General features: G+C 49.0%; 3 protein-coding genes and 3 pseudogenes across 3 annotated transcripts in view; 4 read left to right on the forward strand and 2 right to left on the reverse strand.

Moving 5' to 3' along the window:
* The first annotated feature begins 4,707 nt into the window (after window positions 1-4,707).
* LOC144165703 (putative ATP-dependent RNA helicase DDX56 pseudogene) lies at window positions 4,708-6,517 on the forward strand (annotated as a pseudogene).
* A 156-nt stretch (window positions 6,518-6,673) lies between these two features.
* LOC144165688 (speract receptor-like) lies at window positions 6,674-117,485 on the reverse strand. The gene is given in 38 exon segments (XM_077695496.1): window positions 6,674-9,227; window positions 10,111-10,202; window positions 13,400-13,498; window positions 16,268-16,511; window positions 21,347-21,470; window positions 25,479-25,619; window positions 27,731-27,929; window positions 29,252-29,401; window positions 30,270-30,453; window positions 31,308-31,484; window positions 32,416-32,664; window positions 36,756-36,870; window positions 39,804-39,814; window positions 40,439-40,911; window positions 49,812-49,902; window positions 51,195-51,349; window positions 55,649-55,784; window positions 59,467-59,642; window positions 60,235-60,411; window positions 62,620-62,917; window positions 64,894-65,091; window positions 72,333-72,451; window positions 75,776-75,906; window positions 77,501-77,641; window positions 80,797-80,995; window positions 82,324-82,473; window positions 83,339-83,522; window positions 84,378-84,421; window positions 84,424-84,553; window positions 85,485-85,733; window positions 89,230-89,344; window positions 91,744-91,754; window positions 92,371-92,855; window positions 97,255-97,345; window positions 98,881-99,035; window positions 107,871-108,006; window positions 112,980-113,155; window positions 117,470-117,485. Coding segments are annotated over 38 exon segments (6,198 nt in total). The 3' UTR covers window positions 6,674-9,050.
* On the forward strand, window positions 43,609-44,515 carry LOC144165704 (baculoviral IAP repeat-containing protein 5 pseudogene; annotated as a pseudogene).
* Window positions 117,486-119,975: 2,490 nt separating the features above from the next.
* LOC144165689 (uncharacterized) lies at window positions 119,976-121,216 on the forward strand. The gene is made up of 2 exons (XM_077695497.1): window positions 119,976-120,002; window positions 120,906-121,216. The coding sequence occupies exons 1-2, from the start codon at window positions 119,976-119,978 to the stop codon at window positions 121,182-121,184; spliced, it is 306 nt and encodes a 101-aa protein (XP_077551623.1). The 3' UTR covers window positions 121,185-121,216.
* Window positions 121,217-129,544: 8,328 nt separating this feature from the next.
* On the forward strand, window positions 129,545-132,342 carry LOC144165705 (putative ATP-dependent RNA helicase DDX56 pseudogene; annotated as a pseudogene).
* A 476-nt stretch (window positions 132,343-132,818) lies between these two features.
* LOC144165690 (guanylate cyclase 32E-like) overlaps window positions 132,819-144,179 on the reverse strand; it is a gene marked incomplete at its 5' end in the record, with an annotated part of 54,410 nt that continues 43,049 nt past the window's right edge. Inside the window, 4 exons of the mRNA XM_077695498.1 lie at window positions 132,819-134,013; window positions 134,855-134,946; window positions 138,550-138,648; window positions 139,826-140,069. Coding sequence (XP_077551624.1) covers window positions 133,837-134,013; window positions 134,855-134,946; window positions 138,550-138,648; window positions 139,826-140,069 — 612 coding nt within the window. The remainder of the gene's footprint in view (window positions 134,014-134,854; window positions 134,947-138,549; window positions 138,649-139,825; window positions 140,070-144,179) is intronic.

Raw genomic sequence — 144,179 nt, forward strand, 5'->3', positions numbered from 1 at the left:
TACATCAAAAGTGTGTCAAAACTTTCGCTAAACATGCGTCCAGCCTTTGCCTAAAGGGCGTCCAATCGATCATCAAACCTCCTAAGACCCAAATGGCAAACAAAGAACAAACTTGGGTGAAGATTTTTTTGTGCACTAAGTAAACGCATCTACGGACGATCTAAATGTATACGGATACGTGGTTTGAGATAAGGGTATACTATAACTCCTTCCTTCATGTTCAATGCGTGCATTGTCATATCTAGAACTGTTCCCTTTTTCGCGATTTTCAAGTAACTGTTTGACACAATGGAAGCCCAGTTTCGCGCACGCTCCCTGTGTCCAGACGTCTTATCAGTTTTTCGGTTGACCAACCAGTTGATGGGGAAATGCATCAGTTTTTTGACGGAATGCTATCTGCCCTTTCACTACGAAGGCTTTTTTTGCTTAAAAAAAACGCATTTGAGTCTGAATGGGAATCTAACTTTGGTCTCCGTAGTAGGGGCCGACTTTGTTGCCACCATGCTTCCTCAGCACTTTGTGAGCGGTACAAAGAGTATTGCCTAGTTCGTGCAGTGTGACGGGAAAGTGACTGCACGCGAGTAAAATAGGTGCATGTCTGCCAAGGACAACTCTTTACCAGGGAAAGCCATGGCGCGGTCGCAAGTCTGCTTGTCAAAGTAATTTGCGCCAAAAGATGAAATGAAAGCGAAGGAAGAGACACTAACGCGATGTATCAGTAAAGGAGTCTGATAAGCATTGTCTGGGGAAGCCATATTGCTTTCACCTTCAAAATGTGTGAGCAGACTTGAGTGCCCTCAAAAATATTTTTTCTTTCGTGGTTAAAGTATGTGAACGCAAGTGTCGAGGGACAAAATTTGCCCTTACCATCGCGTATGTATTTTGGTTAACCGTGTGCCCGCAAGACATTTGAACTGTCTATTGGCTGCCTTGTCTGCTGGGAAGCTAAATTGTTTGGCTGAGTGGTACATTTCAGCAGAGGGCCGCAAATGAGCCATCTTATTCTATTGCCACATAGGGTTGATTGTTTGATTGATTGTAGGGTTTAATGCGCTGACGCAACGCAGGCAATGAGGCGCACTGTAATGGAGGGCTCCGGATTTATTTTGCCCACCTGGGGATCTTTAATGCGCGCCAAAATCTTGTACACAGGCGTTTTTGCTTTCCCCCTCCTTCAGAAAAGCGGCCGCCGTGACCGGTAATCGAACCCGCATCCTCGTGCTCAGCAGCACAACGCCTTAGCCACAAAGCCACCGCGGTGGGTACATAGGGTAGGTATCTGAGTATGCAGATTATCCATATGTGTTGAACCCACTAAGCCACTGGGGCTGCCGGTACAGGGGTTAGATGTGCAAGTGAACCTGGTGACACTCTGGTGGCCTAGACTGAATGAAACCACGAGCTTGCATTATATCCAAGCACAGGCAGTGAAGGAAAATCAAGTCGCGTGTGTCCAGGTTACAGAGGTGGTTGCAGCCAGTGAGCAAAACTTGTCTTGCAACTCGTCTTGCAGTAGGCATGTCAACAGTGAGGGCTCTTGGAATTGTGATGCGACTGGCGGCAAGCTGTTAGCAAGGTGAAAAAGACGTTTTTTTGCTTCAATGCTTCCAGAACTACTGGTAACTCGACGCTGTCGCAGCATTTTTGTTGTGTCTACCGTTGAATCATCAAACGATGTTTCCTTAGCAGCTCTTTGGTAATCTCGCGAAAGTGTCTGCAGAAGTGAAAATTTCTTTCAGTGGTTGTGTTATGTGTGATGCATTGCATTCGTAGCAGACATTCCCACCCCAGTAGCCTTTCTGAAGTAGCAGTTTTAATGCTCTAATGCCTGCCAAGCTGTCGTGCTGACTGTGTCCAAAGGTATCCACACCCTCGTTTCCTAAGGGTCATTCAACCCACCCATTGTTTTTAGTCTGCATTGGCATCCCATATCAGTGCTGGTTGTGCGGTGCAAGTTCGTGCCCACTACTTGGACTTGGTCTTGCATTTTGAACAGTACTTTTAGGTCATTTTTTTGGTGGACCATGCATGTCTGTGTACCTGCGTGTCTAAGAAACTTGGCCCTACACTACCACACACTGCTGTCATTTTTATTATTTCGCCCTTGCAAACTTTTTGTGTGTGTGGAATGCAGGACACTTACAAGCTTGGGAAGCATCAGCGAAGCATTTCAATGCAAGTTCTATGAATATTTCAGTGATGTGGCACAGGGACATCGCTGCAGTAACGCCAACCCTCAAACTTGCTTAACACGCTAGAGAAACAAACTAAACTACGCCCGCAAGAACAACTTGAAGCCATGTAAAACACTTGAAAAACAAGTGCTGGTCAACCCTGAAACGGGCATGCACGTACATTCCGACGCCTCACTCTGGGAGTAATGGCTGCATATTACTGACTATGACTCAGTTCGCCAGCTGTAAGTGCCTCTAAAGTGTAGAACACAGAATGGCTTCAGAAAGCGAGCTTCAGACAACAAAAAAACTTTTTAAGCCTTGCTTTCAGACATACTACTACTATCTGAAAGCTGTGGTGTATCGCGGGTAGTGCGAGTGCCATTGCAGAGATTGAACGAGTCGCAGTGGCTTTGGGACTGCCGCTTTCCGTGGACATGCAGCTAAAAGACGTTTTAGGACCATGGACTTGTCCCAAACGTGCTTTACGGGCTACCAAAGCTCTGACCAGTCGCTGTGAATAACTCGCCGTCTCTGGGCGCATCAAGTTCTTGAACATCATCGCCATCGTCTTCATCACGTGATCAACTGGCGTAGCAAGTTAGGCATTTTAGGCCAGCTAACATCGCCAGACTTCATTAAAGATCTCTCTCTCTCTCTCTCTCTCTCTCTCTCCAGAACACCTGTAGATTGCTCAAAACATCTGCATCAGCAGTACACCCACCACATCACAGCCAAATGGTTCCTGGGCCGTGCAGCAGTCCTGGGGAAGAGTTGTAGCCTCAATTACGAACCATCAATTCTTTGTTAGTGCACAAGGCGATTGCCCATTGTGCGACAAAGAAATCCGAGTGCCACTCCAGCAGCGAGAATGCTAGTCCAGTAGACACAACCTAGGCCTGGGCAAGCTGAAACACTCGTAGAGAGCTGCCGAGGCAATGGATTTTCCGGCATCCTTATTTGCATTCATGCCTGTGTCGATATTGAATGGCCCTCTGGTCAACAGGCGCAGTAAGAGTTATGTGTTTGTTTCTACTTGACCGCTTGTATTTACTTGACTGCATGTATGAATGATGTCCCTGGCCATTAATGGACAGCGGTGTGGCGATTATAACAATGGGAATTAAATTTATGCGGTCGGTGTGTGTCGGCAGTGTTCGAGGACTGTGAGGCTGTAAGCATGAGAACTCCTGTCTAAGTCTTTGTTGCACCTCTTTTTTTCTTTAGCCTATGCCCATCATGTGGTCAGTAGTATATGGTCATAGATTAAGCAGTTTTAAGTTAGCTTATGGCTGCTTGCCACCCAATCGCCCAATCGAAGCCAACGTGCTCTACATGCCACCAACCATGGAACCTGTGAATGTGTAACATTTCCTGTGTACAAGCAAGGCATTTCGACCATCAGGGCCAAGAGGTGTTGGCAGATGGCACGAGCTAGACTCAGATGTAACACCCTGACAACCTTCATGACTGGATCTACAGTAGACACTACAAATTTCTTCTCTTCTACATTCTGGACTCCACTCTGGACAAGTGGAAATACTTATAACAGCGAGAAGGAGAGAGAGTAGTAGTTTTAGAGAGAAAAAAGAAGGGGAGGAGCGCATGTTTTGGAGCAAAGATTTGGAGCAACCCATATTTTCTTGCTATCGATACTGTTCTGCTGTTTTTATGAGTACGGGGTAAAGCCTTGTGGCTGTTCTCAGCATCACACGCAGGTTGGTGGGAATATGCGACATCCAAAAATTGGGCCCATCTCCCCGCGAGGGGGACTCGAGTAAATGCGTCGCATAGGGGGTGGGTGTATTGCGTTAACGTTTAGTGTTTGGGGGGTTGGTGCTATCACGTGTACACCACGCAGCTATCACGCCGCTGAGTCGCCAACGCACGCCGCTGACGACGTAGTTTGAATGAGTCAAGGATATAATGCGCGTTCGTAGCCTTTGATTCTGTGTCGGTTTTGTGGCGCAGTGGGAAGAGCACCATGTACCTCGCGTTCCGCCCACAGGGAGTGAATGCGTTGTATCAGCAGCTTCTTGACGTAGTTTGAATGAGTCAAGGATATAAGGCGCGTTCGTAGCCTTTCATTCTGTGTCGGTTTTGTGGCGCAGTGGGTAGAGCACCATGTACCTTGCGCTCCGCCTGCAGGGTCGTGGGATCGAAACCAGCGCCGGTAACTGCTATTTCTTTTTATAGTGTAGGGGGAGGCTGGCTGCTGCGGACGCCGACGCACGGGTTACATCGTGAGTTATACAAATGCTCTGCATTTAAAACATCCGTCGTTTGGGTCTCGGAACTTTCAGAACTGGGTCTCACACAAGCGCGCGCAGTGCTCATTGTCAAAACTGTCAATTTTTGTTGCACTGAAACGTCAGCTATAAAAAATTTGCCGTACTATATTTTAAGCGTAAAGTTTCACATAACTTTGCGGTATAAAAACACTTTTATAACTACAAAAAAATTGTACACATACTAGCGCCACCACAAAAAACGTGGGTGATGGTAAACGAGGCCAAGGCTATGTATTCAATATGGCGGCGCCCAGTGCGCATTTGTGAGGTCTGCTGCGTTGACAACGCGTGTTTCTCCTTCCAAGTGCTAGGGCGAAAAGAAGAGCCATGTCGGAAGAAACACTCGAATTCCACGAGATGGGCCTCGACGACCGTCTGCTAAAGGCGATCGCCAAGCTCGGCTGGGGAAAGCCCACCCCGATCCAAGAAAAGGCCGTCCCGCTCATCCTCGAGGGTAAGGACGTCTTAGCTCGTGCACGCACGGGCAGCGGCAAGACGGGCGGCTTCTGCCTGCCGCTGGTGCATCGTTTAATGCAGCACCGAAGCGACCAGGAACAAGCCACACGCGGCATCATTCTCGCGCCAACCAAGGAACTCTGCGGCCAGATTGCCCGGTGCGTCGTCCAGCTGTGTGGTTCGTGGTTGCGTTGCGTCGACGTCTCAGGTACCGCCGACCTCGCCATTCAGCGACCGCTGCTTGCCGAGCGGCCGGCGATCATCGTCGGAACGCCGTCTCGCGTGCTGGCTCACCTGAAGGCGGGAAATTTGACCCTAAAGCTCGAGCTGCTCGTCATCGACGAGGCCGACCTCGTTCTCTCCTTCGGACACGCGCATGACCTCAACGAGCTGCTGACGCGACTTCCCAACAAATGTCAAACCGTGTTAACCTCGGCGACGCTAAGTCCCGAAGTCCTCGACCTCAAGCGCCTGGCCCTGCGCAACCCCGTGACACTGAAGCTACGCGAGGGTGAGGACGAACAGCAACGGCTCGCCCAGTACGTCATCCGCTGCGAGGAAGACGACAAGTTCGCCCTACTCTGCGCGCTCTTTAAACTGCGACTCATCGTTGGAAAGACCTTAATATTCGTCACCACCGTCGACCGCTGCTTCATGGTCAAGCTTTTCCTCGAACAGTTCGGTGTCCGCTGCTGCGTCCTGAACTCGGAACTCCCCTTCTCCTCCCGCGCCTACATCCTGAACCAGTTCAACGAGGGCCGCTACGAGATCATGGTCGCCTTCGACGAGAAAGGCGTCGAGGCGCAGGAAAAGGGCCCCAAGAAGAAGCGGAACCAGGACCCCGAGTACGGCGTATGCCGCGGCCTGGACTTCCAGAACGTCGCCAACGTCATCAACCTCGACTTCCCCGCCACTGTCCAGGCCTACCAGCATCGTGTCGGGCGCACGGCTCGCGGAGACCGCAAGGGTACGGCCTTGTCGTTGGTCAAAGATAAGGAAGCTCATCTTTTAGACGCTGTCCAGAAGACCCTTCCGGAAGGTACGTTGAAGCCATATCTCTTCCGCATGGAGGAGATAGAGCCGTTTAGGTACAGAAGCAAAGACGCCCTCCGGGCTGTGACACGAATCGCAGTGCGCGAGGCACGTTTGAAGGAGATCAAGACGGAGATGCTTTCGTCGGAGAAGTTGCAGTCCTTCTTCGAGGAGAACCCGAGGGAGCGACAGTTGATGAGGCACGACAAGGCGTTGCACATTATCAAGCACCAGCCTCACCTGAAACATCTTCCAGACTACATCATCCCGCCTACTCTTCAGCGGAGCCTCCAGAAAGAGGGTGGATCGAAGGCACCAGCGCCGCAACTCTCCAAGCGACCCAAGTCTCGACAGGAACGGGACAAGAAGTACGGAAAGCGTCCAAAGCGTAACGACCCGCTACAAACTTTCAGTTGTGATTGAGGTCTTAGTTTGTGGCTGTTCTTCAGGTTGTCTCGTTCTACCTGCCTACATCCAGCTTCCAGCCGAGAAAGAGGCAGAAGGTGAAAGTACTGCACCTCGGTCGTTGTTGACAACACCTGTGCATCCATCAGCAAAATAGGTTCAAGTCATTGCAACGGTGAACCTACAGTTCCAATTCGTTTCCATTCAACTTGTTTCAATATGTTGAGCGCTTGCTAAGTGCTTGATTGTCAAATCTGGTTGGCGAGCCAAGTCTTGAATGGTTTGTAACAAACTTTGATGTAATAAACTTCGTTAACAAGTATAAACTACGATCTACCAAAAAAAGTCTGTTGTGGTAACTTGCTTTTATGCTAGGCACCTTAGGCACCACTGCAGCTGTTTATTGGGCAGTTGAAGAAAGCACTGTTTCTGGGTCGTTTTCAGTGCTCCATTATTTGAGGGCAAGAAGATCGCAGGCGAGGCAAAAAGAAACAACCGGAATGCTGCATTGACATGTTTGAAAATACTGCTGAGATGCTTTCAACATCTGTGTTCAGCCAGTAAGTAGTGCAGGGTAATGCAAACGATAGACAGCCTAGATGACGAAGGAAATAGAGATACCATATTTTCGTGCGTATGTCCCGCCTCTGCACATAACCTGCACCCCCACTTTCAGCCCGCCAGAAAAGAAAAAAAATCCTCGCGTATTGCCCGCACATTTGATACAGGAAAGGCTGCACCAAAGCTGCTGCTCAAGCAACACATCACATACTATGTAGATAGAAAAAGCGTACATTTAGCACCTAGAATACACTGACTGCAAGGCGAAAGTCACAAAATTCAGTTCTTAGAGTGCGCTCGTCCTTGTTTATTTCTTCCTTGTCCTTGTATGTTTTGCGCAATCGCTGCCATGGAAGGCTTAGTCAGTGTTACTGCGTAGGAGCTTCACGGCACAACGCGCATTGCCGTGAAGCTGCAATAAAGGAAATACCCTGCGTGTTATCCGCACCCCTACTTTTCCACTGAAATTTTCGCAGTTTTGGTGCGGGTTATACGCGCAAAAATACGGCAGGATCTTAAGAATTGCATTGGCCAAAAAATTTTTTTTGTTGTTTTTTGGAATTTATTTCATGCAGCAACTACATTCATTTCTTTGAGATGACAATGTTGGGCAGTTACTGAACATTGACATTTTCAATGAATGAAGAACCAGTCGCCAAATTATCCACTTTCAAAGTACATGGTGCTGTTTAACTTATAACCTACGACTTAACTGGAAAGCTTTGATAGTTGGTCACATTGTTACTACAACCAGGGCCCTTCAATTGAAGGACTCTGCTAGAACATTTGCCACGTACGAGTTATTCGAAGCAACACCATTACCACACCATTTTTGTCATACAGGTTATCTAAAGAATGCATCAACCCTATTATGACAGTCAGTTCTTGTGCCTCTAGTTCAAATACACCGCAATATCTATTGTGTTGCAGCAAAGTTGTTTGCATGCTTTGTAGCTGCATCAGTAACAGTGCCATTGTGGCTAAGCCACTTAGCCGCATTATGTGATATAACTTGTTCGAAACCCAGAACACAGTCATTGTTTGTGATAAAAAGCCCATGTACTTTACACTAAGGGAAGATTACGTAGCCCCAAGGAGTCTAACCTGTGTCATATGTGCCTCAAAGCTTGTGTAGCATATCATAGCATTCACAAACTAGAACTGGGAGTGTTGTAGCTACATTGATGCAGTTAGCTTCAACACAAGCAGTAGAAACAGATGCACGGTGCCACACGTTTTGCTAATGCATAGGAAAGTTTAGCATTTTGTTTTATCTCGGCTTCATGGTACCGTAAAGACACGTTTTCCAAAGCATTCTGTTGTTGATGTTGCAACTATGCTTCATGACCTGCCATTGCAGCGAAACTAACAAAATGGGCAAGGGCAGAAACCTATTTGCAACAGTGTTTTCTGTGGCTTTGATGGATATGCCAGGATCATTCTAAAGTTGCATCCAATTCTGCATCTACATAGCTGGAAAGCCCAAGCTCTGCTTTAGGTCACGAGACATTATGATCAGTAGCATCTGCAAATGTGCCAAAGCCTTCGAGATTTTTTCCGCGGTCCAGTTTCAAGATTTTATAATTGTGAGCTCTTAATATTCCCGAAATACATTCCCAAACTTTGATCAGCATTAGTTCTGGTCCAATTTTTGTTTTGTTTCTTTAGGATGCTTACTTTTTCAACTTTGCCACTCCCTTGAGATGGCACTTATGAGATGCCACTCCCTTGAGATGGCACATATGAGATTGTTTATATGCAAAATTACTCTAGTTTCAATGCACTGAAATAGTGATCACTGTTGACCCCTCCCCCACCTCCATGCAAATTGCTATTAGCCAACTTCTGATGCTAGGTTTAAACCTGGGTCTTATAAAAAATTTGACACAAACTTTTCTCTAATCTCTTTTTGTCTGTGCTAGCTGCCGCAGCGTCAACATGGCTGTGGGTTGGCAGGAGAGAGGTTGCAACTCGATGCACTTTTTTGCGTCGCTTCTGGTGTCGGACATAAAGATCCGACACCAAGCCAAAGGTCCGGCCAATCACATTTCATCGAGAATGGCTGTTCCTTCCAGCGTTTCTTCATAAATAGATCTTGGAACGTTAGTTTCTGCTGCATCAGAGATCGTCCTCAGCTGATGCCCTGCCACGGTGGGGCACCCAGGTCGGGGCACGAATGGCGCCCTTCTGTGCACTGGATGTCGTGAGTGGGTGCACTGGTGTCGCACTGCTGGAATCCGTTGCTTGACCGGCAGCGAACACCTGGTGCCCGGCCCTCGAGCCAGTAGGTCCGCATATCCCCCTTGCCCTATCAGAGCACGCAACAGGAAGAAAGATGGAAAACAGTGAACTCGGAGAAGGTGGCATTCCCTTTCAATGACTGAACGATTTCAGCTGATGTAATGGACCTTCGCTTCATACTGATATGCACATTCACTACTCTTATACCCACGCATTGATGCTCCTGATTCGTGGCTCTATGTGGACAATGTAAACAAAAGCGGACCTTCTCAGCTTGCTACTTGATTGTATGCGATTGCAAGTGAGACCTTATCGAAATTGAATCACTTCACGGGAGTGGTTACTATAGTTGCTACATAAAAAAAATTAAAGCCGTTCCACTACACGTGAAAGCTGTCGGAAGTGCAGAGCAGTGATTCGCCATAATGGGCTGTAGCGCCGTTATCTGTTCACTGCTACCACCCAATGCAATTCAAATTTCCCGCCTTCACAGTGCTCGTGCACCCCCTGCCTGAAACTGCGACGGCAGGAGTTCTGTTCTTTCTGTGCTTGCTTTTCCTCCCGCACAGGCCGGCGTTGCACTGCCACTTTTTTTCGCTTACGATCGTAAAAACCAACCCAACGAGCATTCCTAACTAAATGAATGCCGGCGCTCCGGGTTAATCACGTATATTTTGCCTCAAATGTACCTGCAGTTTTCTTTGCGCTATACAAGGGGGAGATGTATGACAAGCACCAGCGGCTCACAAGTTTCGAACGCTTATGACTATATAAACTGCTTGGCTTTCGAAGCCTCCGTAGGACCAATCCTCCCTGTTCTGTGGTAGGACGCTGCGACAACAGAACGCTGTGCGGCTCTACTTGGGTCTAGCGAGCGAGCTACGACGACAAGGCGAGCCCCTTGAGTGCTCTGCACTTTAAGGAAATGTGCGTGCGGGACAAAAATTGACCTTGATGTAGACTAGCCCCCTCTCCTCCAGGATGTAGCCTCCTGCTTTCTCCAGTAGCATTTTGCAGCTCTCGCTGCAGTGGATCTTCAGTGCTGAAATGACAAGTGGTTTGCTCAATTTCAGAGCACGCCAAATTTACACAGTGTACAGTTACATCAAGTGATGCCTACAGTCGCATCAAGTGAGTGATATTGCTGAAGCTATTCCTCATTAATTAGTGTGAAGTGAAATTCACCTCAACATGCCACATTCTCTATTGCATCACGAGTTCATGAAGCTGTCGCACAAAAAATGAAGGAAGCTCACTCTAGCACGCAAGAGTTGAAGGTTCTTTGTTGAATAAACTTCAGTTGTTAGTAGCGCCTCACTCGTTCTGTCTGGTTTTCTTTCACTCTACGAATTTGTCCCTTGTGTTACAAAAAAAGCGCTTTTCCAACCGTGTACAACTAGCGAAGCTGCATGCAACCTTCACGACCATCATGAAGGTTTAAGTCCATGATTGCAGCCGATTTGCTTCTTCTTCGCTGCCCCAACGACCTTTACTCCACCATTGTTGCTATACGTGCGAGCTTCATTTTTTGGGGAGCGTACACGCGTACACGTCATAGCGTACACGCATCACCTTGGATGCGTGTACGCTATGACATGTCTTTCTCGTTCCGAGCAAGTGTTGCCACGATTACGGCCAACGATGGAGTCTTTTTTGGCCAATCCTCCTAGGTGGGTATGCCTGGCTTGACAGGCGCGCGCAGGGGACGCTGGGCGGTCGTCGCGAGGCACGCACACACGAGCGCTAGGCATTTTCTTGGTTTTGTTGACTGCCGGTAGGTCGCCGCGATGCCCGCGCTCGCGTGCGCGCACTCGGCAATTTCTTGGTATTTTTAAATGCGAACGCTAAAAATTACGATTTGCTAAACAGCTTCGCTGTTAAAGTTTAAGGGAGAACAAAGACGAATTTTGCCATCTGCAGTGCATGCAGAACATTTTGCTGCACCTAGGCTGTAGTAAAGTTTTTTGTGGATTTTGTGGGTGTCCTTTTTATTATGTGATGCCAGCGCGTGATGTGAGAGCACTGCAGAAAAAAATGTACGGAATGTAGGGAACTCTCTGCAGGTCATGTATTTGATACCCCTGCTATGAGCAACTGATTAATCACTATTGTGTTACACCGTTGGAACCCGAGTCATCGTAACTGGCCTTCAAGGTGTTGAAAAATGTCAGCAAATGTAGCACCCAAGCAACCACCGGACGTCCGTCGGCCGGCCACCGTACGTCCATTCCGGCTCTAGCGGACGCCAGTTTTAGTGCGGATGGACGTACCATGTACGTCCGACATCGGATGCATTTTGGATGTTCAGTAAAAATTTCCGGAATCGCATAACGAGAAGTTCCTAAAATGAATACTGCAGTGCACGAGGCCAACACACTACCGGGCAGACAGGCAGACAGGTGAACACGGTGAACTTGCTTCACATGATTCGTTAGCGGTTCTCCATTCTTATATATCAAGCTTCTCCAAACAGATAACCGTTGGAGACGGTGAGCTGCTTCAAAAAAAGTAAAAAAAAAGACTTAATTTTAGAAATATGCAGATGAAACTTGCAATATCCAAGTCAGGGTGTTGACGTACAAAATGTTTTAAATTGAAAAGCAAAGCAGCTGTTTCGTTTTTGCTTTTATATTCAATTTAAGCCGGCATTTGATGCTTCGTAGTAACTTTGTACGTCCATTGGGGGATGTCATTCGGACTTGTACATCCGTGTCTGGATGTCCGCTGTACGTCCGAGACTGTACATCCAAACATGGACGTACAGTGGCCGTCCAAGCTGGGCATTGGATGTTCGGCACTCAGTGTAAATTGGATGGTAGAATGGTGCCTTACACGCTTATTTTTACAGCGCAGCTGTTGGCAGCTGTTAACCCTGATTGCGATGGTGTGATAGAGAATTTGCATTGCCGAATCCCGCAGCTGCACCTCATCTGAAATAGAGTGCGAGAGTGTGCCCTTTCCCGTCTTCTCGATAGGGCGCACCCTAACGTAGCTTGCGTGCTACCGCAGCAAAAGTTACTCCTCCACACTCCTCGCGGGAGGAGTGCGCGCGCCGTAGCGGTGGCAGGTGTTCGGTCACATGAGCTTTCATTTGAATTGTGGCGTGCATCTCTTGAACTTACAAATCAGGCGAGCGAAAAGGGTGTCCGACCGTAAAAAAGAAAAAAAATGGCGCAGCTTCCACTAGTGGTACAAAACTGGAGAAACAGCTAGCAGAGCAGGCGGCCCATCTCCCCTCAAAGTTCTCCACAACTGGCAAGCCCGAACTGTTTTGCCCGCAGCCTTTTACATCTCCCACAGTGAACCGCGTTAGCACGCGCTAGAACCGGCGGCAACCGGCTGCGCGAACTCGGCGTCTGTGCTCCCCACTTCAGGCGCGAACGCACGTGAACTGGCGAGGAGAACAGCACACGAGAGGTCACGCCACGAACGCTGGGCAGAGGGTTCTCGAAGGTCGAGCTGGCTGACACCGGGCGCTACTCCCAAGGCGCACGTTCACGTGCACTCGGTATTTTTCTTGCTAGTTTTTTTCTGGTAACGCTCGACGGCGGCGCTAAAGCTTAAACAGCTATGCTGTTAAAAGAGTACTGGGGGCGCTGAAGTGTTCGCAGTTTTGAAAAAAAAAATATTGACAAATGTGCAAGAACAAATTGATGGTGTGTACACCACGCAGAAACTGCATTACCCTGCAGCCCCGGCCCAATGGTTTATCCAGAATTTCGATTTTGGGCAGTGTCGAATTCCTTCTGGGGGGTGTGTTGGGGGCGGGGCTGTGTGTGTGTGGGGGGGGGGAGCGTATAAATTCCTGGGCAGGGTGCTCGTGGTTGTGAAATCTTTATTTTTTTATTGGGAGGGGGTGTGTTGGGGGGGGGGTGCACAGATCCCTGCCCCGGACAGCGGTGTGTGAAGTTTTGCTATGCTCATTCTCAAACCAGTGGTGGCGCACGGGTACGCAATTCAATGTCAGATGCAAAATACATAGCAGGGCCGCATAGCAGCAGCTTATTGTCAGCCGCAAAATCGCAGTTAGATGTCATTCGTAGCATCTCACGTCCAACATAGCTGCGCTGCCATTTCCGTGGCGTGGTATCCAAACTTCGTTTTATCTAGAATGCTTTTTGCATATAGTGTATTTACTTTCTAAAGGGCTACGGCCCACACCATTCTCTACGTGGTACCCTTCCAGTGAGCATGTCAGTGATTACATCTCTTGTGTCATGACATTCTGCTGCTTCTTACGTGTTCCTGTTGACTCCATCCGAGACGCCGTGTTGACGGTGTCGCCAAAGAGGCAGTAGCGAGGCATCTTGCTTCCGACGACGCCGGCGCAGACAGGACCTGCGTTGAAACAGTGGATCTAAGTGCTGCCACTTGCTTTCAGGTTTAATGTTTCTAGTTCAACTCTGTTCTATTCTTATCCTCGCCGCTCGCAGTCCTAAACTATATCTACAACAGTAGCTTGTCTGCCCATAATCTTCTCAAACAAAGATCCTTCTAACCTGAACGCAAGCATGTAAATTGAATTTTTAACATTTGACAACACAGAAATCCTATACCCTGTTCCCCTAATTAGAGTGCATGGAGGATTTCTCGAAGTTGGCACTAGAGATGCCGGTGAAAAATAGGCAGTACGGATAGTATGCACTTCAATGTCGCTTCTAATTGTATCAAGGGGAACAGCCACGTGCCCAGACACACAGCCAGGGAGACTTCAGTTAATAGACAAGCTCAGCAGTTCACGAACTTCTCAAGAATTCACGCCATTGAAATAATTCGTTGGTGACGGTTCTGTTGTATGACCATTTTCAATAATGTCATATTTTGGGTAAGTTATTGACAGATTGCCCTAGCAAAAATTTCAATAGGAATTTGAATTGTTCTAATAGAAATAATGTATTGGTTCTATAGGTCAGGCTATCGGTTCTATTTAAGTATTATAGGGTCAATACAAAATATATTGCCTGATAGAGCCACATGTATTGGTGCAATAGACCAATTGCATGGAGGAAAAAAAAGCTTAGGAGAGGCCCCCAGCTATCCCCGCGCATTGGCAAAAGTGTGGAGGAAGTCACGTGTTTTCGGCGGCCATTGGAAGTTGCGTTAGCAACGGCGTCCTAGCAACAGCCCGCCCGCCGTTCGCCAGTCATGGAGGAAAGACAGCGCCTGCCTTGTCGTCCGATTGCGAAGATTGCTGCTTCGCTTTGCTGCGCTGTGGTCTTGCGGAACTCGAAAAGGATGCTGCGAGTTGCGACAGCTGCGCCGATGTGAATATGTCATTTAATTTCTACTTGCAAGTGTACCTTGTACCGCGTCAAGCTTTTGCTCCGGTCGCGATCACGACGCGCCTATTGAAGTGCAGATATCGTGAACGCGCCGTCCCGTCGTACGCGCGGACACCCGTCAGGTAGATTTTCGGGAAGTGATACACGGTGTGCAGTACGTAGGCGACTTGCAACCGAACGATTCGCAACTCAATTTTTTGGTTATCGCCGCTGCAATATATAGTTTGCTAGGCCGGCAATGCGCGGCAGCGCCTTTGCAACTGTTACAAGGTAGATTCCCAGTTGATATAATTTTAGGTGGTTGGTTCGAATGCAACCGTATGCGCCGTTTTACATTCTAGGTCTCTGCATGTTGACTGGAAGAGTGCTGGATCTGGAATCTGGATCTTTTTGTGGTCTCGCTCTGGATTTCGCTTTTCAACTATTATTTTCATACTGCGAGGTCAGGGTATGAACGTTTTAAACTGATATCACCTTGAATTTATTGACACTGAGACAAGTTGAAACTTGGCGAAAAAAAGTTTATTGACGCCACCCACCCTCTCATTTTTTTACTCAATAAAACGTTTTGCCTCCTCCTCCTCCTCCTCCTTCGCAAAAAATTCATCGAAGGCACGCGAACAACGGTAAAAACATTCCACAATTTTTTAGCGTGAAATCTGCATGAAGTACTGCTTACCTATATATATAGAACGGCCGTTTAATTGACTAGTCATCTCTGGGATTGCCAGTGAAACTGCAACGCAAACTTGGGCACTTTCCAGTCCGGTAGCCGCACGGCGTTCGCCCACTGTTTGCGGCGTTCTCCATCGCTTGGGAACCTATAAACGGCGGCGATTGCAAACAAAGGATGAATGCACACCAATGTACAGCAATACTTGTCAGCGGAATGATGCACTAACCGGTGGAAAGTGACGCCCAATTCCTTGGGTACCGATCGCGACTTGCAGCCTGGCACCGAGCATTGCGGCATTGTTAGAGCGAGCCGCTTCGCAAACCTGCTGCGGCCACACTGAAGACGTGTAACAGTGTAACCGCGCGTTTAGGTTCACGGTCACGCGCTGCAAAAGGGCCTTCTACCTGCCTATCAGCTGATTTCCGCCGGCTCGGCGCTGGCAGATGCAGACGACAAGAGAGGCGATACAGGACGGAGGAGGCGGAGAAGGTGCACCGAGAGAGAAGGCAAAAAGAGTCCGCCAATGGCATGGAGGGCCAATGGTCCGCCATTCGACTTACAGAAATGGCGTTTCCGGCTGCGCTGGGTGTGACGTCAGGGCCTCTCCTAAGCTTTTCTTTCCTCCATGACCAATTGGTATTAGTTACAGTAGTCTAATAGTCCAACAGCTATTGGTTGTATCAGCCTAATAGACGAATACAGATATCTATTGGTCAAATACATTTTCCACTGCTACTGGGTTACAGGCACTGACAAAAAATTGAGTTAGCTTTTTGAGCACAACTGAAGGTTCTGTCGTCATTTGGAGCTTCAATTAGAAGCTTCATTTCCACTTGTAGGTCCAATATGTGCGTATTTCTAAGGCTTATTTAAAACTCAATCTCACCTCAAAAGAAGAATCTGTCCCCTCCCTACCCAGACAACACAAACACATCCTCAGAATGTTTTAAGCACGCCCTACCGAGGACATTATGACATCCTGAGGACGTCAATTTAAAGTCCTGGAGAGATACCCAAGTGATCTTATTACTCGTCCTCAGGATGTCCTCAGAGCATCTTAAAGTGGGCACCCGAGGATTGCCTCCGCGCATTTTAATTATGTCGCTGTCAAACAGGAAGGGAATTAATGCCGCCAAAGAATAGCCCTACCCGAGTGCAGGCCCACGCGGAGCATGAGCCTCTCCTGCGGCCTGTGCCGGATCCGGAAGTGACGCACGCGGCGCAGCAGGTGCAGCGCCATGGAGGCCACCTGGGAGGCGTGCGCCACTCGCGGGTGCCGTGCCAGGCCCCCGACCACCATGTAGGCGTCCCCGATGGTCTCCACCTTGTACACGGCGTAGTGGTCGATCACCGCGTCGAAGCACGTGTACAGCTCGTTCAGAAGCTCCACCACCTGCAGGGGGCGCATACAGTGATGACGTCACAACCATTAGCGGAAACTGGGCACGCGGTAATCAACAGCGCGACTAAAAGAGGGACGAGGGCAAGCGTGAGGCAAGACAGGGGGGGAACAGATGGCCAATCATCGGCACTGGGAATGCGGAAACATGCGCCACAGTGCAAGAAACAATACAAGTTTGGTTTATTAAAAAAACTGGTTTGTCCCGATAACAGTACTACAGTGGAAACTCCACAGCTACTTTCGGCGATTTCTCTGACGTCACAGAATCTTGATTGTACGATTGCTGGCCGCTGGCCCAAGACACCACCAAAACACGACTGGGAAATTGCCGTGAGGTCCGTAGTTCCATTTTATCATATTGCTTGAAGGGTGGCATGCTGTCAATCACACATTGATGAGCATGACAGGTCACCCATAACAGGTCACCCATAACAGGGTCACTCCTGCCCGTGTACCACGTCACGATGGCTCGGAATTTGAAAGTTGTTCGCTATTCTCTGCATTTCTTTTCGGTCAAAATAACACCTTTCACGGCTGGAATGGAGCTGAATGAGCTACCAGAGTGTAGTTCTTTCAAATTCAACAATGTTGTATTTTGTTTAACGGCCCCCTTTTAAAGAACGACGTTCACACATGAAGGGAGTTGCAACACTAGCTGCTACCACTTGCCACACGTATGAAAAACTTATGGTGCGAGTGCTTGTACTGCCTGCTAAGTCGCGCCGTCAGTCATTTAGGGAAGAAAGCCACCGTCCGAGGTGTACATCACAAAACGTTGTGATTGGCTACCAGGAGTCGAAAGAGAACAGGCTCTTTAGCAACCTTAGCTCAAGAGTTTTTAAAAACCATTGACCTAATGATACGCCAACTATCTCGATGTGGTTTGCTGCACATTTTTGCCCCTTCAGGCCGAAAGTGCATTTGGAAATCAAATGCAGCAGAAAACGTGTCTTAGAAGGACGACAAACTTAGCAAGTTGGTATCGGTTCGTGGCGAAAAACTGCGCGAAAGCGTACGCACTTCACAAAAAGGAAACGGACAACACGGGCACAGGTTTAAACTACTTTTTAATGAAATTAACAAGCTATTGAGAGAGTCGGAGACTCGCGAAGGAGAACGGTTTACACCGAGAGCCGAGGATCCAAAAAAGAATTCATCAGGAAGCGGTGATGATGATTCGGGAAGCCGAAAAGATGAAGATGAGGTGACGATGATAGCCCGTCCTACAGAGCATGGCGATGGTTTTCAGGATATGTAGATTATTCTGGCGCTCACATCATAGGCAGCGTGGTAAAAAAACACAGATAAACCAGTAAACCAAAAGCGAAAAGCAAGCGTGAACATTCCTCACTCTCTCTCCCGATCATCGTTGTGACATGCCCAACCATGAAGCAGCAAAATATCGCTTTTCACTCTCTGTGGGAGCCACTGAAGGCTGTCTCACGCAGCAATAAAACATGTTTTGTCGCTAATTACACATTTACGGTCATTTTGAAATTATTTACACTGGTGACGCAACACCTCACTTTGTGCCGGCTGGGAGCAGCAAGCGATGCTAGAAGTGTTACGCCGGTTTATGACGTGAACTGCGCACTTTGGCGCACCGAAATTGCACTTGTGGAAGCCACAAGTGCTATTTCTGTCTTAAGGAGGCGGTGTGGGCAGACGTTTCTGAATCATCTGCATCTGAGGACATTGCTGCAGCTTTGTCTTAAAGTTGGCTTTGTCGCGAAGCATTTTTACGCGGAACGACACGCCCAGGCATAGCGCACGCGCTATATGCGGCAAAATGCAGAAGTGGCTGCGAAACATTTTGCATGGAGAGGCCATGAAGAAAAAATGTAAGCTCAGTCCATTAAGACATGGCTCTTAATTAGAACAATTTCTTTTAATTTTTACGTAAACTCTGTAGAAATTCCCAGTCTTGGTGTTTTTTTCCCGTTGATTACAAATATTCCATTTTTTTAGTCAGTCAATTAGTTGCCAAGATAACAAGCGATAATTAGTCTTTTTTGCACAAAAAATAGACAAAACAGTGTTGGAAATAAAACTGTAATCTTTATATTTTCCAATACTATGAACCCTGGTTAGTGCAATGAGAGAATCGGTTGTTTGATGCACCGCTTGTACCTAAATTTACAACCCATTAAATTTTGGTGTTTGAAATGGGCTATCAAAATGGTTCCTTGCAATTGGTGCAACCGAAGTTTACTGAGCTGTAAAATTAGGTCCAAGCGGTGCATCAAACAACCGATTCTCTTATTGCACTAACCAGGGTTCGTAGTATTGGAAAATATAAAGACTACAATTTTATTACCAAGACTGTTTTGTCTAGTGTTCCTCCAAAAAAGGCTAATTATCTATTGTCTCGGGAACTAATTGACTGATTCAAAAAATAACGCCACATATGAAATCAGGGGGAAAAATCAGCAAAACTGGCAAGTTTCAAAGAGTTTACTTCACAATTGAAAGGAGCTGTTGAGCAATGCATCCTCTCTTAAAATGTATGTTTTGTCCCTGCAATACCAATTTTTTTCGCGAACTTCGAAGAAATAATCGAGGTAGTAGAGGAAAGACATCAAGCAGTAACGACTTCCCACCCACTTTCCGCCGGTTTCTCTGTGACGTCACAGAACCTTGTTTGTGCGATTGGCGGGCACCGACCTAAACCACCGCCAAGAAACAGGACTGGGCGAGTGTAGCGGGGCCTCTAATTTCGTTTGATCGGATCACTTGAATGCTGACGTGCAGTTACTGATAAAGAATTTTAGTGCCGGCTCATAACACGTCACTCCTGCTCACATTACGTCACTATGGCGCGAAATTTGTAAGTTTTTAAACACTACTTGCGTTTTTTTGGTTAAAAACTCCCACCTCCCCTCACGGGAACCCCTGTGTAGATGCGACATATAGGCGGAGCGCCGAAGGGACCGCGTTTTATAGCGCGCATAACGTTAAGGGGACTGCGTAAGCCGGTCTCAGTCGATGACGACGTTGGTGTACTTGTAAAGCGGCGTGGACTCTAGGTGTTTGAGCCAAGCGTAGATGTTGCTTCGCCGGAGAACGGCACACCGGTTATATGCGCAGCGCGTCCGAAGGAGAGGAAACCGCGGAAGAGAGAGTACTGCACATGCGCCGGCCCCAGCGCGTCTGCCACGGCTATGACGCAACGTGCCGCGGCTATGACGCAACACAATCCAACACAATCCACTTTAATCCAATCCAATCCAAATCCAAATCCAATCCAAGCCAAGCCAATCCAATCCAATCCAATCCAATCGAATCAAATCCAATGCCCCTCGCGAGAGAGTGTTCGCTATCGGAGAGGAGAGGGGGTGAGTGGCGGAGAGCGCAGCTGGCGCGGCGGGGAGAATGGGGGAGGGGTGGACAACGCCGACGACAACGACGACGACGACGCCGGAGGGACAAGGCGAGTGAATCAGATGCTCTGCATCTAAAAATGTCTTTTGAGGCTGTAATAAAGTTGAAGCTGCGGAAGTCCAGTTCTTTCAAACTGAACAACGCTGTATTTTGTCTTCGTGGTCCCTTTAAAAGCCTTCTGGTGTCATTCGGCGCCAACACGGAAAGTTATCAGGGGAAGACTGGTGTCCAGAAAATTGTGGCCGGTTAGCTTGCGCTGTGCCTGCAAATCTTTTCCCCGGGGGTCATTCGGACACATCAAAATCGTTGAGCCCGTTTCCTAGGCTTCCCATAGAGATGCTAAACCACGACGTGCAGCCGCCAGCCACAACCGTAAAGTTAATAAGCGTTTCCGCGTGGGCTCAACGAGGAAATACGTCTGTCTGTCTGTCTGTAACGCTTTGTATGTCACACTCTCGCCGCTTAAGAAAGTGCTATCAATAAAACCACATTTGGATTTTACGCTTAGATATCAGACTGTTTATATTGCGCTAAAATACGTCTTTCCAGCGATGCCTGTGCGTAGAGCAGTGAAGACGACTATAAAGGAGATAGGGGTACAGCGCTAATTAAGAAACATGGGGTGTTATAAATGTACTTATTAAACACCCTAGGGCCGTTATACACTCGTGTACGAGTTCTCGTACTCACCATAAGGATGAACTGCCAGCAATGCACTGGAGTGTATTAGTGAAGACGACTTTGAAGGCGCTCGGTGTGTACAGCGGAGCTGCATGCTTACAAATTCATCTGACAATTGCCTCACGGACGTCTCTGGAATATATTCCCGCGGGCCTCCTCAATCAAACCTGTCAGCGTTAAAACGTGACTATACTCGGGAACAAGTTATGAACGGCAATAGCACTAGTACGGCATCACTCCGCCTAAGCGATGGACCCGGATGTCAACGGGCGCGCGCGTTTTGAAAGGGCACTGCCATGAATGCGTGATATCGTCTGCCCTTCCTCGCGTAGTTTATCGTTGCTGCAGTAGTTTGTAAGCGTATTAAGCCCAGAAAAATCACGGAAACGGCTCGTGCCATGTTCAAAACACTCCCAATAACGCACTACTTGCACCGCGCGGAGTAACATCCGGCTGCGCTGATGAGGCATAGCGGCAACTTCAGAAGATTAGGATGCTGGTGGACGAAAAGCAGAGAGGGGAATATTGCCTAGGACAGTAGCAGGGAAAAAAAAGTATTTCGGGCCTAATAAGCTTTAGTGCCTGCCCTAAGCAGCGCTAGTATTAAACCAAGAGTGTAAAATATAGTTATATTTGTCCTTTTTGGTAAGATGACATGTCATCTCCCCGCTTCAAAGGGGAAACCAATAGGAATCGTCATCATCATCAACGTTGCCGTTTTTAAGTTGTACCCTAGTATAGCACTGACAACGCAAACCACTAACCTCCATGGCAGTGCTCTGAGCCGACAGGCGGGTGAAGCCCACGATGTCGCTGAAGTAGATGGTGACGGAGTCGAAGCTCTCCGCCTCGACCCTCTTTCCACGCTTCAGCTGGTCCGCCACGGTCCTGCCATGGCGTCCGATCAGTCGTGCAGGAGAAATCAAAGCCCCTTTCTCAGGAGAAACATGATTAAAACGCGAAACTTCCTCCCACGCAACCAGAGTCAAAGTCCAAAATCCACTCTCCCAAAGCCGAAAATCCACAATCCAAATCCAAAACCCAAAAAGCCAACGTCAAACCCTACACCTCCGAAGTCCAAAACCAAAGTCCAACCATGTTTAGAGAATGAAGTGCATCATCATCATCATCACTTTCCTGTAGTGTGGTTAAAGATAGCTTTCCTGCAGTGTGTTCCATCGCCATCATCACTTTCTTGCAGCGTCCTTAAAGGAGCCATGAAGACAAAATACAAGTTGGGTTTATTAAAAAGACGGCTTAGTCCCGATAACAATGATACCAATATCATCGCAATCTTCGAACAAATAACGGAGATATTGAAGAAAACATGTGAAGCAGTCGCGACCCCCTAGCCAATATCCCGCAACTTTTCTATGACGTCACGGAACCTTGTTTGTGCAATTGGCGGCCGCCTAACTGACCTGTCGCGACGACACATGACTGGATGTCTCTAATGGGGCCTCTAGTTCCATTTGACCGCATGACTTGAATGCTAACGTGCAGTTAACGCGCTGAAAATTACGTTTTATTGTTTGCCCGTATGACGTCATTCTTGCTCATACACGTCACTGTGGCGCCAAATTTGAAAGTTTTTAAATACTTCTTGCTTTTTTTTCGTTAAAAAAACATCTTTTGTGGCTGTAATGGAGCTGAGTGAGATACTGAATCCTAGTTCTTTCAAATTAAACGAAGTTGTATTTTCTCTTCATGGCTCCTTTAAAGGTGGCTTTCGGCAGTGTATATCGTGATCATAACCGCTTTCCCGCAGTGCGTTTAAAGTTGGCTTTACTGCATTGCCTTTTACTCGGACGAACGACGCTATCAGTGGCGCATAGAAAGTTTCGCTTAAAAAATTGAAAGTTTTTTCGTTGTTTGAGAGTCATCACGTCGACAAAGCGAGGGACATTTTTAAACCTTGGAAATCATGTTTCAAACCGAGAATTCGTTCTTTTCGTTTGGAAATTTTGTTAACGAAACGAGAGCGTCGGCAGTCCAACTGCACTTAGGGCACTTTTAAAGCGAAGCTCCCTACGCCTCAATGATGGCGATGTAGTTGCGTCAGAACGCACTGCAGAAAAGCCAACTTTACAGAGTACGTTTCCACCAAGGAGGCTAAAAAATTGCAATTTTTTTTAACCTCCTTGGTTTCCACGAAGGGTACATGACGATGATTATGATGATTGAAACGAGAAGCTTTCTCCGGTACAAACGCAAAGTGTACAATCTAATCAGCCAAAGTCCAGATCAATAGCAACGCTAGCGTAACCAAATAAGCACGCTCAGAAGACCCAGCCACGAACTGATAGATACAAAATCGTAACATCACATACGGTTAGCTCAGCGTTGTCGTAGATTTGGACTCTGGCTGATTGGATTGTGGACTTTTCGTTTGCGCGGGAGAAAGATTCGCGTTTAAACCATCTTCAAGAAAGGGGCGTTAGACTTTTTTTTCACCGACTATACAGCTTCTGCAAGTTCGTTTCTCTTTACGTTACTCCTCGCCCGTCCTTACGCACCCCTTTCCGCATTCGATCTTAATTACTATTCTTAGCTTTGTTTTATTAATAACTATTATTATTAATATTATTACTGTTGTTTTATCTCATCCTTTTATCTATCACAGAAGTCGTTTTTTTCTTCCTGATTTGTGACGCACGTGCTTTCGCAGCCATTCAGAATTTAGGCAGCGTTTTGTTGGTGCAGACGACGGCTACGCCGGATTTTTGTCTGAATTGCCATATAATGATTTTGCATTAGCGAAAACGTAAAGAAAAAGTTGTTTTCTTTCGAAAGTGAACTCTAGAACAGCTTCACAACGGCTCACATAGGCGACTTCGTGGGTGTATACGATGCAAGAAAATAACGTACTTGAATTCTTGCCGAGTGTAACGGCAAGACATAACACACAACAGAGGCGAGGCTGCTTAAAACATGTAACAGATGCTTCGTATAACGTATAACAGAAGCTGCACAGGAAAAAGAGAAGGCTGCTATGATTTGTGTCTCCATTTTATTTGCTACATTTATTTCCTCCGGCGGGTGTATGGCAACAAACGGAGGGGATTGAGCAGCTGCTCCTTTCCAAACAGCCCGTCCCTGTCACAGCTACCTCAGTTTGCCGTGAATGCTGTTATACCAGCGTATGTCACCGTTAACTTGCGGTTATAAAGTCGTAGTCCACCACTGTATCCTTGTTACGGCTGTGTAAAGCCGAGAGGGAAGCAGAAACCCGTAAACCCTACAAGAAAAGAAAAAAAAGGAATGTAGGAAGCTCACACTTACTCAAAATTTTAAGGTCACGAAGCTGTACGCAACCTTCCCGGGCTTCACAACGGTCAAAGTCCACGACTGCAGCCGATTTGTTTCTTCTGCGCTGCCGCAATGACATTTACTCCACTATTGTTGCTATAAGAGTGAGCTTCCTTCATTTTTTTGGAAGTGATATTCATTGGACATCACCCTGGAGGGGCGTACGTACTCTATGACGTGTACAAGTCTTCCTCGTTCCGAGCAAAAGTTCCCCCGGTTACGGCGAGCGCTGCAGTCTTTCTCGTTCTGAGCAAGTGTTCCCATGATTACGGCGAGCGGTGGAGTTTTTTTCTGGCCAATCTTGTCCAGTCTCCCTAAGTGGGTATGCTTGGCTTGACAAAAGTGCGCCGGGGACGCTGGGTGGCCGCCGCGAGGCACGCACACGTGAGCGGTAGACTTTTCTTAGTTGTGTTAACTGCCGAGCTGTCGCCGCGCGGCCCGTGCTCACGTGCGCGCTCTTGGCAATTTCTTGGTACTTTTAACTGCGGACACGAAAAATTACAATTTGCTAAACAGCGTCGCTGTTAAAAAACGCGGGATTTTAGAATTTATGCAGATGCTTTGGTGAATCATAGCTACGATGTTTCCGCCTTTCTTTTCTGTCGTGTTCGAGCAGTTTTTGCGGTGCCCCGATCCTCGTGAGTCACTGTCAACGTTCGGCTTCTTCGAGCACATGCGTGCCATGCAGTGAAGCGTGATGTGCAGCCGTGCACAATTAGGCTCGCTTTATTTGAAGCGAGGGCAATGCGCACGTTGATTATACCTCCGGAAAGTCGCCACTGTCCCTAATACTTCGACAACTACCGCTGAAGAAACCACCATTGCGATCGCCGTCACCACAACCACAGACATTACGGTTGTAACATCGTAACCATCGAGCTGAGGTTGCATGTCTTCCCCAGCCATAAAAAAATTCAAGCCCTGCATTAAATTTAATCCAGAACCACTGAATAAGCTACGCTTTACTTAAGCTAGCTTTTAATAAGTTAGCGTTTACTTAGTGACACTAATTTAAATTGTAGGGACTCCGGTACACGCCTCCCTCCCAGGGAATCAGGTGCCTCACGCCGCTGCCCTTGACACTGCCATCGAGGGTAAACTAGTCCGGGCACTGCCGTCGAGGGTGGATTATTTGGCCTGAGATACGTTATAAAACTTAGCGTTTTTAACAGGGCGAAGAATAGGAGAGAAAACACGGTACGCTGCGCACGCAACGTGCGCAGCACTATTGCCTATACTCGGTGACAACTTAAGAACGGCACCGGTAGCTGCCGCTGTGCCTTATCACCGTAGCCGGATGTTTCTCCGCGCGGCGCAAGTAGGGCGTTACTGGGAGTATTTTGAACATGTCGTGAGCCGTTCCCGTGATTTTCTGGACTTAATATGCTTATAAACGACTCCAGTGACGACAAACAAACTGCGTGAGACAAGGCAGACGATATCACGCATTCATAGCAAACCCCTTTCAAAACGCGCGCGCACTGACGTCACGGGTCCGGCGCTTTGGCGGAGTGATACACTACATGAGGTGGTGCCGTTCTTGAGTTGTAACCGAGTATAGTGGCCTTTCTTTCACCCTTGTTCTACCTGGGCAGCATCTCGTAGAGCAGGGCGTCGGCTCGGCGCTTCTCCTGCGCCAGTTGGTCGGTGCGCTGGTCGACCAGCGCCTCCAGGTTGGTGGCGTACGTCTCCATCATGGCCAGCATGTTGTCCACGATGCTCGGCTTGCTGCGTCCACCATAGAGAGAAGAGGTGGCTTCTGAAGTGCGTGCGTGATAACAGCAACTCCGTAGGCTTGAAAACTGCTATACGTTGTTACGTCATTTTTACGGCGCAAATGCTTTTTGCGTAAGATACATTCCAATTTTCGTACTATGTGCTCTTTCCTTCGCGATATACCTAATTGAGGAGGGCGTGAGAGCGGATGGGGAGGTACTGATGAGGAATTTCTTTGGCCATGTCGCTCATTGTTACAGACGGTTATCACTTTAAAATCTCCTTGTTTGCGGGACTGAAATGTACAGCAAGCAGTTTGAATTTTCCGGGGCGTTCAGGGGTGCTTACTACAACCACATCATTCTCTTTATCTGCAAACAAAAATTTGTTTAGCTACGAGTGTGACATTTTACACGCGTCACCTTCAGGCATGGTCCCGTTGGAGAAAAATGGCCGGTGACGAAGCAAAGAAAACTGCACGGAGTGAAGGGTGATGGTACAGTTTATTAAACAATGATAAAGTGATAGTTTACACCGATGTGATATGATTAGTGCGCGAAGTTTGAGGGCCGTGACGGTGGCCGGTATGACGTGAATAATCCGAAAAGATGAAACGAACAGAAAGATTTCGAATGTGTTCAATTTGGTCAACTAGATGGGAATGGTCATTCCAAAATAGACCTCGTCAACTGTATATTCGCATTCACTGATAACAAATTGAGAAGTGCTATAGTCTAGAGCACTCTAACCCGGTGTACGGTTTCCCGCTTCTCTTAATCCGTATTTTGAGCGCAGCAGCTGCGATAATTTCATTTTGGTATACAATGTTGTAAATAATTTATAAAAGACATACGTATGTACGCAACCATCGGCGGCGCGCACCACTGGGCCCTGGCTTCGGCTAACCTCAGCCTCAGCGCGTTTAGTAGCAGCGGTGGACGAGACACCCGTTCTGGCTGCATCACTATAAAGAATTGCGCAGGGTAAGAGGTTTATATAATGTTTATATATAAGGCTTACATAAGGTTTACATCTCGGTTTTCTCTTCTGATAGAGAGACTTCTCTATGACTGCAACGCAACAAGGAGATCTCAGGACACAGCTGTTCGCGCCGCCGCCGCCGCTAAGCCTCGTCTAGGGCGGCGCGCTTCACAGCAGCCGCCACGAACAGTGCCACGCCCGCCGCTCTCCTGCTCACTTTCCCGCCATTTTTAAAGACGATAGTCTTTCTTGGGCTACTTAAACCCACAAATTTTGGTCTGTCTGTATGTCTGTCTGTCTGTAACTCGATTCAGCCACCCGGCCAAATTAAAATTGGTATTGCGCAATAGTCTTATATACTCATAGCCAAATGCAAGCGTCTAAGCCCGGTTTATATGTTCATACTTGTCAACTTTGTTGAACAAGAACAAGACATTACGCAAATATTAGACAGGAAATTAGTACACAAGGGATATTTACAGTGTTCCTTTATTAAAAAAATTCATGGATGCTTGGTTTTTCGATAGCAAATGATATTTTATATCTACTGCAGAAAACCGCCGCCTCCTGGCGGCATATAAAAAATCACGCAGCAACAGCAACGAAGTTCCACTAGCTAGGTTCCACGTTCTGCTTGCAACGCACGTGGAGCACAGCCACGCGGTTCTATAAACCTTCAAGTCGGCCGCCTCCATTCACGCGCGTCTCCGCCGTACTGCAGCGCTGGCATCGAGGAACCCGGCCTGTAGCAGTGGAACGCGGTAAATTCAAATCGCCTTGCGCAAAACCTTTGGTGTGTTTACCTTGGGATGAGCGCGACGGTACAGGAACAGCATGAGAGGTGAGCGGGAAAGCAGAAGGGGGCATTTCCTCGGCAAATGTCAACAAAGACTATCGTCTTTTGACGACATTTGCACATTTGCAACGAAAAGAGCAAATACGCGGCCAATTTTTTTCCTCCCCTTTTCTCCTCATGCCACAACTCTTTCCTTAGCTTGCCTCGTCGAAACGTCTCCGCTATGACCACTTTGTCTCCCCATCCGCTCTGGGCTCATTGTTCGCTCGTCCTATAGTGTCAAGGTTAGGCACTGCATCGCGTAATCTAAGGGTTGCGCAAAAAAAAACGAGCTTCGCAAGCTTACAGGCCCCGACGCATGGGTCTGAGCCGTGCGCGAACAGCCTTGAAATCGGGCCGCTGTTCGGGCGCCTCGGCCCAGCAGTCGCTGAGCAGCGCTCGCACGTAGTCTGCGTCCCACGGTTCGGGAAGCTGCGACAGCGGGGGCCGGAACGGACACTTGCGGCTCTCTACCGGCGGAGGATGGCGCACACGTTCCACAATCTCTGCAAGAACCATCTCTGCATTAATCAGCCTGCAAGAATCGGTCCGTTCCACAAACTCGGCAAGAATTAGTCTGGATCAGCATGCTGGTATTTTGGATGTAAACATAGTGCATTATGAGATATCCTTTGGCCTCCCACGTAATCGTTCAGCCCATATATGTTATCAAAGGTTGGTCGTATACTCGGCAACTTCGAAGTGGTTCAGTGGATGCAATAACAATAGAGAGTTTTAGCTAACCGTTTTCGGCGGTCCGCTCCGGTATCGGCGGCCCGCTTAGCGCAACCGGAGCCAATGACGTTCGCGGCTTTGCGCGCCGCGCATGCGCAATGGCGCTCCCGCTTGCTATCGGCGCGGAGCGTGAAAAACGGTCAGCTAAAACTCCCTAATTAAGGAACAAGGACTACATGAGCATAGCTCGTCCTCAACTTCGCCACACCCCCTCCCGCTTCCTTAATTTTACAGCGAAGCTGTTTAGCAAATCGTAATTTTTCGTGTCCGCAGTTAAAAATACCAAGAAATTGCCGAGCGCGCGCACGTGAGCACGTGTACGTGAACGCGGGCCTCGCAGCATCCGCCCGGCAGTTAACAAAACCAGGAAAATGCCCACCGCTCGTGCGTGCGTGCCTCGCGACAACCGCCCAGCGTCCCCTGCGCACGTTCGTCAAGCCAGGCATACCCACTTATGTAGATTGGCCAAGACTGCGGCGACCACCCGGCAGTTAAAAAAGATCAAGAAAATGCCAATGCTCGTATGTGCGTGCGTGGCGGCAACCGCCCAGCGTCCCCGGCGCACGTTTGTCAAGCCAAGCATAGCCACTTAGGGAGATTGGCCAAGATTAGCCCCCCACCCCCGAAAAAAAACTACAGCGTTTGCCGTAATCGCCGCAACACTTGCTCGGAATGAGAACGACTCCAGCGTTTGTCGTAACCGTGGCGAGACTTGCTTGGAACGAGAAAAACACTTCATAGCGTACGCCCTTCCAACGTGGTGCCCAATGATTATCACTTCCCCCCCGAAAAATGAAAGATCAGTCTTTTAGCAACAATGATGGAGTGAAGGTCGTTGCGGCAGCGAAGAAGCAAATCGGCTGCAATCGCGGACTCAAACCTTCTTGATGGTCGTGAAGGTTGCACACAGCTTCGCTATCTCCGAGTCTTGCGCGTTAGTGTGAGCTTCCTTAATTTTTTTTTTGGTACAAAGCGGCACCAAGGGAGCAGGACTGGGCTAGTGCATGCTGTTTCAGCTGTCAGACTTCGCCTGGAACTGGAACTTGGCACTTGTTCAAAGATGTCATCCGAGTCAGCAGGAAATACATATTACCGGTTGGGTTGAGATTGGTCTTTCCGAAGGGTCCCGCCCTGGCCAGAGTCTCGAAGAGCACTATTGCGAAGGAGTAGACGTCGCCACAGGGCGTGCCTTCCGGCGGGCCGTCCGGATCCCGCAGGAGCTCAGGAGCGCGCCACAAGAGTCCTGCGCGTGGACGTTTTGGAACGACCAGCTTGTTCCAAAGCCTGTTTTCTTATCGCTCTCTTCTGCAAAAAACGGACCCACACGGAAAGTGTTCCGTTCTTCCTAAAACCGGCTATGCGGAAAAGAGAGACCAGCCGGACCATGTCGGGCTCAGTCGGACTAAGAAGAAACCACCCTTTAAGGACGCGTTTTGCAGAGAGGGACAGCGCGGATATGGGAAGAAAGGAGGCCTTACACAGATGAACCCTTTCCTGCTTCTATTGTTTACTTGAAATGAATTCATGCTTTTTATACTGTATAGTCCCTTATATTTTTTAAAGAGCTTGCTGTGCTGTTATTTATTGCTGCCTAAGTTTTAGGGCCGAAGCCCCTTAGGTGCTGGGGCTGTTGGCGTCGCCTGTCGTCGCCGTAGTCTCATGCAGTCACGGTGCTCAAACACCGGGGCACTCGTTAACGCCTCGCGCTAGAGAGCGTCGTGCTTCAAATACAAGATACTTTTGTTGCAAAGCTGTAGACCTCTACCTCCCAACGGTTTCATCTCCGTTGGCAAAAACGCCAAGGCGCCAAGAATACACTTATACACTGCATTCGCCCCTCCCAGGGTTTCACGTTAGCGGAGATGGCCCGGGATTTTTTGCAGTTATTACCACTGTTGTTAACTTACCGAGGGTCCCGGTACAGTCATCGACTTTGAGACCCTTGCCTATTATTGTTTCTACTTTTGTGTTATTTGTATAATGCACTTCAGTAAACTTCTTTGACTCTTTGAACGTATTTGCTTTTTCTTTTTCTTGCGCCAAGAGGTGCAGCCCTAAAGAATCCATTCGCGTTTCAACGCGCCCGATTTGAACCCGAAAAGACACTCAGCTGTGGTCCCTGCAGGGTTTCGGGCGGTCTCCCTGCCGGTGCAGCGTTTCGTCGTCCGCATTGTGCTTCAGCTGCGCCAGTCCGAAGTCGGCCACCTTGAGGACCCAGCGGCTGTCGACGAGGCAGTTGGCCGACCGCAGGTCGCCGTGGGAGCGAAGGGGGCTCTCGTGCAGGTACACCATACCCTGAGGCGTGCCGAGGAAAACCGTTGCTTGTGTTGCACGAGAGCTTAAAATCGGAAGTGCGTATGAAGTATATTTATTCATGGACCCTAAAAAACCTTAACATGCCTGAAGAAAAGAAACTCTCTCCTTTTCGATATGTGCGGTGGCAAACAGACGTTCTTTCGAGGGTTCAACATACCGTGTCCGAGGTCGTTGCTGAAGCCCCCGGAACCGTAAAGTTCATCAACTCACCCACGTGAGAAAATACGGTGCCCCACTAAATGCCCTCCTGGCAGTGAATACGCTTGTTTGGAACACGCAGTGGAACGCTTGCCTGGCATCTCCGCGTTGAAAAAACTGGTTCTGACGGAACGGGTTCCGTAAAAGGTCGCCCCTGGAGAGAATTTGGCAGGAACCGGTTTTTGGGAGGACGGAGCCCCAGTCGCTGCTGGAGCGAGTTCGAGGGAAACCGGTTAAACCCAATGGTTCCGTTTTACCAAAAACCGGTTCCCTCCGTATTCATCCTAAGGAGGGGATTTCTTACGGAACCCCTTTCGTTAGAGTCCGTTTTCGCAGCACGGAGAGACAAAAAGCTGGTTTACGACAAACACCCGGATCCGGTCGGGAGGGGTGGCTGAAACTACGACGAGACGTCGCCCACATGAAATGAAAATGCACACGTAACGGGTTGGCGCTGGAGAAAGTCGTATTAGGTGCCGAAACTTCAAGTTATAGTTTTTGTAGTGTCCGGCACACACGTTGTTTCGATTGTTATAACGCTCCCGCGACATCACACCCCATCCCGAGTATACGCGCACCTCGCTTCGCAGACTCGGTGTACGATTTAAACAACGACGTTACGTCCTCCTGCTCACCCGCACGAGGTCGGCGACAAGCGAAGCGACGAACATGGCGTCCAGCTTGATGTGCTCGTTCTCGAGCAGGTCGCGCAGGCTGCCTCGGCTGCAGTACTCGCTGACCACGCACACATTGGGCTGCTCCACGCACACGCCCACGAAAGAGCACAGGTTGTCGTGCCGCAGTTCCCGGAGCTGCTGGAGGAACCGAGAGCACCGAGTGGGGTAAAGTTGTACTAAGAGGCAATGCTAGGCAAGCTTCCTCGACGGAATGTAAGCGAGCAATGATTGAAACCAACCGACAATGCTATAGGCGATACTAAACAAATTGTATAACTCCAAGTAATACTACGTGTCAGTGCGGTTGGGATGTTCGACGATCCGGTTTTTGCTGTTGTAGCGTATTGTGTTATCGAGATCGTAACGACTTCCTTACACGCGTCCCTACATTAATGACGAAATGAAACGATGTCTGCTGAACAGGTTCGGTGTTCACCGAGTTACGTTCATTGGTAAATTGCACGACTAAGCGGTTTCACGTATTATTAAGTTAATAGTGGAACGTATGCCCCAATTAGCGAACGATCACGAATACAACGCCCAGTGACCCAATATCTGAGCTACACGCAAAAGAGGTTAATCCTCACCGAGCAGACAGCGAGCACCGCATATTGGTTATTTTAAGAGACATTGGCTGGTCAATCATTACATGGACCAACTGATCAGATGCAGCGATTGATTGACTCAACATGCCAACGGGTCTTGATCTGCAGTCATGCCGATGAAGAGAAAAGAAGCCCGGAGATTCTTTCAACGGAGTCATTCACTTGCCCCAGAATTTACCCCTATTGACTCTTGCGGAGAGAGTCAGGGTGCTCTTTTTAGAGACTCCCGGGATGCCATCACACCAAGAGTCAAGAGAGAGTATCCAAGGACTATGTAGGACGTTGTCGCTACGTCTCCAAATCTGTGAACAGGGTACAGTTGAATACTCTGTGACACCAGCAAGCAGATTCCCCCGACTCTTTTTAACAGTCCCGGGAGGACTATTAGACCAAAAGTCGAGTGGGAGTATGCGTGAGTCTAGGGCGAGCAGCCCGCATGACCCGCCACCGACACTACGCACCATGTTCAGGTGCATCTTGATGCCGCGCGTGATAACCAGGGGCGAGCTCCGACGGATCCTCTTGACGGCGCACAGGCGACCCCGGTAGACGCCGACGGGAGCGTACAGCTGATGCGAGTAGCGGAATTCGGGCTGCAATGACAGGGACAGCTGGGATGACGCCGTCGGCACCGGCGCCAGACCACCGGTCTGCGAGCTGCCATCGCCGTTGCTGCTCTCTGCCTGTCCACCACTTCCAGCACCATAGCTCTGGAGAGAAACGGGTAGACATAGGACATGATATTCTACTGCCGCAATCATTAAATAACGCCTAAAAGCCATACGCCTAACCGGTTTTGTGCGATTGGGTACATATTTCACAGGGAGAACAGAATGTGTAGGCCCAAAGGACCAAGCGGGTTACTTTTTTAAGGGGCGAAGCTCCTTAGGGGCTCGGACAATCTGCGTTTCCTGACGGCATCTTATGTCTTCAAGGTAAATGAAGCTGTCAAACGATAGTCAAAAACAAGTGTATAATGGATAAAACAGGTTCAAAATGAACTAACATGATTTAAACTAATTTGAAATACAGGAGTAATCAGCATTTAATAACCGAAAATTCCTAAATTCCGTCTCAAAATTGGTTTCAAACGCCAGGTTTTCTCCTGTAAAGCGTATTTCTTAGCATGCTGCGGCGTGTGACACGAAAACAACTTACGGCTAGTTCTTTATGCAATTGCTTAAATCCCGTTAAACGCAAGAGAGGGCGCCACCGCCTCAGCAAGCGCGCGATTGCTCCTCCCACCGGCACTTTTTCGGCGCCCAATCAGCGCACGCCGTGTGGCAAGAGAGGGACTTACAATCTTTGAATACATCCGCCCCTCGCCAGATTTTACGTTAGTGGAGACGGCCCAGAATTTTTAGCCGTAGAATGCCTTTGAAATTTTATGTTAGCATTACATTTCTGTAAGCATTACATCTGTTGCAGGTACCAAACCCATCTTCGATTTTGTTCTGCATGCCCGCTGTATAAATCGAGCAGATATCTTTACGGTTTGTTAAAAGGTCCAAGACACACGGAAGACAAATTCATCTTGGTTTGTTCTTTTCGGCGTCACTGGAAAAAATTCAGTTGCGAGGGATTGGCCAAAATAACAAGACCAGTCACTTGCTAGGTAGAATTGGGTGGCCATATGTCCCGGGCCCGTACCCACGTTTTGCACGCGTTTTCACGCGTGGATCATGTCCATGCTGGCGGGTGAAGGGGGGAGATGGACCATACGTAGACTGTATGTGTAACGTGCCACGAACGCCGGCTCGTTTGCCTCCTATCCAACTTCCTTGCTTGCTATCTCGGAATATTCGAAATCGCACTTCACGTGCTTGACTACTTTCTCAAAGGGATGCGCGTCTACTAAATTTTTTTACAGCGTAGCTGTTCGTATTTTTTAAATGCAGAGCATTTCAGTAACTCACGATGTCACCTGCGTTGACGTCCGTAGTCGTAGTCCGCACCCCTCCCCCTACACTATATAAAAAAAAATACCATCCGGCGCCTGGTTTCGATCCCTCGACCCTGCGGGCGGAACGCAATGTACATGGTGCTCTGCCCACTGCGCCACAAAGCCGACACAGAATGGGAGGCTACGAACGCGCCTTATATCCTTGACTCATTCAAACTACGTCAAGAAGCTGCTGATACAACGCATTCACTACCACCAACTCCACAAACACTAAACGTTAACGCAATACACCCACCCCCCTATGCGACGCATTTACTCGAGTCCCCCTCGCGGGGAGATGGGACCGCCAAAAACAACGCGTTGTGGACTGCGCAGTAAGGTGCCGGCACGTGCGAGAACCGCTCGCGCTGTTCGTTCCAGGCAGGGGGCGCGCGAGCACTGCGAAGGCGGGAAATTTGAACTGCTTTGGACAAACCTCCGTTCAAGTCATCAAGAGAGAAGTGAGACAGGGAGGCGAAGAGCGTGATGGGTAGTAGCAGTAAGCGGATAACGATGCCACAGGCCGTTATGGCGAATCACTGCTCTGCATTTACGACAGCTTTCACGTTGAGTGGAACGGCTTTAATTTTTTACGGTGTCTGTGCGCAGGAAGGGAGCAAGCCGAAAGCTGCAGGAAGGAAACCAACCAGCCAACAATAAAATGAACGCTACACAGTCGCTAACGTTTCAGTCAACATCAGAGGGTACGTCACCCTATCGACTTTTATGCAGATGACCACGTGAACATATGAAAAACGAAAGCTCGAAGGCCCGCCACGAACACGTGCACAGCCAACCGGCGACCACGTGGACATCGCCGGCCAACAAGGCGCCGTAGGTTTAGCACGAAGACAGAACGAGAGACGGAGGGTGTAGAACGAGTAGCTCGGCACCTCACATCTTCGCTGGCTATCCGCACCTATAGGACAGGATGGCTCCTCGATATGCTAACCGAGGCGTATATGGCCAGGGTCCCGTGTATTTTTTGTCTGCCAACAAAACACTCTCAAGCTAAACGTATATTTGAAGTGTGACGTGTCCTATAGCGCGATGCGTTGACAAGAAATCGTCCCGGGGTGTGTTATATCAGTGCGCCGTCACCACCAAAGTCACACGCCCTTCAAAACGTTAGTTTGCACCCCATGCTTATATACATCTCATCACTTGGATGCGCATCTTGAACAGGTTAGCTTGTAAAATCATGCACTAATCCGTCTAACGACGACGACGGTTGAACACGAAGCTTTCTCGTGCGGGATTATTTGGTTGTCATCTGGGTTTGGAATTTGACTCGCAGTTATAAGTTGGACTTTGACTTGTTGAACTTTGGCTTTGACTCGCACTCAGTTTGGACTTTTGATTGAAGCGGCTTTTGCTTTGACCTTTCACCATTTGATTTCGCACGAAGAAAGATTCGCGTTCAACAACCATCGCTGTTAGACGCAGGGGTGCTAGGTTTTTAGATGCGACGCTGAGAGGAGCATCTCTTGCCGGCGGCCCTGTCCCGCGTGCGTCCGTTATCCGCGTCCGCACAGCTGCGTCTCTCCTCCGCTCGCCTCATCTCCTCTCTTCGATAGCGAACACTCTCTCCCAACATCTGCGGTCGCACTGCGCGCGGCTGCGCATGTGCAGTACTCTCTCTCTCCGCGGTCTCCTCTCCTTCGGGCGCGCTGCGCATAGAAGCGGAGTGCCGTGCTCCGGCCGGTCTCTCAGTCGACGGTCGTCCGCGCTTGCTCTCTTGTCATACCCGACGATTGCTTGATGCGACGCCAATGGAACCCCCTTCAGCGTCGCATCACACCAGGGTTCCCGTGAGGGGAGGTGGGCGCAATTTTCTGTCTAATTTTGCAAGTCCATGCCTCCTCTCTAAATCCGAACTGCGTCGATCGGTTGTGTCGGGATGTCGCGATCGGAGAGACGTCGGCTTCATAACGCGAGGGACCCGGGTTCGATTCCCACCACGGGAAGTGCTTTTTTTCACTTCACTTCACCCACGATCATGATAATTTTCAGAGGTAGTTGGCTTTCCTGCAGCGTATTTTGACGCGACATACGCCGTCAGTGAGACATAGACAGCTTCGCTTTAGATAGGTACCATTAGCAATATCCAAGCATAATTTAGACCTGAAGCTTATACGCATATGCGTTTTGAGTGGATTCTAGTTATGAATGGGCGCCATTTTCGAGATCAGCGGAGTCAAAAAAAAAAAAATGGCAGCATCTCCACTCCGTGGATGATGGCGAGGGTGCGGAGTACGGGGACCCGAAATGATATGCAAGTTGCGCCCCGAGTGACATCCGATTTGCGCCCCGACTGTCATTCGATTTGAGCCGTGAGTTGTACCTAAATTATTCCCTAAATGAAACTGCAACTCACGGCTCAAGTCGAATTACGCTTGATTTTCGCTTGATGGTGGTGTGCGCATGGACGCGGACGGACATTGGGAGGTCCTAAGGTACCCCGCACCGTTACAGGCGAGGGAGTCAGCCATTTGACTCTCGGGTACTAACTAACGGTCGTAGCCCAATGGGTGTCTGGTCTAACAGACACAGGCTCGAATCCTGCCGGTGCGTGTGTGATTTTTTGCGATTGTAAAATGCTATGAGCACGGGCGCGGACGGACATTGTGCAGTCCTAAGATATACTCCGCACCTAATAAATGTCTTTCATTCGGATAACAGCTGCCAACGCCTTAAAGAAACAAAATCACCTTGTACCTTTGCACCTAACTTCTGCCTCACCCCTATGTCGTTAAGGGGGGTCATGGAATGGTTTGATTCTACTGTACACATAGTTTACGGACGTTTTCTTCTAGCTTTTTGGTGTCAAGATCGCCGAGCTATAAGGAACGCACGTACGGCAGAGCTGGGCACCTTGCCGGCGACCGCGTGCGTGCCTCCTCCGCCCATCTGTATCTCGTGGAAATCGACCTTCCAGAGAAGCCTGTCCAGCGCCTGCTCGTGGGACCAGTACCTGAAAAGGAAGGCACCAAACGTGCGCGCATGCGCTACATCACATGTACTGCATGGATTCGTTTCATTGCCACGAGAGTAAATTACGTTGAAGAGCTTTACACTAAATGGATTTACGTTACACGTTGTCTTCTCTTCTCTGTTCAATTCAACCAGACACATCAAACCGTACTACCCCGTTACCCGCCGCATTCCACGAAGCGTACTCCACGCTATCAGTTACATTACATGGTTGATGTGAATCTCGTTATATTTCTTCGATTAAACGGGTCACACTGCATTATTCGTAATTTTTTTTCCGTATACACAGCGCCTTTCACGCAGCGTTCGCAAACTCATACTTACGTCGAATAGACTTCAAGCCTATATTGCCACAGTTGTTGCTCGGAAACCTTTGAACCTATATTACTAGAGTGATCCGCTTTTACCAGACCAAAGCGCTGTTTTCAGCAGAAGGCTAAAGGTCTCCACTGTGGATCATTCACACTAAGCCTAATGGATCCCGACACTCGCCCTCCTCTAAGCGCGCACCTCGAGGACATTGCCATAGCTACAACAATGCAGCCGTTCACCAGTAACCTTCAGTAATCGTTTTTCTCGATGCCCTAAAACGGGATACTATATCTAAATACTTGTTTTTTTCCCCACTACTGTTTTTAACGCTATACATACCGTGTTTGCACGATTCTGACGCGCCCCCGATTTTAACGCGGAGGTAAATTTACTTGGGAAAATTCCCCCAAAAATTGTACGATGATATACAGGGTGTCCCAGCTATCATGCACCAAGATTTAAAAAAAGAGTAAAGGCGTAACTCGAAGAAAACCTAGTGCATAATGTTTGCAGTACTGTGAAGAAGCGGAGAGTAATTTTTTCGTTAATGAGACTTAATTAACTAATTGTAATTAATTATCTAACTCGAGAAATACTGTCCTAATCACTAAAGTGTCAATGAGGCACTTGTAGGTAACCACGAGGGGCATCTAACTGCGCTATTTTCAGCGACGAACTAATTGCGTACACATTTATTCTGACTGATAAAGGAAACCCGCGAAATATGAAAAATACCACGTGACGGCGCCTCCGCGCGCACAGTAAAACAACGCCCTCAAACAGGCTGCCTCTGACTTAGCCAGAATGAAATAGACAAAAGAAAGAAAGAAGAAATCACGACCGAGTTTATTTCTTATCTGCACACGCGTCCCGCGAATCTTGCTGCTGCTGCTCCTTCCATGCATGCTATTATCAAGGTGATGCGCTGTCTCTTCGGGCGGGTAACACGCGAAGCAGTTGCTTTCAATCAGCTTTGTTTGGGGACGCTGCTTTACAATGCGCGCGTAAGCGTCGTCACGTGGTATTTTTCATTTTTCGCGGGTTTCCTTTATCAGTCAGAATAAATGAGTACGCAATTAGTTCGTCGCTGAAAATAGCGCAGTTAGATGCCCCTCGTGGTTACCTACAAGTGCCTCATTGACACTTTAGTGATTAGGAGTGTATTTCTCGAGTTAGATAATTAATTACAATTAGTTAATTAAGTCTCATTAACGAAAAAATTACTCTCCGCTTCTTCACAGTACTGCAAACATTATGCACTAGGTTTTCTTCGAGTTACGCGATTTCTCTTTTTTTAAATCTTGGTGCATGATAGCTGGGGCACCCTGTATATGAACTACGACGGGAAGTCCCACCGGAAATCGCGCGATGATGATGCTTAGCGGGTTCCCCTTTGTAACGGGGTGGCGTTGCACAGCGACCTTAGTCTCAACGACACTGTACAGGTGCCGTCAGAAGTAACTGGAGCACGGGAGCTGTGGCCGAACTGCATAGGAGCGCCGTGCAGCTGCACAGGCGGTAAACTACAGGAGCAGAACACGCATGCGTGCCTACCGACGTCGATAGCCACTCTTTCTTAACCCACTTCTTTTAACGCGGTTTCGAGCGCTGTTCGCAGGATATTGGTCTCGGCGATGGCGCTGATAGCAGACGTACCTCAAAATATTAGAAAAGAAAAATCATCACTTCAGGTCCCTGCGATTGCGGCGCCTCTCCAGCAGCTCTTCTGCGATGAAAGTGTGAGCGACGCTTCTAGATACCGCCTCTGCTATCAGCGCCATCGCTGAGACCAGTATGGCGCGAATAACGCTCGAAGCAGCTTTAAAATAAGTGGGTTGAGAAGTATAGATGGGCAACGCCGTCGGCAGGCGCGCATGCGTGTTCTGCTCCTGTTGTTTATAGCCGGTGCAGCTACACGGCGCTCCTATGCGGCTCGGTCACAGCTCCCGTGCTTCAATTACTTTTGACGGCACCTGTACAAGCACCTCGCAAAAGAAGGAAAAAGAAATCAGTTTTAACTAAGGAGGAGAAAATTCACGTCCATTCATAAGGCTGAGGCAAAGATTATTAAAGTCACCACATGTGCTGTGGCTCCTGTGCGGCTTCAAGCGATTTGCAAGAAAATTGGACAACACTTCAGATGGTGTGGTCGTGCGAAGTTATGCACCAGCGGCATCTGGCCCCATTGCTTCTGACTGGCAATGAAAACAGCCGGCTTCAGAGTAGTGAATAACTTTGTTAGCCACATTTATATTCACGCAAAAAAAAGTATTGTGCAGCCATTTCGTGTAATAATGCCTGGTATAGAAAATTGTGCTCAATAAGTTTTTCAGGAAAGTTGATTACGAGAATTGAAATGTGCCATAGGACAAAAAAAATTGACACAAAATGAAAATAAACAGAAGAAAAGTACCGAGCTTTGCCCTGTATATTTTTTGTGCTGTGGTTTTCCAGGTAACCCAGAAAGGACAACACCAACTAAAGCTGAGGACGTGGTGTAATAAAAACTCACTTTATATTGTAAAACAATACCATTGTTGATGTCTTCTTGCAAGTGTTAGAAACAACAGCCTGTCTTCGACCTTTTGCATGCAGACTTACTTTTGAATAACCTGCAAACCATGTAAAATAGTTACCAGTTTCATCTTGTCTTTTTATTTTACGGTGGGGGGGGGGGCACTTTTTTCTTTCAGCTTGTTTTAAGTTAACGGTTTGATTATTTATTTAGGCATTCACGAGTAGACATATTCTAAGTCCAACTGAGTAGCCATGTTCCGATTTTTATTATGCTAAGCATCACACTCTGCAAGCTCATCACGAGCACGGACGAGTTGCATGAGTGAATGAAGATAACACGGAACTATATTATCAGCATGTGACCGCCTAAGAGGCCACATACTTGAGCACAATAACGGGCATCTTATGTGGCATGGTAATAGCTGTTGCCCAGAAGGTGGGCAACATACCACAATTCAAACTGAATAGACAGTTCGAGTTTGTCCAACTTTTTATTGTAAACACGCGCAATTTCGGCAGAAACAAGAGATTAATTATAAAGTAGCCAGTGACATGAAAGCGGCGAAGTTCCAACGGTAGGCCACGAAAAGCACGCAACACTGAAATGTCATTGGTCCGTTAGCGTCACTAGATAAAACTGAATAAAAGACCCTAGAGCCACTGAACAAGCGTAGCTTAGGGTTCGTTGTGCGCGGCCATCAGAGCACGTTCCCCCGCACCTCGTCCATTTCGTGCCTCACCTCACGCAGCTGTCTCTTGATTTCAGCTTCACACACTTCGTACAGCTTGCGTGTTCTGTTCATGGCGCGCTCGAACTGCAGCGTCATGTGATCGAGGCGCGTCATGTCGCGCTCCTTCTTGCCCAGTTGAACGAAGGCGCAGCGTTGAATGAGGGCAGAGCCGGTGGAACGCGAGTGCTGCTCGAGAGGGTCGTCGTCGGGCTCCCAGCGGACCATTTCCTTGAAGCACACGTAGCAGCGTGCGAGGTCCGGCTCGTTCTCGGTCGGGCAGTGGTAGAAGCCTGCCTCCGCCATCTTTTCCGGCGTGCACTTGATGTTGCCCGTCAATGGCCACTGCGCAAAAGACGCCAGTCGGTTTTCCTGCAGGTCCATGGCGAGGTCGGTTCGATGCAGCAGGACGGTGTTGAGGGTCAGGTCGACGGCCATGGCGCAGGATGCGCAGGGTAGATGGACTGGTTGATGTGCAGGGTAGAGGAAACGCCGCCGGCACTACCACGAAACTTAAACGTACCCAAGACGACTGCACGCAACGACCACGGAGCAAGAACATATATAGGCGCGGAAACGCCCCCAATTCGGCAAGCGCGGACGAGCGATCAGATAATGTCACACTGATAACCAAGGCCGACTGCAAACCTTCGCAGCTGTGACGGCGAAGGAGAGGGCAGAGGCACCTGACGGACGAAATGACAGCGGCGAGAAATTCATTCCGTGGCTGCGCAGTGAAATGCCTATCGCGGCGGCGGCTGCGCGGGTTTCGCTAGGAACAAAAGAGTCGAGAACGGGTCCAGTTGGAAGAGATTCATTGCGGTGAAACAGCGCGCAAAACCGGGACACAACAAAAGAAGACGACACGAGCCGTTGATAGCCAGTTGATAGTCAGCGCTCGGGTTGTTGTCTTCTCTGGTGTCCCGGTTTTGCGCGCTGTTTCACCGCAATGATCGCTGGGAAGTATTGTTCCCTCCCCTGCCTTGTTCTTGATCCGTGGCAACCACGGAAGCGCCACGTGGCTTCGGCGGCGAACAAAACACGAAATTTACTTGAATATGGAGAAATTAACCACTGCATGCTCTTCGGGTACTGTTGGGTACAGACGGAAAAAGGCGCACGTGCGCCTTTATCTCATACGTGTTTGTTCCTCCTCAACTCGAGCTGTTCGATTAAGTTGGCTTTTCCGCATGGCGTTTGAGCTGTGCAAAAAAGCCACACAGGGTTAAACTTGTAAGAAACATCTCTGATGTAAAACACCTCATCCATGTTTTAATTATTGCTTAAGGCACTATAATTAACGCTTAAGGCACATTTGTCCGCAACGCGATCTTTAACCGTTTTACACCCCTCCTCCAACCCTGCTTTTCTTTATAGCTTTCCTCCTGCTCAGAGACGGCCTTTTCACTGTATTTTCTAGTTTATAAATGTAACATAGAATGCGCGGCTGCAGCAGCTCGGATAAACTAGATTATGACAAGAATGAGAAGATGGGCGTCGCTTCCACAGATCATTATTTTATCATTCGTGACGTGGAATTGCCAAGGTGAGCCTCTGGAGCTTGGTGAGAAACTGCTTCAATGCACAAAACAAACCGTTATAAACCAAAAGCATTGCATCAGCAGCATAGCCTGTGACATTATGCAGCTGAAAGAATGCCATATAAAAGATATGAATGAATGAAAAAAAGGAAAGGAAGGTCCACCGGCAGGCGTAATCTGTCATACCTGCTTAATTCCCATGTCTACATATTGAAATCGCCTTTCCTGCCAAAAAAGCAGGGCAGGAGGAGGAGTGTAAAACGCTTAAAGGTCGCATCGCGAAAGAAAGTGCCATAAGTTCTTAAGCGTTACTTGAACACCATGGGTGAGGTGCTTTACATCAAAAGTGTTTCGTACAAGCATAGGCGGAGAGTTTTCATTTTCCCTGGGGGCGGGGGCTCGGCCCCCCCACTTGCAGCCCGTAATGATGATGATGAAATGTACCCATAATTATCATGTACACATACATACATACATACCTACATACACACACACACATACATACATACATACATACATACACACATACATGCATACATACATACATACATACATGCATACATACATACATACATTCATACATACATACATACATACATACATACATACATACATACATACATACATACATACATACATACATACATACATACATACATACATACTTTTAGTGCCCTTCTAGTGCGCTGCGCTTGTCCTTCGAATGAAGAAACGTATTCGAAGGAAGCAACGTAAAGTATCAAAGTAAGCCGTCCACGTCTGTACCAATTCAATGGTGCAGTAAGCCTTTAGCCCCAATAAAATGTTAAGTGAAAACGTAGAGGCAACTCTAAAGAAATGTTAACTGGTATTATGGCCCTTGTATGGCACTTGGTGGAGGAGGGGGGGAAACACTGGAGGGGGCTCGGGCCCCCGAGCCCCCCCCCGTAGTCTGCGCCTGTGCTTACACGTTTAACCCTGTGTGGCTTTTTTGCACAGCTCAAACGCCATGCGGAAAAGCCAACTTAATCGAACAGCTCGAGTTGAGGAGGAACAAACACGTACGAGATAAAGGCGCACGTGCGCCTTTTTCCGTCTGTACCCAACAGTACCCGAAGAGCATGCAGTGGTTAATTTCTCCATATTCAAGTAAATTTCGTGTTTTGTTCGCCGCCGAAGCCACGTGGCGCTTCCGTGGTTGCCACGGATCAAGAACAAGGCAGGGGAGGGAACAATACTTCCCAGCGATCATTGCGGTGAAACAGCGCGCAAAACCGGGACACCAGAGAAGACAACAACCCGAGCGCTGACTATCAACTGGCTATCAACGGCTCGTGTCGTCTTCTTTTGTTGTGTCCCGGTTTTGCGCGCTGTTTCACCGCAATGAATCTCTTCCAACTGGACCCGTTCTCGACTCTTTTGTTCCTAGCGAAACCCGCGCAGCCGCCGCCGCGATAGGCATTTCACTGCGCAGCCACGGAATGAATTTCTCGCCGCTGTCATTTCGTCCGTCAGGTGCCTCTGCCCTCTCCTTCGCCGTCACAGCTGCGAAGGTTTGCAGTCGGCCTTGGTTATCAGTGTGACATTATCTGATCGCTCGTCCGCGCTTGCCGAATTGGGGGCGTTTCCCCGCCTATATATGTTCTTGCTCCGTGGTCGTTGCGTGCAGTCGTCTTGGGTACGTTTAAGTTTCGTGGTAGTGCCGGCGGCGTTTCCTCTACCCTGCACATCAACCAGTCCATCTACCCTGCGCATCCTGCGCCATGGCCGTCGACCTGACCCTCAACACCGTCCTGCTGCATCGAACCGACCTCGCCATGGACCTGCAGGAAAACCGACTGGCGTCTTTTGCGCAGTGGCCATTGACGGGCAACATCAAGTGCACGCCGGAAAAGATGGCGGAGGCAGGCTTCTACCACTGCCCGAGCGAGAACGAGCCGGACCTCGCCCGCTGCTACGTGTGCTTCAAGGAAATGGACGGCTGGGCGCCCGACGACGACCCGGTCGAGGAGCACTCGCGTTCCACCGGCTGCGCCTTCGTTCAACTGGGCAAGAAGGAGTGCGACATGACGCGCCTCGATTACATGAAGCTGGAGCGCGAGCGCGCCAAGAACAGAGCACGCAAGCTGTACGAAGTGTGTGAGACTCAAATGCAGAGATCGCTGCGTGAGGTGAGGCACGAACTGGACGAGGTGCGGAGGAGCGTGCGCTGATGGCCACGCACAACGAACCCTAAGCTACGCTTGTTCAGTGGCTCTAGGGTCTTTTATTCAGTTTTTATTTAGTGACGCTAGCGGACGCCGTCTAAAGATCGACCTTTTTGTCTTGCGTGCTTTTCGTGACCTACCGTTGGAACTTCGCCGCTTTCATGTCGCTGCCACTTTTTAATTACTCTCTTGCTTCTGCAGAAATCGGAGGTCAGGTGGTCAAAATTAATCCGGAGCCCTCCCCTCCGGCGCGCCTCATTGTTTGCGTCGCGTCGGCGCGTCAAACCCTACAATCAATCAGAAATCGCAGGTGTTTACAATAAAAAGTTTGAAAAACTCAAGCTGTGTCGAACCGTTCTTTTTTTTTAATTTCTTTAACGGGTTACACAATAGCTCAAGACACAGGTCAACAACTGATATCTTGAAATTCGATACACGCTTATACTGAACAGACCAGACAGTATATCTCAAGGCCTGTAAACATTAGAAACTTTGAATACTTCGCAAATCGTTGTTGGTATTCGATTTGCAGTTATATTTTTAACCCGGACCATTGCGTACACAAAGTAGTTTTTTCGCCTCAAGCATAATGTAAACGCAACCTCGGCTTCCGGGAATCGAACCCGAAACATGAGAGCCCATGCGGGCTCTGAGTAATCTGGCGCCTGAGAAATTTTATTAAGGCGGATAAAGCCACCGTGGAGTATTATTTACGTAGAGTTACTTTTTCTGACTCTAGTTGAGAAGCTGGCCGGCCAGCCCGCGTATTTAACCGTGCTAAACCCATATTATTTAGAGCGTGGGGGCTCTAACTTTATACTTGCTTGCAGAAAAGTCGAGAGTAAAAAAAAAAACACGCGGTTGGATTTCTGCCTCGATTGGAAGCTCAAAGGCGTCGTAAACGGTCACGTGGACAGCCATACTGCATTTCACGCCCAAGTCTACAGCGAAAACATTGTCCTGACGGAAACTAAGTACGGTGCAGTGCGTACGGAGGGCCCCGTCAGCCCGCCACCAAGCTCGTGGCAAAGGACAACTATACTCGGTTACAACTCAAGAACGGCACCACCTCATGTAGTGTATCACTCCGCCAAAGCGCCGGACCCGTGACGTCAGTGCGCGCGCGTTTTCAAAGGGGTTTGCTATGAATGCGTGATATCGTCTGCCTTGTACCACGCAGTTTGTTTGTCGTCACTGGAGTCGTTTATAAGCATATTAAGTCGTTTATAAGCATATTAAGTCCAAAAAATCACAGGAACAGCTCACGCCGTGTTCAAAATATTCCCAGTAACGCCCTACTTGCGCCGCGCGGAGAAACATCCGGCTACGGTGATAAGGCACAGCGGCCACTTCTGGTTAGGGGTCCGACGAGTTAGTACAGTTCCTTATAGCAATCTATAAAGACAATAGAGTGCACCTTACTTGGGAAGGACAGAAATGCGCCCAGCAGGTCAACATCCATCGGGGACTGAAGCAGGGATGCCCTTTGAGCCCAATACTGTTCATGCTTTACATGGCAGGGTTAGAAAAGAAACTGGAAGAAAGTCGAGTAGGGTTTAGCCTAACCCATATGCTGCAAGGCGAAGTGGTACAACAGCATATTCCGGGAATGTTATACGCAGACGACATTGTTCTTTTAGCTGATAACCAAACTGATATGCAGCGGCTAATAAATATTTGCGGCCAGGAAGCCACTGTCCTCGGGTTAAATTTCAGTGCAGAAAAATCAGGAATAATGGTTTTCAATGACGCTACCACCGACGTAGTGTCTATCCAGCAAGGCGAATTACCTAGAGTGAAGGAATATAAATATTTGGGAGTGTGGATAAACGAAGGGAATAACTACTTAAGTACTCACGAGGAGCAACTTAAGGTTAAGGGAAAGCGAAACGCAGCTATAATGAAGCATAGAGCTCTGTGGGGGTATAACAAATATGAAGTAGTAAGAGGAATGTGGAAAGGAGTAATGGTTCCGGGTCTCACGTTTGCGAATGCTGTACTCTGCTTAAAATCAGACGTTCTATCAGGCCTTGAAGTAAACCAGAGAACGGTAGGACGTTTGGCCTTAGGCGCGCATGGAAAAACAACTAACGAAGCAGTTCAGGGAGATATGGGCTGGGCGTCGTTTGAAGTTAGAGAAGCTCAGAGTAAAATATGCTTTGAGATGAGGTTGAGGGCAATGAATCAACGAAGGTGGGCAGCTAAGGTTTTTAGGTACCTATACTTGAAAAGCGTGGACACGCAGTGGTTAAGAAAGACTAGAAGGCTAACGATGATATACGGAAAGAACAGTGGGGAATCCAAAACAGCCAAGGTAACCAAAAAAGAGGCACGGCAGATTGAAACGAATAAATGGAGGGAAAAAATGGAAGCTTAAACGTCGTTAGAGATGTACAGGGCTGAGAAGATGAACATCAGAAAGGAAACTTTCTACGATAATTCCCAGGGCAGTGCTTTGCTTTTTGAGGCTAGAGCAGGTTGCCTGCGAACTAAGAGTTTTGTGAGGAAGTATTCACAAAATGATGGGGTATGTGTGGTCTGCGGAAAAGAAACAGAAACTATGCGCACATAGTGTTAGAATGTGAGGGTATCCATCTAAATCTACATGAAGGGAATATTGGGCTTTCAGAAGCCCTAGGATTTAAGGGTATCAGAGAGGAAGTCAACGTCAAGGCTGTCGAGGGGACGAAAAGAAGATTAGAATGCTGGTGGACGAAAAGCAGAGAGGGGAATATTGCCTAGGACAGTTACCACCTGTAACAGGGAAAAGAAAGTATTTCGGGCCTAATAAGCTTTAGTGCCTGCCCTAAGCAGCGCTAGTATTAAACCAAGAGTGTAAAACATGGTTATATTAGTCCTTTTTGGTAAGATGACATGTCATCACCCCGCTTCAAAGGGGAAACCAATAGGAATCATCATCATCATCATCATCATGGTGCCGTTCTTAAGCCGTCACCGAGTATAGTGTCACTATATAAGGTATCAGAGTATCGCCACTGAGGCACGCAAGCCAGCAACGGCGGCCATTTTGGTGTTTATCACTGTTGCAAGATTGCCGTTCCTATACGGCCTCGCCGCTAACTTCAACCGGGTGGTTTGTTAACAACACTGCCAAAGATGCAGCGAAACGGCATCTTCGTACGCACTTCTGCCACCGAAATGCCGTTACAGGCGTTATCTTTGATTCGCGTTCGGAACGATGTCAGTCGCGCGCAGCCGCAGAGCAGGGAGCAGAAGGTAAGGCTTCCAGAGTTGACAGACTAAAACGCATAAACATCAAAACGGCATTATCTCTATGCCATGAACCGTCGCGGTGTAAACAAATGTCCCGTGATGCGAACTGACAAATGATCATGGCGGCGGCACGGAACAATAGGAGAAAAGAGTGCCGATACTCTGTAACTTTATCCAGCGACACTAGTGACAACATAAAAAGAAACTGTTTCTGACAGCGCCTCATAGATAGCGCTATATCGGTAGTGCATATAGCAATTTCCGGTGGGACTTCGTTAAGTAGTACGTATAGTACCCTCCAAAATAATCTGACGCCGATTGTACCCCTCAGATGTACAAGTCATAAAACCAGGCAGAAGGCACTTGACGCATGCAACTGTGGCAGCAAAAATCTCTCGTGCAATAAACTTGTTTATCCAGATTTTTCCGACATTGAATGTGTAGCCGGGACTCATTGAAAGCGTTTGCTATTCTAAGCGCCTTCACCTTCGTAATCCAGACTTTTCCGACATTAAATGTGTAGCCGGGACTCATTGAAAGCGTTTGCTATTCTAAGCGCCTTCACCTTCGTAGTCGCCATTGGAGAATGGGCAGGATTGGTACGCAAAAATTTACGCTTGTGATGCTGACGGATTGCTTATGCTGGGTTGATTTGGATTTCGGGATGCTGCCGCCAGCCGCTTTTGAAGCCGATTTTGGTTTTGAGCCCAATCACAACGCGAAAACAGATTTGAAGGCTATTTCTAGCGAAAAAAGGTGCTCGTTAGAATCGTGCAAATACGTCACACTTCATTTCCCTTCTCCGCAGCGTAGCATGACGGCGAACTTCTGTTGGCGTCCTCTTTGTGTTTTCCTCTCTAACAAAGAGCTCTCATCTGTCTATCTTGTTTTGTTAAACATACTTTTATACGACAGCAGCAGTGCACTACGATACTGGCTCGTCACTGCCATCCGTTTAGCGCCAAAAAATACTGCGCCCGTATTATTGCATAGGTTGCGGGTTATTTCGCGGGAAATCCAGCAGCCCCATGTTCGACAGAGTTTTCAAATTTTCAAACACCGTTGTTGTTGTTGGTGTTGGTGGTGGTGGTGATCATGATGATGATGATGACGGGCTGTACGAGCGCGACTCACCGGTACGCCGCAAATCCACAGATCGACAGGAGCACGAGGACACCGCAGGACACGCCTCCAAGTATCTTCCGAACTTCACAGCGAGCGTGCGTTGGGGAAAAAAAAAAAAGTTGGGGAAAACCAGCTATGCATAAGCGGCGGGGTTGTGTGACGGCAGGGTTGGTGTAGGGAAACATTATTAACAGTGGAGCTGTTGTAGCTGGCCGTAATGTGTGGGGCATAACGCGTAAGGCTATGTTGAGACTACTGACTACTGAATACCACAGACTACTACAGTAGACTACAGACTACTGACGCGAAAGCATATCGTGATCTATGTACTTAAAGAAACGGCATATCACGCAGTTCGGTTGGCTGAGAGGTGGAATGACGTCATTCTTTAAAGTTATTACGGCAGTTGCGGCAACGGTCTGAGCCAGGCCTATAATTCGTTAAAAATACTAACAAAATACCGTGCGCACGTGACTTATAGCGACTGCCCAGCGTCCACGGCACGCGCAGTGGTTTTAGCAAAAACAAACAAACAAACAAACAAAAAACTGGCGAAAACCCAGAGGAGCGCTTCGCGTGGCCTAGCAACCAACAATGCCGCAGCTGGCGCAACAACTGCTCCACGGAACCTCGACGCAAACACAGCGCATGCGTCGTGCACGTGCGCGCTGCCGCCGCGCCCCAGCTGTCGTAAAGCCCTGCCGCACCTGTAATGCTTGGCCTGAAAAACACGACGATATATAGATGCATATGACGATGACTGCTACTAGCACAGAGCAAAGTGACGATGGAACGTGGAAATAAACAATTCAAAACTTGTACAAATGCGTAATGATGTGTCCTTCAGTTCTCACGTAGAAATAAATCCCGCAGCTTCACCATGGTTCAAGCCCTGAGCGACTTAGTGTAAGCTTCGCCCGTTTTGTACGTCCCATTTCTGTAAAAGCGCAAATGGTTAAAAATATATCTATATGAAAATGAGATAACGCCACAGAATTGCATTGTAATAAACTTCCGAGCCTTACGCGCAGCCTAGCAGCTATAAAGAGCTGTATAACGACGTTCGCAGTTATGCCGAGCAGGACTGGAATGTGGAATAGGGTGTTCCATTGAGAAAAATGTGCACGCATGCGACGAAGCACCCGCTTTGCCCTGTGAGGGTTTTCTGTGCGTTAAGCCTATTTGCGCCACACGTTCATCTTTTAACCCAGAAAGCTTTTTGTTGGAGTGTCGCGAACTTCGGTCGCGACATGCGAGCAATATTTGATTACAGCTCACGTATGCACTTCTCCCCGCTGAAGCCGCACGGCGGTTCGTCTTTTGGCGGCATCCCGTTGATCCAGTCGATGGTGTCGAACAGGTTCAGAATCTAAAAGGTAAAGAAGGAAAAAACGCGGGAAAATTAAAAAGCGGAGTTATGACCTCGCAAAAATCAGCTTCAGTGCTTAATTTCGCTGGCTTCTTCGTCTGGTTGGTTTTAAACGTAGAGCATTTCAGTAACTCACGATGTCACCCGCGTTGACGTCCGTAGTCCGCACCGCACCCCTCCCTACTATATATATAAAAAAAAAACTATCCGGCGCCCGGTCTCACTCCCTCGACCCTGCGGGCGGAACGCAACGTTCATGGTGCTCTACCCACTGCGCCACAAAGCCGACACAGAATGGGACGCTACGAACGCGCCTTATATCGTTGACTCATTCAAATTACTGCTGACGAGCGCTCTCTCGTCAGCAGTTACCACAAGTGCAACAACATTAACGTAACGCAAACTACTTAACGTCGTGCGCCCCCGGAAATGCTCTGCATTTGATCGTGCCCCTCGCGAGGGGGATGTTTAACTGCGTCTTCTCTCGGTCGCGGGACCCGTGGCGCCATCTGGCGGAGGCGCCGCACAACTCGTAGCACTTTCTTTGAAAAAGCGCCTCGAAAGCGCGGCAAATATGAAATAGGGATGACGCGCTTTCGAGGCAATCCGCCGACGCGGCTGCTTTGTGTACAGACTCGGCGGCGAGCGTCCCGGGATTCTGGTGCCGACCGAACTATTTGACGCGTACCGCTGCTTTCCTTATCATTTATGATTGCAGCATTACAAACGACGCCTGATTTACGTACTTACCGATTGGTGGACTGGTCTAGTGTGAATAGATAACGGCACAGAGTATCGGCACTCTTCTCTCCTATTGTTCCGTGCCGCCGCCTTGATCATTGGTCAGTTCGCATCACGTGACATTTGTTTACGCTGCGACGCTTAATGGGCACCGCCATTTTGTTGATTATGCATTTTCTGTCGGTCACCTGTTGTAGTCTCAGTTTGGCATCCCTGCTCTGCGGGTACGCGCGACTGGCGTCGTTCCGAACGCGAATCAAAGATAACGCACTTCGCAGCACTTCAGCTGCAGAAGTGTCTCCTGTTGCTGCGTCTTCGGCAGTGTTGTTTGCAAATGAGCTCGTCAAAGCTAGCGGTGAGGCCCCAGAAGCGGCAATCCGGCAACACTGATAAACACCAAAATGGCCGCTGTTGCTCAATTGCGTGCTTCATTGACGGCACTATATATCTTATGTAGTGACCCTAGACTGGTCGATACATTAACTAATCATTCGACTGACCGACCGATTCACCAATAGATCGATCGAAGCGATGCGGCCCATGTTGCTCACCGGCAGCTCAGAGCCGTTGCCGGACAGCTCGAACACCCCGACCGGGAACAGGCCAAAAGCTCCATCCTTCTGCCCATTCCCCTTCCGAGCAATGAGGGTGTAATTGCCTTCAGCGTCGCCGTTGTCGTCCATGCGAACCATGTATCCCATGGCACCTGCGCTGGTAAGAGTAGGGTCAACCAGAAGGCAGGCCCCTAAGCGGGTGTATATAGGAACTTATATACACGCTCTTTGCACACTATTGACCCAGAATTAAAGTCGAGACTCCCGAGACAGCTTACTCGTAACCTGGAAACGTTACACCATCGTCTACGGCTGAACTCAGCCTACATAAATAGTTACCTATTTTGTCTTGGAGCGACGCCAAATCCGCACTGTTATGATTGTGTTTTGTGTCGAAACAGTTGAACACATTTTATTAGAATTTGCCGCCTACATGGAACCGCGATCACACTTCCTTGAAAACATTGAATGTCTAGAACGGGGACCAATAACTCTCAGGATTATTTTAGGACCATGGGTTTGTCCCTCGAAGCAGCGCCAAGCTCTGCGGAGTTTCTTCTCTTATTTGGATGACATCGGCCTAATTTCAGAATTGTAAATAATGTGAACCAAGCTCAGACCAAAAACCAAATGCGCGCAAGTCCGCGCAAAAAACAAATGCGCGCAACAGTTTTTTTTTCTTTTTCTTCCCTGCCCAGCTCTATCTTGGGCCTTTTCTTCCCCCATCCTCAACCCACAGCAGGGAAGCGTGTAGGCGACTGTAAATGCCGGCAAACCTCTCTCCTTTTTCGATACAAAAGCCTTCTCCCCCTCCCTCCCTCCCTCCCTCCCTCCCTCCCTCCCTCCCTCCCTCCCTCTCTCTCTCTCTCTCTATCTCTATCTCTCTCTCTGCTGCGCGGACGCTCTGCCCGTCACAACCGGCGGCAGTTTTGTTGGGAGAGATGGTAACATTGCAAGCCAGAAACAAAATGGCCCCCACATGCTTCCGGGTGCACGAAGTGGCGGTACTCTTAAGCGTAGCTCATCTAGTGACGCTAGGTGTGCCTTTGTGGAAACCCACCACCATCATGTGGCCTCCCACTGCGTAAAGTTGTCTTTTGTGCAACGCGTTTTGGTTACGGGGCAAGTCGCCATCAGTGAAGGATAGGAAGCTTCGCTTTAAAAACTGGATGTGTGTTCCCGAGGAGGTGGGCATCCGCATTCACGTCTCATGTTCGCATGTTTACGTCGACTTTAAGCTAAGCTGGAGGCTGTTCAGCAAATGAAGTGGTTCTCGGCAGAGAGTATACAAGTGGAGTAGCTGGGATAGACTGGTTTGAAGAGCAGGCTTGCAGCTCTAGACTGCTGCTTCAAGACCACCATTCATCGAGAATTGTGTAAAGGCGTAAAGTTGTGAAGAAAGCGCAGAGCAGAAAGGACTCAGGTCCTCATATTAGGGGCTGGGGCTATTGGCGTCTCTTGTCGTCGTAGTCGTAATCGTCGTTCGTCTCATGTAGTCACGGTACTAAACACCGGGAAACTCGTTTACGCCTCGCGCAAGAACGTAAGGCGCAATAAAAGAACACCGGGACACTCGTTTATGCCTCGCGCTAAACAGCTTCGTGCTTCAAAGACACGATACTTTTACAGCAAACCTGTATACCTCTACCCCCCAATGGTTTAATCTCCGTTGGCAAAAACGCCGGGGCGCCAAAAATACACTCATGCACAGCATGCTTCACCTTTCACCAGGCTTCACGTTATTGATGATGGCCCGGGAGTTTTTTTTTTTTTGTGGGCGAGAGCGAGCGCTGTTCTTTGGACATGATCGAAATAATGTATCTAGTTATCGAACCTAAATTTATAAAAAAAAAGGCTCCGGCTTTTTTTTTTGTGCACAAATTTTTATTTTTTAGTCCAACGCCTGTTATCTATATGTCATTCCTGCACCGACTGCAGCAAATCAAAGAGGACGCAAACAGGGAAATGCAGGCTCAGACTTGCATTTAATGCGCGTGAACCGTTTTCACAAATGCACCAAAAGAACACAAGTTATTTGTAATAAAGTGTGGTCGCCGCGCATAGTCAATATACTCAGTTCCACCATTGCATTTCGTATATGCTCAGAGCATTGGAAGTCGTGAATCCCGGCTCAGATTGCTCCGTTCGTGTACCATTGGATCGCTCGTATAGCCCTTTTCTGACCACGTTTCTAGAGGAATTGTTCTACAAAACTAGCTGGTTTTGCCGTTGGTCCTGTTTTCGCGCGTTGAAATTAAAAGGCCATAAAAAAAATACAACTTTATTTAACGTTCAAATTTCGCGCTACGGTGACGGAATATGGGCAGGAGTGGCAACAATATTCAGGGAAGCTTGCACTCCTTGAATAGAGAAGCTGTTGTAGGTGAGCATTGCCATTCACATAGTTAAGTTTTAGTATCATCGCTTATTTGCCTATACTCGGTTACAACTCAAGAACGGCACCACCTCATGTAGTGTATCACTGCGCCAAAGCGCCGGACCCGTGACATCAGTGCGCGCGCGTTTTGAAAGGGGTTTGCTATGAATGCGTGATATCGTCCGCCTTGTCTCACGCAGTTTGTTTGTCATCACTGGAGTCGTTTATAAGCATATTAAGTCCAAAAAATCACAGGAACGGCTCACGCCATGTTCAAAATATTCCCAGTAACGCCCTACTTGCGCCGCGCGGAGAAACATCCGGCTACGGCGATAAGGCACAGCGGCAACTTCTGGTGCCGTTCTTAAAAGTTGTCACCGAGTATAGTTGCGGTGCCAGTAATCGTCGTCACATATGCATCGAAGAAGTCGCCGTCTTCTTCGCGGCGAGTGGTGGATGCAAAGTCATCCTCAGCATTGCATAGACTTCTACCAGCTCTTTGTCATCGACTCGAGGCAGCGGGTGGCGAGGTCTGCAAGTCGTCTAGGGATAGACTGGCACACTCGTAGCCATGTCTCCACATATCCATAATGGCGTCTAGAGAATGCGAATGCGGGGGCCACGGTGACCTCTGCCAAGCAAAGTGTCTTTTCATCGTTAGCCCTATTTTCATCTTTAGCATTAGCGCTGTTTTTTTTGTTTTTTTTTTTACATGAGCAGTAGCGCTTGACGACAGCGCTGAAGTTTTTAGGGGCGAAGCTCCTAAAGCCATGGGTATGTCCATCCATTGTGTCTCGTGGTACGTGACCACCGCATGCTTTCGGAGATGTCGCAAAGTGGGCCGCGTTGCACGCGCAAGAACCGGCTGCAACCGGAAGCGCAAACTCGGCACCGGGAGCGCGAGCTTGTCTGTGTTCGCCAACGGAGGCGCGAGCGCACGTGCACTGCGAGGGGAAGATCACGCAAGAGATCACGCCACGAACGCATGCAGTCGTTCTCGGAGATCGAACGAGACGCAAGGACCTTTGCTCGTTTCCTCTCGTCTTGTTCGGGCACAAGTTCGCCCTAAATAAAAGTTCTTTCTTTACCGTTGTGTCCCATCCTACGTGACAAATTGTGGTGGAGGTGCGGGGTAGTCCTCGATGGCGCGGGGTCTTTCACCAGGTCTGGGCCTGGGAGCATTGACCCCGAAAATAAAAGTTGATTTGTACAATGTACGCACACAGTCTTACGTCTTTCTTAATGATGTAATGGGCGAACTTTCACGGGAGAGTTACGGTTACCGATGATCTCCCCCTCTCGAGCTTCACCCCACTTATCATCATTCATTCCGTGGATATGGCGTGATTTTTTTTCTCCTGCTTTTTTTTTTTTGTTGTTGTTGCTACAGCCGCTGCGCTGGCTGCGGGGGCGCTTGGCGGTCGCCGCGAGGCATGCGCTCACGAGCGCTCGCCATTTTCTTAGTATTTTTTTCCTGAAACGGCGAACTTACGGCGAGTAACAACAGCTCCGCCGTTAAAATAGAGGCCAGGGGCGGTATTCTCGAAAGCGTCCCTTTTGAAAACGTCCCTTTTGAGTCCCTTTCATCGTGACGTACTTCCGGCTAAGCAGTGGGCGTTGGCAGTAGGTTTGTTGCGCTGCATTACGCCACTTCCTGTTGTTTGATTTTAGCCAATCAGGGCTCGCCAAAAGGGACACTTTTGAAAGGGACACAAAAGGGACAAATCTCGAGAATACCGCCCCAGCAGTAAAAACGAAGTGTTGTGTCAGCACTCAAGCTATACGACCAAACGGAACTAGAGGTTCGTCGCACAGTCCTAGTGGCCTATAGGTCGGCGGCCGCCGATTGCGCCAACAATATTCTATGACGTCACAGAGTAGTCACCGGAAAGTGGCTCGGAAGTTGCCACTGCCGCATCTGCTTTCGTTAATATATCCATATTTGTCTGACGTTTGCGATAAAACTGGTACTGTTATTCTCGGGAAAATATAGTTGTCTTTTTAACGAACCAAACCTGTATTTTGTCATCACGGCCCCTTTGAGCCTATTTTTGCGATGTCACCGTATACGCACTTTGGTAGGATCGTCCCCGCATGTGCTCGAAGAGGTGTTTTCCGTTGCGCAAGTCACCGCCGTGCGCTAGGCACGCGTTGAGGGCCCTCGCGTACACCATCACGGCGTCGTACAGGTAGGCCCCTTCCGACGGGATCTGCATTGTAGTGGCGCGCGTTTTAGATGCACCCGGAGGGGAAAAGAAAGAAGCTGAGGCAAAACAAAAACAATGCGCCATAGTTAGTGTCACTTGGGCGCAGAAGTAACAACAGGGTTATTGTGTTCACTGAAAATTTCGTGAAAATGCTATACGTCGTGGCTATAAGGCACGACTGGAAATATAAAAAAAGGGCCCATCTCCCCGCGAGGGGGACTCGAGTAAATGCGTCGCATAGGGGGTGGGTGTATTGCGTTAACGTTTAGTGTTTGGGGAGTTGGTGGTAGTGAATGCGTTGTATCAGCAGCTTGTTGACGTAGTTTGAATGAGTCAAGGATATAAGGCGCGTTCGATCGTAGCCTTTCATTCTGTGTCGGTTTTGTGGCGCAGTGGTAAGAGCACCATGTACCTCGCGTTCCGCCCACAGGTAGTGAATGCGTTATATCAGCAGCTTCTTGACGTAGTTTGAATGAGTCAAGGATATAAGGCGCGTCCGTAGCCTTGCATTCTGTGTCGGCTTTGTGGCGCAGTGGGTAGAGCACCACGTACCTTGCGTTCCGCCCGCAGGGTCGTGGGATCGAAACCAGGCGCCGGTAAGTATTATTTTTTTTATAGTGTAGGGGGAGGGGTGCGGACCTGTTGTTGAGAGCAAGGAGGGTAGCGTGATGCGGGAGAGGAGGAGTGGGGGAGAGGGCGCACCTGGAACGGCTGTTGCAGACGCCAAGGCACGCCAACGCCGGGTGACATCGTGAGTTAAAGAAATGCTCTGCATTTAAAAATGTGGTTGATGTTTCTTTCATAAGATGTGGTAAAACCCGAAAGTGAAATGTCCCTTCACAGGAGCATTTATTGCGCATCCATACAAACTTCCACATTGCTATTCATATTACGTCGGTATGGCACTGTTAGACGCATCAACTTTAGGTACTGGATTCACGCGCCGGAACATTGCATTAACCAGATTGAAACCACAGCCCCTTGAAAACCGTGCGAATGAAACAGAATTGAAACCGAAAGCAGTAGGTGGCGGAGGGTGTCTCAATTCACCAGCGTCCCGCGTACACGAAGACGCTGGCATCGATGCGCCAACTGTCGGCGCTCATTAGTGTCATGATGATCTACTTCGCTTTACTTCTCCTAGACGGCATCATTTCCAAGACGGCATCTGAATGAAGAAAGTGGTGCGAAAGATATTAGGCGCGTTCGTAGACTTATTTGCGCTTGAATTCGTAGCGCAGTGGGCAGAGCTCTGTGTACCTCCTGTTGCGGCGAGAGAGTTCGTGGCTCGAATCCACGCGCAGCCGCGTCAATGGAACCTCTTCTGGCGACGTCGTTTCCGTGACGGATATGACGCCGGTCAGGTCTTGGTGCACCCGGTCATTAAACACGTTCGTGTTAAAAATTTTGATTTCCCTCTAGAGCATGTACTGCCGCATAAAGGCGGATGCTGTGGGAAAGCCCAGAAATAGCGGTTGTGAACGAGCTCACTTCGTCGTGTTGTCGGCTCGTCCGGCTGACCAGGCGTGACGTAATTGCCTGCTCATGTGACGTCATCTGCTCCCTGCATTTTGGAGCCAATTAGTAGTTCGCTTAATTGCACGGTCACATAACACCGGATTTCCCCAGAGTGGTATTCCGTTCCGTGATGCGTACAAGCCCCGCACCTCCGGTGCGATGCAGAACGTTAATTAAACATTGATATGCCGCACCCCACCTCTAAACCTACTTATAATGTACCAAACCACCCTTGCTTACGAAAGTAATGCACAATAAGTAATAATAAAAAAAATCCCCCTTGCAAACCTTTTAGCCCTGATGGGGCTCGAACTCAGGACGTCCACGTCAGAGCCCTTGTTTCTACCCAGTCGGATACTGAGACAAATAATCTAAACTTCTCTAACGTTTCTCAAAACAATATAAGCAGTGTTGGAAGCGAACCACTAGACGGCGCGGGGTGCGTGCAGGAAGTGCCGGGCTTGTACCTACGAGGGAACGAAACCTCGCTTCCCGGGACTATCACCATCGCCTTCAACTTCGTTTTCACTGGAGCATCATTACTTCAGAGATCAGCACGCGCTTTTCCAGTCACAAATTGTTTTCCGAAAGAAATAGTCATCACAGCCCCTTCCTTAACCGAAAAGATGGTTAAAACACGAAGCTTTCTACAACGCAATCCGAGTCAAAGTCAAAGTTTAAAATCCGAACTGCTCCGACCATGTCCGAATAGCACGACGGGATAGACGTCGGCGTCATAACGCGAGGTATCCAGGTTCGATTGCGACCACGAGAAGCGTTGTTTTTTCTTTCGAGGTGCTCGACGTGCCTTTGTAGACACCCGTGGTGTAAGTTGGCTTTCCTACAGAGCGTTTTGGACGTAATGATTTTGATCTTGTACTTTGACTTTGGACTTTGAAGTCATTGGCTTTCGACCAGAGGAAGCTTCGCCTTTCAACCATCTTTCCCTTCACCCACGATCATCATCATCGTCGAAAGTTGGCTTTCGTGCATTGCGTTTTAGGGCAACGTCGCCATCACAATCAGGGAGGCATAGAAGGCTTCGCTTTAAAACGATCTTTTTTTCAGTTGTGTCCAGCAGCTGATTTAAATATATATATATATATATATATATTGTAACGAAGAGTATGAGCGGACGCCTCAGAGCAAGTAGAACTAACGCAGCGCTATCCGCCTATGGGGGTATGCGGTGCATCGGTGTAAGAAGACGAAGAAGCAGAAGAACGCTCGGCGCCAGGTCTCGCGGAACCCTGCTTTCGGCTCTTGCGTGTGCACGCCTCGAGCGTGAATAAAACCCTCTCTAAGCGACTACCCAGGCGTCGGCTATCTCCTTTACAAGATATATATATATATATATATATATATATATATATATATATATATATATATATATATATATATAAGATAAACGGTTAGGCTAGTGAAGGTTAAATAGTAAAAAGGGGCAAGGGGCGCAATAAAAAACATAACAAGTTTACTTCGAAAACATAACTTTACATCGACGTTTCGGACGGGGACCGTCCTTTATCAAGAGTAATATTTTACAGAATGGAAGAAGCGGTTTATACACAGTTCAAGCACTTGGGGTTCCGGGGCGGTGACATACGTTTAAGATTGGAAGCGAGGAGGAAGAGAGAAAAGCGCATTGAAACATGAGAGAAAAAGCTGGCTTTTTCTTAAGCTGGCTTTTTCCAATCTTAAACGTATGTCACCGCCCCGGAACCTCAAGTGCTTGAACTGTATATAAACCGCTTCTTCCATTCTGTAAAATATTAATCTTGATAAAGGACGGTCCCCGTCCGAAACGTCGATGTAAAGTTATGTTTTCGAAGTCAACTTGTTATGTTTTTTATTGCGCCCCTTTTTAATATATATATGTATATATATATATATATATATATATATATATATATATATATATATATATATATATATATATATATATATATATATATATATATATATATATATATATGTATATATATATATATATATATATATATATATATATATATATATATATGCGCGATCAACATTCAAACATAGTTTGGCCCGAACACGTAGTTATCTCGGTTTGTTGGTCGTTTCAGACGGGGTACATTGTGCAAAAACTTCCAGCTGCACACTCAAACAAAAGCGAAAGCAACTTGGTCGAGGGGGGTCGCACCTTCTTCCGGCCCCCGATGGTGTCGGCAGCGTTGACGATGTTGAAGGGCGGCCTCTGCATGTATTCGTTCACGGCCACGGCGAACTCCTCGAATCCCGAGGCCGGCGAGCCCACGATGCCCAGGTACGACCGGAAGGCGCGCACCACGGCGGGGTCCGCTTCCTCCCGGAACAGGCCTTCGGGAAGGCGAAAACGGAAGTGTGGTTCGCGAGCTGCTTCATTTGCCGGCAAACTGAACCCAAACAGCTCCGAGTCAAGGAGTGAACGAAGACGGAAACTCTTTCGGTTCGGGTTCATTCTCAGCTACTTTGAACGCACCTTAAATTAGAACGGTCGCGCTCGGAGTTCTAAATGTGGTTTCGAATTTCCCGCCAGGCACTCAGTCTATCGGGGCCAAAAAAAAAATGTGACCTCCTGTTTCAGAGGAATTGGTAAGAACGTTATGCGTGATGAGAGTGATTAGTGTAGCCGTACACGAGGAGGTTTTCACGAATTGACCCTCCAACAATCAAGTTGTTGAGGTTCGAATTGCGCGCCGTTTTTTGAGAAGATGGGATCATGACTCCAACGTCTAGCCAACATTTTTTTTATAACAAATCTTATTTGTCTACACATATTGCCTCCACGAGTGGCAAGTGTCTTTGTTATGGTGGAGATATGAAAGTCCCTAAACCCTGAAAAAAAAAAGAAGAAACAGTACACACTTGTTGCAAACAAGCATAGACGGATGAAGGCCGCACGCAAATGCCTCATGCCGAGCACACGTACCGGTGAGGTAGCGAGCGGGCTCCTCGAGGTCGTACTGCTGCACGTCGACGCCGACGACGAAGTACTCTCCGCCCTGCAGGAGGCCGCGGGCCTCCAGACTCGCCATCAGGCCGATGTGCTCGAAGTACTGGCCCAGCACGACGAGCACTGCGACGCCGCCGCCGGTTAGTTTGGCCGCTTGGTGTGCGTGTGTGACCTCCGAGTTTAAAGGGGCCATTGAAACATAACATAACATAACATAACACAACACAACATAACATAGATTTATTTTCGAAATTGAGGGAAGTAGAGAGAGGGGGTTTGAAGGTTAAGAGGTTGCGTTCGGCGGTCGACGCCTGAGGAGCGCGCGAACTCCCCCAAAGAAAGCAGCGTTTGCCGTGAATTGGAAGGTTGCAGTGGCGTTGTCCAGTCCCGAATTCGGTGGAGTCCGACGTCATAACTTTGTTAAGTTTGAAAGAACTAGCCTTTGGTAACTCCCCCAGCTTCACTTCAGCCACGAAAGACGCTTTTTTTTTAACCGAAGGAACAGTAGAGACTGTTGAAAAACTCAAATTTCGCGCTACAGTGGCGTGTTATGGGAAGGAGTGACGTAATATCGCCCAGCGTTAAAAACATAGTTAGCAGCGTATTAACAGCACGTTAGCATTGAAGGGATACGATGAAACGAAACCACAGGACCCACTGCAATCGCTTAGTCATGTTTCTTGAAAATGGCTTTGGTCAGCGGCAGCCACGCATGCGCAGACAGGATTCTGTGACGTCATGCAGAAATTGTCGGAAATCGGCTGTGAACTCGCCACTGCCTCATATCTTTTCCTTATTATCTAGCTTAGTTGTTAAATGTTCACGCTGAAGTTCGTCATCACGGTTGGGCCAATGCAGTCTTTTGATTGAGCCAAACTTATACCCAGCTTTTTCGCTCAAAATTCCGACCTCTCAGGAACCTAGCGAAACTACTTCTGGAAAGTGATATTCTGCATAAAGCAAGAAGTCAACGTGAAGATGAAAACACTAAAAGTACTTTCCCGGAGTCTGAATATTTTGTGTGCAATTCGCTGTCATATCTTACTCCCCATGCATTTCTATGGGATACTTTCCATGGCTCAGGAACCTAGTCGTGCAACGTGCGACACTTGAAACTGTGCACAAAGCAAGTTTTCACCCCCAATATTAGCTGCGCGAAATAATTTTACAGTTCGCTAAATAGCTACGGAGTAATCACTGTTGAAAGGACTGCCATGAGCGGGAAAGCTGCACATGCTTCGTGTCTTTATGCCCACTTTAGTCCCTTCAAGGAAACACTGAAGTATGGGCAAGAAATTGCTGATCCGGATTGACGTTGTTGTAACCTAGTTTTCAAGAATTTAAATCTCGGTGGTGTGCTGTAAGCTCTTGAAAAACGGCAGCGGACCTTTCACACGGGAAATCGGCAGTGCACACGCAATGACAACACGAACCTTCAAACTGAGTACGTCTGCACGAAAGAACGTGAGCCAGTGAGCGAGCAAAGGAGCCTGAACTCCTAACGTTGTGCGCGTAGTCATTGTCCATTGGCAGCCAACTTAAGCCAAAGTAAGAAATTGTACTGAAATCGGATAGAATAATTTGCACACGAAGGAGGGGGATGAGGAGTAAAGCTTAGGGACAGGAGGCGAGCGTCACGGAATCGTCTAGAATATCGCGGCTTGAAATAAAACAAAAGAAATGCAGTTGGTGTATGTTGCAAAATTGGAAGAACCGACATACGGCTCACCCGAGTTAAAAAAAAAATTCCCGCGCCTTCCCGCGAGGGAAACACGAGTAAATGCAGAGCATTCAGTACTGATTGAAGGCAGTGTTGCTTCCATCGCTTCTTCCGTGATGCTAGAGTAGCAGACACGAGTAAACGTGGGCACGAGCGTCAACCAAGGAAGGAAGGAGCAACGCAGTGACTGAAACACGAGCGACCGCTAGCCGCTATATTTGCAGCGCGCGCAGTAGAGGGAGAGCAGTACGGGGGGGAGAGCGCGCATGCGCAAGCAGCGCGCGCCCTTCCACGCCCCACCGCGCTGCTATCACGCACCTGTTACGCCGAGACCGCGACGGAGCGAATGGGCTGACTACGACGCATGCGCGCGCCAGCTGCTGTTGAGAGAGAGGAGGGAAGGAGAGGCGCACCTGCTGCGGACGCGAAACTGTTGACACCGTCCGACGCAGGAACAGGCGAGGCTAAGAAATGCTCTGCATTTAAAAATGGCTGCCGAAGAAGGGGATCAGAAATTGTTGTTTGTGGGAGAGGTCTTTGTGCTGCGTAGGACACGAACGGGATGATGATGCTACTGCTGCTGATGATGAATCGCTGTCGATAGTCAGTGGCTCATTTCGCCGCTAGTTGGATACACGTACCCCTCGCCCTCGACGCGACCTCTCCCAGCATCGCCTCGAACGGGCTCGGTCCGTAGCCGTAGTGGAAGGTCTCGTTCCAGGAGCTCACGTATCGCAGACGGACCCCGTGCGACTTCAGCGTTGACGTCACGCTGGCGGCTACGTGTCTTAGCCGCGCGGCGTAAAACAGCGCCACCTGCCTCCACCCGAAAGAGGAGAGGAGAGCCGCAACCGACTTCGCGATGTGCGTTTCAGGTGGACGTGTTCGCGCGAACGTGGGGAAGCGCTGCTTGTCCGACGTCTCCCGGTCCAGGCAGAACTGCGGAAAGGCGACAAATCGTGCCAGGGTCATCTGGGGGACGTTGGTAACCAATCAACCAATCAATCATCAAATTCATAAAAACTCGCGGCACTGTAATCTTCGGAGTATACTTTAACCTGGAGGAGAGCAAGAAGTACAGGTGCCGTCAGAAGTCATTCGAACACGGGAGCTGTGCCGAACCGCATACGAGTGCCGTGTAGCTGCACCATCGGAAAACGAAAAGGCTAGAACACGCATGCGCGCATGTCGGGGGCGATAGCCCATTCATATCTCTTAAAACACTTCTTTTGACGTGGCTTCCGGCATTGTTCATAGCATAATGGTCTCGGCTATGACGCTAAAAGCTGACAGCGTCTTTGGCACACCTCTAGTGCGCGCGAGCTGCCGAAGAAGCCGCGCCCTGTCAACGAATCTACAGTGGCTGTTTTTCTTTCAAATATTTTGGGGTATGTATGCTATCAGCGCCATCGTTGAGATCAGTATGTTGTGAACAATGCTCGAAGCCAGGTTAAAAGAAGTATTTTAAAGTATGCGGATGGGCTATCGCCCTGGGCAGGCGGCATGCGTGTTCTCGTCCTTTAATTTTCCGCCGGTGCAGCTACACGGCGCCCATATGTACTTCGGATATAGCTCCCGTGTTCCAATTGCTTCTTATGGCACCTGCACTTTTTGCACTTCTCGTCCCCATAAATAATTGGTCATGGATCCGTTGGAGTTAAAGGAGCCATGAAGAGAAAATACAACTTCGTTTAATTTGAAAGAACTGGGATTCAGTATCTCACTCAGCTCCATTACAGCCACAAAAGATGTTTTTTAACGAAAAAAAAAACAAGAAGTATTTAAGAACAGTCAAATTTTGCGCCACAGTGACGTGTTATGAGCAGAAATGACGTCATACGGGCCAACAATAAAACATAATTTTCAGTGCGTTATCTGCACGTTAGCACTCAAGTGATGCGGTCAAATGGAACTAGAGGCCCCATTACAGACGTCCAGTCATGTGTCGTCGCGGCAGGTCAGTTAGGCGGCCGCCAATCGCACAAACAAGGTTCCGTGACGTCATAGAAAAGTTGCGGGAAATTGGCTAGGGGGTCGCGACTGCTTCACATGTTTTCTTTAATATCTCTGTTATTTGTTCGAAGATTGCGATGATATTGGTATCATTGTTATCGGGACTAAGCCGTCTTTCTAATAAACCCAACTTGTATTTTGTCTTCATGGCTCCTTTAAGGGGAAGATGTGAGCCGTCGCAAAAAAAAAAAAACAGGAGGGGGGAAGGGGTAAACAGAAGAAAGGCCCTCCCCCACCCCTCCTCCCGGTCTAAAAGCTAAATCTCCGCCCCTCCTATCAAACTGGGCTAGCTGATTCTAGAACGATGTTATAGGAAAAGCCATTATCCCAAAATACATTATTTTAACACGAAAGTGCTTTATTCCGGGATCCACGAAGATTTCACTGGCGTCATACCCGTCACGAAAGTAACGCCAGTACAACGAAGCAAGCGGCCTGTAAAGGGTACACCCCTGCATACAGGGTCTTCTTGCGGGAAAGCAACCTTTAGTATAGTACCAAAGAATGCGTTATACTTAGGGTTGTTCGTTTTCGGGTTTTATATTTTAACACGAAAGTGTTTTACGCCGGGATACACCAAGATGACTCCAGTACGCATTTGCCGAAGCGACCCGCCTGCAGTACGTCGCTCGCCAAGCACACCCACAAGACAGCCACCGACCCGCAAATCATGCTCAGCTGCAGAGTTCGCTGCACATTTCACTTTCGTCTTTTACCTATTCATATGACACAGGAGTCATTCACAGTTTTTTTAAAGAAGCTCTAGCTGTCTCAGTGATTTGCAGAACACTTGGGATCTTCGGTTACCTCTTCTTTCTACCAGTTCCTCCCGTCCTTGCGGCAACATTGCTTCAACAAACCGGCATGGGCCTGACCCGGTGAACCGCGCACGTAGCACTCACGTAGGACACCATGGGCAGGTTGACGGCCGCCGCCAGGAACGCTTCGTGGATGCACGTCTCCTGCGGCCCGATGAAGGCCGACACGTTGTCGCGCCACAGGCGCGCCGTCTGCAGCACGCTGTGGCGCTCGCGTCCGTACGTCTCGGCCACGCTCACGTTCAGCCGAATGCCGCCGATCAGGGGGGCCCTCAGGTTCACCTGCGCCCGTCGCCCGCCCTTCTTCGATTCATCCTAAGCTCCTGTTATGCCAGAACAATTTCTCGGGGCACTTCAGTCTGCCTACACGCTCTGAAGGCGAAAGCTTGCATAGTCCAGGTGTCGCTGCGGTGCGCTAAACTGCTATGCGGCTACGCGAAACTATGCGAAACTAAGCGGCACAGATATTGTTAGAATGCGAGTGTATCCATTTAAATCTACATAAGGCGAATATTCGACTTCCAGAAGCCCTAGGATTTAAGGGTAGCACAGAGGAAGTTAATTTCAAGGCTGTCGAGGCGACGAAAAGATGATTAGAATGCTGGTGGACGAAAAGCAGAGAGGGGAATGTTGCCTAGGACAGTTATACCACCTGTAACAGAAAAAAAAAACAGCATTTTGTGCCTAATAAGTTTTTTGGCCCTGCCCTAAACAGAGCTGGTATTAAAGAAAGAGTATAAAACATAGGTATATTAGTCCTTTTCGATAAGATGACACGTCCTCACCCCGCTACAAAAAGGAAACCAATAGCAATAATCATCATCATCATCAGCCGAAAATTTATATTTGAAGACGCAAACTCAGTAAAAACCACGCAGTGCCTAGGTATAATTTCCGTTTCCGGACTGTGTTCGTCTAAATCAAATTACTGACGCTTTCTTTTACTTCTCAATTGTAAGTGTAGAGGCGCGTACGCAGGAGCGCACAATAATACAAGTGTGGATTCTGGTTAAGGACGCGGGCTCGATTCCCGGCCGCGGCGGCCGCTTTTCTGGTGAGGTGAAAAGCAAAAACGCCCGCCGTATTTACGAGATTTCGGCACACGCTAAAGATCCCCACGTGGTCAAAATTAATCCTGAGCCCTCCACTACGGCGCACCTAATCGCCTGCGTTGCGTCGGAGCGTTAAACCATTCAATCAATCAATCAATCAATCAATCAATCAATCAATCAATCAATCAATCAATCAATCAATCAATCAATCAATCGATCGATCAGTTAAGTGCCTGTGTATCAAAGCCGGAACGGCTGTAGCAGGCTGAGGCTGATGGGGATTATTACGTCAAGTGAACAAGCAGTCAAGCGAGACGCTGCACCGCGGAAAGAGCGGACGCTAAGGACGACGTCGACCCGTTTCACTTCAGCAGGGAATTTGGTGTTCTCAGAAAACGCAGCACATTTTTAGATGCAACGCATCTCTTTGCAACGCATCTTTGCAAGGATCTTTGCAACGCATCGTTGCAAAGATGCAACGCATCTTTGACTCGCCTTGTCCCTCCGGCGTCTTCCGGCGTCCGTAGTCCGCATCCCTCCCCCATTCTCCTCGCCGCGCCAGCTGCTCGCTAACGCCGCTCTCACCGCAGCGCCATCTGCATGTTAGCGCTCGCTCCCGTCGCCGTGCCAGCTGTGCGTCAGCGCGCGTTAGCGCTCGGTTAAACATCCAACACATGCGCATGCGCTGCTCTCTCTCATTCCCCTCACCGTTAACGCGCGGTACATATAAACGCGGTAACTGCGCCGCTCCGCTCCGTCGTTCCGCCGCTCCGATGTCATCCGATGACCACCGATGATTTGAATGGAGACTAACAGGCCTGCTATCGCGATGGTCGGCGCAGCCGTACGTAATATAATGAAAACAACAACAAATTGACACGCTAAATGGAAACAACATAACGGAAACGCAACGGAAACCCCACGATGCGTCGCATCTACACATGGTTCCCCTCGCGGGAAGATGGTGTAAATTTTTTGTCTGTTGGTAAGTTTCCCCGCATTATTGGTCTCCATGCGGCGGTGCACCCTTTACAGGGGCATGCGAGATTCTACTGGAACAGAGCTTTTGTGCAGAAGCGTACCATAACTTACGTATTCCCATCCCTAACTTTCCATATTATACTAATATAATTACGATGGAGAAGCTTTTAAAAGGTAGTCAAACACGTTTACAGCTCGAAGGACAAGGCTAGTGCATGTAAGGACGAATGACGGAAGGAAAGGCAGAGTACATCTGTCAGGACGAGTACATCTGGGTGTTCCCTCTCTACCCCAGAACCCTTCTGTCTGAATGAATGAATGAATGAATGAATGAATGAATGAATGAATGAATGAATGAAAGGAACACCTCTGGCGCCGCGCACGTGCACTTGTTCCCCCGTGTGCTGTCAGCCTTCCCACCCTTCCGAGAAGGTTACGCTGCGGGTGATTTGCGTAGGGGGGCCGCACCTTCTGCCGTTGACCTGTCAGTGGCTTCTATTTCGAGGAACAATCCTGGTTTCCCTATTTGACATCACAACGATGCCTGAGCCGACCTTCACCATTCACTTTGGCGATGTCCCGCTTTGCGTCCGCCGAACAATAAATTCAGGATTAATTCCTCTCTCGGTGCAATCGGTGACAGAATGCGACAAGACATGATAACCGCGCAAAATCTGTTTCTCACGTACATATAGGAAGAGGCGTCATTGTCTCTCTCTCTTTGGTGGGAGAGGGATTCTAATATTAATCCTGCTGGATGACACGCAGGGGCAACGCTGAGGGATAGGAAAAGCTTGACTGAAAAAACATAGGATTACGGATAAACGGGGAATACTTGATACATTTGAGATTTGCAGATGACACAGTCCTGATAAGTGGGTCTACGGAACACCTACAATAAATACTTCAAGAACTACAATCAGAGAACAGAGCCGTGGGACTAAAGATTAATATGAATAAATCTAAAGTCATGATAAATAAACATGCCAAAAGCGCCCTCTTCAGTCTGCGTAACGAAACGCTAGAACAAGTAGAAGAGTATATCTATCTCGGCCAAGTTATCACAGCTTACCCCAACCACGAGAGGGAAATTCGGCGCAGATTAGGCACGGACTGGGACGCTTGCGGCAAACACTCCCGCATCGCCCAGAAGGAGAATATAGGTGGTATTTGTTGAAAAGTTTAGCTGTCAATTTCTTCGCTTGGCAACACTGGAAACGGCCCCAGACATGGCCGATGCGCCACGGACATGGCGCGGCTTTGGCCACTGCGCCCGCACGCCGAAGAAAAAAAGCACCGGCGTGCGTCGTCTGCTCCGTTTCAACCCGATTCTCAGCGGTGGCGTCAAAAGAGATGTTATTAATCGCACTCACATTGGACTCGAGGCAACACTTCGCGTTCGGCGAGGTAAAGTGCAACACAGTCATGTGCTTAGCACGGACAAGTACCGCCATCCCGCGGAGCCCGACGTAACGAGTGACGGCGCACTCACACGGTTGCCTGCATGCGCGCCTGACCAGTGAATACGAGCAATACAACCAATGCATCCTGCCGGTTATGACATACAGAGCTGAAACTTGGCGCCTTACTAAACAACTAGAAAGCAAACTTATGTCGGCTCAACGGGCCACGGAACGAATGATGATCGGAGTAACACTTAGAGACAGAAAAAGAGTTTCCTGGATCAGGGACCAAACTCGAGTAGGAGGTACCATAGTTCAAATGAAGAAAAGGGCCCATCTCCCCGCGAGGGGGACTCGAGTAAATGCGTCGCATAGGGGGTGGGTGTATTGCGTTAACGTTTAGTGCTTGGGGAGTTGGTGGTAGTGAATGCGTTGTATCAGTAGCTTCTTGACGTAGTTTGAATGAGTCAAGGATATAAGGCGCGTTCGTAGCCTTTCATTCTGTGTCGGTTTTGTGGCGCAGTGGGAAGAGCACCATGTACCTCGCGTTCCGCCCACAGGTAGTGAATGCGTTGTATCAGCAGCTTCTTGACGTAGTTTGAATGAGTCAAGGATATAAGGCGCGTTCGTAGCCTTTCATTCTGTGTCGGTTTTGTGGCGCAGTGGGTAGAGCACCATGTACCTTGCGTTCCGCCCGCAGGGTCGTGGGATCGAAACCAGGCGCCGGTAAGTATTATTTTTTTATATAGTGTAGGGGGAGGGGTGCGGACCTGTTGTTGAGAGCGAGGAGGGTAGCATGATGCGGGAGAGGAGTGGGGGAGAGGGCGCACCTGGAACGGCTGTTGCGGACGCCGAGGCACGCCGACAACGCCGGGTGACATCGTGAGTTAAAGAAATGCTCTGCATTTAAAAAATAAATGGTCGTGGGCTAGCCGTGTAGTGAGACGAAATGACAATCGGTGTACGTACCACCGGGGTAACAAAGTGGCAACCGAGAGATGGGTGTAGTGGAAGGGGAAGAACATTAATTTTAATTTCGGTGCGCTATGGAGGGACGAGACAAGAAAATTCGGAGGCAAGGAATGTACTCGGGCAAAGCAGGACAGGAGCGGGCGGAGGTCAGTGGGAGATGCCTTTGTCCTGCAGTGGTCCTAAGTAGGCTCTAGTTGCTGATGATGATGAATATTACAGGCATTCTTGTCTTCTAGGGGGACGATTATCGCTGTTCCCAAGAGGCGTCAAGTGGTTCCACACTGCTGTCCGTTTTAACTTCTCATGAGGATTGGATTGGATTAGATTTGCAGCTATACAGTAAAGCCCGCTTATATTGAACACGGATATATCGAATAATTGCCTATATAGAACCCTTGTATAATTCTGGTAAAAATTACATGCATTGAAAACTTTTTATATAGAACGCGATTTTGCTCACAGTGGATATATCGAACTCTCCAGCGCGGAATTTTTCGCTCTCCTTAGGCATGCGGCAGGCCATCCCGCAATATATCGGCGCGCAGCGGCGGCGCAGGTGTCGCTTGCGACTCCCACGCGAGCTCGGGCGCGTCCACTTCAGTTCAGTAAAACTTTATTGAGGTAGGAGAAGGGATTAAAGAGAGAAACTTGGGTGGAGTCCTCTTTCCAGGGCCCCAGAAGCTTGTGCCCCGGCCCAGGCCCTGTCGATCAGCTGGCGCTGGTCTTCCAAGGCCTCGCTGGCCAGAGTCGCCTGCCACGTTTCTAGCGAATGAGGTGTATTGTTCTCTGTTTGCCATATAACTGGGCAATTCCATATGGTGTGGAAAAGGGTGACTTCTGTATTGATAACAGTCCTCACTAAATCTGTCTGGGAACGTAAGCGCCATCCTTGATTTGTGTGGGAATGTGTTTGTATTCTTCTCAGTGTTTGTGCATCGTGGGCGTTTAGTGCCATATGAGTAGCGGGTAGCGTTCTCCTTTCAAGTCTTTTTCTTTTAAGACGTTCTCCGTAGGATTCTTATGGTGGAAGGGCGTAGGAGTGGTCCTCGTCGCTGCGGTTCGTAAGACTTCTCGCAAGCGAGTCAGCGCTCTCGTTTCCTTCCAAGCCTTCGTGCGCAGGGCACCATGTAATGTTGTGTACACGGTTCAGCTTCCTTGGGATGATATGTCTTGAGCCAATGGGTATTACTCCGGCAGTGATGTTTTTGATGGCTCTTGTCGAATCCGTGATGATGTTTAAGCTCCTGTCATTTGCTTCTCCCCATCTGATAGCCATCAGAACAGCACTGGTTTCGGCTTCATCAGTGTCCCGTTTTCTAAGGGTGGCGTAGTCTATGGGGGAGCCTTTGAAGTCGACAACTGCTGCAATGGAAGAGCCGTGTGGCCCCTTACTTGCGTCAGTGTAGACAGTGTTTACATGATTTCCGAACTTTCTTCTTAGAAAATTAGTTCTTGCTATTCTTTCCTTGTTGAAGGTTTAGTCCGTGTGTTTGGGTATAGGTAGGGTTTTTATTCCCTTCCTTTGGTCTGGTGATAGTTCTATCGTTCTATTCAAGAATTCTTTTCCTGCCGGAGAGCCAATTTCGGATAGGATTGCTCGGCCTGTGCGAGTTTTGAGTAGTCGTTCTTATTGGTTAGCGAGCACTGCATCCCTTATTTCTTCGAATGTGTTGCACACTCCGAGATCGTACAGCTTTTGATTAGCTGTGTAGATGGGGAGGCCGAGTGCTGTTTTATAGGCTGTTCTAATTGTCGCATTGATCTTATTTTTACCGGGCGCGTCCAAGCCAACACCCTCTCTAAAATTGAGAGGGTGTTGGTCCAAACCGACCGTGGGACAGTGGACCAGCTCCACGCATGCATGCCGTTGGAGCCGAAAGCGCCACGTCGGGCGCTGCGGGCTGCGGTGTCACCGAACTTCAAGTCCGCGCCACTCACTGCGCCCACTTGCTCGGTTCACTGGATTCGCCGTTATTCGCTTGTATCCATGCTTGTCTTCGCTCTGTCGAAGACGCCGACGACCCCGCACCGCTTCTGAGCACGAGCGAAGCCGTCGCTGCCGTGGCCCTGCTACGGCGATACTGCAGTGCCATTGAGGGAAGCGGTCTTGTTCTTGTCGGCTGTTTAGATACCGTGCAGCAAACAGTCCCCAGAAACGCGTTGCGCTCCAAGAAGCAGGCTACATTCACGCGGTGCTTCCACCCAATGAATTATTGTTTTCTTTCCGAGAAAATGTCGTATCAATAGTGAACTGCAGGGTGCTAAGAGCTTAGAGTTAGCTCGTGACTCGGTCGGCAAGGTTGCTTTCATATAAGTTTTTTTTTTGCTTCACTTTCTATATCGAATTTTTGCTATATCGAACTATTTAACAATCCTCGCGCTGTTCGATATAAGCGGGCTTTACTGTGCATATTCGTAGCGGGCTGGCTATACTCCTGGAAAACCCGTGAGTGCCACAGTTGGATAATTACAGTTCAGCACCTACCCACACCCCTACAGCATTTCCCACATAAGCTATGGTCCGCTTTTTCCACACCCCCGGCCTACGCTTAGTCCAGTCAATGATGGCCGCCCGCACAGCCGATCATGAGGATGATGATGATGGGCCGTGACGCACGATGACGATGATAGGTACAGTGGTGACAATGGGCAAGCAAGGATACAAGGACAAATGTTTGCTTGGATGCAGATGTAGATCATCTTCTATGATAAAAGAAAATCTAAATTCCGAAAGAAGGTCCAGTTCACTATTCTCACGCTTAAACCTAGATTCTTGAAAGAAATCCACACATTTCTACCACAGCGCCTCATAATAGCCTACGTCGTCTGTACTCGACACTCTTACCATAACCCTTCCTCCGCTACTACACCCCACTCCTAATTACATTTCCTATTCCTCTCCATTCATTGCAGGGCATCAGCTGAGATTTTTATTGCATTTATAAACGTTTTACTTCTATACAATATCCGACACGTTAGCACTAAATTTGAGTTTTCGTACGCCAAGAGCTACTGAGAGGACATCCGCAAAGCCGTGCTGACTGAAGACGCTACCGCCCTTCGAGCTGAACCACAAACTGTCTTATAATGTACCAACGCATCATGAATGAGTCACCTGATCGACAGCGAGCGTCAAGGCTCCGGAGAGCGCCAGTCCTGGCCGCCGGTAGCTCCGGTCACCCGGAAGACGCTGGGAGCCCGTCAGGTAGCCAAGGGTCACGGTTTCGTAGCCGACTGCCGGGACAGAACGCCGACAGAAAACCACGACGGTTATGGCGGCGAATGCTAATTGCAGCATCTTTTGCAAGCTCAGGGAACTTCGCTTGAGCGCACTACGAATCAAGGGCTGTGACCAGAAGGGAGTTCCACTCGTTTTAAGTTGTCCTGTCAGTCCCGCTATTCCGCTTAGCGCCTTCCAGAGTGCTGAAAAGCTCGTACTCGGTGTTTATGGCCGATCTCTGTTGTAGAATGCGGGCGTCCTGGAACTGTTTTTGCGTGGATAGGCGTGGCGTTTGCAAGCTCGCTGCAGACTGAACGCCGGTCACTACTCAGTGCGCAAGTACGAACAATAGTGGAACGTGTACCCCCTTATCGACGGGCCTGGAGTTGGATGACGCAATAACTAGGGAGACTTGCATTCTAACGCGGACGAACACAGATGCGGCGTTGCCACCCGAACGACTATGCTCGATACGTTGATGAAAACCTGCTTCCGTGAACGGTCGCATGCGGGAGGTTGTTCTAAACGAATGCGGGCGTCGCATTGTGCTTCCCGCTGGGTCTGTCGGGTCGTTGACTGGATGAGGCCTATTTTCACGCCTGCGACGGTAGCGGAGAAAATGATGAAGGAACGGAGAGAGAGAGAGAGAGAGAGAGAGAGAGAGAGAGAGAGAGAGAGAGAGAGAGAAGTTTTCCTAAGCTTCTCTAATCTAGCCGGCTTAATATCTGTGCGGTCTTCATGGGTTTGTCTTTCTGCAGGACAGATTTTCTGCACTGTCGCCTCTGCTTCTGCACGTCACTCCCGCTCACATTACGTCACTATGGCGCGAAATTTGTACGTTTTTAACCACTACTTGCGTTTTCTCGGTTAAAAAATGTTGGCTGTAATAAAGTTGAAGCTGCGAAAGTCCAGTTATTTCAAACTGAACAACGCTGTATTTTGTCTTCGCGGCCCTTTTAAAAGCCTTCTGGTGTCATTCGGCACCAACACGGAAAGTTATCAGGGGAAGACTGGTGTCCAGAAAATTGTGGCCGGTTAGCTTGCGCTGTGCCTGCAAATCTTTTTCCCGGGGGTCATTCGGACACATCAAAATCGTTGAGCCCGTGTCCTAGGCTTCCCATAGTGATGCCAAAGCACGACGTGCAGCCGCCAACCACAACCGTAAAGTTAATAAGCGTTTCCGCGTGGGCTCAACGAAAAAAAATACGTCTGTCTGTCTGTCTGTAACGCTTTGTGTGTCACACTCTTGCCGCTTAAGAAAGTGCTATCAATAAAACCACATTAGCATTTTACGCTTAGATATCAGACTGTTTATATTGCGCTAAAAGACGTCTTTCCAGCGATGCCTGTGCGTAGAGCAGTGAAGACGACGGTAAAGGAGATCGGTGTACAGCGCTTTGTAAGAAACATGGGGTGTTATAAAAGTACTTATTAAACACCGTAGGGCCGTTATACTCTCGTGTACGAGTTCTCGTACTCACCATAAGGATGAACTGCCAGCAATGCACTGGAGTGTATCAGTAAAGACGACTTTGAAGGCGCTCCGTGTATACAGCAGAACTGCATGCTTACACAATCATCTGACAATTGCCTCACGGACGTTTCTGGAATATATTCCGGTCGGCCTCCTCAATCAAATCTGTCAGCGTTAAAACGTGACTATACTCGGGAACAAGTTATGAACGGCAATAGCACATGTACGGTATCACCTCCGCCTAAGCGACGGACCCGGATGTCAACGGGCGCGCGCGTTATGAAAGGACACTGCTATGAATGCGTGATATCGTCTGCCTTTTCTCACGTAGTTTACCGTTGCTGCAGTAGTTTGTAAGCGTATTAAGTCCAGAAAACTCACGGAAACGGCTCGTGCCATGTTCAAAATACTCCCAATAACGCACTACTTGCGCTGCACGGAGTAACATCCGGCTGCGCTGATGAGGCACAGCGGAAACTTCCGTTGCCGTTTTGAATAGGGTTGCCACCTTCCCCAGAAAAAAAAAACTGGCCCTTCGGGGGGAGGGGGGGGGGCGTGGTACAAAAAATGTTAATTTGTGTTGAAAAAACGACTCCACGTTTTTGACATGCAGTAACATATTTATTGTAGCGCTTTCCTAGAGAGGAATGAACATAACCTTTCTACTGAAATTGATTGAGAGCTTGGCTGTTGCACTGTATGTGCTTTACTGAAAAGTAACCGCGGCGGCAGCATTTCGTTATTTTGTTCCTCCCTTACGTCCCCCTCCATCTCAGGCAGCGTGCTCGCCCGCGTATTTTCTCTGCTCGCGTGTCTTTGCGTAGCTTGTCGACACATATTTATCCTCTTAGTTGTTGAATTGACGCTTATAGAACGCCAAAATGGACATAATCACGGCACGAGGGGCAAAAAAACCGGCCAATGACGGCCGGTTTTTAGTATGGACCGGCAACCGGCCCGCTGTTTAAAAAATTTCCCCGCATTTCCCCGAGGGGAAGAATGTGAAAGTGCGAATGCACGAGTTGAATTTGCGCGGTTCGGTAATGTTCGCGAAAGAGAGATCACACACACACACACACACAACTACAAAGAAAGAAAGATGCATTTATTCACAGACACCTATTTGTGTTGTCGTTGTACTTGATTGCTAGAGCGGATCTCAGCTTTGAAATTTCGTGTCAGTACTCCTTTGAGCGGGTGCATTAGCCCTTCTCACGCCCGATTCCTGGCCAATCCCCCACGTGGGTATGTGCCATGCACAGACACCTATTTGTGTTGTCGTTGTGCTTGATTGCTAGAGCGGATCTCAGCTTTGAAATTTCGTGTCAGTACTCCTTTGAGCGGGTGCATTAGCCCTTCTCACGGCCGATTCCTGGCCAATCCCCCACGTGGGTATGTGCCATGCACAGACACCTATTTGTGTTGTCGTTGTACTGGATTGCTAGAGCGGATCTCAGCTTTGAAATTTCGTGTCAGTACTCCTTTAAGCGGGTGCATTAGCCCTTCTCACGCCCGATTCCTGGCCAATCCCCCACGTGGGTATGTGCCATGTCAGCGGCCAGGCAGCGCGCGCCCATCTCCCCCCGTTGCCAAGGAAGACGAGGAGATTCCTGGCAAATCCCCCACGTGGGCATGTGCCATGTCAGCGGCCAGGCAGCGCGCGCCCATCTCCCCCCGTTGCCAAGAAAGACGAGGAGCGCGCGCACCCGCAGCTGTTGCTATGTGGGCGGACGGCGGTCAACGGAATTCAGGGTCGCTTATAAAGTGCATTCGCACTTAAAAACCGGGCGGGCCGGTCCAAAACCGGGCAGGTGGCAACCCTAGTTTTGAAGCTGTACCCTAGCATAGCACTGACTACGCAAACCACTAACCTCCATGGCAGTGCTCTGAGCCGACAGGCGGGTGAAGCCCACGATGTCGCTGAAGTAGATGGTGACGGAGTCGAAGCTCTCCGCCTCTACCCTCCTGCCACGCTTCAGCTGGTCCGCCACGGTCCTGCCATGGCGTCCGATCAGTCGTGCAGGAGAAATTAAAGCCCCTCTCTCAGGAGAAACATGATTAAAACGCGAAACTTCCTCCCAGAGTTACTGGATATAGACAGTTGCGAAACTCCCCATAGGCCCCATGTATCGAAAGCTGGTCTTCGGTTGCCCCCCTGCGCCGGGGCAAGCACGGGGCAAGTTGACTAGCCTGTCGTCTGTCGGCAAGACGTTGAAGCGTACTCGCGGCTGCTGCCGTAAGTCATAAAAAGAAAAGCCGCAAAAACACAAGTAAATTTTATGTGGTTATTGTGTTTTAATTTAAAAAGCAATCGTTATTTTACTGAAGAATTTTGAATAATAATAGTTTAGCGAAGTTCCGTTTTTATCTCCTAGGTGCCGCGCGCGTCGACTTGCCCCTCAGCTTTCACGGAGTGGGGGGGCTAGCGCCGCCCGGATTCTGAAGCGGAGTTTCGCAACTGTCTATATTGTGTAACTCTGCTTCCTCCCACGCAACCAGAGTCAAAGTCCAAAATCCGCTCTCCCAAAGCCGAAAATCCACAATCCAAATCCAAAATCCAAAAAGTCAACGTCCAACCCTACACCGCCGAAGTCCGAAACCAAAGTCTAACCATGCTCAGGGAATGTATTGCATCATCATCATCGCCTTCCTGTAGTGTGGTTAAAGGTGGTTTCCCTGCAGTGTACTTCATCGTCATCATCTCTTTCCTGCAGCGTGCTTAAAGGTGGCTTTCCTGCAGTGCGTTTAAAGCTAGCTTTACTGTATTGCCTTCTACTCGGACGAACGACGCTATCAGTGGCACATAGAAAGTTTCGCTTTAAAAATTGTTTCGTTGTTTCGTTGTTTTTTGTTTCGTTTTTTGAGAGTCGTCACTTCGACATAGAGGCACATTTTTAACCTTGGAAACCATGTTTTCCAAGGTTAAAAGAACTCCCTCCCCCCCCCCATCCCCCCCCCCTTCCCCAGGGAATCAGGTGGCTCACGCCGCTGCCCGCGACACCATTTTCTGGGCACTGTCGTCGAGGGTGGGCTATTTGCCGTTAAGGGACGGGGACGGGCTAGTTGGTATACATAAGTTATACAACTTAGACAGCGTTTTTAGGAGACAGAACACAGGACAGAACACAGAACGTACATTGCGTCGTTCGTACGCAATGTACGCAACTCCTTTGCCTAATGATCTTTCTTTATTTTTAGGGGCGAAGCCCCTTAGGGGGTGGGGCTGTTGGCGTCTCCTGTCGTCGTTGTCGTCGTCATAATCGTCGTTCGTATAATGTAGTCACGGTGCTAAAACACCGGGAAACTCGTTTACGCCTCGCGCTGGAACGTAACGCGTGCTAAAAAAACACCGGTACACTCGTTTACGCCTCGCGCTAGGGAGCTTCGTGCTTCAAAGACAAGAGACTTTTACAGCAGAGGTGTATACCTCTACGCCCCAACAGTTTATTCTCTCCGTTGGCAAAAAACGCCAAAGCGCCAAGAATACACTTATATACACTGCATGCTTCGCTGCTCCCCAAGTTTCACGTTAGGTGAGGTGTCCCGGGATTTTAATGCAAACGCTTACACGGGCAGCAATATTTTTTACCTGGGCAGCATCTCGTAGAGCAGGGCGTCGGCTCGGCGCTTCTCCTGCGCCAGTTGGTCGGTGCGCTGGTCGACGAGCGCCTCCAAGTTGGTGGCGTACGTCTCCATCATGGCCAGCATGTTGTCCACGATGCTCGGCTTGCTGCGTCCACCGTAGGGAGAAGAGGCGGCGGAGTTGGGGGTGACGACACATGTTGTATCCTTGTTTTCCAAGGCAACGTGCCTTTACAGGAGCCATTAAAAAACGTTTTAGAACAACTTGGAAGACAAGCTAGCGGAGTCACTGACAGATACCGAGGTCTTCAGTATCGTGCGTGCGTGATAACAGCAATACCGTGTGCTTGGAAGCTGCTATATACGTTGTTACGTCATTTTTACGACGCAAATATACTTTTTGCGTGAAGTAACATCCAGTTTTCGTGCTGTGTGCTCTTTCCTTCGCGACATACTCAATTGAGGAGGAAGGGGGGGGGGGATTCTGATGAGGGATTTATTTAGCCATGTCGCTCATTGTTAAAGATGTTTATCGCTTCGAAATTTTCGTTTTTGCGGCACTGAAATTTACAGCAAGCAGTTTGAATTGTCTAGGGCGTTCACGCGTGCCTTCGACAACCATATCGTTCTCGTTGTCTGCAAGCAAAAATTCGTTCCAATTTATTCAAAACCACATTAATGAAGGTCTGCTACAGCAAGCGGGTTTTACGGGCAGCTCCAAGCACTGTTTAATAGTGTTTATTTGTTTCGCGCACATTACTTCCATGTTCCTCAGCATGCAGATAGGGTTCTCTAGGCGATGTTCGGCAGCTGGTAAAAGTGACAGTATCTGAAGACGGGCTTAGGAGGCGGCGGAGGACAGGTGTCGATGCAGTGGCGATCCCAGAGATTGGTTTTAGAAGGGGGGGGGTGATTTTTTTTTGGGGGGGGGGGGCGGTGTTCTCTTCTTGCGCAAATTCTTTGGAGGAAGTGATAACCATGCAGGCGTGTGCGCGTATGCTGTGTAACCCGCTTGCGCACAAATCACTCAGCGACACAGTGGTTTCTGGCGCCCCTTAGGCGGTGCAACGGCTGGCTCGAGCCCAAATTTCTGACAATCGCAACATCTCTGCGGCCTCGCACAAGTGGGATTTAACCTCGCACAAGTGGAATGCTTTAAAAAAAAATAAGAAGCTGAGGACCTCTTTCGGGGTGGGGGGGGGAGGGGAAATCGTTCCTTTCGCTCCCCCCCCCTTGGGACCGCCACTGTGTCGATGCGTAGCACACTATAGGAAAACAACTTCTCAATATTTAAAACGATCATTGATATTGCCACGGGGCTAGTGGACAATGCCCCGTGGCGGCATAGCTCGGCATGGAAGACGACGAGGAAGAGGGCGCGTGCAGAATCAGCGAACTCGGCCATAGCCGCTTGTAAATACTGTAAATAGATCGTTCCACCCCATTCCATCGTTCGTCTCATCTGTGTCCTGCCGCCACGTAACAATATGCTTAAATATATGACTGTTGTGAACGTTTCCAGCTTTTGTACGCAGCTTTGCTGTTGTTCAAAAAGTCCAGATGCACGACGTGCTTGGCGGGAAGCCGACTTTATGCATCATTTATTTATTTATTTAAAATACCCCTGAGGTCATCACTAGGAGGGGATTACATAGGGGCGGGAGATATTGCAAAAATTTTGCACCATCTTCCTGCGAGGGGAACCATGGGGTAGATGCAACGCATCGGGGGTTGCCGTTGCGTTTCCGTTATGTTAGTGATGTCAGCGTGTGGATTGCTGTTGTTGTGTATCCTATTTACGCAGCATGTTCACCCCCGATGCGTCGCATCTACCCCATGGTTCCCCTCGCAGGAAGATGGTGTAAATTTTTAACCGAGCGCAAGCTGCGCTCTAACGCACAGCTGGCACGGCGACGGGAGCGAGCGCAGCCGAGCGCAAGCTGCGCGCTGACCGCGCTGACTCACAGATGGCGCTGCGGTGAGAGCGGCGGAGCGCGCAGCTACCGCGGCGAGGAGAATGGGGGAGGGATGCAGACTACGCCGCGACAACGACGCGGGACACGGCGAGTTAAGGAGATGCGTTGCATCTAAAAAACAATTGAATACAAAGCCAACAACACGTTATAGGCAAAATAAATAAATACAAGTTGGTAAAAAGAAAAATAAACGTATAGCAAAAAACCCTAAAAACTGAGAAAGACACCTATACATACCCAAAAAACACTTTTATGAAATGAAAATACTACGTTAATGTGTACAAGTTTTTGAAATTTGTTTGGATCGGTGACAGTAGCAATACGAGATGGCAGGGCATCCCAATAAACAATTGTGCGAGGTATGAATGATTGCGAATAGCTGCAATCGTGGCAAAAGAAATCAGCGTGAAGTTAAGAGGGATGGTACAGTTTTTATGAAACAATAATAAGAGTGATAGTTTACGCCGATGTGATAGGATTGGTGCGCGAAGTTTCAGAACCGTGATGGTGGCCGGTATGACGTGAATAATCCAAAAAGATGAAACGAAGGGCACGATTTGGTCAACTATATGGGAATGGTCATACCAAAATAGGCTTCGTGAGCTGTATATTCGCCTTCACCAATAACTTGAGAAGTGCTAGTGCAGAGCGGCGCTCGGTTTAAAAAAAAAATGTCCGACTACTACGGTTCTCTTAATCCGTATTTTGAGCACAGAAGCTGGGATAATTTCATTTCGGCATGCAATGTTGTAAATAATTTAAAAGAGACATTCGTATGTACGCAACCATCGGCGGCACGCACCAAGGGGGGCTGGCCCTCAGCGTCAGCGCGTTAAGTAGCGGCCGCGGACGAGACACTTGTTCTGGTTGCATCGCTCTATAAATAATTGCGCGGGGTAGAAGGTTTACATAATGGCCAGAAGCATGTGCGTTGCATGACTGCAACGCAATAAGGAGATCTCGGGACACAGCTGTTCGCGCCGCCGCCGCTAAGCCTCGTCTCGGGCGGCGCGTTTCACAGCAGCCGCCGCGGACAGTGCCATACTTATACTATATAGTGAACTAGAATATTCTAGTTCACTATACTTATACTACGCCCGCCGCTCACCTCCTCACTTTCCCGCCATCCCCCCCCCCCTTTTCTCCTCACGCCACCACTCCTGCCTTGACTTCCCTCGTTGAAACGTATGACCGCTTCGTCTCCCCCTCTACTCTGGGCTCTGTTCGCTCGTTCTAGTGTCATGGTTACGGATGAGCGGGAATCTAAGGGTCGCGCTCTTAAACAATTCGTACTTTGCGCGACAAAACACGAGCTTTGCATGCTTACAGGCCCCGACGCATGGGTCTGAGCCGTGCGCGAACAGCCTTGAAGTCGGGCCGCTGTTCGGGCGCCTCGGCCCAGCAGTCGCTCAGCAGGGCTCGCACGTAGTCTGCGTCCCACGGTTCGGGAAGCTGCGACAGTGGGGGCCGGAACGGGCACTTGCGGCTCTCTACCGGCGGAGGATGGCGCACACGTTCCACAATCTCTGCAAGAACCATCTCTGCGTGAATCAGCCTGCAAGAATCGGTCCGTTCCACAAACTCTGCAAGAATCAGTCTGAATCAGCATGCTGGTATTTTTGATGTAAACATAGTGCATTATGAGATATCCTTTGGCATCCCACGTAATCGTTCAGCCCATGTTATCAAAGGTTGGTCGTATGCTCGGCAACTTCGAAGTGGTTCAGTGGATGCAATAACAATAGAGAGTTTTAGCTAACCGTTTTCGACGGTCCGCTCCGGTATCGGCGGCCCGCTTAGCGCAACCGGAGCCAATGCCGTTCGCGGCTTTGCGCGTCACGCATGCGCAATGGCGCTCCCGCTTGCTATCGGCGCGGAGCGGAGCGTGAAAAACGGTCAGCTAAAACTCCCTAATTAAGGAACAAGGACTACATGAGCATAGCTCGTCCTCAACTTCGCCACACTCCCTCCGGCTTCCTTATTTTAATAGCGAAGCTATTTAGCAAATCGTAATTTTTCGTGTCCGCAGTTAAAACTGCCAAGAAATTGCCGATCGCGCGCACGTGAGCACGTGTACGTGAACGCGGGCCTCGCAGCGTCCGCCCGAAAGTTAACAAAACCAGGGAAATGCCCACCGCTCGTGCGTGCGTGCCTCGCGACGACTGCCCAGCGTCCCCTGCGCACGTTCGTGAAGCCAGGCATATCCACTTATGGAGATTGGCCAAGATTGCGGCGACCGCCAGGCAGTTAAAAAAGACCAAGAAAATTACAATCGCTCGTATGTGCGTGCGTGGCGGCAACCGCCCAGCGTCCCCCACGCACGTTTGTCAAGCCAAGCATAGCCACTTAGGGAGATTGGCCAAGATTAGCCCCCCTCCCCCCGAAAAAAAACTACAGCGTTTGCCGTAATCGCCGCAACACTTGCTCGGAATGAGAACGACTCCAGCGTTTGTCGTAATCGTGGCGAGACTTGCTTGGAACGAGAAAGACACTTCATAGCGTACGCCCTTCCAACGTGGTGCCCAATGATTATCACTTCCCCCCCGAAAAATGAAAGAAGATCAGTCTTTTAGCAACAATGATGGAGTGAAGGTCGTTGCGGCAGCGAAGAAGCAAATCGGCTGCAATCGCGGACTCAAACCTTCTTGATGGTCGTGAAGGTTGCACACAGCTTCGCTATCTCCGAGTCTTGCGCGTTAGTGTGAGCTTCCTTAATTTTTTTTTTGGTACAAAGCGGCACCAAGGGAGCAGGACTGGGCTAGTGCATGCTGTTTCAGCTGTCAGACTTCGCCTGGAACTGGAACTTGGCACTTGTTCAAAGATGTCATCCGAGTCAGCAGGAAATACATATTACCGGTTGGGTTGAGATTGGTCTTTCCGAAGGGTCCCGCCCTGGCCAGAGTCTCGAAGAGCACTATTGCGAAGGAGTAGACGTCGCCACAGGGCGTGCCTTCCGGCGGGCCGTCCGGATCCCGGAGGAGCTCGGGAGCGCGCCACAAGAGTCCTGCGCGTGGACGTTTTGGAACGACCAGCTTGTTCCAAAGCCTGTTTTCTTATCGCTCTCTTCTGCAAAAAACGGACCCACACGGAAAGTGTTCCGTTCTTCCTAAAACCGGCTATGCGGAAGAGAGAGACCAGTCGGACCATGTCGGGCTCAGTCGGACTAAGAAGAAACCACCCTTTAAGGACGCGTTTTGCAGAGAGGGACAACGCGGATATGGGAAGAAAGGAGGCCTTACACAGATGAACCCTTTCTTGCTTCTATTGTTTACTTGAAATGAATTCATGCTTTTTATACTGTATAGTCCATTATATTTTTTAAATAGCTTGCTGTACGTTTATTTATTGCTGCCTAAGTTTTAGGGCCGAAGCCCCTTAAGTGCTGGGGCTGTTGGCGTCGCCTGTCGTCGCCGTAGTCTCATGTAGTCACGGTTCTCAAACACCGGGGCACTCGTTAACGCCTCGCGCTAGAGAGCGTCGTGCTTCAAATACAAGAGACTTTTGTTGCAAAGCTGTAGACCTCTACCTCCCAACGGTTTCATCTCCGTTGGCAAAAACGCCAAGGCGCCAAGAATACACTTATACACTGCATTCGCCCCTATCAGGGTTTCACGTTAGCGGAGATGGCCCGGGATTTTTCGCAGTTATTACCACTGTTGTTAACTTACCGAGGGTCCCGGTACAGTCATCGACTTTGAGACCCTTGTCTATTATTGTTTCTACTTTTGTGCTATTTGTATAATGCACTTCAGTAAACTTCTTTGACTCTTTGAACGTATTTGGTTTTTTTTCTTGCGCCAAGAGGTGCAGCCCTAAAGAATCCATTCGCGTTTCAACGCGCCCGATTTGAACCCGAAAAGACACTCAGCTGTGGTCCCTGCAGGGTTTCGGGCGGTCTCCCTGCCGGTGCAGAGTTTCGTCGTTCGCGTTGTGCTTCAGCTGCGCCAGTCCGAAGTCGGCCACCTTGAGGACCCAGCGGCTGTCGACGAGGCAGTTGGCCGACCGCAGGTCGCCGTGGGAGCGAAGGGGGCTCTCGTGCAAGTACACCATACCCTCAGGCGTGCCGAGGAAAACTGTTGCTTGTGTTGCACGAGAGCTTAAAATGGGAAGTGCGTATGAAGTATATTTATTCATGGACCCTAAAAAACCTTAACATGCCTGAAGAAAATAAACTCTCTCCTTTTCGATATGTGCGGTGTCAAACAGACGTTCTTTCGAGGGTTCAACATACCGCGTCCGAGGTCGTTGCTGATTACCCCCGGAACCGTAGAGTTCATCAACTCACCCACGTGAGAAAATACGGTGCCCCACTAAATGCCCTCCTGGCAGTGAATACGCTTGTTTGGAACACGCAGTGGTACGCTTGCCTGGCATCTCCGCGTTGAAAAAACTGGTTCTGACGGAACGGGTTCCGTAAAAGGTCGCCCCCGGAGAGAATTTGGCAGGAACCGGTTTTTGGGAGGACGGAGCCCCAGTCGCTGCTGGAGCGAGTTCGAGGGAAACCGGTTAAACCCAATGGTTCCGTTTTACCAAAAACCGGTTCCCTCCGTATTTATCCTAAGGAGCGGATTTCTTACGGAACCCCTTCCATTAGAGTCCGTTTTCGCAGCACGGAGAGACAAAAAGCTGGTTTACGACAAACACACGGATCCGGTCGGGAGGGGTGGCCGAAACTACGACGAGACGTCGCCCACATGAAATGAAAATGCACACGTAACGCGTTGGCGCTGGAGAAAGTCGTATTAGGTGCCGAAACTTCAAGTTATAATTTTTGTAGTGTCCGGCACACACGTTGTTTCGATTGTTATAACGCTCCCGCGACATCACATCCCATCCCGAGTATACGCGCACCTCGCTTCGCTGACTCGGTGTACGATTTAAACAACGACGTTACGTCCTCCTGCTCACCCGCACGAGGTCGGCGACCAGCGAGGCGACGAACATGGCGTCAGCTTGATGTGCTCGTTCTCGAGCAGGTCGCGCAGGCTGCCTCGGCTGCAGTACTCGCTGACCACGCACACATTGGGCGGCTCCACGCACACGCCCACGAAAGAGCACAGGTTGTCGTGCCGCAGTTCCCGGAGCTGCTGGAGGAACCGAGAGCACCGAGTGGGGTAAAGTTGTACTAAGAGGCGATGATAGGCAAGCTTCCTCGACGGAATGTAAGCGAGCAATGATTGAAACCAACCGACAATGCTATAGGCGATACTAAACAAATTGTATAACCCCAAGTAATACTACGTGTCAGTGCGGTTGGGATGTTCGACGATCCGGTTTTTGCTGTTGTAGCGTATTGTGTTATCGAGATCGTAACGACTTCCTTACACGCGTCCCTACATTAATGACGAAATGAAACGATGTCTGCTCAACAGGTTCGGTGTTCACCGAGTTACGTTCATTGGTAAATTGCACGACTAAGCGGTTTCACGTATTATTAAGTTATTAGTGGAACGTATGCCCCAATTAGCGAACGATCACGAATACAACGCCCAGTGACCCAATATCTGAGCTACACGCAAAGGAGGTTAATCCTCACCGAGCAGACAGCGAGCACCGCATATTGGTTATTTTAAGAGACATTGGCTGGTCAATCATTACATGGACCAACTGATCAGATGGAGCGATTGATTGACTCAACATGCCAACGGGTCTTGATCTACAGTCATGCCGATGAAGAGAAAAGAAGCCCGGAGATTCTTTCAACGGAGTCATTCACTTGCCACAGAATTTACCCCTATTGACTCTTGCGGAGAGAGTCAAGGTGCTCTTTTTAGAGACTCCCGGGATGCCATCACACCAAGAGTCAAGAGAGAGTATCCAAGGACTATGTAGGACGTTGTCGCTACGTCTCCAAATCTGTGAACAGGGTACAGTTGAATACTCTGTGACTCCAGCAAACAGATTCCCCCGACTCTTTTTAACAGTCTCGGGAGGACTATTAGACCAAAAGTCGAGTGGGAGTATGCGTGAGTCTAGGGCGAGCAGCCCGCATGACCCGCCACCGACACTACGCACCATGTTCAGGTGCATCTTGATGCCGCGCGTGATAACCAGGGGCGAGCGTCGACGGATCCTCTTGACGGCGCACGGGCGTCCCCGGTAGACGCCGACGGGAGCGTACAGCTGATGCGAGTAGCGGAATTCGGGCTGCAATGACAGGGACAGCTGGGATGACGCCGTCGGCACCGGCGCCAGACCACCGGTCTGCGAGCTGCCATCGCCGTTGCTGCTTTCTGCCTGTCCACCACTTCCAGCACCATAGCTCTGGAGAGAAACGTGTAGACATAGGACGTGATATTCCACTGCCGCAATCATTAAATAATGCCTAAAAGCCATACGCCTAACCGGTTTTGTGCGATTGGGTACATATTTCACAGGGAGAACAGAATGTGTAGGCCCAGAGGACCAAGCGGGTTACTTTTTTAAGGGGCGAAGCGCCTTAGGGGCTCGGGCAATCTGCGTTTCCTGCCGGCATCTTATGTCTTCAAGGTAAATGAAGCTGTCAAACGATAGTCAAAAACAAGTGTATAATGGATAAAACAGGTTCAAAATGAACTAACATGATTTAAACTAATTTGAAATACAGGAGTAATCAGCATTTAATAACCGAAAATTCTTAAATTCCGTCTCAAAATTGGTTTCAAACGCCATGTTTTCTCCTGTAAAGCGTATTTCTTAGCATGCTGCGGCGTGTGACACGAAAACAACTTACGGCTAGTTCTTTATGCAATTGCTTAAATCCCGTTAAACGCAAGAGAGGGCGCCACCGCCTCAGCAAGCGCGCGATTGCTCCTCCCACCGGCACTTTTTCGGCGCCCAATCAGCGCGAGACGTGTGGTAAGAGAGGGACTTACAATCTTTGAATACATTCGCCCCTCGCCAGATTTTACGTTAGTGGAGACGGCCCAGAATTTTTAGCCATAAAATGCCTTTAGCATTTTATGTTAGCATTACATTTCTGTAAGCATTACATCTGTTGCAGGTACCAAACCCATCTTCGATTTTGTTCTGCATGCCCGCTGTATAAATCGAGCAGATATCTTTACGGTTTGTTAAAAGGTCCAAGACACACGGGAGACAAATTCATCTCGGTTTGTACTTTTCGGCGTCACTGGAAAAATTCAGTTGCGAGGGATTGGCCAAAATAACAAGACCAGTAGTGACTTTCTAGGTAGAATTTTGTGGCCATCTGTCCCGGGCCCGTACCTACGTTTTGCACGAGTTTTCACGCGTGGATCATGTCCATGCTGGGGGGGGGGGGGGAAGGGGGGAGATGGACCATACGTAGACTGTATGTGTAACGTGCCACGAACGCCGGCTCGTTTGCCTCCTATCCAACTTCCTTGCCTGCTATCTCGAAATATTTAAAATCGCACTTCAAGCGCTTGACTACTTTCTCAAAGGGTTGCACGTCTACTAAAATTTTTTTGCAGCGAATCTGTTCGTATTTTTTGTGGTGTCTGTGCGTAGGAAGGAGGTGGGAGCAAGCCGAAAGCTGCAGGAAAGAAACACCAGCCAACAATAAAATGAACGCTACACAGTCGCTAACGTTTCACTCAACATCAGAGGGTACGTCACCCTATCGACTTTTATGCAGGTGACCACGTGAACATATGAAAAACGAAAGCTCGAAGGCCCGGCACGAACACGTGCACAGCCAACCGGCGACCACGTGGACATCGCCGGCCATCAAGGCGCAGTAGGTTTAGCACGAAGAAAGAACGAGAGACGGAGGGTGTAGAACGAGTAGCTCGGCACCTCACATCTTCGCTGGCTATCCGCACCTATAGGACAGGATGGCTCCTCGATATGCTAAGCGAAGTGTATATGGCCAGGGTCCCGTGTATTTTTTGTCTACGAACAAAACACTCTCGAGGCTGCACGTATTTTGAAGTGTGATGTGTCCTATAGCGCGATGCGTTGGCAAGAAAACGTCTCGGGGTGTGTCATATTAGTGCGCCGTCACCACCAAAGTCACACGCCCTTCAAAACATTAGTTTGGACCTCATGCTTATATACATCTCATCACTTGGATGCGCATCTTGAACAGGTTAGCTTAAAATCATGCACTCCTCCGTCTAACGACAACAACGGTTGAACGCGAGGCTTTCTCGTGCGGGATTCTTTGGTTGTCATCTGGGTTTGGAATTTGACTCGCAGTTATAAGTTGGACTTTGACTTGTTGAACTTTGGCTTTGACTCGCACCCAGTTTGGACTTTTGATTGAAGCGGCTTTTGCTTTGACCTTTCACCATTTGATTTCGCACGAAGAAAGATTCGCGTTCAACAACCATCGCTGTTAGACGCAGGGATGCTAGGTTTTTAGATGCGACGCTGAGAGGAGCATCTCTTGCCGGCGGCCCTGTCCTGCGTGCGTCCGTTATTCGCGTCCGCACAGCTGCGTCTCTCCTCCGCTCGCCTCCTCTCCTCTCTCCGATAGCGAACGCTCTCTCCCAACATCTGCGGTCGCGCTGCGCGCGGCTGCGCACTGTGCGCATGTGCAGTACTCTCTCTGTCCGCTGTCTCCTCTCCTTCGGGCGCGCTGCGCATAGAAGCGGAGTGCCGTGCTCCGGCCGGTCTCTCAGTCGACGGTCGTCCGCGCTTGCGCTTGCGCTTGCTCTCTTGCCGTACCCGACGATTGCTTGATGCGACGCCAATGGAACCCCCTTCAGCGTCGCATCACACCAGGGTTCCCGCGAGGGGAGGTGGGCGTAATTTTCTGTCTAATTTTGCAAGTCCATGCACTCCTCTCTGAATCCGAACTGCGCCGATCGGTTGTGTCGGGATGTCGCGATCGGAGAGACGTCGGCTTCATAACGCAAGGGACCCGGGTTCGATTCCCACCACAGGAAGCGCTTTTTTTCACTTCACTTCATCACGATCATAATAATTTTCAGAGGTAGCTGGCTTTACTGCAGCGTATTTTGACGCGACATACGCCGTCAGTGAGACATAGACAGCTTCGCTTTAAATAGGTACCATTAGCAATATCCAAGCATAATTTAGACCTGAAGCTTATACGCATATGCGTTTTGAGTGAATTCTAGTTATGAATGGGCGCCATTTCCAAGATCAGCGGAGTCAAAAAAAAGGCAGCACCTCCACTCCGTGGATGATGGCGAGGGTGCGGAGTACGGGGACTCGAAATGACATGCAAGTTGCGCCCCGAGTGACATCCGATTTGCGCCCCGACTGTCATTCGATTTCAGCCGTGAGTTGCACCTAAATTATTCCCTAAATGAAACTGCAACTCCCGGCTCAAATCGAATTTCGCTTAATTTTCACTCGATGGTTGTGTGTGCACGGATGTACGCGGACGGACATTGGGAGGTCCTAAGGTGCCCCGCACCGTTACAGGCGAGGGAGTAAGCCGTTTGACTCCCGGTTACTAACTCAGGGTCGGAGCCCAATGGGTAAGGCAACTGACACTAACTCATGTCTGGTACACCAGACACAGGCTCGAATCCTGCCGGTGCGTGTGACTTTTTGCGATTGCAAATGCTATGAGCACGGGCGCGGACTTACATTGTGCGGTCCTAAGATATACTCCGCACCTAATAAATGTCTTTCATTCGGATAACAGCTGTCAACGCCTTAAAGAAACAAAATCACCTTGTACCTTTGCACCTAACTTCTGCCTCACCCCTATGTCGTTAAGGGGGGTCATGGAATGGTTTGATTCTACTGTACACATAGTTTACGGACGTTCTCTTCTAGCTTTTTGGTGTCAAGATCGCCGAGCTATAAGGAACGCACGTACGGCAGAGCTGGGCACCTTGACGGCAACCGCGTGCGTGCCTCCTCCGCCCATCTGTATATCGTGGAAATCGACCTTCCAGAGAAGCCTGTCCAGCGCCTGCTCGTGGGCCCAGTACCTGAAAAGGAAGGCACCAAACGTGCGCGCATGCGCTACATCACATGTACTGCATGGATTCGTTTCATTGCCACGAGAGTAAATTACGTTGAAGAGCTTTACACTAAATGGATTTACGTTACACGTTGTCTTCCCTTCTCTGTTCAATTCAACCAGACACATCAAACTGTACTACCTCGTTACCCGCCGCATTCCACGAAGCGTACTCCACGTTATCAGTTACATTACATGGTTGATGTGAATCTCGTTATATTTCTTCAATTAAACGGGTCACATTGCATTATTCGTAATTTTTGTTCCGTATACACAGCGCCTTTCACGCAGCGTTCGCAAACTCATACTTACGTCGAATAGACTTCAAGCCTATATTGCCACAGTTGTTGCTCGGAAACCTTTGAACCTATATTACTAGAGTGATCCGCTTTTACCAGACCAAAGCGCCGTTTTCAGCAGAAGGCTAAAGGTCTCCACTGCGGATCATTCACACTAAGCCTAATGGATCCCGACACTCGCCCTCCTCTAAGCGCGCACCTCGAGGACATTGCCATAGCTACAACATTGCAGCCGTTCACCAGTAACCTTCAGTAATCGTTTTGCTCGATGCCCTAAAACGGGATACTATATCTAAATACTTGTTTTTTTCCCCACTACTGTTTTTAACGCTATACATACCGTGTTTGCACGATTCTGACGCGCCCCCGATTTTAACGCGGAGGTAAATTTACTTGGGAAAATTCCCCCAAAAATTGTACGATGATATATATGAACTACGACGGGAAGTCCCACCGGAAATCGCGCGATGATGATGCTTAGCGGGTTCCCCTTTGTAACGGGGTGGCGTTGCACAGCGACCTTAGTCTCAACGACACTGTACAGGTGCCGTCAGAAGTAACTGGAGCACGGGAGCTGTGGCCGAACTGCATAGGAGCGCCGTGCAGCTGCACAGGCGGTAAACTACAGGAGCAGAACACGCATGCGTGCCTACCGACGTCGATAGCCACTCTTTCTTAACCCACTTCTTTTAACGCGGTTTCGAGCGCTGTTCGCCGAATATTGGTCTCGGCGATGGCCCTGATAGCAGACCTACCTAAAAATATTAGAAAAGAAAAATCATCACTTCAGATCCCTGCGATTGCGGCGGCTCTCCAGCAGCTCTTCTGCGCTGAAAGTGTGAGCGACGCTGCTAGATACCGCCTCTGCTATCAGCGCCATCGCGGAGACCAGGAGCGGTATTCCCGTGTTTTGTCCCTTTTGTGTCCCTTTCAAAAGTGTCCCTTTTGAGCGAGCCCTGATTGGCTACAAGCGAACACCCGGATGTAACGCCATTCAAGCACGGCGGAGCTCTGAGCCGTGGCTACTCGGAGCAGACGATTTGGAGCAGACGATTTTTCGTCGCCTTATTGTTGATTCGCTCGCGGAACAATAAACTCATAAAATATACTCTGATATGGTTTCAGTTCTTTAAAATGCGTTTGAAAGAACAGTTACGGTATTTGAATCAAAGGCCTACTGCTTAACCGGAAGTACGTCACGATGAAAGGGACGCAAAAGGGACGTTTTCAAAAGGGACAGTTAAGAGAATACCGCCCCAGTATGGTGCGAATAACGCTCGAAGCGGCTTTAAAATAAGTGGGTTGAGAAGTATAGATGGGCAACGCCGTCGGCAGGCGCGCATGCGTGTTCTGCTCCTTTTGTTCATAGCCGTTGCAGCTACACGGCGCTCCTATGCGGCTCGGTCACAGCTCCCGTGCTCCAATTACTTTTGACGGCACCTGTACAATCACCTCGCAAAAGAAGAAAAAAGAAATCAGTTTTAACTAAGGAGGAGAAAGTTCACGTCCATTCATAAGGCTGAGGCAAAGATTATTAAAGTCACTACATGTGCTGTGGCTCCTGTGCGGCTTCAAGCGATTTGCAAGAAAATTGGACAACACTTCACATGGTGTGGTCGTGCGAAGTTCTGCACCAGCGGCATCTGGCCCCATTGCTTCTTACTGGCAATGAAAACAGCCGGCTTCAGAGTAGTGAATAACTTTGTTAGCCACATTTATATTCACGCAAAAAAAAGTATTGTGCAGCCATTTCGTGTAATAATGCCTGGTATAGAAAATTGTGCTCAATAAGTTTTTCAGGAAAGTTGATTACGAAAATTGAAATGTGCCATAGGACAAAAAAAATTGACACAAAATGAAAATAAACAGAAGAAAAGTACCGAGCTTTGCCCTGTATATTTTTTGTGCTGTGGTTTTGCAGGTAACCCAGAAAGGACAAGACCAACTAAAGCTGAGGACGTGGTGTAATAAAAACTCACTTTATATTGTAAAACAATACCATTGTTGATGTCTTCTTGCAAGTGTTAGAAACAACAGCCTGTCTTCGACCTTTTGCATTCAAACTTACTTTTGAATAACCTGCAAACCATGTAAAACAGTTACCCGAGTCATCTTGTCTTCTTTTTATTTTACGGTGGGGGGAGGGGTGCTTTTTTTCTTTCAGCTTGTTTTAAGTTAACGGTTTGATTATTTATTTAGGCATTGACGAGTAGACATATTCTAAGTCCAACTGAGTAGCCATGTTCCGATTTTTATTATGCTAAGCATCACACTCTGCATGCTCATCACGAGCACGGACGAGTTGCATGAGTGAATGAAGATAACACGGAACTATATTATCAGCATGTGACCGCCTAAGAGGCCACATACTTGAGCACAATAACGGGCATCTTATGTGGCATGGTAATAGCTGTTGCCCAGAAGGTGGGCAACATACCACAATTCAAACTGAATAGACAGTTCGAGTTTGTCCAACTTTTTATTGTAAACACGCGCAATTTCGGCAGAAACAAGAGATTAATTATAAAGTAGCCAGTGACATGAAAGCGGCGAAGTACCAACGGTAGGTCACGAAAAGCACGCAACACTGAAATGTCATTGGTCCGTTAGCGTCCCTAGATAAAACTGAATAAAAGACCCTAGAGCCACTGAACAAGCGTAGCTTAGGGTTCGTTGTGCGCGGCCATCAGCGCACGTTCCTCGGCACCTTGTCCAGTTCGTGCCTCGCCTCACGCAGCTGTCTCTGGATTTGAGCCTCACACACTTCGTACAGCTTGCGTGGTCTGTTCATGGCGCGCTCGAACTGCAGCGTCATGTAATCGAGGCGCGTCATGTCGCGCTCCTTCTTGCCCAGTTGAACGAAGGCGCAGCGTTGAACGAAGGCGGAGCCGGTGGAACGCGAGTGCTGCTCGACCGGGTCGTCGTCGGGCTCCCAGCGGAACATTTCCTTGAAGCACACGTAGCAGCGTGCGAGGTCCGGCTCGTTCTCGGTCGGGCAGTGGTAGAAGCCTGCCTCCGCCATCTTTTCCGGCGTGCACTTGATGTTGCCCGTCAATGGCCACTGCGCAAAAGACGCCAGTCGGTTTTCCTGCAGGTCCATGGCGAGGTCGGTTCGATGCAGCAGGACGGTGTTGAGGGTCAGGTCGACGGCCATGGCGCAGGATGCCCAGGGTAGATGGACTGGTTGATGTGCAGGGTAGAGGAAACGCCGCCGGCACTACCACGAAACTTAAACGTACCCAAGACGACTGCACGCAACGACCACGGAGCAAGAACATATATAGGCGGGGAAACGCCCCCATTTCGGCAAGCGCGGGCGAGCGATCAGATAATGTCACACTGATAACCAAGGCCGACTGCAAACCTTCGCAGCTGTGACGGCGAAGGAGAGGGCAGAGGCACCTGACGGACGAAATGACAGCGGCAAAAAATTCAATCCGTGGCTGCGCAGTGAAATGCCTATCGCGGCGGCTGCGGCGCGGGTTTCGCTAGGAACAAAAGAGTCGAGAACGGGTCCAGTTGGAAGAGATTCATTGCGGTGAAACAGCGCGCAAAATCGGGACACAAGAGAAGACGACTGGAGCCGTTGATAGCCAGTTGATAGTCAGCGCTCGGGTTGTTGTCTTCTTCTCTGGTGTCCCGCTTTTGCGCGCTGTTTCACCGCAATGATCGCTGGGAAGTATCGTTCCCTCCCCTGCCTTGTTCTTGATGAGCATGTGACCCAAGTCTACAGCGCAAAGTCTACAGCGCAAACATTGTCCAGACGGAAACTAAGTACGGTGCAGTGCGTACGAAGGTCCCGTCAGCCCGCCACCAAGCTCGTGGCAAAGGACAACTATACTCGGTTACAACTCAAGAATGGCACCACCTCATGTAGTGTATCACTCCGCCAAAGCGCCGGATCCGTGACGTCAGTGCGCGCGGTTTTCTATGAAGGGGTTTTCTATGAATGCGTGATATCGTCTGCCTTGTCTCACGCAGTTTGTTTGTCGTCACTGGAGTCGTTTATAAGCATATTAAGTCCAAAGAATCACGGGAACGGCTCACGCCATGTTCAAAATATTCCCAGTAACGCCCTACTTGCGCCGCGCGGAGAAACATCCGGCTACGGTGATAAGGCACAGCGGCAACTTCCGGTGCCGTTCTTAAGTTTTCACCGAGTATAGTGTCACTATATAAGGTATCAGAGTATCGCCACTGAGGCACGCAAGCCAGCAACGGCGGCCATTTTGGTGTTTATCACTGTTGCAAGATTGCCGTTCCTATACGGCCTCGCCGCTAACTTCGACCGGGTGGTTTGTTAACAACACTGCCAAAGATGCAGCGAAACGGCATCTTCGTACGCACTTCTGCCACCGAAATGCCGTTACACGCGTTATCTTTGATTCGCGTTCGGAACGATGTCAGTCGCGCGCAGCCGCAGAGCAGGGAGCAGAAGCTAAGGCTTCCAGAGTTGACAGACTAAAACGCATAAACATCAAAACGGCATTATCTCTATGCCATGAACCGTCGCGGTGTAAACAAATGTCCCGTGATGCGAACTGACAAATGATCATGGCGGCGGCACGGAACAATAGGAGAAAAGAGTGCCGATACTCTGTAACTTTATCCAGCGACACTAGTGACAACATAAAAAGAAACTGTTTCTGACAGCGCCTCATAGATAGCGCTATATCGGTAGTGCATATAGCAATTTCCGGTGGGACTTCGTTAAGTAGTACGTATAGCACCCTCCAAAATAATCTGACGCCGATTGTACCCCTCAGATGTACAAGTCATAAAACCAGGCAGAAGGCACTTGACGCATGCAACTGTGGCAGCAAAAATCTCTCGTGCAGTAAACTTGTTTATCCAGATTTTTCCGACATTGAATGTGTAGCCGGGACTCATTGAAAGCGTTTGCTATTCTAAGCGCCTTCACCTTCGTAATCCAGATTTTTCCGACATTGAATGTGTAGCCGGGACTCATTGAAAGCGTTTGCTATTCTAAGCGCCTTCACCTTCGTAGTCGCCATTGGAGAATGGGCAGGATTGGTACGCAAAAATTTACGCTTGTGATGCTGACGGATTGCTTATGCTGGGTTGATTTGGATTTCGGAATGCTGCCGCCAGCCGCTTTTGAAGCCGATTTTGGTTTTGAGCCCAATCATAACGCGCAAACAGATTTGAAGGCTATTTCTAGCGAAAAAAGGTGCTCGTTAGAATCGTGCAAATACGTCACACTTCATTTCCCTTCTCCGCAGCGTAGCATGACGGCGAACTTCTGTTGGCGTCCTCTCTGTGTTTTCCTCTCTAACAAAGAGCTCTCATCTGTCTATCTTGTTTTGTTAAACATACTTTTATACGACAGCAGCAGTGCACTACGATACTGGCTCGTCACTGCCATCCGTTTAGCGCCAAAAAATACTGCGCCCGTATTATTGCATAGGTTGCGGGTTATTTCGCGGGGAATCCAGCAGCCCCATGTTCGACAGAGTTTTCAAATTTTCAAACACTGTCGTTGTTGTTGTTGTTAATGGTGGTGATCATTATGATGATGATGATGATGATGATGATGGGCTGTACGAGCGCGACTCACCGGTACGCCGCAAATCCACAGATCGACAGGAGCACGAGGACACCGCAGGACACGCCTCCAAGTATCTTCCGAACTTCACAGCGAGCGTGCGTTGGGGAAAAAAAAAAGTTGGGGAAAACCAGCTATGCATAAGCGGCGGGGGTGTGTGACGGCAGGGTTGGTGTAGGGAAACATTATTAACAGTGGAGCTGTTGTAGCTGGCCGTAATGTGTGGGGCATAAGGCGTAAGGCTATGTTGAGACTACTGACTACTGAATACCACAGACTACTACAGTAGACTACAGACTACTGACGCGAAAGCCATATCGTGATCTATGTACTTAAAGAAACGGCATATCACGCAGTTCGGTTGGCTGAGAGGTGGAATGTCGTCATTCTTTAAAGTTATTACGGCAGTTGCGGCAACGGTCTGAGCCAGGCCTATAATTCGTTAAAAATACTAACAAAATACCGGGCGCACGTGACTTATAGCGACTGCCCAGCGTCCACGGCACGCGCAGTGGTTTTAGCAAAAACAAACAAACAAACAAACAAAAAAAACTGGCGAAAACCCAGAGGAGCGCTTCGCGTGGCCTAGCAACCAACAATGCCGCAGCTGGCGCAACAACTGCTCCACGGAACCTCGACGCAAATACAGCGCATGCGTCGTGCACGTGCGCGCTGCCGCTGCGCCCCAGCTGTCGTAAAGCGCTGCCGCACCTGTAATGCTTGGCCTGAAAAACACGACGATATAACAGAGAGCAAAGTGACGACGGAACGTGTAAATAAACAATTTAAAACTTGTACAAATGCGTAATGATGTGTCCTTCAGTGCTCACGTAGAAATAAATCCCGCAGCTTCACTATGGTTCAAGCCCTGCGCGACTTAGTGTAAGCATCGCCAGTTTTGTACGTCCCATTTCTGTAAAAGCGCAAACGGTTAAAAATATCTACATGAAAATGAGATAACGCCACAGAATTGCATTGTAATCAACTTCCGAGCCTTACGCGCAGCCTAGCAGCTATAAAGAGCTGTATAACGACGTTCGCAGTTATGCCGAGCAGGACTGGATTGTGGAATAGGGTGTTCCATTGAGAAAAAAAAATGGCCGCGTATCTGCTCCTTTCGTTGCAAATGCCGTCAAAAGACGATTCTTTATCCGCTTTTGCGAAGTAAATGCCTCCCTTCGTTTTCCCGCTCACCTCTCATGTTGTTCCTCTTCCGTAGCGCTCCTCCCAATGTAAAGACGCCAAAGGTTTGCTTAAATCATTTTAAATTTCCCGCGTTCCACTGCTCCAAACCGGGTGTCTCGATGCGAACGCTGCCGTACGGCGAAGACGAGCGTTAATCGAGGCGCCCTACTTCAACGTTTATACAACCGCGTTTCCCTACTCCACGTGCGTTGCAAGCAGAACGTGAAACCTATTTAGTGGAACCTTGCGTAACTGTTGGCGGTTGATTTCTTAAAATGGCGCCAGAAGCTATAGTGGCGCGTGCGACAGCAGACGACGGCGGAGTGAATTCTTTTTCTGCAGTTGATGAAGTATTTAATTTCGCAAAAAACAAGCATGTTTGATTTTTTATAAAGGAACACTGCAAATATCACTTCTGTATTGATTTGTTGGCTTATATTTGCGTAATGTCTTGTTCTTCTTCAGCAATGTTGACAAGTATGAACATTACACCGGACATGGACGGGTAGATCTAGCTGTGACTATATAAGACTATTGCGCAGGCATTGTTTTGCTTTGGCCGGGTGGCTGAATCGAGTCACAGACAGACAGACGTACAGACAGACAGACATACATACAGACCAAAATTTCCGGGTTTAAGTAGCCCGAGAAAGACTATCGTCTTTAAAATGTGCACGCATGCGACAAAGCTCACGTTTTGCCCTGTGAGGGTTTTCTGTGCGTTAAGCCTATTTGCGCCACACCTTCATCTTTGAACCCAGAAAGCTTTTTGTTGGAATGTCGGGAACTTCGGTCGCGACATGCGAGCAATATTTGATTACAGCTCACGTATGCACTTCTCCCCGCTGAAGCCGCATGGCGGTTCGTCTTTTGGCGGCATCCCGTTGATCCAGTCGATGGTGTCGAACAGGTTCAGAATCTAAAGGGTAAAGTAGGAAAAACGCGGGAAAATTAAAAAGCGGAGTTATGACCTCGCAAAAATCAGCTTCAGTGCTTAATTTCGCTAGCTTCTTCGCCTGGTTGGTTTATGACGCGTACCGCTGCTTTCCTTATCCTTTACGATTACAGCATTATAAACGACGCCTGATTTACTCATGTGCAGCTTTCCCGCTCATGGCAGTCCTGTCAGCAGCGATTACTCCGCAGTTCTTCAGCGAAAAATATCTACATGAAAATGAGATAACGCCACAGAATTGCATTGTAATCAACTTCCGAGCCTTACGCGCAGCCTAGCAGCTATAAAGAGCTGTATAACGACGTTCGCAGTTATGCCGAGCAGGACTGGATTGTGGAATAGGGTGTTCCATTGAGAAAAAAAAATGGCCGCGTATCTGCTCCTTTCGTTGCAAATGCCGTCAAAAGACGATTCTTTATCCGCTTTTGCGAAGTAAATGCCTCCCTTCGTTTTCCCGCTCACCTCTCATGTTGTTCCTCTTGCGTAGCGCTCCTCCCAATGTAAAGACGCCAAAGGTTTGCTTAAATCACTTTAAATTTCCCGCGTTCCACTGCTCCAAACCGGGTGTCTCGATGCGAACGCTGCCGTACGGCGAAGACGAGCGTTAATCGAGGCGCCCTACTTCAACGTTTATACAACCGCGTTTCCCTACTCCACGTGCGTTGCAAGCAGCTAACGTTGGGGGAGAAAGCTTGCTTTGTGCGCAGTTTCAAGTCTCGCACATTGCGCGACTAGGTTCCTGAGCCATGGAAACCGTCCCATAGAAATGCATGGGGAGTAAGATTTGACATAGAATTACACACAAAATATTCATAATCCTGGAATCTTCTTTTAGTATTTTGATGTTCACGTTGACTCCTTGCTTTATGCCAAATATCGCTTTCGTGAAGTGGTTTTGCTAGGTTCCTGAGAGGTCGGAATTTTGAGCGAGAAAGCTGGGTATGTACCGGTTGGTGGACTGGTCTAAGTGTGAATAGATAACGGCACAGAGTATCGGCACTCTTTTCTCTTATTGTTCCGTGCCGCCGCCTTGATCATTGGTCAGTTCGCATCACGTGACATTTGTTTACACTGCGACGGTTCACGGGCACCGCCATTTTGTTGATTATGCATTTTCTGTCGGTCACCTGTTGTAGTCTCAGTTTGTCATCCCTGCTCGCGGCTACGCGCGACTGGCGTCGTTCCGAACGTGAATCAAAGATAACGCACTTCGCAGCATTTCAGCTGCAGAAGTGTCTCCTCAGGTGCCGTGTTGCTGCGTCTTCGGCAGTGTTGTTTGCAAATGAGCCCGTCAAAGCTAGCGGTGAGGCCCCAGAAGCGGCAATCCGGCAACACTGATAAACACCAAAATGGCCGCCGTTGATCAATTGCGTGCTTCATTGACGGCACTATATATCTTATCTAGTGACCCTAGACTGGTCGATACATTGACTAATCATTCGACTGACCGACCGATTCAGCAATACATCGATCGAAGCTATGCGGCCCATGTTGCTCACCGGCAGCTCAGAGCCGTTGCCGGACAGCTCGAACACCCCGACGGGGAACAGGCCAAAAGCTCCATCCTGCTGCCCGTTCCCCTTCCGAGCAATGAGGGTGTAATTGCCTTCAGCGTCGCCGTTGTCGTCCATGCGAACCATGTATCCCATGGCACCTGCGCTGGTAAGAGTAGGGTCAACCAGAAGGCAGGCCCCTAAGCGGGTGTATATATACTCGGTTACATCTCAAGAACGTCACCACCTCATGTAGTGTATCACTCCGACAAAGCGCCGGACCCGTGACGTCAGTGCGCGCGCGTTTTGAAAGGGGTTTGCTATGAATGCGTGATATCGTCTGCCTTGTCTCACGCAGTTTGTTTGTCGTCACTAGAGTCGTTTATAAGCATATTAAGTCCAAAAAATCACGGGAACGGCTCACGCCATGTTCAAAATATTCCCAGTACGCCCTACTTGCGCCGCGCGGAGAAACATCCGGCTACGGTGATAGGGCACAGCGGCAACTTCCGGTGCCGTTCTTAAGTTGTCACCGAGTATAGTAACTTATATACACGACTCTACCGGTGCGCCTCTAAGAAAAGCACACCACATGACGTCGGTTTACTACTTTCCACCAAAAGGTATACCCTGCATCTTGAATGGCGCTGTACAGTGCAGTACTGTACAGAACAAAATGTCTACACTTCACTATGGAGCAACTTGCAAAATACTCGCTGCTATTTGCACACTATTGACCCAGAATTTAAGTCGAGACTCCCGAGACCGCTTACTCGTAACCTGGAAACGTTACACCATCGTCTACGGCTGAACTCATCATACATAAATAGTAACCTATTTCGTCTTGGAGCGACGCCAAATCCGCACTGTTATGATTGTGTTTGTGTCGAAACAGTTGAACACATTTTATTAGAATGTGCCGCCTACATGGAACCGCGATCACACTTCCTTGAAAACATTGAACGTCTAGAACGGGGTCCAATAACTCTCAGGATTATTTTAGGACCATGGATTTGCCCCTCGAAGCAGTGACAAGCTCTACGGAGTTTGTTTTCTTATTTGGATGACATCGGCCTAATTTCAAAATTGTAAATAATGTGGCCCAAGCTCAGACCAAAAACCAAATGCGTGCAAGTCCGTTATCGCGCCAAGTCCACAACAGTTTTTTTTCTTTTTCTTCCCTGACCAGCTCTATCTTGGGCCTTTTCTTCCTCCATCCACAACCCACAGCAGGGAAGCATGTAGGCGACTGTAAACGTTGGCAAACCTCTCTCCTTTTTCGTTAAAGAGCCTTCTCTCTCTCCCCCTCCCTCCCTCTTTCTCTCCCTCCCTCCATCCATCCCTCCCTCCCTCCCTCCCTCCCTCCCTCCCTCTCTCTCTCTCTCTCTCTCTCTCTCTCTCTCTCTCTGCTGCGCGGACGCCTGCCCGTCACAATCGGCGGCAGTTTTGTTTGGAGAGATGGGAACAATGCAAGCCAGAAACAAAATGGCCCCCACACGCTTCCGGGTGCACGAAGTGGCGGTACGCGTAGCTTATTTAGTGACGCTAGGTGTGCCTTTGTGGAAACCCACCACCATCATGTGGCCTCCCACTGCGTAAAGTTGTCTTTTGTGCAATGCGTTTTGGTTACGGGGCAAGTCGCCATCAGTGAAGGATAGAAAGTTTCGCTTTAAAAACTGGATATGTGCTCCCGAGGAGGAGGACATCCGCATTCACGTCGCATGTTTGCATGTGTACGTCGACTTTAAGCTAAGCTGGAGGCTGTTCAGCAAATGAAGTGGTTCTCGGCAGACAGTATACAAGTCGAGTGACTGGGATAGACTGGTTTGAAGAGCAGGCTTGTAGCTCTAGACCAGTGTTGTACGGAACGGCGTTCCTGGAACTAGTTCCTTTTTGGAGGAACGGAGGAACGCCACCGTTCCATTAAGGGTCGGTGGAACTGTAACGGTAACTCGTTACGTTTTCGAAGGAACGGCAGTAACGGCGTTCCTGCCGTTACATCGCTAGGATTGGGCTGGTTTTGATGCCAAGGCTCGAGTACAAAAATCCACAAAGCGCTACTGCGTTTCTCTTCCTATAAGTTAGTCAGTTTGCCCCCCCCCCCCCCCCCCTTCAGCCGTACGTGCTTCCCCGAAGGTCAAACGCAGAAGAATAACCGCGCAGCGGGCCGCAGCTTGTGCTTGCTTTCATGCTGGTTGCTTACGCGGCGTTCGACGGGTGAATACCTTAGCCGCGAGAATGCTTTTCACCCTTCATCGTTTGTCTGGGGAGGCCAGAATGCGCGTCTGGCCGATAAAATTGTTCCCTGGCGGGGAAAGAATAGAGAGTTTTAGCAGTCCGTCCGTTCTGTCGTATGCGTTGTTACTGGGTTAACACGGACCCGGCTGGGCACTTGGGCATTCGCCGCGGTAGGGGATTAGTTCCGCGGGCCTGCCTTCGCCATGTCCGTGCCTCCGCACCCTTCCTACTCGCCCTTCCACGCGCTCAGGAGCAGACTGGTCCCGGTTAAAGCCCGTACTACATGGAGCGATTTCGCCTGCGAATTCGCTGATGCGGCGCCGCTCGTGCGGCAAAACCACCTTTTTTCGTTGCTGCGGCAAAGTGCCAAACATTTGAAGCGGTCGAGCAAACGCCGCTCGTGCGGCGTGTGCGCCGTAGAGGGGCCGGACCTGCGGCCAATAGCAGCACAGCTCGGCACCACTTCCACGCTTGGAAACCAGATGGCGTTGCTTGTGTGAGCGCGACAAAAGCGTGGGCACACCAAAACGTTTGTCTTCTCTGCTGTGTGTGCGTATATTGATAAAGAATTGGGGATTCTTATATAAAACCGCAAATAAACTTATATTCACCGCAAACCAGGCAGAAACAACTTGCCAAGAAAGTAAAATAAAACCACCCTTGTTAAAATCACAACAACCTTTGCTGGTGGCAAACTTAATTCAGTCTGCAAACAAGGCGCATCTGAAATGTGAAAATCGCGGCGTTCGCAGGCCCCATGTAGACGACAATTCCAGGCATTGCGAATTTCGCAAGTGCGAATGTTCGTTCCAGCGGATTCGCAGGCGAAATTCGCTCCATGTAGAACGGGCTTAACCCGGTAACAACGCAGCCAACGAAACGGACGGACTGCTAAACGGGATCCGGATATTTCGGTGTCAGACATTTCGGTCCAGGACGTTTCGGTGTGGACATTTCTGTGCACGGACATTTTGGTGCACGACGTCTTGGCCCAGACATTTTGAGTGATTGGATGTCCCAGGCATTCTTTGAACATTTTAGCTTTAATATTGTAATTTCGTGACTTGATATGATTTTACGTTCGAGACTTGTGCTTGCGCCGCCGCTCGTGGAAACGAACGCTGAACCCTGGCGGAGCATTGCCACGTGAAACCAAATTTCTGTAGCAGATGGTAAAAAATAACGGGGTTAATTTGGATCCGTTTAACCAGTTTTTTGTTATTTTAACATTTATGTGAACAACCCTAATATTTAAAGTGTTATCAAAGCGCTTTCCTTTCACTTCACCCAACGGTGCAAGACGCTGCGGCTTTTAGTCTATTCCTCCCCTCCCCCCCCCCCAGCAAAACTTCCGCGAAAAGACAACAGGAAAACGAGGTCGATTAGGCGCGTGTGCATTTCGTTTTAATTATTCTCTCAATCAATCTCGCCTTCGTTGCATTCGGTGTCAGTTCTACTTAAAACTAACAAACCAACCATCGCACTTACGGTGGCGTTACATAGGGGAGGGCAAAGCTGAGCCCCACCGGCAATCATCCCCCTAAGTAGAGCGAGAGAGGGGTGTCACTTGTGCTTCACCATTGCGTTGACTGGACTTCGAAAACTTGAAGACGACTGTTGCCGCTCTCGTCACACTAGCCTATTCATTTTTTTTTCTCCTTATAATGGGAGGAAGCGATGTATATCTGGGGTGTCCATGATATGCGGCACTTGATGAGTTAATTCCCAAGGGGGCGACGGAAGGCGCAGAAAGAGCGATTACTGGAGTAGGGGCGCCGTCGATATGACCGCGACGCGCGGAAAAGCGTAGCCAGCAAACGATAGTGGCCATTGTGTTCTCAGCGGCTTTTTGAGTGGCTTTTTGTGTCACATTACAGAGGTTTTGTGCGCCCATGGTGAAAGTAAAGCTTTTTATCTGTTTTAAACGCGAAGTCTGCTATGTCATTGTTCTGAATGTATCAGCCAATTCCTGCAAAAGCCTCCTATGTTCTAAATAAAAAAACAAATCACTGCGGTGACACTTCGGAGTTCGGAGACCTTGAACTCCACCACGCCAGTAGGATTTTCAGGGGAAACCGAAAATATTATGGCTGAAAAAGAAATCTGGTCGAGATTCGAGCGTACAGGCGGGAGGTGGGAGGGGTGTGGGCGCTAGAACAAAAAATTAAAATTTCGTAAATGTAGGCTTGTAAACATTAAACGAAGGTTGGTAGTCCCGAACACAATGGGTGGAATTTGTATGCACAACCGGTAACCGCTTAATCAGCATTTAGGACATTAGAAGCTGCGGCTGTTTTCCAAAAGGCCCGTATTTCCTCCCCGACAATATCCTAGACCAGCGTTCGCGAATTCATTGTAGCAAGGCAGCCCAGCCTACGTAACACTCTTCATAAGGTTTTCTTCATTCTGGGGGGCTAGCTAATGTTTGTTACTTTTTGGATATTGAGAGTGTGCATGTAATTTATGTAATTTGAGGGTGTGTAATTAAAAAAAATACAAAAGAGGTGGTAGACCATCCTAAACACGGGTAATTGTCTTAGAAATTAACAACCTGTCATAAATGAAAAAAAAACGTGTGCTAAAGAATTAAATCGGCTGAATAACAGGTGTCCCCAGGAAGAGGTATTAAGCAAAAATATATAAATGTAGAATTTCTAAAAATACTTGGCAAAGATCGAATGTGGCATCAATAAAAAAAATAAATTCACTGCTCCAGATTGTTGTCGATAACCCACGTTAAGCGGAAATAATAATATAACGGCTGTCGCAAACAGGCAAGCACCGGATAATTTGGTCGCAGAAGTGTCCGTACACCGAAATGTCCGTACACCGAAATGTGCGTGCACCGAAACGCCCGTACACCGATATGTCGGTACACTGATATGTCCGTACACCGAAATTTCCACACCCAAATATCCTGCACCGAAATGTCCTCGATCCGTCTGGAGTTTGTCCGGTGCTCCCTGAAAAAATTCGCCTAGGAGCGTTTCTTTTGATTATCTTTATCTCCAGATAATCTGCTGCCGGTGGTGTAAACATTCGTATAATATACGTAGTTCGATGTGAGTTTTAAATGTCTCACTTAACTTCGACCCAGGATTATTTTACACTATATTTTAATTTAAAAACCCATTTGTAACGATAATGTAACGAAACGTTCCAATTTTCGAAGTGGAACTGGAACGCGTTCCTTTCGCAATAAATGAACTTGTAACGGGAACTCGTTTCAAAATTGACAAGGAACGAGGAACGAGCTTTCGTTCCTATTTTGGAGGAATGTGTACAACACTGCTCTAGACTGCTGCTTCAGGACCACCATTCATCGAGAATTGTGCAAAGGCGTAAAGTTGTGAAAAAAGCGCAGAGCAGAAAGGACTCAGGTCCTCATATTAGGGGCTGGGGCTATTGGCGTCTCTCGTCGTCGTAGTCGTAATCGTCGTTCGTCATGATGTAGTCACGGTACTAAAACACCGGGACACTCGTTTACGCCTCGCGCTAGACAGCTTCGTGCTTCAAACACACGATACTTTTACAGCAAACCTGTATACCTCTACCCCCCAACGGTTTCATCTCCGTTGGCAAAAACGCCAGGGTGCCAAGAATACACTCATGCACTGCATGCTTCGCCCTTCACCCGGCTTCACGTTATTGATGATGGCCCGGGATTTTTTTTAGGGGCGAAGCTCCTTAAGTCATGGGTCTGTCCATCCCTTGTGTCTCGTGGTACGTGACCGCCGCATGCTTTCGGAGATGTCGCAAAGTGGGCCGCGTTGCACGCCCAAGAACCGGCTGCAACCGGCAGCGCAAACTCGGCACCGGGAGCGCGAGCTTGTCTGTGTTTGCCAACGGAGGCGCGAGCGCACGTGCACTGCGAGGGGGAGATCACGCAAGAGATCACGCCACGAACGCAGGCAGTCGTTCTCGGAGATCGAACGAGACGCAAGGACCTTTGCTCATTTCCTCTCGTCTTGTTCGGGCACAAGTTCGCCCTAAATAAAAGTTCTTTCTTTACTGTTGTGTCCCATCCTACGTGACAAATTGTGGTGGAGGTGCGGGGTAGTCCTCGATGGCGCGGGGTCTTTCACCAGGTCTGGGCCCGGGAGCATTGACTCCGAAAATAAAAGTTGATTTGTACAATGTACGCACACAGTCTTACGTCTTTCTTAATGATGTAATGGGCGAACTTTCACGGGTGAGTTACGCTTACCGATGATCTCCCCCTCTCGAGCTTCGCCCCACTTATCATCATTCATTCCGTGGATATGGCGTGATTTTTTTTGTGGGCGAGAGCGAGCGCTGTTCTTTGGACATGATCGAATTAATGTATCTAGTTATCGAACCTAAATTTATACAAAAAAAAAGGCTACGGCTTTTTTTTGTGTGCACAAATCTTTATTTGAAGTCGAACGCCTGTTATCTATATGTCATGCCTGCACCGACTGCAGCAAATCAAAGAGGACGCAAACAGGGAAATGCAGGCTCAGAATTGCATTTAATGCGCGCGAACCGTTTTCACAAATGCACCAAAAGAACACAAGTTATTTGCATTAAGGAAGTGTGGTCGCCGCGCATAGTCAATATACTCAGCCCCACCATTGCATTTCGGATATGCTCAGAGCATTGGAAGTCGTGAATCCCGGCTCAGATTGCTCCGTTCGTGTACCATTCGATCGCTCGTATAGCCCTTTTCTGACCACGTTTCTAGAGGAATTGTTCTACAAAACAAGCTGCTTTTGCCGTTGGTCCTGTTTTCGCGCGTTGAAATTAGAAGTGCCATAAATAAAAATGTATACAACTTTGTTTAACTTTCAAATTTCGCGCTACGGTGACGAAATATAGGCAGGAGTGACAACAATGGGGTTCTTCGATGTACCGTCTCGGACTCACCGCGGACAGCCCGCGGGTAGTCCGAGGATTCCCCGAAGCCATAGGAATGCATGGGAAAATCGAATGCCGGACTGCTTCTCGGGGAGTCCGCGGTGACTCCTGGACTGTAAATCGAAGAGCCCCAATATTCAGGGCAGCTTGCACTCCCTGAATGGCGAAGCTGTTGTAGGTGAACATTGCCGTTCACATAGTTAAGTTTCAGTATCATCGCCAATTACCGTAATTACCCGATTCTAACGCGCACCCTATTTTCCCGGCAAAAAAACCGAAAAAACTTGCACTTCCGATTGTAACGCGCACGGAACTTTGTGAGCAAGGAAAACAAATGCGAGATAAACAGGCGATTTATTTCTCGAAGTAATCTCACCCATCTCCCTCCTCGTCGCTCTCCGCTGACCACAACATCTCGTACTCGGTGCCGTCCAGCGCGTTCGCGATGCCACACTTCATAACGAACGTTCAACCATTGTCGATGGGATCGTGGCCCACGCCTCGCACGCCCATCCTGCGAACTTCTCCAGAGGCGCACGCTTCAGCCGACCACTCGTTTTGAACGCGCGAGAGCCGCTGCTGCCATTGCTGTTATCAAGTGCGCAAGTGGAACGATTTGACGATTTGTGTGAACGCCGATAGAAAAGCCTGGGCGTCTATGCTTCCTGCGTCCGAAAAATTGTTGCTAAAAGCTTTGGCGCCATCTTGAGATGGCGATGGGCGAGACGAAATTTCCGTTGTTTCGGCAGTTTCGGTTTCGTATCCGATTCTAACGCGCATGCGATTTTTCGACCTATTTTTCCGGAAAAAAGGTGCGCGTTAGAATCGGGTAATTACGGTATTTGCCTAGTTGCGGTGCTAGTAATTGTCGTCACATATGCATCGAAGAAGTCGCCGTCTTCTTCGCGGCGAGTGGTGGATGACAAGTCATCCTCAGCATTGTATAGACTTCTACCAGCTCTTTGTCATCGACTCGAGGCAGCGGGTGGCGAGGTCTGCAGTCGTCTAGGGAAAGACTGGCACACTCGTAGCCCTGTCTCCACATATCCATAATGGCGTCGAAAGAGTGCGAATGCGGGGGCCGCGGTGACCTCTGCCAAGCAGGCTGTCTTTTCATCTTTAGCGCCATTTTCATCTTTAGCATTAGCGCTGTTTTTTTTTCACATGAGCAGTAGCGCTTGACGACAGCGCTAAAGTTTTTTCTCGTGTGTTTTTTTTTTTTGCTACAGCCGCTGCGCTGGCTTGGCGGTCGCCGCGAGGCATGCGCTCACGAGCGCTCGCCATTTTCTTAGTATTTTTTTCCTGAAACGGCGAACTTACGGCGAGTAACAACAGCTCCGCTGTTAAAATAGAGGCCAGGGGCGGTATTCTCGTAACTGTCCCTTTTGAAAACGTCCCTTTTGAGTCCCTTTCATCGTGACGCACTTCCGGTTAAGCAGTGGGCGTTGGCAGTTGCGCTTGCGTTACGTCACTTCCGGTTGTTTGATTTTAGCCAATCAGGGCTCGCTCAAAAGGGACAATTTTGAAAGGGACACAAAAGGGACAAAACACGGGAATACCGCCCCAGCACTAAAAACGAAGCGTTGTGTTAGCACTCAAGCTATACGACCAAACGGAACTAGAGGTTCGTCGCACAGTCCTAGTGGCCTATAGGTCGGCGGCCGCCGATTGCGCGAACAATATTCTATGACGTCAGAGAGGAGTCAGCGGAAAGTGGCTCGGAAGTTGCCACTGCCGCATCTGCTTTCGTTAATATATCCCTATTTGTCTGACACTGTTTGCGATAAAATTGGTATTATTCTCGGGAAAATATAGTCTTTTTAACGTTTTGTCATCACGGCCCCTTTGAGCCTAATCTTGCGATGTCACCGTATACGCACTTTGGTAGGATCGTCCCCGCATGTGCTCGAAGAGGTGCTTTCCGTTGCGCAAGTCACCGCCGTGCGCTAGGCACGCGTTGAGGGCCCTCGCGTACACCATCACGGCGTCGTACAGGTAGGCCCCTTCCGACGGGATCTGCATTGTAGTGGCGCGCGTTTTAGATGCACCCGGAGGGGAAAAAAAAGAAGCTGAGGCAAAACAAAAACAATGCGCCATAGTTAGTGTCACTTGTGCGCAAAAGGAACAACGAGGTTATTGCGTTCACTGAAAATTTCGTGAAAATGCCATACGTCGTGGCTATAAGACACGACTGGAAATATAAAAAAAAATGTGGTTGATGCTTCTTTCATAAGAATTGGCAAAACCCGAAAGTGAAATGTCCCTTCACAGGAGCATTTATTGTGCATCCATACAAACTTGCACATTGCTATTCATATTACGTCGGTTTGGCACTGCTAGACGCATCAATGTTAGGTACTGGATTCACGCGACTGAAACCACAGCTCCTTGAAAACCATGCGAACGAAACGGAATTGAAGCCGAAAGCAGTAGGTGGCGGAGGGTGTCTCAATTCACCAGCGTCCCACGTACACGAAGACGCTGGCATCGAGGCGTCAACTGTCGGCGCTCATTAGTGTTATGATGAACTACTTCGCTTTACTTCTCCTAGACGGCATCATTTTCAAGACGGCATCTGAATGAAGAAAGTAGTGCGATAGATATTAGGCGCGTTCGTAGACTTATTTGCTCTTGAATTCGTAGCGCACTAAGGCGTTGCGCTGCTGAGCACGAGGTCGCGGGTTCGATTCCCGGCCGCGGCGGCCGCTTTTCTGATGGAGGCAAAAAGCAAAAACGCCCGTGTGTACGAGATTTCGGCGCACGTTAAAGATCCCCAGGTGGTCAAAACTAATCCTGAGCCCTCCACTACGGCGCGCCTCATCGCCTGCGTTGCGTCGTCGCGTTAAACCCTACAATCAATCAATCAATTCGTAGCGCAGTGGGCAGAGCTCTGCGTACCTCCTGTTGCGACGAGAGAGTTCGTGGCTCGAATCCACGCGCAGCCGCGTCAATGGAACCTCTTCTGGCGACGTCATTTCCGTGACGGATATGACGCCGGTCAGGTCTTGGTGTACCCGGTCATTAAACACTTTCGTGTTAAAAATTTTGACTTCCCTCTGGGTCAGGGCCGAGCCATTGTGCGGCAACTGCAGGCGGCCATGGATGCAGTCCGGGCCAAGCTGGCGGGCGTCGGCCTACAGCTGTCGGCGACAAATTTGTCATGCTGGTGCATCCAGACACCGCCGCCCGTGGATGGACCCGGCGCCTTACCATCGGTGGTGAGGAGCTCCAGTGGAAGACCAGGGTGCGGTACCTGGGGCTCACCCTGGACCACCGGCTGAACGTCCGGCAGGCAGCCAAGGAGCTCCGAGCCAGGGCGCAGCTGGCCACCACGGCAGTGCACAAGATGGTGGCCCGGGACAGCGGCTGCTCGCAGCGGACGGCTCTCCGGCTGTACAATGCCTCCGCTGTGGGTCTCCTCATGTATGCGGTGTCGCTGGTGAACCTGCGGAAACCGACCTGGCGGCATCTGGAAAGGGATCACCGCAAGGGGGTCCGCGCTTGCCTCGGCCTGCCCCAGAGCTCGCCGTGCGAGAAGACGCTGGCCAAGGCGGGGGCGTGGACCCTCGAGATGACGGCTGACCATCGGGCGCTTGGTCCAATTGACCGGCTGCGGTGCGCCGAGGGGGGCGGCCCGCTGCAGCAGCGACTGAGGGGCTACCACCGCTCGCACATGGGGCGCATGCTCGCGCTCTACGAAGAGGTGGTGGCCCCCGTGGATGCGCGACCTGGTGGCCCGGCTCCTGCTCTGACAGCTGACGTGAGGCTGGACATTTCAGGTCTGCGCAGCAAGCGGCGGACGCCCCCCTGCGGACAACTGCAGCTGACACGGGGCGCCGCCTTGGGCGGCCTAGAATGCCGCGCCCTTGTTTACACGGACGGCTCGGTGCGGCAGCAGCAGGGGTCGGCCGCAGCGGCCGCCGTGCTGGGTGAGGCCACCCGGCAGGCGCGGCTGCCCTATGCCTCATCTTCGGCCACAGCTGAGCTGGTGGGTGTCGGACTGGGCCTGGACCTGCTGCTAGAGGTAGAGCCCTTGCCCGAGCGCTGTGCCCTGCTGTGCGACTCCAGGGTGGCCCTAGCGCGTCTACAGGACGGCGACTCGCACTCCCTGTTGGTGCATCCGGGAGAAATCGGCGCAGCTGGCGGACCGGGGCACTCGGCTGTGCCTGCAGTGGGTCGCCGCCCACATCGGGCTGGACGGAAACGAGCGGGCGGACGAGATGGTCGCCGGGGCACACGCGCTGCCTCCCTCGGACATGGTGGCCCAGGCGGCAGCGGACAACGCCCGCTTGCTCATCCAGCGACACCTCCGCACCAGGCACCCAGACCCGCGGCTGCGTGTCGGAGGAGGTCTGCCGCCTGTGCGGGTATCACGCCTGCCTCGTCGACTGCGCTCGGCCGTCCTGCGCCTCCGCGTGGGGGGCGCGTGGACGAGAGCGGAACAAGGAGGTCTGGGGCGGGTGGCCGGTCCCTCCTGCACTCACTGCCGAGCACCCGTGCAGTCCCTGCCGCATGTACTGTACGGGTGCCCCAAGTTTGCGGCAGGGCGGGCGGAGCTTCTGGCCGTGCTCCGATGGGTGCGGCCGCTCGAGGAACTGCTTTGGCCCCCAGGCAGTGCAAGGAGCGGGACAAAGTGCTCGAGGCCCTGGGAGCATGCCTGGGTGCTTCTGGGCTCCACAGCGCACTACGCTACAACTTCACATAACTGTCCCGGTTGCAGTGAAGTGTAGCTGCTAGTGTAGCTTTCCTGTGTGTGTATGTGTGTGTGCGTGTGTATGTGTGCAGGTGTCCTTTTTGCTACACCTTCGCATCCTGTATTTTGATATTTATTTATATTGTAAGGCGCGCCTTACAATATGTCTAGTGTTTTTTTTTCTTCACCTAACGTTGTATATATGTCCCTTCTTATTCTTGCCCATGTGTTATGTATTTATGTAAGCCCTCTACCCTATCCCCCAATTCCTATGTACTCTTTCCTCCCTATCCCACCTCCCCTACACCAGCAGGCGTTCCGGTGTCCGCCCCTAGGCGAGACAATTTACGCCTGTTGGTGGACCTTCCTTTATTTCTATTGTACAATAAATACATACATAAAGCATGCACTGACGCATAAAGGCTGATGCTGTGGGAAAGCCCGCAAATAGCGGTTGTGAACGAGCTCACTTCGTCGTGTTGCCTGCTCGTCCGGCTGACCAGGCGTGACGTAATTGCCTGCTCATGTGACGTAATCGGCTTCCTTCATTTTGGAGCCAGTTAGCAGTTCGCTTAATTGCACGGTCACATTACACCGGATTTCCCCGGAGTGATATTCCGTTCCGTGATGCGTACAAGCCCCGCACCTCCGGTGCGATGCAGAACGTTAATTAAACGTGTTGATACGCCGCACCCCACCTCTAAACCTACTTATAATGCACCAAACCACCCTTGCTCGCGAAAATAATGCACAATAAGTAATAATAAAAAAAATCCCCCTTGCAAACCTTTTAGTCCTGATGGGGCTCGAACTCAGGACGTCCACGTCAGAGCCCTTGTTTCTACCCAGTCGGATACTGAGACAAAGAATCTAAACTTCTCTAACGTTTCTCAAAACAATATAAGCAGTGTTGGAAGCGAACCACTAGACGGCGCGAGGTGCGTGCAGGAAGTGCCGGGCTTGTACCTACGAGGGAACGGAACCTCGCTTTCCGGGACTATCACCATCGCCTTCAACTTCGTTTTCACTGGAGCATCATTACTTCAGAGATCAGCACGCGCTTTTCCAGTCACAAATTGTTTTCCGAAAGAAATATTCATCACAGCCCCTTCCTTAACAGAAAAGATGGTTAAAACACGAAGCTTTCTACAACGCAATCTGAGTCAAAGTTTAAAATTCGAACTGCTCCGACCATGTCCGAATAGCGCGACAGGATAGACGTCGGCGTCACAACGCGAGGTATCCAGGTTCGATTGCGAGCACGAGAAGCGTTTTTTTTCTTTCGAGGCGCTCGACGTGCCTTTGTAGACACCCATGGTGTAAGTTGGGTTTCCTACAAACCGTTTTGGACGTAACGATTTGGATTTTGTCTTTGACTTTGGACTTTGAACTCATTGGCTTTCGACCAGAGGAAGCTTCGCCTTTCAACAATCTTTCACTTCCCCTACGATCATCATCATCGTCAAAGAAAGTTGGCTTTCGTGCAGTGCGTTTTGGGGGGCAACGTCGCCATCACAATCAGGGAGGCATAGAAAGCTTTGCTTTAAACGATCTTTTTTCGGTTGTGTCCAGCAGCTGATCTAAATATATATATATATATATATATATATAACACAGAAATAAGGGTTGGCAGTCAAGGAAACCTCGGAGAGCAAAGGGGAGGTTGAAATAGGTCATTGAAACAGATAAAGAATTTGGAAAGAAAGAAAGCGGAGAAAAAATGCCCGCCAGGTGGGATCCGAACCCACGACCTCCAGGATACCGGTCTGGTGCGATAACCACTACGCTACCGGCGGGGCGATTCCCCCCCCCACCCCCCTCCCGCTTTCTGGGGTATTTATATCAATGTAATTTTTTTCCTGTGCTTGGCGGTGGTAGCCAGCGCCACTGTGACTTCTCGGGGTGAAGAGGACCTTCTTTTTAATCCCCGCGCCGTGACTCGAGTGTCTACGACATGTCGAGAGTGGTCAACCAGCGTTGAACCCTCTTAAGCTCCCTATGGCACCAAGACTGCCAGAACAGAGGCCCTCGCTATGCATATAGCGAATCAGAATATAAATATATAAATATATATATATATATATATATATATATATATATATATATATATATATATATATATATATATATATCTGTGTGTGTGTGTGTGTGTGTGCGATCAACATTTAAACATAGTTTGGCCCGAACACGTAGTTATCTCGGTTTGTTGCTCGTTTCAGACGGGGTACATTGTGCAAAAACTTCCAGCTGCACACTCAAACAAAAGCGAAAGCAACTTGGTCGAGGGGGGTCGCACCTTCTTCCGGCCCCCGATGGTGTCGGCAGCGTTGACGATGTTGAAGGGCGGCCTCTGCATGTATTCGTTCACGGCCACGGCGAACTCCTCGAATCCCGAGGCCGGCGAGCCCACGATGCCCAGGTACGAGCGGAAGGCGCGCACCACGGCGGGGTCCGCCTCCTCCCGGAACAGGCCTTCGGGAAGGCGAAAACGGAAGTTTGGTTCGCGAGCTGCTTCATTTGCCGGCAAACTGAACCCAAACAGCTCCGAGTCAAGGAGTGAACGATGATGGAAACTTTTTCGGTTCGGGTTCATTCTCAGCTACTTTGAACGCACCTTAAATTAGAACGGTCGCGGACCGTTCTAATTTAAGACTTGATTTTGGAAATTAAAAGTAAGGTGGCCTACATAGTGAACTTTTGATGGTGTTTGGTCCAGCTGTCTATGATGCCATCTTCGTGAAAATTTCATGAGGCCTTAACGCGGCTGCTGTTTCTCGTAGGGTAGTAAAAGCAGTCTGAGGAAAAAAAAAACTGGTTTCGAGCAGCTTTGTGGTATCTTAGTGGCTAATGATGCCTTGCAAAGGGGCTTGAATGCAGCAGACCCTACAGTGCTGAACTCAGGTTTAGGTCCATCGAAACTGCTCAATTATGTACATTATACTCTGCACTAAAGTGTTTCGCATGGTACTTCGCGTGTCAAACGTGCAAATTTGAGTGTACTTTTGAAAAACCCAGTAGGGCTCCCTGAATGAATGACACTTGCAACTGAACAAAGTGCTCTTAGCTATGATGGCAGTGGCGACAGCTGGTATAAATATGGCACAAAATGTAACTAAATAGGTGTAATCTGCTTGAAATTCTCCTTCTTCATTGCGTGAGTAACAGTGTTGACAAAGTGTATGTGGATAAGTCATGGTGAAGAATAATAATGCGCTGCGCGCGTTGCCGACCGCGTAGCATATGTTTGAACGACAACAAACTGCACAGCCGGCCACGTCGGACAAACTGAAAGAATGCGCTTATCAGTCGTGCGTTTTTGCATGCGAGCACGTACATGCCTGTGCGAATAACTACATGGCCAATTTGGCTGCTGAAAAACGGCGCACGAACTAGACATGACGAAAACACTAAAAAGGCACAACAAGTGCTGTGTTATGTTTCTATTTTTTTTATTCTCTCGTCCTGTCTGCTGTTGTTTTTGTCACGGATAGAATCTAATGAGCCCAACTCTCCGTCGTATTACAGTTTGACCTCGAACCCTCTGTTCAGGCTCCACGGAAAGCTGTTGACCAATGTTTTGCAAATTGCTTCCTTCGGGACTGTCGCAGCTGAAAGTTGACTCGCGAGACAGCTGGTGTGAACGTCGGCTCAAATGCATGCTGCTTTCTCGCAGACGCTTTGTGTCTTACCTGCTGTGCTTCGCAACCTATAATAATGAAGCAGTGTGGAGATGTTTGAGCGCCAAGCCACAGCGGTGAAGAAGCCACCCAGCCACAAGCTTTATACTCTGTGGTATTTTGGCAGAACTTGACATCGGTTGTCTCACTTATTTGCGTTCGGCCCTCCTCTTAAGTTCTATGAATTCGGGTTATTTGCGGTCACTGCCGTGTTTCCAAGGGATGTACACAGTCATCTACAAATGAAACGCGAACATGAAAATATAAATGAGAACATACAAACTGCGATTTCTTTCCACACAAGTCAAATGGACACGTGGATTTATTTCGATAACAAACTTGGGATATGTGGCTTTAGAAATGTATCAATGCCGCACCGTTATTGTGTTCATTACGATGTTTACTCGGCAACATCTCCCTTGTAATTCTTTTTGGTTGTCTGAAATAAAACATTCACATTCACATTTGACCTCCATGAACAGTATTTTTCGGTTTTGCATGCTTTGGTTTGTATTTGCCTGTTTGCATTTCTTTTGTTCATGGCTGTACAGGAAACAAAGTGCACACTACAACTCTGTGCTTTACACAGTTTGTTGCATTGGGCGAGAAAGCAAAATAATTTCGTATAAAGCAAAAGTTCAGCACTACACAGCTCATGTGACAGAGCATTCCGTGCTTGGTTTGGGTCAACAAAAACATGGTTCGGACAGTGACTGAGCAGCAGCAGTCATCTTTCTGTTGTGCACTGTACACTGAATAGTGACATACATGAAATGTAAATTGTCAGAGTCTTATTTTTAATACAAAAAGTAAAAGCAGTACACAACAACAAGGCCACAGCAAACCGTTTGTGTGCAAACATTGGAGAAAATGGCTGTCATAAAGCAAGCAACAGCCTTACACTGACTGGTATAGTTGTTGAGTGGAAGATTGTTTTAGGGGCGAAGCCCCTTAGGGGCTGGGGCTGTTGGCGTCTTCTGTCATCGTCGTAATTGTCGTCTCATGTACGTAGTCACGGTACTAAAACACTGGGAAACTTGTTTATGCTTCGCACTAGAACGTAATGCATACCAAAAACACTGGGAGACTTGTTTACTCCTCACGCTAGAGCGCTTCGCAACGCGTACTCAAAAAAAAAACACCGAACCCCGTTTACACCTCACGCTAGAGAGCTTCGTGCTTCAAAGACAAGAGACTTTTACAGCAAAGCTGTGTACCTCGACCTTCCAACGGTTTCATCTCCGTTGGCACAAACGCCAAGGCGCCAAGAATACACTTATACACTGCATGCTTTGCCCCTCCCCAGGTTTGAAGTTAGTGGAGACGGCCCGCGATTTTGTTCTTCATTTCCATTTCCGTTTTTGTCAAAATAAAGCAGAAATAAATTCATAATTAGCACTTAAAATTTTTACTATTCTCTGAGCACACCCACTGTGTCATTTTGGTTTTCGCAATTGTTGGATTCTGCTGACGAGACTACTTACTCGGGCAAGATGGGCCGGGTAAAAGTGCGTTCTGGGAGCACATTTGTCCCCAAGTGTGTACTTTGGCCAATGTTCTCGCTTGCCGCCTGACTGTGCTCAAGTGCTCAAGTAAACTGTGCTCAAGTAACATTTTAAGCAAATACTACACTCAACGTAATTGCACTTAAGTTTGCACGTTTGACAGGGGTATTGTACAGTACATGGATATTTTACAGGAATATTGTATTCAGTAGGGCACAATAGATGGCGCACTCGTTGGTTGGTTTGTAATGCACTTTTACATACTTGTGATGCATTTGCTATCTTGGAATGAGGTAATTCAGATGCAGCCACAGCAGAACTCTCAGGTTCGAGCTGGCCGCTTCTGTCGCCGACGCTTGCAGCGCGAGCGCTTTCTAGATATGGCTGGCTTGTTGTTTACATGACAACCACTGTACAGACAGCAAGATAAGGAATGTTCCGAGACAGATAGCCTTCTGAAAACATAGAGATGCAGGCCTTTGCATTGTTACAATTGGTCTGTTTGATCATCATCATCATCAACAGCCTACTCAGGTCCACTGCAGGACGAAGGCCTCTCGTTGACCTCCAACCACTCCTGTCCTGTGCTGCTCGAGTCCATTCTTCGCCTCTGAATTTTGTCTTTTCATCCCTCCGTCGAGTTGATGGCCTTCCCCTTCTTCTAGTCCTGCCTCTCGGTATCAACTCTGTTACCCTCGTTGCCCACCTGTTGTTGGTTTGTCTCGCTTCTCGTGGTGTTACCATGCATACTTTTCGTAGCCTGAAAACGGCGCCTGTTCACCGTTTTTTCCATCCTGTTTTGTCGCAACTGCCTAAGCACTGGTATCAAAAACACAGACCACAAATCGTTTGGTGAATAGCCCGGAAGTGCTTCCAAGCTTTAGAGCCTCCTGTCCCTGGAGGGCGAGTGAGGGCACTCTGTAATCATTGACATAGGGTGGGTGGCAGACAAACCACACATACCTTGTGTTACCTATTCGAGTGCCCTTAGAGTACTTCGTTATTCCGCCTGGTAACAAAGTAACGCAAGGAGTTTTTGAAGGTTTGTGCCGAGCTTTGTGTTGTAGAATACCCTTGTTTGTACTGCGAAGTAATGGTGCTCTGTTTTTAAGATGTTCTGCATTTGAATCGCCTATTACTGGTTCGTAAAGAAGCTCGTTCCTTGCATCGCCGTGGCCTTGCTGCTTTATCAGGAGGGACATGACGTGTCTTGGTTAATGTAAAATGTTTTAGACAAAAGTATTTCTTGGGCTACTTAAATGTGAACATTTTGATCGGTTTGTCGGTCTGTCTGTCTGTCTGTCGGTCTTTCTCTCCTGCGATTCAGCCGCCCGGATAAAAGTTAAAGGAATTCTTGACCGATACGTCCGTGTAGGCAAAACTATACCAAACCATTAAATCTAGAAATGCACTTAATACTTGTCAACATTGTTCTGCGAAAAGAAACCCTTAGGCATATTTGCAGTAATATGTCACTACTTAAGTGGTATTTTCAGCGTTCCATTGGTTGAAAATACATTGCCGCTTGATTTTTGCAATAGCACATAAAAAATGCGCACTTTTCTGAAAACAATGTTTTGACCGAAAATTACAAATATGCCCACACATGACCCTAGACATCGTGGGGGCATGCCAGGAAGTCCCGCAGTAACAAAAGGTTCCTGTAGATGGTGCGAGCAGCCGAACGCGGTAAAATTGAATTGGCTTGAGCAAACCTCTACCATGTTTATCGTGGGATGAGCGAGACAGGAGGGGAAGAGGGTGAGCGGTGGGTGAGAGCAGGAGGAGAGGCATTTACGTGGCAGTGGAGGCTGAAAAATAGTCTTACAACGACATTTGCAGTGAAGGCCAGTTTTTCTGGTACGTACCTGTTTAAGCCCTAGTCCGGGGTTTGAAGAGGAGTCCTGTTGTAAAACCCGTGAGTTAGTATTACCAACGGTGTTGTAACCATTTAATTTAGCCCTACTACTGTTTCGTAAGCAGTATTTTTTGGCTCCCTGGCAGCTATGGCTTAACATACTGTAGCATTGTACCTGGAAGACGCTGTTTATCATTTATAGCATTCATTTATAATTTAGTCTTTTTGTGATTAGCGTTATGCTTTTCGTCATGTTGTCGTGAAGAACAGTATTATTGATGCAATGCCTAGTGTTATGACTTTGGTTATTGGTTGTTATGACTTTGTTATAAAAAGGTGAAGGAATCAAGCTTGTGGCCTGCACCAAAATGTTGCATACTGCATGCAGAAATTTTCTTTGGTTGCCTATCTGGTGCTACAGGCTCTCAAACATTGGAAGTTATATGAGTTGATAGGTGGGAGTATGTCCATGTCACCGGAATAAGCCTTTTAATCGTGTCTCTATCCCTGTACTGTAAGCAAAAAATAACTGCACAATATTTGGACATTTGGAAATTTACACACATGCAATCAAGCGTAGCAGACGAAAAAAGAAAGGACAACAGCTGGCACGACAGGTGCTTGTCTGCCGTCTCTTTTGTTTTGCCAGGTCTCGTACGGTTTTAATTCTACTGCAGTGTATGTGTCTGCTTTGGTTGGATCCATCAAAGCGTACGATGTAAACGTGTTTCGACATTTAGTACACTGCGGAAAAGTTTCTCAGAACAGGGGTTTTCTGAAGTGGTACAAGTGCCACCAGGAAGGATGAGTGATATGGGGACGAAAAAATGCATAGGGTAGCTGTTCTGGCAGCTTCTTTTTTTTCTTCTTTTTTTTTGAAAATTATTTAGCATTGCGGGTGCTGGAAGCGTCATTTTTTATGGTTTGTAAGATCGTGCCCACAGCTACATTAGCGAGACCAATGAATGAGCGATTTGGGAACCAATTTATTCGTGAAATCGGGTTTTAACTGTTCACAAACGAGTGCCATCCGGATAGAAAATTAAAGCTGTTCCACTCAATGTGAAAGCTGTCGGAAGTGCAGAGCAGTTATTAGCCGTAAAGGGCTGTAACGCCATTGTCCGCTTACTGCTACCAGCGAATGCATTTCAAATTTCCCGCCTTCGCAGTGCTCACGCGCCCCCTGCCTGAAACTGCGCCAGTGCGACTTCTTTTCTTTTTGTGTTCGCTTTTCCTTCTGCACGTGCCGGCGTTGCACTGCCACTTTTTTTCGCGTACTATCGTAAAAACCAACTGAACGAGCGTTCCTAACTAGATGGACGCAGGCGCTGCCTGTTAATTGCATATATTTTACCTCAAATGTACCTGCAGTTTTCGTTGCGCTGAACAACGGGCAGATGTATGACAAGCGCCAGTGGTTCACGAGTTTCGAACGCTTATGGCTATATGAACCACTTGGCTTTCGAAGCCTCTGTGGGGTACCTTGATGACGGTACGCCGTGTGGCTCTACTTGGGTCCAGCGAGCGAGCTACGACGACAAGGCGAGCCCCTAAAGTGCTCTGCGCTTAAAATATTCCTCGGGGCACATAAGCCAGTTTACATGCTCCTCCCCCTCTAGCAATGGCCTCCTCTAGCAGTACTTATGAAAGAATTCTTTAGTGCTACAGCATGTTCATGCCTTTTTCCCTGTTTTCTTTGTCTTTTGGCATCAGTTACTTTGGCAGGCATACTGGTAACACTTGATGCCACAGTTTCCCGCGATCAAAGTTCTTTGTGGCTGGCGTGTGCCTGTTTTACTCGAGTGCTGTCGAGTTCCCCTGTTGTGCGATATAATGTCAAGGCCTCACATGATGGGCTGTCTTTGGTTTGCCGTTGGCAGCGTGCTGAGGTTACATGGTGGTACCGCACCCGGCTTCTACTTTGGAGACCCTGGCTAAATTCCCATATGAACTCAAATGTGTTGCCTACTCTTTACGGCGGTGACCATTCTGTGTACCGGGCGACGGCGATGTCACTTTTTTTGCGCAAGTTTTCGCCTTAATAAGCTCAGTGGATAAACAACGGGGGAATGGTACTTTGTTCGTAAAATAAGCTACCAACGGCGCGCAGTCATCAACCAGAAAAAGACAGAGGACACGTGGCCTCGACAGCGTGTTGCTGTGTGGTGTTGCTGAGTCAGTGCAACATCGCAGCAGATTCAGCGTTTCCATGTGCAATGTGGTCTGTTGTTAGGCAGATAGAACTGCTGGCAATGACCGGTCCGTGGGAGTTTCAGAAAGTAAGTTGCAAATTTGTGCAATTGAACACCGTTTTCTTGGCAATCCTTCAAATTATTGCACACTGTAGATTGTTTTTATTTATATTTTACACCTTCCATTATCTTTTAAGGTTGTGGCATACGTTTTGGTCACTTTTTGTAGTTCCGTGACGCAATATTAGCATCAGCGTCAGTTCTGGTGGGGGAGGCACCTTGGTGTGATGACGTCAGCTCTGGGTACAGCTGGCGACCGTGTATGCTGAGCATTGTGCCACTATCAACGGGTGGGGAGGACAAACCTCACTGCGCTGGCCTGGCACTTGCTGAAATTGCGTAGCTTTTTTTTGTCCCCGCTGTAGTACCAATTTCCTCCTCTCCGCACTGCTGCTGTCTCAGCTCCCGATTTCCGTGTCAGGCGAGTGTTTTCTTCTGGCTGGTGTCGTCATCATCCCCAATTAGCCGTGATGACGTCTTTCCGTGGACGCTTGATGGGCACGGCGGATAGTTGATGGCTAGCACCCACCAGAAAGTTTTTCTAGCGAGCCCATGCTCGGATACAACTTGAGATTGACAACGGAAGTTTCCCCAGCAGGTGGCCGTTTCTCCGCTCAGCGCTGAATGCCTTACTGCGAGTATTTTGAGGGTGACATAAGTTGTTCTCGTGAATTTTTGCCAGCGATGTGCAATCTCCTTCAAGTGCAATCTCCTTTCACAAAGCATGTGCGCACTGACGTCGGCGGTCTGTTGCTTTGCCGAAGTGACACACTGCATCTTGAACTGTTGCCGTTCTTAAATTGTACCCGAATATAGTAACGCCCTCACATCACAAAAAAAGAAAAAAAAGGGAAGAAGTGGAACTGTGGCTGCTTCTGTACACACAGAGCTCAACCTTTCCCGCCCCCGCCTTCTCTCGCTCGCTCGCAGATGTGCACGCCCGCCAACACGCCAGCCACGCCGCCCAACTTCCCCGAGACTCTGCTCTCGCTGTCCAAGCTTTCGGCGGCCACCCCTCCCATGGGCCCCAGCCCCCAGCAGGGCTCGGTCCTGCAGGCCTCGGCGTACCCGACGTCATCGGCGGCGCCCCCGTACAGCACGCAGGGCTGCATGGGAGCGCCCAGCCAGTACCCACAGAGGACGGCTCCCCCCCAGGGGCGCTGCTACCCCCCCAGCACCTCACCATCCTCCATGGAAGCGCAGCGGTAGAGGACGCCACCCCCCTGTTGCCAGCGGAGGAGGAGGAGGAGCGTCAGTCTCTCCCTCCCTCTTTCCCCTTCCCGCTAACCTGGAGGGGAAAGAGGGAGAGAGGGAAGGAGCCTGGCGGCCGACGGGATGCAGCATCACTTCCGCGTTTGGGGAGTATCGGCGTCTCTGGACATTCGATCGGTTGGCCAGGCTTTGTGGGGGTGTGGCGGGTTTCTTCGTTGGGTGGCTGGTGGGTTGGGTTTGTCGTAGGCTCCGCGAGAGACGTGCTTTGCGTCTGCTGGCTGTGGCCGGCGTGTTTCGAGCCGAAGCAAGTTGGAACGGTGGAGGATGGCGAGTTCGTGTGATTGGATCTAGAAGTTTGAGAATTAATTGATTGGAACAGGATTTGAGTGGCGAGCAGAAGCGTTGCATCGACCATGAGAAAATCTTGGCTGGATGAGGATGAGGTTAATGCTAAAATTAATTTGGTGTTGCGAACATTTTGCACGAAGAGTCAATTTTTCTTACACGCTGTGCCCTGTGTCTGACGAGGCGTTGTCTTTGTCCGAAACAGGATCCTTATGTACTGTGCTTTCAACGCAGCTTCACGATGGATTTGGCGATTTTCCAGGACAACGAGATGACAAATTTCGCAGCAGGGCAGTTGGAAATAAAAGGCAGGGTTCAGAAGCCATCGTGCTTTGGGGTCGATGTCATGGCCACAGACTGATCTTCGTCACTGTAAACCACCCCGCAGTGTCCAACGCCGATTGGGTAAACCCGTTTCCCCCCAATTTCGTGGCTCCCCCGCTTCTCTTTTCACCGTTGGAGCCTAGGTAGCGAGAGCAGAGTGGAACAGAAGAGTGGGGCTGGAGTAGCCGCGCTCCACTTGTAAGGCGGCACTCCGGCCCATGTGTGCGAGGTGTGGATGCCGGTAGAGTGTTCTTGTTTGAAGCTTTTAGAAAGCGCGGACAACCTGTTGGGATTTTCGTCGGGGTGTTTTGTAGGCCGACCGCAGGCAATGCGACTTGAATGGAGAGGGAGGAGGAGGAGTAGGAGAGTTGTGTGCTTGCATTATGCCGATTTTGTTACTTTTTGTTTCTTTTGTAGTTTTGCGGCAAGTGCTGGATTTGGCTAGTCGTGCGCGGAGGCCCGTAGTAACGGGGCGGTGTGTTTCGTGTTGCAGTTTGGTTAGTAGTGTGACCAGATGAGTGTCGTGCTTGCATGCGGTTGTAGTAGTGTGTGGGGGGAGAAGGCAACGGTTGCGTGACGCGCGTGAGCGGTTGTTTTTAACTTTGTTTTTTCACTACGGTGCAGGTGCATTGTTTGCGTACTTTATACACCCCCCCCCCTCGCCTACAAATCGCCAGACAGAATGGCTTTTACCGGAGACTCGCTACTTTTTCATTGGATCAACAAGTTGGGTTCTCGAAATTCCTCATGGAACGCTCTGGAACTTGAGAGTGGCTGCGCTTGCATGCCAGTAGGATGCTATGTGGCTGCTGCAAATGGTTTGTAATGTGATGCTGCATGTTAGCTATTAACTCTCAAATGAGATCTAGGCATTGTTGTGTATTGTGTAGGCTTGGCCTGCATTCTCGTGCGAGGGCGAGGAAATTCGTTCCCTGTGAAGCGAGTATTTCCCCATTTTCCCTAGGGAAGTAAAGAATTCTTTCCACATTTCTCTAGGGGTACTGGGGGGGGGATTTCCCATTGTCGTCTCTTCCAGACCGGGTTTGTCAGAGATGAGGCAGAAGTTTCAGCGTACGCCACAGGGGATAAGAGCTGCTTCTACTTCGTGCATCACTAGTTTTGCCCATTGGCGATAACTACCATTCACCAGAGTTCTCTGCTGGGTCAACCACTGGTGGCGAAGAGCTTTCATAAAAAAAAATGGGGCTCCCTTCGCTGCCAATTCTGCTTCTTTCATCCTCTTCATCACTAGTGCAAATTGGCTCTGCAAAATCGGGGAAGCAAATGAGCTGCAAGGCTAGGATAGGCCATAGCAACTTGCAAGCGCTTACCCCTCGGGGCTCCAAACAATTGTACATTTCCGCAGTTTCCCAATTCAGAACAATACTGCTCTGGTTTCTTGTGGGTTAGGAGGTGGTGGTGAGGTTTTTAAACAAAGTGGAACTTTTTTCACTATCCTAAAAGAACTGAGAAAGCCTTGCATGTGTTTCCAGTTTTATAAATTTTTCGTCAAGATAACGGTAACCAGTATGCCCGCCCAACTGGCAAATGGCTTGAAGTTTGCTCACTAGCTTGGTTAGTTTTACTCGGGAACGGTTGTCGTTGGGAGGTATCGTGCGGACACACCATGTATATGGGAGAGTATGGTCATCTTGTTCCAGAGAAATGCTTATTTTCTTGTTTTTAATTGGATAGCTTGCTAGAGGCGTCTATCTACGGAGTGCTCCAATGTTTGATGGCCGTGCGTGTTGTTGGCAGAATTAAGCGAGGAGATGGTACGTCACGAGTGAATTTTTGGCGGCTCCGTTCGTGACTTTATGGGTGTTCCGTTAAAATTCCCTCGCATTGTGCAATTCTTGTCACGCCGTGTTTTTTTTTTGTCTTTTGTCAGTATTCAATGTGCTTACGTGCCTTGGAGCAATCGACAACCATGACTTCCACACAGCTTTTGCGCAAACGTTATTGAGTTTTCAGCATCTCTTTCATAGGTTCGCTGTGATGGAATTGTGGGTTCAGTTGGGGGACGCGACGTCGTTCGTACGACGGCAAACGTGGTACGGCCGTAGCTAACTTGCATGAATGAAGCAATATTGTCAGTACCAGTATCGATATAGTGTATGTATATATCTATATATATATAAATCATAATGTGAGCGATTTAAGGAGTTCGTAATTACTTCATTGACAAATATTTTGCTGAGTATATACCTACTGTGAACTTTGGGGTTGCTACGTGTAGCGAGTGATCGTGTCGGACGAAACCCGCGAATTGTCTCCAAGCGAAGATTGTATGCGAAAAATTGACTTCTGTGAGCCCATTTGTGTCCAGTAACATAGTCATACCCTACCCCTCCAAGAAAAAAAAAAAAGAAAAACCAGCTGCTGTGTAGCAGTTGTGAGCGTTTTAACCTTGTTTTTCTAGTTTTATGTTTGTGAGCAACTAGGGAAGTTGTGCGGGAGTTGACGTATGCACAGGTGTTCATTGACTGAATAAACGCAGTGTGTCTTGTCACCATGAATTGCGTGCAAGTCGTTTTGAAAGCCTTTTTGCTGGAAAGGATGGCGTTGGTTCTTGTTTACATAGACAACTTAGCGCCACAAACAGCCGCGTTCAACATATCTAGTGTGCCAACCAAGTGTTGCTTGATGATTTTGTTTCTCAGTGCTGGCTGCTCTTCCACGCTTACAAAATGACTTGCAGCCAGCACAGTTTTCAAACTTTTGCAGGTGTTTTTTTTTTTAAGGCGAAGACCTCAAGTACCCCATTTAGTGAAAAATTGGTGTTGTCCGCCACAGAAAATGGCCAGCGCTCTAAAGAGTAAAAGCTTTCCCATCCTATCCTAACGAAAGTTGAGTGAAGCACAAAAGCTTTCTCACATCAAAAGTGTGTCAAAACTTTCGCTAAACATGCGTCCAGCCTTTGCCTAAAGGGCGTCCAATCGATCATCAAACCTCCTAAGACCCAAATGGCAAACAAAGAACAAACTTGGGTGAAGATTTTTTTGTGCACTAAGTAAACGCATCTACGGACGATCTAAATGTATACCGATACGTGGTTTGAGATAAGGGTATACTATAACTCCTTTTTTCATGTTCAATGCGTGCATTGTCATATCTAGAACTGTTCCCTTTTTCGCGATTTTCAAGTAACTGTTTGACACAATGGAAGCCCAGTTTCGCGCACGCTCCCTGTGTCCAGACGTCTTATCAGTTTTTCGGTTGACCAACCAGTTGATGGGGAAATGCATCACTTTTTTGACGAAATGCTATCTGCCCTTTCACTACGAAGGCTTTTTTTGCTTAAAAAAACGCATTTGAGTCTGAATGGGAATCTAACTTTGGTCTCCACAGTAGGGGCCGACTTTGTTGCCACCATGCTTCCTCAGCACTTTGTGAGCGGTACAAAGAGTATTGCCTAGTTCGTGCAGTGTGACGGGAAAGTGACTGCACGCGAGTAAAATAGGTGCATCTCTGCCAAGGACAACTCTTTACCTGGGAAAGCCATGGCGCGGTCGCAAGTCTGCTTGTCAAAGTAATTTGCGCCAAAAGATGAAATGAAAGCGAAGGAAGAGACACTAACGCGATGTATCAGTAAAGGAGTCTGATAAGCATTGTCTGGGGAAGCCATATTGCTTTCACCTTCAAAATGTGTGAGCAGACTTGAGTGCCCTCAAAAATATTTTTTCTTTCCTGGTTAAAGTATGTGAACGCAAGTGTCGAGGGACAAAATTTGCCCTTACCATCGCGTATGTATTTTGGTTAACCGTGTGCCCACAAGACATTTGAACTGTCTATTGGCTGCCTTGTCTGCTGGGAAGCTAAATTGTTTGGCTGAGTGGTACATTTCAGCAGAGGGCCGCAAATGAGCCGTCTTATTCTATTGCCACATAGGGTTGATTGTTTGATTGATTGTAGGGTTTAACGCGCCGACGCAACGCAGGCAATGAGGCGCATTGTAATGGAGGGCTCCGGATTTATTTTGCCCACCTGGGGATTTTTAATGCGCGCCAAAATCTTGTACACAGGCGTTTTTGCTTTCCCCCTCCTTCAGAAAAGCGGCCGCCGTGGCCGGGAATCGAACCCGCATCCTCGTGCTCAAAAGCACAACGCCTTAGCCGCAAAGCCACCGCGGTGGGTACATAGGGTGGGTATCTGAGTATGCAGATTATCCATATGTGTTGAACCCACTAAGCCACTGGGGCTGCCGGTACAGGGGTTAGATGTGAAAGTGAACCTGGTGACACTCTGGTGGCCTAGACTGAATGAAACCACGAGCTTGCATTATATCCAAGCACAGGCAGTGAAGGAAAATCAAGTCGCGTGTGTCCAGGTTACAGAGGTGGTTGCAGCCAGTGAGCAAAACTTGTCTTGCAACTCGTCTTGCAGTAGGCATGTCAACAGTGAGGGCTCTTGGAATTGTGATGCGACTGGCGGCAAGCTGTTAGCAAGGTGAAAAAGACGTTTTTTTGCTTCAATGCTTCCAGAACTACTGGTAACTCGACGCTGTCGCAGCATTTTTGTTGTGTCTACCGTTGAATCATCAAACGATGTTTCCTTAGCAGCTCTTTGGTAATCTCGCGAAAGTGTCTGCACAAGTGAAACTTTCTTTCAGTGCTTGTGTTATGTGTGATGCATTGCATTTGTAGCAGACATTCCCACCCCAGTAGCCTTTCTGAAGTAGCAGTTTTAATGCTCTAATGCCTGCCAAGCTGTCGTGCTGACTGTGCCCAAAGGTATCCACGCCCTCCTCTCCTAGGTGTCATTCAATCCACCCATTGTTTTTAGTCTGCATTGGCATCCCATATCAGTGCTGGTTGTGTGGTGCTAGTTCGTGCCCACTACTTGGACTTGGTCTTGCATTTTGGACGGTACTTTGTGGTCATTTTTTTGGTGGATCATGCACGTGTGTGTCCCTGCATGTCTAAGAAACTTGGCCCTACACTACCACACACTGCTGTCATTTTTATTATTTCGCCCTTGCAAACTTTTCGTGTGTGTGCAATGAAGGGCACTTACAAGCTTGGGAAACATCAGCGAAGCATTTCAATGCAAGTTCCATGAATATTTCGGTGATGCGGCGCAGGCACACCGCTGCGGTAACGCCAACCCCAAAACTTGCTTAACACGCTAAAGAAACAAACTAAACCACGTCCGGAAGAACAACTTGAAGCCATTTAAAACACTTGAAAAACAAGTGCTGGTCAACCCTGAAACGGGCATGCACGTACATTCCAACGCCTCACTCTGGGAGTAATGGCTGCATATTACTGATTATGACTCAGTTCGCCAGCTGTAAGTGCCTCTAAAGTGTAGGACACAGAATGGCTCCAGAAAGCGAGCTTCAGACAACAAAAAACTTTTAAGCCTTGCTTTCAGACATACTACTACTATCTGAAAGCTGTGGTGTATCACGGGTAGTGCATGTGCCATTGCAGAGATTGAACGAGTCGCAGTGGCTTTGGGACTGCCGCTTTCCGTGGACATGCAGCTAAAATACGTTTTAGGACCATGGACTTGTCCCAAACGTGCTTTACGGGCTACCAAAGCTCTGACCAGTCGCTGTGAATAACTCGCCGTCTCTGGGCGCATCAAGTTCTTGAACATCATCGCCATCGTCTTCATCACGTGATCAACTGGCGCAGCAAGTTAGGCATTTTAGGCGAGCTAACATCGCCAGACTTAATTAAAGATCGCTCTCTCTCTCTCTCCAGAACACCTGTAGATTGCTCGAAACATCTGCGTCAGCAGTACACCCACCACATCACAGCCAAATGGTTCCTGGGCCGTGCAACATTCCTGGGGAAGAGTTGTAGCCTCTATTACGAAACATCAATTCTTTGTTAGTGCACAAGGCGATTGCCCATTGTGCGACTAAGAAATCCGAGTGCCACTCCAGCAGCGAGAATGCTAGTCCAGTAGACACAACCTAGGCCTGGGCAAGCTGAAACACTCGTAGAGAGCTGCCGAAGCAATGGATTTTCCGGCATCCTTATTTGCATTCATGCCTGTGTCGATATTGAATGGCCCTCTGGTCAACAGGTGCAGTAAGAGTTATGCGTTTGTTTCTACTTGACCGCTTGTATTTACTTGACTTCATGTATGAATGATGTCCCTGGCCATTAATGGACCGCGGTGGGGCGATTATAAAAATGGGAATTAAATTTATGCGGTCGGTGCGTGTCGGCAGTGTTCGAGGACTGTGATGCTGTTGGCATGAGAACTCGTGTCTAAGTCTTTGTTGCACCTCTTTTTTCTTTAGCCTATGCCCATCATGCGGTCAGTAGTATATGGTCATAGATTAAGCAGTTTTAAGTTAGCTTATGGCTGCTTGCCACCCAATCGCCCAATCGAAGCCAACGTGCTCTACATGCCACCAACCATGGAACCTGTGCATGTGTAACATTTCCTGTAGACAAGCAAGGCATTTAGGGTGATTAGATAGAGGGGACGCGACCGAGCCCTGCGTGGCCGGGAATCGTGTCCTTTGCACGCCGGATGCCTGAATAAAGTTCCATCTCTCTCGCTCTCTCTCGACCATCAGGGCCAAGAGGTGTTGGCAGATGGCACGAGCTAGACTCAGATGTAACACCCTGACAACCTTCATGACTGGATCTACAGTAGACACCGCAACTTTCTTCTCTTCTACATTCTGGACTCCACTCTGGACAAGTAATTACTCTCCACAGACCTTAAGGTGATGAAAATACTTATAACAGCGAGAAGGAGAGAGAGTAGTAGTTTTAGAGAGAAAAAAAGGGGAGGAGCGCATGTTTCTTGAAAGATTTGGAGCAACCCATATTTTCTCGCTATCGATACTGTTCTGCTGTTTTTATGAGTGTGATGCTGTTCACAGCATCACACGCAGGTTGGTGGGAATATGCGACATCCAAAAATTGGGCCCATCTCCCCGCGAGGGGGACTCGAGTAAATGCGTCGCATAGGGGGTGGGTGTATTGCATTAACGTTTAGTGTTTGGGGGGTTGGTGCTATCACGTGTACACCACGCAGCTATCACGCCGCTGAGTCGCCAACGCACGCCGCTGACGACGTAGTTTGAATGAGTCAAGGATATAAGGCGCGTTCGTAGCCTTTGATTCTGTGTCGGTTTTGTGGCGCAGTGGGAAGAGCACCATGTACCTCGCGTTCCGCCCACAGGTAGTGAATGCGTTGTATCAGCAGCTTCTTGACGTAGTTTGAATGAGTCAAGGATATAAGGCGCGTTCGTAGCCTTTCATTCTGTGTCGGTTTTGTGGCGCAGTGGGTAGAGCACCATGTACCTTGCGCTCCGCCTGCAGGGTCGTGGGATCGAAACCAGCGCCGGTAACTGTTATTTCTTTTTATAGTGTAGGGGGAGGCTGGCTGCTGCGGACGCCGACGCACGGTTGACATCGTGAGTTATACAAATGCTCTGCATTTAAAACATTCGTCGTTTGGGTCTCGGAACTTTCAGAACTGGGTCTCACACAAGCGCTCAGTGCTCACTGCAACACGCGCGGTCTGCAAACTGTCAATTTTTGTTGCACTGAAACGTCAGCTATAAAAAATTTGCCGTACTATATTTTAAGCGTGAAGTTTTACATAACTTTGCGGTATAAAACACTTTTATTACTACAGAAAAATTGTACACATACTAGCGCCACCACAAAAAACGTGGGTGATGGTGAACGAGGCCAAGGCTACGTATTCAATATGGCGGCGCCCAGTGCGCATTTGTGAGGTCTGTTTCGTTGACAACGCGTGTTTCTCCTTCCAAGTGCTAGCGCGAAAAGAAGCGCCATGTCGGAAGAAACACTCGAATTCCACGAGATGGGCCTCGACGACCGTCTGCTAAAGGCGATCGCCAAGCTCGGCTGGGGAAAGCCCACCCCGATTCAAGAAAAGGCCGTCCCGCTCATCCTCGAGGGTAAGGACGTCTTAGCTCGTGCACGCACGGGTAGCGGCAAGACGGGCGGCTTCTGCCTGCCGCTGGTGCATCGTTTAATGCAGCACCGAAGCGACCAGGAACAAGCCACACGCGGCATCATTCTCGCGCCAACCAAGGAACTCTGCGGCCAGATTGCCCGGTGCGTCGTCCAGCTGTGCGGTTCGTGGTTGCGTTGCGTCGACGTCTCAGGTACCGCCGACCTCGCCATTCAGCGACCGCTGCTTGCCGAGCGGCCGGCGATCATCGTCGGAACGCCGTCTCGCGTGCTGGCTCACCTGAAGGCGGGAAATTTGACCCTAAAGCTCGAGCTGCTCGTCATCGACGAGGCCGACCTCGTTCTCTCCTTCGGACACGCACACGACCTCAACGAGCTGCTGACGCGACTTCCCAACAAATGTCAAACCGTGTTAACCTCGGCGACGCTAAGTCCCGAAGTCCTCGACCTCAAGCGCCTGGCGCTGCGCAACCCCGTGACACTGAAGCTACGCGAGGGTGAGGACGAACAGCAACGGCTCGCCCAGTACGTCATCCGCTGCGAGGAAGACGACAAGTTTGCCCTACTCTGCGCGCTCTTTAAACTGCGACTCATCGTTGGAAAGACCTTAATATTCGTCACCACCGTCGACCGCTGCTTCATGGTCAAGCTCTTCCTCGAACAGTTCGGCGTCCGCTGCTGCGTCCTGAATTCGGAACTCCCCCTCTCCTCCCGCGCCTACATCCTGAACCAGTTCAACGAGGGCCGCTACGAGATCATGGTCGCCTCCGACGAGAAAGGCGTCGAGGCGCAGGAAAAGGGCCCCAAGAAAAAGCGGAACCAGGACCCCGAGTACGGCGTATGCCGTGGCCTGGACTTCCAGAACGTCGCCAACGTCATCAACCTCGACTTCCCCGCCACTGTCCAGGCCTACCAGCATCGTGTCGGGCGCACGGCTCGCGGAGACCGCAAGGGTACGGCCTTGTCGTTGGTCAAAGATAAGGAAGCTCATCTTTTAGACGTTGTCCAGAAGACCCTTCCGGAAGGTACGTTGAAGCCATATCTCTTCCGCATAGGAGATAGAGCCGTTTAGGTACAGAAGCAAAGATGCCCTCCGGGCTGTGACACGAATCGCGGTGCGCGAGGCACGTTTGAAGGAGATCAAGACGGAGATGCTTTCGTCGGAGAAGTTGCAGTCCTTCTTCGAGGAGAACCCGAGGGAGCGGCAGTTGCTGAGGCACGACAAGGCGTTGCACATCATCAAGCATCAGCCTCACCTGAAACATCTTCCAGACTACATCATCCCGCCTACTCTCCAGCGGAGCCTCCAGAAAGAGGGTGGATCTAAGGCACCAGCGCCGCAACTCTCCAAGCGACCCAAGACTCGACAGGAACGGGACAAGAAGTACGGAAAGCGTCCAAAGCGTAACGACCCGCTGCAAACTTTCAGTTGTGATTGAAGTCTTATAGTTTGTGGCTGTTCTTCAGGTTGTCTCGTTCTACCTGCCTACACCCAGCTTCCAGCCGAGAAAGAGGCAGAAGGTGAAAGTACTGCACCTCGGTCGTTGTTGACAACACCTGTGCATCCATCAGCAAAAACGTTCAAGTCATTGCAACGGTGAATTTACAGTTCCAATTCGTTTGCATTCAACTTGTTTCAATATGTTGAGCGCTTGCTAAGTGCTTGATTGTCAAATCTGGTTGGCGAGCCAAGTCTTGAATGGTTTATAACAAACTTTGATGTAATAAACTTCGTTAACAAGTATAAACTACGATCTACCAAAAAAAGTCTGTTATGGTAACTTGCTTTTATGCTTAGGCACCACTGCAGCTGTTTATTGGGCAGTTGAAGAAAGCACTGTTTCTGGGTCGTTTTCAGTGCTCCATAATTTGCGGGCGAGAAGATCGCAGGCGAGGCAAAAGGAAACAACTGGAATGCTGCATTGACATGTTTGAATATACTGCTGAAATGCTTTCAACATCTGTGTTCAGTCAGTAAGTAGTGCAGGGTAACGCAAACGATAGACAGCCTAGATGACGACGGAAATAGAGATACCGTATTTTCATGCATATATCCCGCCTCTGCATATCCCCCAACTTTCAGCCCACCAGAAAAGAAAAAAATCCTCGTGTATTGCCCGCACATTTGATACAGGAAAGGCTGCACCAAAGCTGCTGCTCAAGCAACACATCACATACTATGTAGATGGAAAAAGCGTACATTTAGCAAGTAGAATACACTGACTGCAAGGCGAAAGTCACAAAATTCAGTTCTTAGAGTGCGCTCGTCCTTGTTTATTTCTTCCTTGTCCTTGTATGTTTTGCGCAATCGCTGCCATGGAAGGCTTAGTCAGTGTTACTGCGTAGGAGCTTCATGCAACAATGCGCATTGCCGTGAAGCTGCACGAAAGGGAAAACCCTGCGTATTGTCCACACCCCTACTTTGCCACTGAAATTTTCGCATTTTTGGTGCGGGTTATACGCGTGAAAATACGGCATGATCTAAGAATTGCAATGGCCAGAGAAATCTTTTTGTTGTTTTTTGGAATTTATTTTATGCAGCAACTACATTCATTTCTTTGAGACGACAATGTTGGGCAGTTACTGAACATTGACATTTTCTATGAATGAAGAACCAGTCGCCAAATTATCCACTTTCAAAGTACATAGTGCTGTTTAACTTATAACCTATGACTTAACTGGAAAGCTTTGATAGTTGGTCACATTGTTACTACAACCAGGGCCCTTCAATTGAAGGACTCTGCTAGAACATTTGCCACGTACGAGTTATTCGAAGCAACACCATTTTTGTCATACAGGTTATCTAAAGAATGCAGCAACCCTATTATGACAGCTAGTTCTTGTGCCTCTAGTTCAAATACACCGCAATATCTATTGTGTTGCAGCAAAGTTGTTTGCATGCTTTGTAGCTGCATCAGTAACAGTGCCATTGTGGCTAAGCCACTCAGCCGCATTATGTGATATAACGTTCGAAACCCAGAACACAGTCATTGTTTGTGATAACGAGAAAGCCCATGTACTTTACACTAAGTGAAGATTATGTAGCCTCAAGGAGTCTAACCTGTGTTATATGTGCCTCATAGCTTGTGTAGCATATCATAGCATCCACAAACTAGAACTGGGAGTGTTGTAGCTACATTGATGCAGTTAGCTTCAACACAAGCAGTAGAAACAGATGCACGGTGCCACACATTTTGGTAATGCATAGGAAAGTTTAGCATTTTGTTTTATCTCGGCTTCATGGTACCGTAAAGACACGTTTTCCAAAGCATTCTGTTGTTGATGTTGCGACTATGCTTCATCACCTGCCATTGCAGCGAAACTAACAAAATGGGCAAGGGCAGAAACCTATTTGCAACAGTGTTTTCTGTGGCTTTGAGGGATATACCAGGTTCATTCTAAAGTTGCATCCAATTCTGCATCTACATAGCTGGAAAGCCCAAGCTCTGCTTTAGGTCACGAGACATTATGATCAGTAGCATCTGCAAATGTGCCAAAGCCTTCGAGATTTTTTCCGCGGTCAAGTTTCAAGATTTTGTAACTGTGAGCTCTTAATATTCCCGAAATACATTCCCAAACTTTGCCCAGCATTAGTTCTGGTCCAATTTTTGTTTTGTTTCTTGAGGACGCTTACTTTTTCAACTTTGCCGCTTCCTTGAGCTGGCACTTGTGAGATTGTTTATATGCGTAATTACTCTAGTTTCAATGCACTGAAATAGCGATCACTGCTGACCCCTCCCCCACCTCCATGCAAATTGCTATTAGCCAACTTCTGATGCTAGGTTTAAACCTAGGTCTTATAAAAAATTTGACACACACTTTTCTCTAATCTCTTTTTGTCTATGCTAGCTGCTGGAGCGTCAACATGGCTGTCGGTTGGCAGGAGAGAGGTTACAACTCAATGCACTTGTTTGCGTCACTTCTGGTGTCGGGCATAAAGATCCAACACCAAACCAAAGGTCCGGCCAATCACATTTCATCGAGAATGGCTGCTGCTTCCAGCGTTTCTTCATAAATAGATCTTGGAACGTGAGTTTCTTCTGCTGCATCGGAGATCGTCCTCAGCTGATGCCCTGCCACGGTGGGGCACCCAGGTCGGGGCACGAATGGCGCCCTTCTGTGCACTGGATGTCGTGTGTGGGTGCACTGGTGTCGCACTGCTGGAATCCGTTGCTTGACCGGCAGCGAACACCTGGTGCCCGGCCCTCGAGCCAGTAGGTCCGCATATCCCCCTTGCCCTATCAGAGCACGCAACAGGAAGAAAGATGGAAAACAGTGAACTCGGAGAAGGTGGCATTCCCTTTCAATGACTGAACGATTTCAGCTGATGTAATGGACCTTCGCTTCATACTGATATGCACATTCACTACTCTTATACCCACGCATTGATGCTCCTGATTTGTGGCTCTATGTGGACAATGTAAACAAAAGCGGACCTTCTCAGCTTGCTACTTGATTGTATGCGATTGCAAGTGAGACTTTATTGAAATTGAATCACTTCATGGGAGTGGTAACTATAGTTGCTACATAAAAAACTTAAAGCCGTTCCACTACACGTGAAAGCTGTCGAAAGTGCAGAGCAGTGATTCGCCATAATGGGCTGTAGCGCCGTTATCTGGTCACTGCTACCACCCAATGCAATTCAGATGTCTCTCATTGAAACAAACTGAAACTCCGCCAGCGGGAGTTCTGTTCTTTTTCTGCTTGCTTTTTCTCCCCCACCTCCCCGCGCTGCACTTCCACTTCTTTTCGCTTACTATCGTAAAAACCAACCCAACGAGCATTCCTAACTAAATGAATGCCGGCGCTCCCGGTTAATCACGTATATTTTGCCTCAAATGTACCTGCAGTTTTCTTTGCGCTATACAACGGGGAGATGTATGGCAAGCGCCAGCGGTTCACAAGTTTCGAACGCTTGTGACTAAATAAACTGCCTGGCTTTCGAAGCCTCTGTGGGACGCTGCGACAACAGAACGCTGTGTGGCTCTACTTGGGTCCAGCGAGCGAGCTACGACGACAAGGCGAGCCCCTAAAGTGCTCTGCACTTAAAGGAAATGTGCGTGCGGGACAAAAATTGACCTTGATGTAGACTAGCCCCCTCTCCTCCAGGATGTAGCCTCCTGCTTTCTCCAGTAGCATTTTGCAGCTCTCGCTGCAGTGGATCTTCAGTGCTGAAATGACAAGCGGTTCGCTCAATTTCAGAGCACGCCAAATTTACACAGTGTACAGTTACATCAAGTGATGCTTACAATCGCATCAAGTGAGTGATATTGCTGAAGCTATTCCTCATTAATTAGTGTGAAGTGAAATTCACCTCAACATGCCACATTCTCTATTGCATCACGAGTTCATCGCACAAAAAAATTCCCCCGCATTTCCCCGAGGGGGAGAATGTGAAAGTGCGAATGCACGGTTGTCGGCCCGCTTGCGGCGCTTGCGCTCGGCCCCCGCAGCCCACCGCCTCGCCGCCTTCTCTTCCATCTCTTCCATCGGGTTTGTAGTATCACGTGTACACCACGCAGTTATCAAGCCGCTATAACGCCGCTGAGTCGCCAACGCACGCTGCTGACGACGTAGTTTGAATGCGTTAAAGATATAAGGCGCGTCACTAACGCTGATATCACGTCGCGTCCGTGGCTTGGTCGGTAGAGCGTCGCGCTGCGGCCGCAAAGTCCGCGGATCGAAACCTGGCGCCGGATGCTGTTTCTTTATAGAGGAGCACTGCGGACGCCGACGCCGACGCCGCCGCCGACGCCGGCGGTGGATGGTTTGGGGTCGCTTATAAAGTGCATTCGCACTTAAAATGAAGGAAACTCACTCTAGCACGCAAGACTTGAAGGTAGCGAAGCTGCATGCAACGTGCACGACCATCATGAAGGTCCATGATTGCAGCCGATTTGCTTCTTCTTCGCTGCCCCAATGGCCTTTACTCCACCATTGTTGCTATACGTGCGAGCTTCTTTCATTTTTTGGGGAGTAGTTTGAACATCGCCTTGGATGCGTGTACGCTATGACGTGTCTTTCTCGTTCCGAGCAAGTGTTGCCACGATTACGGCCAACGCTGGAGTCTTTTTTGGCCAATCCTCCTAGGTGGGTATGCTTGGCTTGACAGGCGCGCGCAGGGGACGCTGGGCGGTCGTCGCGAGGCACGCACGCACGAGCGCTAGGCATTTTCTTGGTTTTGTTGACTGCCGGTAGGTCGCCGCGATGCCCGCGCTCGCGTGCGCGCACTTGGCAATTTCTTGGTATTTTTAAATGCGAACACGAAAAATTACTATTTGCTAAACAGCTTCGCTGTTAAAGTGTAAGGGAGAACAAAGACGAATTTTGCCATCTGCAGTGCATGCAGAACATTTTGCTGCACCTAGGCTGTAGTAAAGTTTTTTGTGGATGTAGTACTTGTCTATCTTCCTGTATTAGACTACGCTTTTGTGGGTGTCCTTTTTATTATGTGATGCCAGCGCGTGATGTGAGAGCACTGCAGAAAAAAATGTATGGAATGTAGGGAACTCTCTGCAGGTCATGTATTTGATACCCCTGCTATGAGCAACTGCTTAATCACTATTGTGTTACACCGTTGGAACCCGAGTCATCGTAACTGGCCTTCAAGGTGTTGAAAAATGTCAGCAAACGTAGCACCCAATTAAGCAACCACCGGACGTCCGTCGGCCGGCCACCGTACGTCCATTCCGGCTCTAGCGGACGCCCGTTTTAGTGCGGATGGACGTACCATGTACGTCCGACATCGGATGTATTTTGGATGTTCAGTAAAAATTTCCAGAATCGCATAACGAGAAGTTCCTAAAATGAATACTGCAGTGCACGAGGCCAACACACTACCGGGCATGCCCGGTAGTGTGTTGCCTGTCTGCAGACAGGCAGGCAGGTGAACACAGTGAACTTGCTTCACATATATGATTCGTTAGCGGTTCTCCATTCTTATATATCAAGCTTCTCCAAACAGATAACCGTTGGAGACGGTGAGCTGCTTCAAAAAAGTAAAAAAAAAGACTTAATTTTAGAAATATGCAGATGAAACTTGCAATATCCAAGTCAGGGTGTTGACGTACAAAATATTTTAAATTGAAAAGCAAAGCAGCTGTTTCGTTTTTGCTTTTATATTAAATTTAAGCCGGCATTTGATGCTTCGTAGTAACTTTGTACGTTCATTGGGGGATGTCATTCGGACTTGTACATCCGTGTCTGAATGTCCGCTGTACGTCCGAGGCTGTACATCCAAACATGGACGTACAGGGGCCATCCAAGCTGGGCATTGGACGTTCGGCTGTATTTCGGACGTCCGACGGACGCCCATGGTTGCTTGGGCACTCAGTGTAAATTGGAGGGTAGAATGGTGCCTTACACGCTTATTTTTACAGCGCAGCTGTTGGCAGCTGTTAACCCTGATTGCGATGCTGTGATAGAAAATGTGCTCTGCCGAATCCCGCAGCTGCGCCTCATCTGAAATAGAGTGCGAGAGTGCGCCCTTTCCCGTCTTCTCGATAGGGCGCACCCTGACGTAGCTTGCGTGCTACCGCAGCAAAAGTTACTCCTCCACACTCTTCCCGGGAGGAGTGCGCGCGTTGTAGTGATGGCAGGTGTTCGGTCACATGAGTTTTCATTTGAACTGTGGCGTGCATCTCTTGAACTAACAAATGATGCGAGCGAAGAGGATGCCAGACCGTAAAAAAAAAAAAAAAAATGGCGCAGCTTCCACTAGTACAAAACTGGAGAAACAGCTAGCAGAGCTGGTGGCCCATTTCCCCTCAAAGTTCTCCACAACTGGCAAGCCCGAACTGTTTGGGCCGCAGCCCTTTACATCTCCCACAGTGAACCGCGTTAGCAGGCGCTAGAACCGGCGGCAACCGGCTGCGCGAACTCGGCGTCTGTGCTCCCACTTCAGGCGCGAACGCACGTGAACTGGCGAGGAGAACAGCACACGAGAGGTCACGCCACGAGCGCTGGTCAGAGGGTTCTCGAAGGTCGAGCTGGCTGACACCGGGCGCTACTCCCAAGGCGCACGTTCACGTGCACTCAGTATTTTTCTTGCTAGTTTTTTTTTTCTGGTAACGCTCGACGGCGGCGCTAAAGCTTAAACAGCTGTGCTGTTAAAAGAGTACTGGGGGCGCTGAAGTGTTCGCAGTTTTGAAAAAAAAAATATTGACAACTGTGCAAGAACAAATTGATGGTGTGTACACCACGCATAAACTGCATTACCCTGCAGCCCCGGCCCAATGGTTTATCGAGAATTTCGATTTTGGGCAGTGTCGAATTCCTTCTGGGGGTGTGTTGGGGGCGGGGCTGTGTGTGTGTGGGGGGGGGGGAGGGGAGCGTATAAATTCTTGGGCAGGGTGTTCGTGGTTATGGAATCTTTATTTTTTTATTGGGAGGGGGTGTGTTGGGGGGGGGTGCATAAATCCCTGCCCCGGACAGCGGTGTCTGAAGTTTTGCTATGCTCATTCTCAAACCAGTGGTGGCGCACGGGTACGCAATTCAATGTCAGATGCAAAATACATAGCAGGGCCGCATAGCAGCAGCTCATTGTCGGCCGCAAAATAACAATTAGATGTCATTCGTAACATCTCACGTCCAACATAGCTGCGCTGCCATTTCCGTGGCGTGGTATCGAAACTTCGTTTTATCTAGAATGCTTTTTGCATATAGTGTATTTACTTTCTAAAGGGCTACGGCCCACACCATTCTCTACGTGTTACCCTTCCAGTGAGCATGTCAGTGATAACATCCCTTGTGTCATGCGATTCTGCTCTTATTACGTGTTCCTGTTGACTCCATCCGAGACGCCGTGTTGACGGTGTCGCCAAAGAGGCAGTAGCGAGGCATCTTGCTTCCGACGACACCAGCACAGACAGGACCTGCGTTGAAACAGTGGATCTAAGTGCTGCCACTTGCTTTCAGGTTTAATGTTGGTAGTTCAACTCTGTTCTATTCTTATCCTCGCCGCTCGCAGTCCTAAGCTATATCTACAACAGTACCTTGTCTGCCCATAATCTTCTCAAACAAAGATCCTTCTAACCTGAACGCAAGCATGTAAATTGAATTTTTAACATTTGACAACACAGAAATCCTATACCCTGTTTCCCTAATTAGAGTGCATGGAGGCTTTCTCGAAGTTGGCACTAGAGATGCCGGTGAAAAATAGGCAGTACGGGTAGTATGCACTTGAATTTCGCTTCTAATTGTATCAAGGGGAACAGCCACGCGCCCACACACACAGCCAGGGAGACTTCAGTTAATAGACAAGCTCAGCAGTTCACGAACTTCTCAAGAATTCACGCCATTGAAATAATTCGTTGGTGACTGGTTCTGTTGTATGACCATTTTCAATAATCTCATATTTTGGGTAAGTTATTGCCAGATTGCCCTAGCAAAAATTTCAATAGGAATTTGAATTGTTCTAATAGAAATAATGTATTGGTTCTATAGGTCAGGCTATCGGTTCTATTTAAGTATCTATAGGGCCACTACAGAATCTATTGCCTGATAGAGCCACATGTATTGGTGCAATAGACCAATTGGTATTAGTTACATTAGTCTAATAGACCAACAGCTATTGGTTGTATCAGCCTAATAGACAAATACAGATGTCTATTGGTCAAATACATTTTCCACTGCTACTGGGTTACAGGCACTGACAAAAAAATTGAGTTAGCTTTTTGAGCACAACTGGAGGTTCTGTCGTCATTTGGATCTTCAATTAGAAGCTTCATTTCCACTTGTAGGTCCAATATCTGCGTATTTCTGCGGCTTATTTAAAAATCAATCTTTTCTCAAAAGAGGAATCTGTCCCCTCCCTACCAAGACAACACAAACACATCCTCAGGATGTTTTAGGCATGTACTACTGAGGACATTATGACGTCCTGGGGACGTCAATTTAATGTCCTGAAACAATACTCAAGTGATCCTATTGTCCGGCCTGAGGATGTCCGCTGGACATCCTAAAGTGGGCACCCGAGGATTGCCTCCGCGCATTTTAATTATGTCGCTGTCAAACAGGAAGGGAATTAATGCCGCCAAAGAATAGCCCTACCCGAGTGCAGGCCCACGCGGAGCATGAGCCTCTCCTGCGGCCTGTGCCGGATCCGGAAGTGACGCACGCGGCGCAGCAGGTGCAGCGCCATGGACGCCACCTGGGAGGCGTGCGCCACTCGCGGGTGCCGCGCCAGGCCCCCGACCACCATGTAGGCGTCCCCAATGGTCTCCACCTTGTACACGGCGTAGTGGTCGATCACCGCGTCGAAGCACGTGTACAGCTCGTTCAGAAGCTCCACCACCTGCAGGGGGCGCATACAGTGATGACGTCACAACCATTAACGGTAACTGGGCACGTGGTAATCAACAGCGCGACTAAATGAGGGACGAGGGCAAGCGTGCGGCAAGACAAGGGTGGAACAGATGGCCAATCATCGGCACTGGGAATCGGGAAAAATGCCACAGTGCAAGAAACAATACAAGCTTGGTTTATTAAAAAAAACTATTTTGTCCCGATAACAGTACTACCAATTTTATCCCAAACTTTAAACTTATAATTGGGATATGAACGGAAAACGCATCAAGCAGTGGAAACTCCACAGCTACTTTCGGCGATTTCTCTGACGTCACAGAATCTTGATTGTGCGATTGGTGGCCGCTGGCCTAAGACACCACCAAAACACGACTGGGAAATTGCCGTGAGGCCCGTAGTTCCATTTTATCATATTACTTGAAGGGTGGCATGCTGTTAATTACACACTGATAAGCATAACAGGTCACCCATAACAGGTCACCCATAACAGGGTCACTCCTGCCCGTGTACCACGTCACGATGCCTCGAAATTTGAAAGTTGTTCACTATTCTCTGCATTTCTTTTCGGTTAAAATAACACCTTTCACGGCTTGAATGGAGCTGAATGAGCTACCAGAGTGTAGTTCTTTCAAATTGAACAAAGTTGTATTTTGTTTTACGGCCCTTTTAAAGAACGACGTTCACACATGAAGGGAGTTGCAACACTAGCTGCTACCACTTGCCACTCGTATGAAAAACTTGCGGTGCGAGCGCTTGTACTGCCTGCTAAGTCGCGCCGTCAGTCATTTAGGGAAGAAAGCCACCGCCCGTGGAGTGCATCACAAAACGTTGCGATTGGCTACCAGGAATCGAAAGAGGACAGGCTCTTTAGCAACCTTAGCTCAAGAATTTTTAAAAACCATTGACCTAATGATACGCCAACTATCTCGATGTGGTTTGCTGCACATTTTTGCCCCTTCAGGCCGAAAGTGCATTTGGAAATCAAGCGCAGCAGAAAACGTCTCTTAGAATGACGACAAAATCAGCAAGTTGGTATCGGTTCGCGGCGAAAAACGGCGCGAAAGCGCACGCACTTCACAAAAAGGAAACGGCCAACACGGGCACAGGTTTAAACTACTTTTTAATGAAATGAACAAGATATTGAGAGAGTCGGAGACTCGCGAAGGAGAGAGAGAGAGAGAGAGAGAGAGAGAGAGAGAGAGAGAACAACTTTATTTAGCCACACAAAATTGCGGCGACTACGTGCCGGATGGGGTGGTTCCCTCTTCACGGGACCCATATGCTTCTTCGGCTGGCTGGCCCCTGGAGATCAGGACGAGCTGGTCTTCCAAGGCGGGGCTGGTTAGCAAGGTCTCCCATCGCTCGTTAAGGGGTGTGGGAAGGGTGGTGGAGGGTTGGGTAAGGGGTGGGGGGGGGTGGTCCGGGGCTGGTTAGCAAGGTCTCCCATCGCATCGCTTGTTAAGAGGTGTGGGAAGGGTGGTGGAGGGTTGGGTAAGGGGTGGGCGGATGGTCTCGGTGAAATCGAACTCTCCAATGACGTGCCGGAGCGTGCCCAATTGCCCACAGAAGCTACACTCTTTCTCGTTGTGATCTAGTGCCAGTGGACGAGGAAGAAGAGGAGACCGAGCGCGCAGCTGCAACGAGTGCGCGCAAAAAAATCGAACCAGGCCGGTGATCAGGGGACGCCTGTGACGCGCTGGGCTTGAGAGCGCGGCCTTGTGATCGTTTCGGGGAAAACCCGGAGCGCAACCGCTGCTGTTCCCGAGAGACGTCCGCCGCTGATCCCGACAACCCGTGGGCTGGCCGTTCCTGGAGCTGGCGATGCGCTGGGCGAGAGAGCGCGGGTCCGGATTCACATGGAGGTGGAACCCTCCGCTCACACCTGCTGCTACGCCCTCAAGCCGTGACTCATCGGAAAGGTCGACGATGCCTGCCCGACGTCCCGCGCCTGGTTACGACGGGGCCTAGAACCGGTCATCGAGCCAGCCTTGCCGTGACGTCCTCGTCGACTCCGCACGCATCGGGACTTCAACACCTCGAGGGGCTGCGACAAAACCCCGTAGGACGTTTGCTTTCTTTATTGCGGACATTTCCGTTAGCCTCGTGCCTTTTTTTAACGCTGATATCTTTCGTCTCGCGTACTTGCTTTTGTGCCCCAACTTCTGCTTCTTTCGTGTCATGCATAAAGCAACGTTTACTCGCGCACGCACTGGCCACTGACTCGTGACTTTCACGCCAATCCTTGGCACATTCATTACACTCGTACCTCTCGGGGTACATTCTGCTTTGGAGATAGGGAACGGTTTACACCGAGAGCCGAGGACCCAGGAAGAACTCATCAGTAAGCGGTGATGATGATTCGGGAAGCCGAGAAGATGAAGATGAGGTGACGACGATAGCCCGTCCTACAGAGCATGGCAATGGTCTTCAGGACTGGTAGGTTATTCTGGCGCTCACATCATAGGTAGCGTGGTAAAAAAACACAGATAAACCAGTAAACCAAAAGCGAAAAGCAAGCGTGAACATTCCTCACTCTCTCTCCCGATCATCGTTGTGACATGCCCAACCATGAAGCAGCAAAATATCGCTTTTCACTCTCTGTGGGAGCCACTGAAGGCTGTCTCATGCAGCAAGAAAACATGTTTTGTCGGTAATTACACATTTCCGGTCATTTTGAAATTATTTGCACTGGTGACGCAACACCTCACTTTGTGCCGGCTGGGAGCAGCAAGCGATGCTACACTCGGTTACAACTCAAGAACGGCACCACGACCACCTCATGTAGTGTATCACTCCGCCAAAGGGCCGGACCCGTGACGTCAGTGCGCGCGCGTTTAGAAAAGGAGTTTGCTATGAATGCGCGATATCGTCTGCCGTATCTCACGCAGTTTGTCGTCACTGGAGTCGTTTATAAGCATTTTAAGTTCAAAAAATCACGGGAACGGCTCACGCCATGTTCAAAATATTCCCAATAACGCCCTACTTGCACCGCACGGAGAAACATCCGGCTACGGTGATAAGGCACAGCGGCAACTTCCGGTGCCGTTCTTAAGTTGTCACCGAGTATAGAAGTGTTACGCCGGTTTATGACGTGAACTGCGCACTTTGGCGCACCGAAATTGCACTTGTGGAAGCCACAAGTGCTATTTCTGGCTTAAAGGGGTCCTGAAATACCTTCCGCCGATGCATGGATGTACATGTAACCAAATAAAACAATGTATTAGCAATCTCCTCCCGCAAGAATTTTGTTAAAGCGATGAGTATTAGCTGAGAAATCGTAAATCAAAAACCGCGCATTATCGTCGCGCCGCGTTTCCTCCTCTTTTCAACTGTTGACGGTGCGAGAGCACTCCCTCCCATGATGCTGCGCTAGTCAGCGGTGACGTACTTCCGCATTACGCTCCTCCGACTGCCGTCTGCTACGGGCAAGTTTTGTTGACACCATGAATTCCGCACTCCGCTCAAGGATGGATAAGCGAACGAAAAATCTGGCCGCATGTGTGCGGTGGCCTGGCCTTGCCCTTTCGCGGTGTGCGTTGCTGCAGTGCAGCACGTGACTTTTAATCGGCGGCGAACTCGCAGCCGCTGGGGAGGATCTTGCGCTCGGTCCCTTTCATGCACCGCGCACTGTTTATCCAAAAAGCGCCGTATCAGATGTGGCCCCGCTGGTGCCGGGTCTTATTTTGCGGTGGTGGTAATTCCTGCCGGCGCCATGTGAAAAGGACATTTTAAACCTATACAGAACCCGTGCACAAAACGCTTCAATCATGTGACCAGTTCAGCTTGGGGCGACGCGTGGTGGAGAGCGGCAACGTTGGCAAAACATGCTCCGGCGCGGCTCTGCGCTTTCTAGCGCTGGAGCGAGCGCCTTTCTTTGACGATCTCAAACATCGGTTGCCTTGGCAACAAGGCACAAACCGCCCCAGAAGTCAGTTACGGTTGCGTGATCCCGGTTCAGCTCGGGGCCCCACCTCGCGACATGTGGGCACTGCAGGCGTACCACTCACTCTCATTAGGAAGTGTGAGATGCGTTTGGCATTACAGGAGGCGATGGTGTGTGTGTTGTGGACGCCTTTGTTTCGCGATGAAATGCGACGTC

Source organism: Haemaphysalis longicornis, unplaced genomic scaffold, assembly GCF_048455015.1.
Source record: "Haemaphysalis longicornis isolate Haplotype H1 unplaced genomic scaffold, Haemaphysalis longicornis Haplotype H1 scaffold_147, whole genome shotgun sequence".
NCBI classification, from domain to species: domain Eukaryota; kingdom Metazoa; phylum Arthropoda; class Arachnida; order Ixodida; family Ixodidae; genus Haemaphysalis; species Haemaphysalis longicornis.

Coding starts and splice junctions, on each gene's coding strand:
- LOC144165689 (XM_077695497.1), top strand. CDS start 119,976: ATGACCGGTCCGTGGGAGTTTCAGAAA. Junction 120,003..120,905: donor GTCCGTGGGAGTTTCAGAAA/GTAAGTTGCAAA, acceptor GCTCGCTCGCAG/ATGTGCACGCCCGCCAACAC.